General features: G+C 40.8%; 2 protein-coding genes and 1 pseudogene across 2 annotated transcripts; 2 read left to right on the forward strand and 1 right to left on the reverse strand.

Moving 5' to 3' along the window:
• Positions 1–26,326: 26,326 nt before the first annotated feature.
• On the reverse strand, positions 26,327–27,518 carry LOC123453740 (annotated as a pseudogene).
• A 10,169-nt stretch (positions 27,519–37,687) lies between these two features.
• Positions 37,688–69,887, forward strand: LOC123453665 (vomeronasal type-2 receptor 116-like). The gene is made up of 5 exons (XM_045131260.1): positions 37,688–38,482; positions 39,367–39,594; positions 40,356–40,479; positions 67,980–68,849; positions 69,304–69,887. The coding sequence occupies exons 1-5, from the start codon at positions 37,700–37,702 to the stop codon at positions 69,354–69,356; spliced, it is 2,058 nt and encodes a 685-aa protein (XP_044987195.1). The 5' UTR covers positions 37,688–37,699; the 3' UTR covers positions 69,357–69,887.
• A 62,576-nt stretch (positions 69,888–132,463) lies between these two features.
• Positions 132,464–138,664, forward strand: Chrnb3 (cholinergic receptor nicotinic beta 3 subunit). Its single transcript, XM_045131553.1, has 4 exons — positions 132,464–132,493; positions 134,197–134,303; positions 134,754–135,633; positions 138,530–138,664. The coding sequence occupies exons 1-4, from the start codon at positions 132,464–132,466 to the stop codon at positions 138,662–138,664; spliced, it is 1,152 nt and encodes a 383-aa protein (XP_044987488.1).
• Positions 138,665–144,179: the final 5,515 nt, after the last annotated feature.

Consider the following 144,179-nt stretch of genomic DNA (forward strand, 5'->3'; position numbering starts at 1 on the left):
AACAGACCCAGTTATTCCATTAGTGAGCATGCACCCTAAAAGCTTCACGCCTCAGTCCAGAGAGATTTGCTCACAGCTTATAGCTGCTCAATTCGTAATAGCTATGAGCTGGAATCAACCCAGATGCCTATCATTAGATGAACGGATAACTAAGATTTGGTATAGCTACATGATGGAATTCTACACAGCAGTAAGGAAAAATGACACAATAAAACTTGAAGAGAAATGGTCAAACATGGAACAGATCATTGTCAATAAACTCCCCCTATCACAGAAAGATAATTGCCACATAGCCAAACTCATCTACAGCACCTAAACTGAATATACCCAAGATGCCAACATACCTAGCAAGCATCTCAAGGACCAGACAATAGGGAGGGTGGGGAAGGAGAGGGTGGAGGACTCAAATGGCAATGGTAACATAAAACTCTACATCCTAAAAGACAGACCAAATGGTTGAACCTTTACCAGACCCTTAGAGAGAACACCTGATTCACAAGGGCTTGGAGAGGGTACAGTGAAAACTGACCTTTATCTCCTCCTGTTTCTCTCTCTCTCTCTCTCTCTCTCTCTCTCTCTCTCTCTCTCTCACTCTCTCTCTCCTTATTCTCTCTCATCTCTTTATCTCTTTTATATCACTTATCTTTTTCTTCTTTCTCTTCTTGGGTGCTGACCTGTAACTCTCATACCATGGATATCATCCATTCTGAGCTTTTGATCAGAGAGACCTACAAGGTTTCCAATTGTAAGACAGATTTGTGTCAGAGTGCTTGATGGCCCACCATAGGTTAGTGGTAAGACCCTACTGCTGAAGACACCACTGTTGGCATGTAACATGGAGTGGTATGGTTGGAAGCTAGAAGACAGTCAGTCTCCATACAGCACATCTAGTGCTGAAATGTGCTACATGAGTAACTGGGGGGAAATGACCAATATCTGTTCAAGCAATGCATGGTCTAACCTACTTAGCAGAAAACAACCTGACGTGATGCTCACACAAGTGTAATAGTGGTGCACAGCCATGATGGGAAACCAACTGCTCTCTATTTGACTAACTCATCTGCTCAGTGGGATGAAACCCATAGCTGGAGCTGGGAAACAAGTCAGAACCATATCCAAAAATGAGCCTGCTCTACATTATTAAGCTCCAACCTATCGTGAGCTACAAGAGGGCCTACACCTGTTAAACTCTCTCTAAGCAATAATGGTTATCACATTTATTTGGTGCTGTTTTTACTCTCTGCCAGAGAATCTGCTTCTTTTTCAGACAGACACAGATCCTAAGGAGAGAACCACCCCATCATTCCTCAAAAGGGCCCCTGATGTAACTAAGAATAATTGGGGAAACATGCAAGAATGCTGGTTTCCTGGAAAACCGGAAACTAGCACAATGGTGAAAGAGACAGACACAGAGAATAATCAACCCCTACCAAACCAGATATCCAAAGACACAGAGGCTCCCAAGATCTCAACACTGAAGCAGACCTAAAATGAACCCATCATGGGTCAGAGAAATTTGTCAAAGAAGGGGTGGAATGTCAGTGCCTCCTGCCCCAAACTGAAGGCTAGCCCCAAAATGCATGATCCATATACCCCAACAAGGAGGGTCCTCATGGAGGAGTAAGGACAGGGAGGAGGCTAACAGTGGTACCAACTTGACTGTATTCACTGAGTACAAAAGTAAAAGAAAAAAAAAAACTAAAGAAATACTAAGAGTTGTTAGATTTGTGTGCTTCCTTATACACAACCAAGTCCATAGCCAAAGAGTAATAAATCACCCACCATTTGTGACATTAGAATGAAAAACTTATTTTTTAAAAATAAAGTTTCATTTAAGATAAGGATATAAACAATCTAAACATCCACATGCCAATTGATTTTTATAGCCCTCAATGAAATGAATAGAAAGGAAACACTTCTGTGTGATTATCTTATGCTTTCATGAGATCTGCCTTAACTCAGCTGCTTTTCTTTATGGAGTCTCTTTCAGGTATCTGTTTATTTTACTCTCACTTTGATAGGAATAAGCATTTTGTTTGCCCTGTTACCTTCCTATATTATGTATGAGTGAAATATATTTAAAATGTTTACTTGTTTTATCTATAAAAAATGATTTCAAATTATGTCTATACAAACAGCTTGTGGACACAAGACAGAGAACAAAACTACATGAGCTCATCCCCGAGACATGTTTACCATAGACATGATGACATCATGGCCCTTGGGGCAGAAGATTATCCTCACAACATGTTTTCCAACAGGAGATTTCCACCCAGATGTGGACCTCAGTTGCACAGCCCCACGACAATATGATGCATATTCCTCTACAGGGGTTGGTACAAGCAAAACAGGTATGAATTAAGTTATATCAGTGGCTTCCTCAGTCAGCCACAGTAATAAAAAGAAATGTATAAAGGGAACAGAAATGAGGGGACAGGGGACTTAATTGGATGGTATTTTATATACATAAGTAAAAGAACAGATTAATGGGGGTAAAAAAGGCCTAAGTTCAGTCAGGGGAAGAGATCGAGTAAAAGAAAGGTACAGGGAGGGCTAATCAAAATCTAAGCGGATATAAATAAATCATATGGAAACCTACTTTTTTGGACAGTGGATCACACAGGAGCCATAGATTGTTATTAGAAAATTTTCAGTGCCAGGGATGGGATACCTTCCAGTGAGTTGTTGGTCAGGGAGGTCACTGATGCCCCTAAAACATTACAGGCCATTGCTGAGACCCTTGGTTTCCCACAGGAATAGATGGTAGGACTCTATTGCTGAAGACTCCACATACTTGGCCTGCAAGGTCACTGAGAAATCCTTCTGCAGCTGAGCTGAAATCCTCTTCCATGTAGACCAGCTGACAGAAAGCTGGAAAAAGCCACGCTGCATGCAGTTCAATGCAGGAGAGAGAAATCAACAGTGAAGATATTCAACAGTGAACACTGCAAGCCTTATATTTGGCCAGCCAGGCCAAATGAGCCAATGGGTGTAATAGTAGTACATCTGTTATGTGGGAAACCAACTGCCCTCTAATTTGACTGGAGACCTGCTCCAAGGGAGGAAACATATCCCTGTTACTGAAAACCTACAACAGGGGTGGTCATGAGCCCTTAGGCGTGTAGTCTGATGCTGTCTGGCTAAATGTATATACTATGCTCACCAAACTGCCCAGTCAGCCCTTATCTTAATGTTCATACACATATATAAATGTTACTCTTACTTTCAGTTATAGAAGCTTCTCTTTTCAGATAGCAGTAACCTTGGGATGAGTCAGAAGGCACCAAGGTGCTGAGAAGTGACAGAGGAGTTCTAAGCACTGCAATATCTCTATCACACCTTCCAAGGCTCAGGGTCCATTACAGAAGAGGTGATGGAAAGAATGTAAGAGCCAAACAATGGGTAGGACTCCTTACAACGTGCTCTTCCAGACACAAATGGTCTGGATATCCATGACCTCACAGTGCCTGACACTACCTACAAAAGACCATCATAATAGGAGTAAAAGATCACGACATCAAAATAAAAGAGAAACTGATTGAGACAGGGAGGAGATATGATGGAGAGTGGAGTTTCAAGGGGAAAGTGGGAGGATGGAGGGAGGGAATTACCATGGGATAATGTCTACAGTCATGGAAGTTGTCAATAAACAAAAAGGTGGAGCCTTAATGGAGGAAGTGAGTCACTGAGGCGGGCCATGAGGTTTTATATTCTGGACTCACTCACTGTTCATGCCCTACCTCCTGGGTTGAAGGTGACCAGCCAGCCTGCCCTGCCTTCCTCATCATGATGGATTGTAGCCCTGAAACTTTAAGTCAAAATTAATGTTTTTCTTCTTTAAAAAAATTTGTAAAGGTTATAGGGGAGGGAAGAGAGGGAAGACCTTAAGGGGATGTTACTGTATATATATAAGTAGAAGAACAGATAACAGGGAGGGGAACGGCCTTAGCAATGTCAGGGGGAGAGATTTTATAAAAGAAGGTTGGGGGAGAGGGCCAATCAAAATTCAAGATATTTTCAATAAGACATATGAAAATCTACTTTCTTGAATAATGGCACATCCACAAGCCATAAATTATTACTAGAAAATTTTCAGTGCCAGGGGTGGGATACCTTCCAGTGAGTTGTTGGCCAGGGAGGTTAGAGAAGCTTCTCTTTTCAGATGGCATTGACCACTGGGAAGGCCCAAAAGGCAACATAGTGCTGAGAAGAAGGGATAGAGGAGTGTCCAGAAAATAACAATACTGAAGGGGGTGCAACGGGCCCGCGGGACCCGAGCATCGGGACGACATGGCTGCGCCCAGCGGGCGCGGGCTTCTCTGCTGCCAGCTGCTCGGCTTCGTTGGGCGGCATCCGGCCAGGGCTCGGGGTGAGTACGGCTCCGGGGGGTCGGGACTGGCTCGGGTCTCCCTGGCTTCGCCGGGTGTCCGACACAGCTGCCCCAGCTGACGCCGGCTTGGGGCCCCGCCACACCCCCACGCAGGGCGTCCCGCGAGGACGACCTGCTGCCGCCTTACCCGCGCGCCTGGCCCGGGACCAAGAATTTATACATTTTAGTGACTTCCGGTCAAGATGGCGACCGCCTAGCTGCACTACAAACAACAAGGGGAAAAAAAGGTAAGTATTCAAGGGAAATTAGGAACTTTTTGAAGAGGGAGGGCACAGATCGGGGTAAAAGAGGGAAGCACACACCCCCGCAACCCACGCCCCGCCACCCCGCCCGCCACGAATCGCCGCATTGGGTGCGGCCCTGCGCCCCGTGCGCACCAAGCCCCACGCGGCCTGGCGACCCGCACGCGCCCCACACCCGCGCACCCCCGCCCCCCAAGCGCGCCCCTCCCCAGCAGCGCCCCACGCTCCCTATCCACACGCAGAGGCGCAGCCGGAGTGAACCTAAGCTTCCCACGCCCCGGGCGACCAGGCCTGCCCCGCGCCCCCACACCCCCCCAAGCTCCAGGCCCCCCCGCGCCCCACCCCCGCGCGCCTCGAGACACCCCCCGCCCCGCGCGCCCCAACCCCCGCGCGCCCCCCCCCCGCACGACCCACGCTCCCTATCCACAATCAGCAGGCGCGCCCCAAGCGCCCCATGCCCTGGGCGCCCAGGTGTGCCCCACACCCCTGTGCCCCGAGACCCCCGCGCCCCACCCCCGTGCTCCTCGAGCCCCCCGCCCCCCGTGCGCCCCACCCCCGCCACGCGTCCAGAGTGCCCCGTGGTGTCCTGCAGCGTCCCCCAGCATCCCACACTCCATCTTACCTCAGCGTGCTCCACACCCCCTGCAAGACCCTCGACCCCCTTGACCCCCTCCCCCGCAAGACCCGCCCCTCCCCCCCGAGTCCAGAGCACCCCGCCGCGTCAGCCCCCCCTCCTAGCCGTCCACCCTCCCCAAGCGCTCTGCACCACCACCCCCACGCGCCCCGGAGCATCCGCGCCCTGAGCCCAGTGCACCCTGAAGCGCTCCCTGCCCCCCCTGCGCCCCGCCCCGGCACCTCCCGCCCCCCACCCCGCAGGCCCCTCGTCCCCCCACCGCAGGTAGCCCGGGCGCCCCTGCATGCCCAGGCATGCCCCGTGCCCCCTGTGCCACACCCCCACGCGTCCTGCGCCCCAGAGTGCCTCTACGCCGCCCCCCCCTCCACGTCCCGTGCCCCACGCACGACCCCCTCAACCCCCCCGCAAGCCCCGCCCCCCCCCCCGCGCATCCAGAGCACCCTGCGGTGTCCCTTGGCAACCTACACCCCGGTGTGCCCCGCACCCCCACCCCCCACACGCACCCTGCGCACCCCCCATGTGCCCTGTGCCCCTAGCCCCCCACGCCTCCCGCAAGCTCCTCCGCACCCCCCTGCGCACCCCGTAACCGCCCGCGCGCCCCCCAGCTGCCCTGCACCCTGCTGCGCCCCGCACACCCCCCGTGCATGCGCACCCCCCCCGCACCAACAGCGCGCCCCTTCCCCCTAACTGATCAGAGCGCCCCACGCCCCCCGCCCCTCCAGGGCACCCCACCCCGCGCCCCCTGAGCCCTGCCACCTCCCGCACACCCCACCCTGATTGCCCGGTGCCCCGGTGCACCCCGACCCCCTCCCCGCCACGTGCCCTACTTGCTCCATACACACCATCGCACCCCGCACCCCCTTCTGCCCACCCGCCCACACACCCTCTGCACATCCCGCGTGGCTGTGCTCTGATCGGGCACCCACCAGTCACGCCTGCCAGCCTGCTGCACTGAAGCTGAGACCTCCTACCTCACCCTTGTTCTCTGATCCTGCGAGTAGACCAGCCACGTGGTGCTCGGTTCGCAGGCCTATGGGGGCCACCCCTGCCATGAATAGGTGGCTGCCAGATCCCCTGCTGCTGTGCTCACATCACTTGATGCCGGTCAGCTTCTGCTGTGTCCTGATTACGTACCCACATCATCTGCCTCTGCACTACAATTGCACGTGCAGCGGGCCCACCCCACAGCAAGAGCCATATAAGTCCACACTGAGTCACTAGCGCCAGCGCAGCTGCCATCCCCTACCTGTACAAGGTCACCCAGCCCCCACTCCCCTGAGGCGGAAGAGCACAGACTGTTTACAGACCCCAGTGTACCCAGCCAGAATCTAGGCACCTTCAGGGCTTGCTACCTCAGTCCCCTTTCAAGCTCAAAGGCAGGCAGCTTAGGTGCGTTACTGGGTGAGAATTCAGGCAACTTTGGTGCCCCTGCCAGGCTATAGGTAGGCGGCTTTAGCAAGACTGAGCAAAAACCCAGGCTGCTTACAACTGCCCCAGGCTGCCTTGGATTCGCATTAAGCTAGATCCCAGGCTGCTCCACCCACCTACCTGCCCATACACTGACATGGGTATACCACAGTGCAAAAGAAATAACACAAAAAATAAAATGGAAGAAAATCCAGACAGATCACCCAGTCCAACAAGGATCACAACTAACCAAAACATAGAAGAGTGTTTAGGATCAGAACATCAAGTGGAAGCAATGAACAATGCAACCCTGACCAAACTACTGCTAGAACTGACAGGAAAGCTACAAAGGATAGATAATCGTATGGATGCTACCATCACTAAGCTAGAGCAATATGATAAGACACTGGAAGGAATTCAAAGAGAGCTAAGAGAGTTGAGGGAGAGTGAAAAAAAAGGGGACCTTAAAAATCAGCTGGCCACACTAAATGAAAACATAAAGAAATGCAAGGATGATTTCCAAGAATCAGCAAGAAAATCAGAAAATGAGACAAAAAGGGAGCTGGACAAAGCGATGGAAGTGATACATAGGAAACTAGTAGAAAATGCAAACTTAATTGAACAAGTCCAAAACTCACTAGAGGCTCTCAAGAATAGAGTCAGCGAAGTGGAAGATAGAAATTCTGATCTGGAAGACAGGATGGAAGAAACAGTTCGAGAATCCAAAAATTTCAGTAAGTTCAAAAGTTCTTGTGAACAGAACATGAGAGAATTGTGGGATACACTTAAACGTCCTAATATCAGAATCATTGGAATACCAGAAGGAGAAGAATTTCAGACCAAAGGCATGGAGAACTTATTTAACACAATAATTGAAGAAAACTTCCCCTGTCTCTTAAAAGAAAGGCCCATCAAGATTCAAGAAGCAAACAGAACTCCTAACCAACTAGACCAAAGGAGAAACTCCCCATGGCATATTATCATTAAGACTCTAAACATTGACACCAAGGAAAAAATCCTAAAAGCAGCTAGGGAAAAACAGCACACCACTTTCAAAGGAAACCCCATCAGAATTACTTCAGACTTCTCAATGGAAACCCTGAAAGCTAGAAAGGCCTGGAATGATACTCTTCAAACGCTAAGAAACTATGGCTTTCAACCTAAACTACTCTACCCAGCAAAAGTCTCCCTTATAATAGATGGTGAAAGGAAAACTTTCCATGACAAAACTCAGCTTTACAATTATATGAACACAAAACCAAACCTACAGAAAGTACTCCAGGAAATTCTCCACAGAGAAGAAACAAATAACCAAACACAAATGCCTACAAGAAGAAGATCATAGCAACCAAACCCAGAGTAGATAGAAAAAAAAAAAAAATTAAATCCCATGAAAATGCCAACACACCTCTACCACCACAACATGACAGGGATCAAATCAAATCTCACAGTCATCACCCTAAACATTAATGGCCTTAATTCACCCATCAAGAGACACATGCTAACAGGGTGGATCAAAAAATTAGACCCCTCAATCTGCTGCCTTCAAGAAACCCACCTTACCACTAAAGACAGAAACCTCCTCAGGGTGAAAGGGTGGAAAACAATATTCCAAGCAAATGGGAATAAGAAACAAGCAGGTGTAGCTATATTAATATCAGATAAAGTTGACTTCAAACCAAAAAGAATCAAAAAAGACAAAGAAGGCTACTTCCTACTTGTAAAGGGAACAATCCATCAAGAGGATATTACAATCATAAATCTGTATGCACCAAACACAGGGGCACTGCAGTTCATAAAACAAAACCTACTTGACAATAAAACAGAAATAACCACCAACACCATCATAGCTGGGGACTTAAACACACCATTATCAGTAATAGACAGATCATCCAAACAGAAGCTCAACAGGGAAGTAAGAGAGCTCAACAAAACCATAGAGCACTTAGACCTAACAGACATCTACAGAACTTTCCACCCCAAATCCACAGACTACACATTCTTCTCAGCAGCCCATGGAACACTCTCTAAAATAGACCACATACTGAGTCACAAAGATAGCCTCCACATATTTAGGAAAATCGACATAATTCCCTGCATGATATCAGATCATAATGCTATAGTCCTAGAAATCAACAACAAAAAAACCAACAAGAGCCCCAACGGCAACTGGAAACTGAATAGCACACTCTTAAACAATAAATGGATAGTGGATGAAATAAAAAATGAAATTGCAAAATTCCTGGAATTGAATGACAATGAGAACACATCATACCAAAACTTGTGGGACACAATGAAGGCAGTCCTCAGGGGAAAAGTCATAGCACTCAATGCCTTCATAAAAAGGACAGAAAGATCCCAAATCAATAGCCTAACCATTCACCTAAAGGCATTGGAAAAACAAGAAAAATCCAACCCAAAGAGCTCCAGAAGGAAATTAATAATTAAAATCAGAAATTAAAAATTAATAATTAAAAGCAGAAATTAATGAATTGGAAACCAAGGAAACAATTAAGGCAATTGACAAAGAGCTTGTTCTTTGAAAAAATAAACAAGATTGACAAACCTCTGGCCAATTTGATTAACCAAAAAAAAGGAGAAACTCCAAATTAACAAAATTCAAAATGAAAAAGGAGAGATCACAACAGACATCAGTGAAATCGGCAGAATCATCAGGACTTATTTCAAAAACCTCTACTCCGCAAAACTGGAAAATGTGGAGGAGATGGATAAATTCCTGGATGCATATCATCTACCAAAGCTAAACTCAGAGCAGATCAACCACCTCAATGAACCCATCACGCTCATGGAGATTGAAAAAGTAATAAAAAACCTCCCAAAAAAGAAGAGTCCAGGACCAGATGGATTCCCAGCCGAATTTTATCAAACCTTCATGGAAGAACTCAAACCAATCTTCCTAAAACTGTGCCACACAATTGAAGAACAGGGAAAACTACCCAACTCCTTCTATGAAGCTAGTATCACCCTAATCCCAAAACCAGGCAGAGATGCCACAAGAAAAGAAAACTATCGGCCTATTTCCCTAATGAACATAGACGCAAAGATCCTCAACAAAATTCTCGCAAACCGAATCCAACAACACATCAAAAGCATTATCCACCTTGACCAAGTGGGATTTATCCCAGGAACACAAGGGTGGTTCAACATACGAAAATCTGTCAATGTAATACACCACATAAACAAGCTTAAACATAAAAATCACATGATCATTTCAATAGATGCAGAAAAGGCCTTTGACAAGATACAACATCACTTCATGATCAAAACATTGGAGAGAATCGGCATGGCCGGTTCACATCTTAATATAATAAAGGCAATATACAAAGCTCCAAAGGCCCAAATAATTCTTAATGGAGAGAGACTGGAGGAATTCCCATTGAGATCAGGAACAAGACAGGGATGTCCTCTCTCACCTCTGCTTTTCAATATAGTTCTGGAAGTCCTAGCCCAAGCAATAAGGCAGGAGAAGGAAATAAAAGGGATACAATTTGGAAAGAAAGAAGTTAAGTTAGCGCTATTCGCCGATGACATGATTGTATATGTAAGAGACCCGAGAGACTCCATCCCAAAATTCCTGAAGGTGATTAACTCCTATAGCAAAGTAGCAGGATACAAAATCAATGCACAAAAATCAGAAGCATTTCTGTATGCAAATGATAAAGACACAGAAAAAGAAATAAAGGACAAAGTCCCATTTTCAATAGCAACAAAAAAAATAAAATACCTTGGAATAACGTTAACCAAGGAAGTAAAAGATCTATACAAAGAAAATATAAAAACTCTCAAAAAAGAAATTGAGGAGGACTTGAAACGATGGAAAGACCTCCCATGCTCCTGGATAGGCAGAATTAACATTGTGAAGATGACAATCTTACCAAAGGCAATATATAGATTTAACACAATTCCAATTAAAATCCCTACAGTGTTCTTCACAGACATAGAAAAAATGATCTCAAATTTCATATGGAAATCAGATATATCCAAACATATCCTCAGCAAAAGAAATACCTCTGGTGGCATCACCATACCCGATATAAAGTTATACTACAAAGCCATAGTAATAAAAACAGCATGGTACTGGCATAAAAACAGGAGTATAGACCAATGGAATAGACTTGAGGACCCGGATTTTGGGCCAAGCAACTATAGCTACTTGATATTCGACAAAGGCCCAAACAATATAGACTGGAAAAAAGATAGCATCTTCAACAAATGGTGCTGGACAAACTGGATAACCACATGCAGGAAACTAAAACTTGATCCACACATTTCACTATGCACAACACTCAAATCCAAATGGATCAAAGACCTCAACATAAGACCAGAAACTCGAAAACTACTGGAAGAAAATTTAGTAAGTACCTTCCATGATATAGGAATGGAAAAAGACTTCCTGAATAAAACCCCAGTGGCTCAAGTTCTTAAACAGTCACTCAATCATTGGGATCATATGAAGCTGAAGAGTTTCTTTACAGACAAGCATATAATAAGCAAAGCCAATAGAATACCCACAGAATGGGAGAAAATATTTGTAGGTTATCCAACTGATAGAGGCCTTATCTCTAGAATTTACAAAGAACTCAAAAGTCTAAACAATAAGAAGACAAATACCCCACTCACAAAATGGGGCACAGAGTTAAACAGGCAATTCACAGAGGAAGAAATACAAATGGCAAACACACACCTAAGAAAATGTTCATCATCCCTAATCATCAGAGAAATGCAAATTAAAACAACGATGAGATTCCACCTTACCCCAATAAGGATGGCCAACATCAAAAGGTCAAATGAAAATAAATGCTGGCGAGGATGTGGAGAAGCAGGGACACTCATTCACTGTTGGTGGGAATGCAGGATGGTACAACCACTTTGGAAAGCAATATGGAGACTCCTGAAAAAGCTGACTATAGAAATACCAACAGACCCAGTTATACCATTACTGGGCATGTACCCTAAAACCTTCAAACCAAAAGCCAGAGAGATTTGCTCAACCATGTTTGTAGCAGCTCAATTCGTAATAGCTAAAAGCTGGAATCAACCCAGATGTTCATCATTAGAAGAATGGATAACAAAGATGTGGTATATCTACACAATGGAATTCTATACAGCAGTAAGAAAAAACGACATAAAGAAATTTGAGGAAAAATGGTTGAACCTGGAACAGATCATTCTCAGCGAACTTACCCAATCACAGAAAAAAAATCGACACATAGTCTCACTCATCTGCCACACCTAAACTGAATCTGCCCAAGATGCCTTACATACCCAGCAAGCACCTCATGGACTAGACAATAAGATGGACGGGTGGGCGGGGAGGGAATCAAAGAGTGGAAAACAGTAATCTGGACCCAAACGGCAATGGTACCATAAAATTCTACTTCCTAAAAGACAGACCAAATGGCTGAACCTTCACTAGACCCTTACAGGAAACACCTGAACCACAAGACACTGGAGAGGGTAGGATCAAGACTGACCTAAATCTCCTACATCTTCCCTCCCTCCCTCTCCCCCTCTCCCCTCTATCTCTCTCCTCTCTAACTCTTGTATATTAGTTATCTTTTTCCTCAATTTCTTAGTGGACACTGACCTGTAACCCCCACTTCCAGCTTGGGCCTACCATCCACAATGAGCTTTTGATCAGAGAAACCTACAAGGTTTCCCAAAACAATGACAGACTTCTGTCAGAGTACTTGATGACCCACCAAAGGCCAGTGATAAGACCCTATTGCTGAAGACTCCATACACAGCTGACGCGTAAAATGGAATGACATGGCTGGAAGCCAGAAGAGAGTCAGTCCCCAGACAGTCAGCGTGTCTAGTGCCAGAAGGCGCTACATAGGCACTGGGGGAAATGACCAAGATCTGTCCAAGCAACACATTGTTTAACCTAATTAGCAACAAATAACTGGATGTGATGCCCACACAAGTGCAATAGTGGTACACAGCCATGGTGAGGAATCAATTGCTCTTGATTTGGCTAACTGATCCACTCAGTGGTACTAGACCCTTAGCTGGAGCTGGGAAACAAGTCAGAACCATACCCAAACACAAGCCCACTCTACAATATCAAGCTACCATCAATCACGGGGTATAAGAAGGCCTACACCTATCAAACTGTCTATCAAAAAAGTAAGTGTTATCTCAATTTTCCGGGTGCTAGCTTACTCTCCGTTGGAGAATCTGCTTCTCTTTTCCAGATAGATGCAGATCCTAAGAAGAGAGCTGCCCCAACATACCTCAAAAGGGGCCCAACTGAAACTAAGGACAACTGGTGAAATAAGCAAGGGTGATGTTTTCCTGTGAACTGGATACCAGCACAAAGGGGAAGGAGATCAACGCAGAGAAAAATCAACTCCTACCAAATCAGAGAGCCAAAGCCTCAGAGGTCCCCAACACCTCAGCACTGAAGCAGACCAAAAATGAACCCAACATGGCTCAGGGAAATCTTGCGGAAGAGGGGGCGGAAAGAATGTCAGAGTTACATGTTGGGTCATGATTTGCAGAGACATTTATCATACTAATAACTGGGGGCTATCTCCACAATGCACGACCCATTTTCATTAACAAGGAGGGTCTAATGGGAGGGGGTAGATCACAGATGAGCCTAAATAATGGTACCAAACTGCCTGTATTCACTGAAATGAAAACTAATAAATTAAATTAAAAAAAAAGAATTTATACATTTTAACATCTGAGCATATTAGATGTGGGTTTTCTCATAAAAAGTAGGGTAGGGCTGGAGAGATGGCTTAGCAGTTAAGCGCTTGCCTGTGAAGCCTAAGGACCCCGGTTCGAGGCTCGGTTCCCCAGGTCCCACGTTAGCCAGATGCACAAGGGGGCGCACGCGTCTGGAGTTCGTTTGCAGAGGCTGGAAGCCCTGGCGTGCCCATTCTCTCTCTCTCTCCCTCTATCTGTCTTTCTCTTTCTGTGTCTGTCGCTCTCAAATAAATAAATAAATAAAATTTAAAAAAAAAGTAGGGTAATCACTGACAACAGTATGAAATGTGTGTCAATGATGATTGTGACAGAAGACATTAACATACCCACTTGTTTTCAATATTTATATTTAACATTGAGTCCCATGGATACTCAGTGGTGAACAGAGAGAACTTCTCTCTCTTTAAGTAGAAAAATATATGTATAAACATGATGTCTACCATGTATAAGATTTTTAAGTAATTCAAAACAAATTAAATGTATTCATGTCCTTAATTTCTTAAATATGCTCTGAATGTAATCATGGAGGTAAGTAGGGTTAATATTTATCTCACTCTCATGTCTGTTTTTGGATAGATTTGTTTGGGGCATTTTTCATAAGACACACTAATTTCAAAACCTAATGATAACATTATTTATTAAATTTTTATAGTAGTTGTTTTTCACAACTGTATCTTTGAAAGTGAGAGATTAATGAATTTGTGAGGCAGTCTTCTCTTCTCATTTTCTACCCTAGTGTGGCCATGCTTATTTATAAAATAATCTGTCCCTTTCAGATGAACCATCTTCTAAAGAATATGAAATTTGCCACCCTGGTTGCAGACCTAATGAATATGAATCAGAGAGGGAAATCAGACCCAGAGTATGACATTTTTAACTTATGGGATTTTCAAGAAAGCTTGCAGGTAAAGGTGAAAATAAGACAGCATTCCCCATATGTTCTGCAAGAACAACAACTACAATTATCAGAAGATGTGATAGAGTGGACCACGAGAAGTAGACGGGATAGTTATATTTACACATAGCATAAATAAACCAAACCTTATAATGTATTGTGTATAATTGCAGGAATTTTATAGGTACAACATAATATCGTATGTGGACTCACTTTACACTTTTTAGATTGTCTTTCTTATTTTTAAAAAGTATTTTATTTTTATGTGTATATTTAGTTGATAGAAAAAGAGGGAGAGGGAAGGAGGGAGAGAGAGAGAGGGAGAGAATGGGTGCACCAGAGCCTCCAGCTCCAGCAAAGAACACGTGTACCACCTTGTGCATCTGGCTAACATGGGTCCTAGGGAATTGAACCTGGGTCTTTTGGCTTTGCAGGGAAACTCCTTAAATGCTAAGCCATCCCTTCAGCCCTCTTTCTTGTTTTTCTATTAGAAGAGAAGCAGAAATATTTTTCAGTTTTTTCCTACATATTCATACATGTGATATGCATTATACAAATGGCATATGTCCATTCTATTCAATTGTAAGTATATGAAAAATAGATTTACTAATGGCTTAATATGCCAGAGCATGGCTGCTATGAAAGGAGTAGTTAAAACCTCTATGGATTACTGATCATTTGATTTTCCTCAGATTCTTCCCTCTGTGTGTAATGTAACTTGCACACCTCAGCTCAGGAAAGCCCATCAGGAGGGGAAAGCTCCCTGCTGTTTTAATTGCAATCCCTGCCCAGAGAATGAGATTTCCAATGACACAGGTACACATTAGGAGAAATTCTACAGACTGTGTATTTCCTCCCTAAAACTGACTCAGACCTTGGAAGGATCTGGAAAACACCCGAAGAGATTTTAAAAAGTCTTCATTTAGGGCTGGAGAGATGGCTTAGCGGTTAAGTGCTTGCCTGTGAAGCCTAAGGACCCCGGTTCAAGGCTCGGTTCCCCAGGTCCCACGTTAGCCAGATGCACAAGGGGGCGCACGCGTCTGGAGTTCGTTTGCAGAGGCTGGAAGCCCTGGTGCACCCATTCTCTCTCTGTCCCTCTATCTGTCTTTCTCTCTGTGTCTGTCGCTCGCAAATAAATAAATTTAAAAAATAAATAAATAAATAAAAAAGTCTTCATTTAATAATGACATTTACATCATCAAAAATATTGCAAATAGGGCTGGAGAGATGGCTTAGCGGTTAAACGCTTGCCTGTGAAGCCTAAGGACCCCGGTTCGAGGCTCAGTTCCCCAGGTCCCACGTTAACCAGATGCACAAGGGGGCACACGCGTCTGGAGTTCGTTTGCAGAGGCTGGAAGCCCTGGCGCGCCCATTCTCTCTCTCTCCCTCTATCTGTCCTTCTCTCTGTGTCTGTCACTCTCAAATAAATAAATAAAAATTTAAAAAAAAAAATATTGCAAATATAAATGACCCTTCTCCTAATACCATTATCAATAATACTTTTGCCATTAAACTCTTTTGAGTTCAAAATAGTAATAATAGAAGTTTTATCCCTGATACTGTATTTTGCATATGGGATTACCTGTATGTACATGTGATTACCACTGGACCCACATGTTTCCAATGAAAAACATGAATCTAGACTTCTGTGGTGGTTCAAGACTTTAATTGTGATTGAGGTAGGAGGATTTGTGAGTTCAAGGCCTAAGGCTGCAGAGTGTGTTCCAAGTCACACTAGGCTAGAATGAGACCATACTTTCAAAAGATTATGAAAAACAGAGCATGAATCTTCTAAAGCCATATCTTTCCAGTACCCAGCAAAGTTACTGACACAGATCAGATGCTCAGAAAATGCTTTTCTTCCTTACGAAATATATGATTAGAGCCAAGTGTGGTGGGTCACACTTTAATTTCCATACTCCCAAGGAGAAGATAGGAAAATCTCCATGAGTTTGAGGCCATTGGAACTACAGAGAGAATTCTAGGTCATCTTCATTATATTGAAACCCTCCCTCAAAAACCTGTTAAAAATAAATTTAAAAAAATTAAAAAATGGGCTGGAGAGATGGCTTAGCAGTTAAGCGCTTGCCTGTGAAGCCTAAGGACCCTGGTTCGAGGCTCGGTTCCCCAGGTCCCTCATTAGCCAGATGCACAAGGGGGCGCACGTGTCTGGAGTTCGTTTGCAGGCTGGAAGCCCTGGTGTGCCCATTCTCTGTCTCCCTCTATCTGTCTTTCTCTCTGTGTCTGTCGCTCTCAAATAAATAAATTTTTTAAAAAATTTTAAAAAGGAAGGAAGGAAGGATTGATTTAAAGAGTCAACATGCTGTGGTGAAACATGCACTACTTGTATGTATTGGATTTCATGTTGACCTGTAGTTGTCAAGTGAATAGAAAAATATCATTTTACCAATTCTGAGTATTTCTATAATTATGCATTAAATTACTCCCATATACCTATGAAATGATATGATATCTATGGATAAACAAATGAGATAATCTGAAGGTTACTTTGGAAAGTGAATTTTTAATAACTGAGGAATTTACTGCATGAACCTACTGCATATTAGCCATACTCCTATTGAGTTATCGCCTTAATGCTCTCTTTCCCCAGCTTTATTCCACTGAGGATCATCCACGTTGCAGCTATTGGTATCAATGTGGGGTGATGACTGTGCCAATCAGTCTGTGGTGGGCACAATGCGTAACCATATGCCTTTCCATCCTATGGCTTTAACTTCTTTTCAATCCCCTCTTTTGTAATGAGCCATGGTCCTAGAAATTATGTCATATCTCCTTTTCTGCTCAGCTCTCAGCAACCTCTGATATTTCCTTTGGCGAATGCTGAGTCTCCTCCACCATCTCTCTGGGGAGTCTCTTAGTCTAGCAGTAGGAGAAGCACTCATATTTAGTCCAAAGTGTCCTCTGTAATATTTCCTGGGCTCTGGGAGATGTGGTAGAGATGACTAGTCTCGTGCTAGTCAGTTGACTTTCTTGGCTTGTCATACTATTGGATTCTGAGTCTTGTAGGTATGTCACGCTATATTTTAAAAGCAGATTCTTTAACCAAAAGTGAGAGTGGCATGTATCAAACTGGATAAGGATAGACTTTTAGATGACTTATTGACAGGCATATCTTTATATAAAAAAACTATGAAAACTTCCCTCTAGGGTTTATGACTTTACAAAATATAGGCTTCCTATTTGGTACTAAGTACCAAGTATGAATTCCTCTTACCCCCCTCAAGCATACCTCATCTTCAATCAGAGAGAAATCCTCTGTGCCACTAATGTACCAGTGTGCACATCTTGCCTTGGAGGTTGATTTTGTATTTTGTAAGCCCCACTGCTATGTGTGTGTGTGTGTGTGTGTGTGTGTGTGTGTGTGTGTGTGTGTGTGCCGCTTCAATTTCCTATACACCTCACTTTTTAGTAAGAGTGTGTATTTTGCTGAGTTTTTTTGGTCTTTTTCTCCCCGAGGCTGCTTTGGCGTGGTACCTACGCCGCCATCTTAACCGGAAGTCCTCTTTCTCTTTTTTTAAATCACTCAAGCTAAGCCTTCAAGTAGTATGTTCAGTAGCAATTAGGAGAGTGGACATCCTTGTCTTGTTCCAGACCTTAGTGGGAATTCTTCAAGTTTTTCCTTATTTCTTTTTTTTTAAATATTTTTTGTTCATTTTTTATTTGTTTATTTGAGAGTGACAGACATAGAGAGAAAGATAGATAGAAGGAGAGAGAGAATGGGTGTGCCAGGGCTTCCAATCACTGCAAATGAACTCCAGACGCGTGTGACCCCTTGTGCATCTGGCTAATGTGGGACCTAGGGAACCCGAGCCTTGAACCGGGGTCCTTAGGCTTCACAGGCAAGTGCTTAACCACTAAGCCACCTCTCCAGCCCACGTTTTTCCTTATTTCATATGGGGTAGGATTCAGATCTCTTCTATGTAACCATTGTTACATTGAGACATAACTCCTCAATTCCCAATCTGTCCTGAAGGTGTAGTATTTTTTTTCACAACCTTTCTGCATCAATTGCAAAGATCATATGATTTCAGTCCTTAAGTGTAACATATTATGTTTATTACTATCTGTGTATTGAACCATCCCTACATCCCTGAGTTGAAACCTACTGTTCAGGATGGATGATAGCTTTTATATGTTTTTGGATTTGATTTGCAGAAATTGTATTGAGAAATTTGTTTCTATATTCATCAGGGATATTTGTCTATAATTTTCTTTTCCCTCTCTCTGTTAGTCTCTTTATTATTTTTATGCCATCATTTCCTCCTTTAGTGTTTTGTGAAGGTAGTACTAGGCACTGTGAGGGCATGGATATCAACGCCAGTTTCTGTCTGGGCAACTGCATTGTAAGCAGTCTTACCTTCCTTTGACTATTACATTATTTCAAATAGATTTAATATTATTTGAAATTGAAATGTTTAGGATTGTTTGAAGAATCATGATGTTTAAAATGGACAAAGAATCAATACATATTTTTTATGTTGTTCCTAGTTTAAAATAATAGAATGAAATAGCAAATATATTGTTGCACTAGAAAGTAATAATTTAATTGTGATTGTTTAGATGACATTTTCATATAACATACATAAACACATGCTGGATAATGAGCAAGGAATGAAATGGGGCCAGGAGTCCACCCTCGTCTTCAGCTGTCGGATTGTCCAGAACATTTCATAGCTCACAAAGACCCAGCTCCCTTCTTCCAGGGCCAGAAATTGAGGATGAAAATGCAGATTGACTACTGCTCCCTAAATTTCCCCCTGTATTCTCATCGATAAGCACAGAGGACTATGTCCGCCCCCCTCAGGTTCAGGAACTTTCCAGACTACCACTCACTCAGAGTCTATTTCCATTTTAATGTTTGCCTAACTATTTTGATTTACATTAGCTAACGACATCTTTTATTCTCAACTGATTCATTTTTAATTATTTATTTATTTGACAGAGAGAAAGAGGGAAAGGGAGAAGAGAGAGAGAGAAAATGAATGTGCCAGAGCCAAAGACTCTATTTTAACTACTTCTGTGAAAATAACCTAGGTTCCTAAATAGCACACCACAGAAACACTCACATTTCTTGAAATATTCAGAATATCCAAGTTATAGAATAAGTACTGGTGTCAATTATCAGATTAATTCTAATAAAAGTGTGAATAGTGCAACTTCATTCACCTTAAATTACAAAAAAGTTTAGCCATTCACAGAAAAGTGGGTAAAAGGAGAACATGATATTAGGTGAAACAACTGAGACTCAGAGAAACAAACATGTTTTCTTTCATATGAAAAACCTAGAATCCAGGTAAAATATCAATATTATATAAAGGGAAATGGAACAATTTTGTGGAAGATGTGATAGACGTGGAGAGAAACAAACACAAAAGTAAATTCAAATTGAACTGGTACCATAGAAGCCTTTTATCCTTGAAGATAAACTAAGTCATAACCCTCAACAGGGATAAGAGAGCAGATGTGAAAAGAAGTGCCCTAGAGAGGGTGTGATGAAGACAAAACCTATTTTATTTTATTTTATTTTATTTTATTTTATTTTGTATCTGGCCTGTAACTTCCAATACTAGAAATCCATTGGTATCCAAACGAGATGTGAGATGTGACCAGAGAGAACTTCAAGGTCCCCAAACAAGACAGGTTTCTGTCAAAGCACTTGATTACCCGCCTCAGGCAGAACTAAGACCCTGGTGCTGCAGGCACCAAATGCTGCTGACAGAGCATGGAGAGACCTGGCTGGGATCCAGAAGAGAGCCAGTCCCCAAGCAGGCCATGTAGTGCTGGAAAGCATTACATGAGCTTCTGGGCAAAAGCGGCCAAAAGGGTCTGAGCTACTTTGAGCAAAGACCCTGACAGGATATATACGCCAACGTAATAGTGGTACAAAGTCTTGGTGGGTAACGAGTAGTTTTCGGATTGACTAGGAGAACCACTCCATTTAATGGAAACATATCTGGAAGTGGCAATACGATCAGAATCTTATGGAGACAAAGATTATGTTCCCCCGTGTCAAGATCTCACTATTCTTCAGCTAAAAGATGGGCTACATACATACAATTCTCCTAAAACTAATAAGGTTTATATCCTTTACACTATGCTCACTTCACATTCTGTTGAGGAATCTGTTCTTCTTTTTCAGAAGGTAGGAAAACCGAGGAGATAAAGTACCCCTAGTGCTTCAGCCAAGCAACAGCTAAAACCATAGAGGAACTGGGGAGACAAGAGTGCTGATTTCAGGATGAACCCAACAATAAGTGGCAAGAAAATAACCTCAAGGATGGTCAACACTTACCAAAGCAGAGATCCAGAGGCTCCTAAGAGCTTATCACTGAAGCAGACTTAAAACTCACCCACTACAACTCAGGGAATTTTGCACAATGGGGAGCAGAAAGATTTTAAGAGCCACAGGTTGAGTCACTATGCCCAAAGGCATTCCACTCTCCCTCCCCCCAATAAATGACTGCTGCTCTCCCAATGCATATACCACAACCCCATGGGGAATACCTGCAACCCCACTGAGGAAGGTTCTCAGCAGAATGGGAGCAGGCATGAGGGAAAAATGGATACCAGCACATGATGTATCCATACAAAGTATGTTGTTAATCATAATAAAAAGGAAAAAAATCACATCATCAGCAAATAATTATAACTTGATCTCTTCCTTACCAATTTGTATCACTTTATGTGCATCTCTTGCTTTATTGCTATAGTTAAGATTTTCAGTACTATATTAAATAAAAGTGGGCACAATGGGAAAAAAGAAATGAAATCTCCATGGGCGCATGTGAGTAATGGGAAGGAAAAGAAATAAAACAAGTATTATATACACTTGATATATTACATACTATACACATAAAAGCTCTATGTCAACTAAAAAAGGAATAATAATAATAATAAGCCTATCACTAAGCTACATTCACAGCCTATATACTCTGTTTTCTTTAGTATTTGACGAGGGGGTTTCCTTGTGTTTCCATATCTAATTTCTTCATTATAGTAGGTATGTTTATTATTCTTGCCACCCTTCAAGAGAATTCAACATAGACTGAAACCTGCATGGATGTTAATTAAAGATTTTAATATGCTAACATAGATTTGTGATGATCAAAGATGCTTAAATCATCTCAAGTTCTATAATTTATCACTCTTCTCTACAAATGAATATAACTTACAGAGTTTTATTAGTAGCCCACAAGAATATGTTGAATATCAATATGTTGAATATCTACATACTACATACTACACTTACAGAAACTAATTGGAAATATGCATGCTAGCATGCAGCAAAAAGAATGTATTTTCTGAACATGCAATACCAATTTTACATGCAAAATAAAAACTGATTTTGAGCTACTATCCTTGAATTAGCAATAAAGAAAAACAATGCCATAGGTGAAAAAATGATTCATCACAATATACTGATCCTGGATTCTGAATAATAAGGAGGTAGATTAGAGTCTAGAAAAAATATGAGGATTTGTGTCTGCAGTGTTAATGAGTAACCACATGATATTGGATTTATCATAATTTTGGAGTATGATGATTTTAAATGATATCTTTTCCAGGTAATAGTAAACACATGAAGATTTGGGGGATTTTGCATGTGTGGCTAATATGGAGTACTGTTATAGAACATGATCTTTCCTAACTGCTAGTGACACTGCATTATGTCAGAAACCATGGGAACATACTGCACGTTTCTGCACCAGCTCAGAGTGGCATGGGCCCTCTATTTCCATTTCCCTTCACACCTCATTTTGGATCCTGTGCTGAAATCACCTTACATGATTTCAAACTATGTTCATGCAAACAGCTTGTTTATACATGATGGGGAACAAAACTACATGAGTTCATCCCTGAGACATGTTTACCACAGACATGATGACATCATGGCCCCTGGGAACATGATCCTCACAACATGTTTTTAGCTAGTGTTTTTCAGCTGGATGTGGACATCAGATGCAGCGCCCCAGGGCAATATGACGCATACAACTCTAGAGACGGTGGTACAAGCACAAGAGAAAATAATTGAGGGATATCAGAGGCTTCATCAGTCAACCACAGTAATAAAAAGAGACACATATGCACACAAGGACGTGTGATACATATTCATCTGCATGTCACTCTGTGTGTGTTCCACCTCTGTTCATGCTGATAGATTGGAAGGCATGGAAAAGATGCTGTCTTTGATTTTTGTCTTCTTGCTCCTGAAACTTCCTCTCATCTTGTGCAATTTAAAGGACTACAGCTGCCTGTGGAAAAGAAAACACCATAGAGTTCATGGTGAAGATACACAAACTGAATGTGTTTTCTTACTTTATGTGGAACCCTTGCAGAGAAAGAGTAGTCTCATCATTCCTGAGTCACAGTAAGTGCTTTCACATGTTGTTATTATTGCTTCGTGATTATCATGGATAAAGGCTAAGAAGCACTGCAGATTCTGATTCATGATATGACAATGATCACTTCCATCTACTTTACTGTCAGTGGCATCATCATTTCTTTCTGATGTTTGAACAAAAGTCGATTGTACATATACTCCACAGTTTCTTCTGCTAATCTTGTGGGGATGAACATCTGGTATGGTTCCATTCCATTTTATGACTTTCATGAATGTGATACTAGGGATGTAGGTTTTCAAGTTTCTCTGAGATAAGTTGGTATTGATTTTTTGGAAGTGGTAGTGCTGGATCATATGGTGGTCCTAATTTTAGGCTTAAAGGAACATCCTTCATCCTGACATCCAGAAAAGCTTATATCCCCACCAAATGTATAAATGTTCCAATTTCCCTGCAATCAACAGCATAGTGCATTGCTCATGACTGTGGACAAGATATTAATGTGGTTGCTTTTAAAATTTTCAGATTTCTGTGTATGTTTATGATTTATCATATGCTAATTGGTAATTTGTTCCTCTTTAAGAAGATTTCTTTCAGAATGCTTTCCTTTGTATTGACTGTATTATCTGATTTTAGTATTAAATTTTGCATTCTTTATGCCCTTGATACTAACCACAAGTCAGATTTATAGCTCCGATATATTGTCCTCTTATACAGGCTAAGTCTTTGATCTATTCCTTGTTACTTCTGCTATGCAGAAGCTTTGGATTTAGTGAATTCTCATTCATCACATCTTGCAATCATTTCCTGAACTATTGCTACTCTGTGCACAGACCCCTCAACAAGTGCATTCCCTTTGCTAACTTCCATTAACACAACTGGTAAGGTATCAGTTGAATAATGCTTTTCACAGTTGATTTCATAGAAGGTGAGAAATAACATTGTATACTTCACTATGTAAATATGCTGATTCCCAGCACAATCTGTGCAAGAAATTATCTCACATTCAATTCATGTTGTTGTCACATCTGTCAAGACAGGTTATGGAACAATGATGCCATTTAGAATTCTCCATTCAATCTCAATGATGAATTAATCTTGTGAGGTAATATTCACATTTTGTATGTATGGCTCTTTTGTGTTTACTTGGAATAATTTGTTGTGAAAACTCTACCCTAACATTGTCTGTTCAAGATACATTTTAAAATTAGCTGATTTTTTTCTTCTAATAGAAATATATAATTTTTCATATTTCTGTTAAGAAGGAAACGCCTTTTAGGTCCTTGATCAATTTTTTCTTCATCATTAAAGGTAGAGGTATAAATTTGTTCTTGTACATGTGGCCATTCAGAATTGTTAATGTAATTTGAAGATGGGCTGTATTCTCTACAGATTATATTTTTGTGGTCTAGGGAAAGTCAGGTACCTATAACTTTGTGGGTCTTCTATGCTACAGAGTTACTATTTCTGGTGCCATTGCCATTCTCTTTTTGGTACTGTTGTTTTGTAATGTTACATGAAATTACATTTTTGGATCTTTCCAAAATATTTCAGATTGATAGGATTATTTATTGCATTTGTTATTATTGCAGTGCTTAACTTTGTACACTATTTTTGTTTCTACTTTTGAATGATGGTTTTGGAATCTTGAGAAAGACCAAAGAATTAGAGGAAACTAGTAAAATATAGGAATAGGCAAGATCTTTCTAAGTAGGAAGAAAGTCACATAAGAAATGAGGCCAATTACTTACAAATGACCCTCAAGTAATTTAAGATTTTATGCAGCATTTCTCCTGTTACTATGCAAGACTTCTTTAGGAGGTGTCAGCCACATTGAGATCATGCATTCCATGAGCACTTTTGTCTGGAAGATTGTATTATAAAGCACACCCCCATTCCCAGTCTCTTACATTCTCACTGTCACCTCTTCTGCAATGGAGTCTGAACCTTGCAGGGTTTGGTAAAGATGTCTCCCTGAGTGCTGCACTGTAATTTCACTATGATACTTTAGTGAGTTGTGAGTCTTCTAAGTGGTCACCACCATCTTGCAACAGAAGTTTCTCTAAGAAAGAGTGAGAGCAGTATGAATATATTGGCATGAGCACAAGTGGTTAGAGGGCAGTTTAGTGAGCATCATATATTCACTTAGATAGTCAACAGAAGTAGTTCCCCACCCAAGGACTTGTGACCTCCCCTGGCAAATGCTTTTAACTAGGTTTTCATTTTTAGCCATTGGTTCCCTCCTATGGAGTGCTCCGCAAACCCAATCAAGAGTACCTGTTTTTACCAGAGCAAATATGTCACAGTTAAACTAGTTGGTATTTTAGCCTGGCTGTACAGTTGTAGGTATTGATATTTGCCAAGCAACAGGCTAGGTAATTATTTTCAGCATTCTGGCAGCTAGTTAACAGGAAGAAGACTTCTAGTTCAGCTCCAGCTTGATTTCTTAGGGACCTTCAGCCTAACTATCTACAGTAATAGGGTATTACCATCTCATCACAGTGATAAACCAAATGCCAGTCAATAGCCTGCAGTTTGTTAGGAACCAGAAGCCTCCCAGACCGAGCACTCACTTGCTCTAAAATTTTCTTATAGCAATACATGATTTTGGGCATAGTTTATCCACTGCCACAAGGAACTTCTGCCCAAATTCTCTACTTTTTACACATACAATACTTTACAAGCAAGAAGGAGGTAACCATATAGCTTACTCATAAAATCTTTGAATTGGGGCCAGAATGATAGCTTGCGTGGCCTGATAGCTAAGATTTGATTCATCATTACCCAAATGAAATCAGATATGCAAAGTGTTCTTGCATCTGGAGTTTGTTCGCGGTGGCAAGATGCTCTGGTGAGCCCATATTCTCCCCCCACCCGCTTTCTCTGTCTCTCAAATAAGCAAATAAACATTTTCAAACACTAAAATCTTTAAATTTTTTAACAGTCCTTCCTAGCCGTCTCTCATCCGTCCCCTTTCCTGAACTCAGTCATTTCAACTCACAATTATTTTGTGCCTTTTCTTACACATTTCCAATTTTTTGTACCCTTTCTTACATATTTCTAATATACTCCTCTTAAGTCTCCCCTTCTTCCTTGCTAGCTTCTTGGACTCTACTCACTTTTATTCTACCTCACATGTAAATGTGAAGAATTGAAGCTAGGATCCCCACGTGAGAGACACCATTCATCATTAAACTTTTTGAACCTGTGTTGCCTTATCTAGTATACTTCCAGATCTACCCATTTCAATGCAAATGTTATCATTTCAATTTTTCTTTACATTTGCATAAAACTACACTGTATAGATGTAAGCACTCTAATTTTTAATTTGTCAGTTCTAGGACATCTAGGCTGGTTCTATTTCTTAGCCATTGTGAATAGAACAGTAATAAACAGATGAACAAGAACCTAATATGTAGAGTCTGTAGGCTATATACCAAGGAAAGGCACAGCTGTACCATGTGGTAAATCTACTTTGGCTGTCTCAGGAACCTCCACACAAAGTTCCATGATGGCTGGATAAGCATATATTCCCATAAACAATGTATAAGTTTTCTTCATTACTCACAACCTCTCCAGCATTTATTGTCATTTGATTGCTTTTTTTCCCTACTGGAAAAACTTTTATTAAGACCCCACCATCTGGGGACTGTGCTGACATTAGGCACCCTCCTTCTTGGCAATCCAGTCTTTCTTGAGTGGTCCCATGAATGCTTTCTTCTCTTCCATGTTCTGGAAATGGCCATGGCCAAACTTAGAAGTGGTATCAATAAACGTCAAGTTGATCTCCAGAGCCCACCGTTTGGTCGGCACCAGCAAAGACTTGTGGTGGGTGAGCACCTGCTTCTTGGTTCCTATTACGCAACATTTCAGCATGACAAAGCCATTGGTCACTTCACCATAAGGGACAAAACCACCCAATGGGTTGATGCTCTTTTCACACAGGTCAAAGTCAGTGGAGGCATTGTTCTTGATCAGCTTGCCATCCTTGATAAGGTAACCCTGACCAATCTTGTAGATCTTCTTGTTAATCTCAGTGTGGTGATGGTAGCCCTTCTTGCCAGCTGGAGCCGCAGAGAAAGCCACACAGGCAGGATGCCAGGCTGCAATACATGCAACCTTGCAAAGACCTCAGTGGGTCTTGTGGGGTAGCTTCTTGGTGTGCCAGCGTCTGGTGACACTTTGTAGCCTTTGCCTTTGGTCACTCCAATGACATCAATCCCCTCGTCCTGGCCAAACACCGGTTCACGGGGATGTGCTGCTCCAGCCTGTCCCAGGCCCAGTCTAGCTTCTCAGCCACAGTGCCTGTGTTCATCAAGTGGGCCTTCTTCTGGCGAACAGGAAGCAGGCACATCTGGGTGTGGGCAATAATGTGGATGACCTGACAGTACTTCTTCATGCTGCTGAAGTCCTTGTCCAGCTGCTTCTTGCCCATGTCATCCTGCCAATTCTTGCAATATTTAGTGAAGGCCTTCTTCTTAGATTTCTGTCAATTCTTATAGAAGTGCCTTTTGCACTCATCACTGATGTGCTCAGCAAAAACTGTCTTGAAGGTACAGAGGCCTCAAGGGGTTTCCACATAGCCCATGATGCCTACAACCACCGTGGGCGGAGTCTCGATGGTGACAACCTCCACTACTTCCTTCTTATTCACCTTGGATCCTGGCCTATTGCCTTCTCAGACATTGTGGGTCATGCCTGTCTTGTAGCCCGAATAGGCCGTAAGGTGGACCGGCTTGGAAGGTTCATCCTTGGGGAAGCTCTTCACTTTGCTCCAATGTCTGCTGCTGTGCTTCTGAGGCAAGCAGCCCAAGGACCCATGTCTGGGAGCAGAAAATTTCCTGTGAGACATCTCGTCCTCAGACCCTGCCTGGAGAGCTGATTTCTCGATGACAGTTATTCTGACAGTAGTGAAATGGAATCTCAGAGTTGTATTCATTTGCATCTTTCTGATGGCTAAGCAGTCAAAACCATTTTTACATATTTATTTAACATTTAGAGTTCTTCTCTAGAGAAGTCTTAATCCAGTTCTATAGACAATTTAGATAGAGTTATTCATTTTTTATTATTGAGTTTTTCTGTAATTCTTACTATATCCTAGATATCTATTCTCTGACAGATGTACAGGTGGCAAAGATTTCCACCTAGTTGACAGGCTGCGTCTTTGTTCTATTCACTCTGTTCTTTGCTGTATTAGATTTTCAATTTCATGGGGTCCCAATGGTTGATTGGTGGTCATACTTCCTGAATGACTGCTGTTCATCTCAGAAAGTCCTGTCTTATGCATATATGTTTTCTGTAGAGACGTCGTATTGATCATGTGTTTCTGCTTTAATTATGGAACATTCTTTTTATACTTCAATTATAATAGATAGCCTTGGTAGATGTAATGCTCTGGGTCAGCAGTCGTCTTTCAGTGTATAGAACACATCATTCCCAGCTTTTCTAGATTATAAAGATCATATTGAGAAAGCTGCAGTTATTCCTATGGCCTGGCCTTTATAGGTGGCTAGGTGCTTCTTCCTGATTTGAATATATTATCTTTGGTCTGTGTGTTTAGTAGTCTAATTACAATTTGGTGAGGCGAGGCTATTTTCTAGTATTGTCTGTTTGGTATACTAAGTACATCCTATATCTGTACTGGCAACTCTTTCCCAGTTTGGGGAAACTGTCTTCTAAGGTTTTGGTGAAAATCCTTACTATGCACCTAGGTTGAAATTCTTCTTCTTTATGGTCTGAGTAATTAAATTTGAACTCCTTACAGAGTTCTAGTTATATTGAAATTCCCACTCATACATCTTATTCATTTGTCTGTCTTTTTGCTGAAATATTCTTGACGTGTCATCCTGTTTTCCAGCTCAGATATATTGTTTTATCCTGGATCCCTTCTATTGGTGGGACTTTATAATTTGTTGTTGTTGTTGTTGAACTTATGGTACTTTTCATTTCTGGTGTTTCACATTGTACTGACAAATACCTGGAGCCTGATCCTTGTTGATTGAATGAATGCTAGAAGGTCATAACTCCCTCTTCCTTCACGATGGTATCTCACCTGAGTTTATAATCATTGTTTACATGTCTTGAGAATGGCAGTTCTACCATGAGAAGATGACAAGATTCTTTTTGTCTTCTAAGGGCCTGTTTATTACTGCAAGGATGACATACAGTCTTTTCAGTAGATCACATATGGATTCTTTTTTTTTTTTTTAATTTAATTTATTAGTTTTCTTTTCAGTAAATACAGGCAGTTTGGTACCATTATTTAGGCTCATCTGTGATCTACCCCCTCCCATTAGACCCTCCTTATTATTGAAAATGGGTCGTGCATTGTGGAGTTAGCCCCCAGTTATTAGTATGATAAATGTCTCTGAAAATCATGACCCAACATGTAACTCTGACATTCTTTCCGCCCCCTCTTCCGCAAGATTTCCCTGAGCCATGTTGGGTTCATTTTTGGTCTGCTTCAGTGCTGAGGTGTTGGGGGCCTCTGAGGCTCTGGCTCTCTGATTTGGTAGGAGTTGATTTTTCTCTGCATTGATCTCCTTCCCCTTTGTGCTGGTATCCAGTTCACAGGAAAACATCACCCTTGCTTATTTCGCCAGTTGTCCTTAGTTTCAGTTGGGCCCCTTCTGAGGTATGTTGGGGCAGCTCTCTTCTTAGGATCTGCATCTATCTGGAAAAGAGAAGCAGATTCTCCAACGGTGAGTAAGTTAGCACCCAGAAAATTGAGATAACACTTACTTTTTTGATAGACAGTTTGATAGGTGTAGGCCCTCTTATACCCCGTGATTGATGGTAGCTTGATATTGTAGAGTGGGCTTGTGTTTGGGTATGGTTCTGACTTGTTTCCCAGCTCCAGCTAAGGGTCTAGTACCACTGAGTGGATCAGTTAGCCAAATCAAGAGCAATTGATTCCTCACCATGGCTGTGTACCACTATTGCACTTGTGTGGGCATCACATCCAGTTATTTGTTGCTAATTAGGTTAAACAATGTGTTGCTTGGACAGATCTTGGTCACTTCCCCCAGTCGCCTATGTAGCGCCTTCTGGCACTAGACACGCTGACTGTCTGGGGACTGACTCTCTCCTGGCTTCCAGCCATGTCATTCCATTTTACGTGTCAGCTGCGTATGGAGTCTTCAGCAATAGGGTCTTACCACTGGCCTTTGGTGGGTCATCAATTACTCTGACAGAAGTCTGTCACTGTTTTGGGAAACCTTGTAGGTTTCTCTGATCAAAAGCTCATTGTGGATTGTAGGCCCAAGCTGGAAGTGGGGGTTACAGGTCAGTGTCCACTAAGAAATTGAGGAAAAAGATAACTAATATACAGGAGTTTGAGAGGAGAGAGATAGAGGGGAGAGGGGGAGAGGGAGGGAAGGAAGATGTAGGAGATTTAGGTCAGTCTTGATCCTACCCTCTCCAGTGTCTTGTGGTTCAGGTGTTTCCTGTAAGGGACTAGTGAAGGTTCAGTCATTTGGTCTGTCTTTTAGGAAGTAGAATTTTATGGTACCATTGCCGTTTGGGTCCGGATTACTGTTTTCCACCCTTTGATTCCCTCCCCGCCCTCCCATCCATCTTATTGTCTAGTCCATGAGGTACTTGCTGGGTATGTAAGGCCTCTTGGGCAAATTCAGGTTAGGTGTTGCAGATGAGTGAGACTATGTGTCGATTTTTTTTCTGTGATTGGGTAAGTTCGCTGAGAATGATCTGTTCCAGGTTCAACCATTTTTCCTCAAATTTCTTTATGTCGTTTTTTCTTACTGCTGTATAGAATTCCATTGTGTAGATATACCACATCTTTGTTATCCATTCTTCTAATGATGGACATCTGGGTTGATTCCAGCTTTTAGCTATTACGAATTGAGCTGCTACAAACATGGTTGAGCAAATCTCTCTGGCTTTTGGTTTGAAGGTTTTAGGGTACATGCCCAGTAATGGTATAACTGGGTCTGTTGGTATTTCTATAGTCAGCTTTTTCAGGAGTCTCCATATTGCTTTCCAAAGTGGTTGTACCATCCTGCATTCCCACCAACAGTGAATGAGTGTCCCTGCTTCTCCACATCCTCGCCAGCATTTATTTTCATTTGACCTTTTGATGTTGGCCATCCTTATTGGGGTAAGGTGGAATCTCATAGTTGTTTTAATTTGCATTTCCCTGATGATTAGGGATGATGAACATTTTCTTAGGTGTGTGTTTGCCATTTGTATCTCTTCCTCTGTGAATTGCCTGTTTAATTCTGTGCCCCATTTTGTGAGTGGGGTATTTGTCTTCTTATTGTTTAGACTTTTGAGTTCTTTGTAAATTCTAGAGATAAGGCCTCTATCAGTTGGATAACCTGCAAATATTTTCTCCCATTCTGTGGGTATTCTATTGGCTTTGTTTATTATATGCTTATCTGTAAAGAAACTCTTCAGCTTCATATGATCCCAATGGTTGAGTGACTGTTTAAGAACTTGAGCCACTGGGGTTTTATTCAGGAAGTCTTTTTCCATTCCTATATCATGGAAAGTACTTCCTAAATTTTCTTCCAGTAGTTTTCGAGTTTCTGGTCTTATGTTGAGGTCTTTGATCCATTTGGATTTGAGTGTTGTGCATGGTGAAATGTGTGGATCAAGTTTTAGTTTCCTGCATGTGGTTATCCAGTTTGTCCAGCACCATTTGTTGAAGATGCTATCTTTTTTCCAGTCTATATTGTTTGGGCCTTTGTCGAATATCAAGTAGCTATAGTTGCTTGGCCCAAAATCCGGGTCCTCAAGTCTATTCCATTGGTCTATACTCCTGTTTTTATGCCAGTACCATGCTGTTTTTATTACTATGGCTTTGTAGTATAACTTTATATCGGGTATGGTGATGCCACCAGAGGTATTTCTTTTGCTGAGGATATGTTTGGATATGCGAGGCCTTCTGCCTTTCCATATGAAATTTGAGATCATTTTTTCTATGTCTGTGAAGAACATTGTAGGGATTTTAATTGGAATTGCGTTAAATCTATATATTGCCTTTGGTAGGATTGTCATCTTCACAATGTTAATTCTGCCTATCCAGGAGCATGGGAGGTCTTTCCATCGTTTCAAGTCCTCCTCAATTTCTTTTTTGAGAGTTTTTATATTTTCGTTGTATAGATCTTTTACTTCCTTGGTTAACGTTATTCCAAGGTATTTTATTTTATTTTTTGCTATTGAAAATGGAACTATGTCCTTTATTTCTTTTTCTGTGTCTTTGTCATTTGCATACAGAAATGCTTCCGATTTTTGTGCATTGATTTTGTATCCTGCTACTTTGCTATAGGAGTTAATCACCTTCAGGAGTTTTGGGATGGAGTCTCTCGGGTCTCTTACATATACAATCATGTCATCAGCGAATGGAGCTAACTTAACTTCTTCCTTTCCAAATTGTATCCCTTTTATTTCCTTCTCCTGCCTTATTGCTTGGGCTAGGACTTCCAGAACTATATTGAAAAGCAGAGGTGAGAGAGGACATCCCTGTCTTGTTCCTGATCTCAATGGGAATTCCTCCAGTCTCTCTCCATTAAGAATTATTTGGGCCTTTGGAGCTTTGTATATTGCCTTTATTATATTAAGATGTGAACCGGCCATGCCGATTCTCTCCAATGTTTTGATCATGAAGTGATGTTGTATCTTGTCAAAGGCCTTTTCTGCATCTATTGAAATGATCATGTGATTTTTATGTTTAAGCTTGTTTATGTGGTGTATTACATTGACAGATTTTCGTATGTTGAACCACCCTTGTGTTCCTGGGATAAATCCCACTTGGTCAAGGTGGATAATGCTTTTGATGTGTTGTTGGATTCGGTTTGCGAGAATTTTGTTGAGGATCTTTGCGTCTATGTTCATTAGGGAAATAGGCCGATAGTTTTCTTTTCTTGTGGCATCTCTGCCTGGTTTTGGGATTAGGGTGATACTAGCTTCATAGAAGGAGTTGGGTAGTTTTCCCTGTTCTTCAATTGTGTGGCACAGTTTTAGGAAGATTGGTTTGAGTTCTTCCATGAAGGTTTGATAAAATTCGGCTGGGAATCCATCTGGTCCTGGACTCTTCTTTTTTGGGAGGTTTTTTATTACTTTTTCAATCTCCATGAGCGTGATGGGTTCATTGAGGTGGTTGATCTGCTCTGAGTTTAGCTTTGGTAGATGATATGCATCCAGGAATTTATCCATCTCCTCCACATTTTCCAGTTTTGTGGAGTAGAGGTTTTTGAAATAAGTCCTGATGATTCTGCCGATTTCACTGATGTCTGTTGTAATCTCTCCTTTTTCATTTTGAATTTTGTTAATTTGGAGTCTCTCCTTTTTTTGCTTGATCAAATTGGCCAGAGGTTTGTCAATCTTGTTTATTTTTTCAAAGAACCAGCTCTTTGTTTTGTCAATTGCCTTAATTGTTTCCTTGGTTTCCAATTCATTAATTTCTGCTCTGATTTTAATTATTTCCTTCCTTCTGGAGCTCTTTGGGTTGGATTTTTCTTGTTTTTCCAATGCCTTTAGGTGGATGGTTAAGCTATTGATTTGGGATTTTTCTGTGTTTTTTATGAAGGCATTGAGTGCTATGAATTTTCCCCTGAGGACTGCCTTCATTGTGTCCCACAAGTTTTGGTATGATGTGTTCTCATTGTCATTCAATTCCAGGAATTTTGCAATTTCATTTTTTATTTCATCCACTATCCATTTATTGTTTAAGAGTGTGCTATTCAGTTTCCAGTTGCCGTTGGGGCTCTTGTTGGTTTTTTTGTTGTTGATTTCTAGGACTATAGCATTATGATCTGATATCATGCAGGGAATTATGTCGATTTTCCTAAATATGTGGAGGCTATCTTTGTGACCCAGCATATGGTCTATTTTAGAGAATGTTCCATGGGCTGCTGAGAAGAATGTGTAGTCTGTGGATTTGGGGTGGAAAGTTCTGTAGATGTCTGTTAGGTCTAAGTGTTCTATGGTTTTGTTGAGCTCTCTTACTTCCCTGTTGAGCTTCTGTTTGGATGATCTGTCTATTACTGATAATGGTGTGTTTAAGTCCCCAGCTATGATGGTGTTGGTGGTTATTTCTGTTTTATTGTCAAGTAGGTTTTGTTTTATGAACTGCAGTGCCCCTGTGTTTGGTGCATACAGATTTATGATTGTAATATCCTCTTGATGGATTGTTCCCTTTACAAGTAGGAAGTAGCCTTCTTTGTCTTTTTTGATTGTTTTTGGTTTGAAGTCAACTTTATCTGATATTAATATAGCTACACCTGCTTGTTTCTTATTCCCATTTGCTTGGAATATTGTTTTCCACCCTTTCACCCTGAGGAGGTTTCTGTCTTTAGTGGTAAGGTGGGTTTCTTGAAGGCAGCAGATTGAGGGGTCTAATTTTTTGATCCACCCTGTTAGCCTGTGTCTCTTGATGGGTGAATTAAGGCCATTAATGTTTAGGGTGATGACTGTGAGATTTGATTTGATCCCTGTCATTTTGTGGTGGTAGAGGTGTGTTGGCATTTCCATGGAATTTTTTTTTTTTTTTTTTGTATCTACTCTGGGTTTGATTGCTGTGATCTTCTTCTTGTAGGCATTTGTGTTTGGTTATTTGTTTCTTCTCTGTGGAGAATTTCCTGGAGTACTTTCTGTAGGTTTGGTTTTGTGTTCATATAATTGTAAAGCTGAGTTTTATCATGGAAAGTTTTCCTTTCACCATCTATTATAAGGGAGACTTTTGCTGGGTAGAGTAGTTTAGGTTGAAAGCCATAGTTTCTTAGCGTTTGAAGAGTATCATTCCAGGCCTTTCTAGCTTTCAGGGTTTCCATTGAGAAGTCTGAAGTAATTCTGATGGGGTTTCCTTTGAAAGTGGTGTGCTGTTTTTCCCTAGCTGCTTTTAGGATTTTTTCCTTGGTGACAATGTTTAGAGTCTTAATGATAATATGCCTTGGGGAGTTTCTCCTTTGGTCTAGTCGGTTAGGAGTTCTGTTTGCTTCTTGAATCTTGATGGGCCTTTCTTTTAAGAGACGGGGGAAGTTTTCTTCAATTATTGTGTTAAATAAGTTCTCCATGCCTTTGGTCTGAAATTCTTCTCCTTCTGGTATTCCAATGATTCTGATATTAGGACGTTTAAGTGTATCCCACAATTCTCTCATGTTCTGTTCACAGGAACTTTTGAACTTACTGAAATTTTTGGACTCTCGAACTGTTTCTTCCATCCTGTCTTCCAGATCAGAATTTCTATCTTCCACTTCGCTGACTCTATTCTTGAGAGCCTCTAGTGAGTTTTGGACTTGTTCAATTAAGTTTGCGTTTTCTACTAGTTTCCTATGTATCACTTCCATCGCTTTGTCCAGCTCCCTTTTTGTCTCATTTTCTGATTTCTTGATGATTCTTGGAAATCATCCTTGCATTTCTTTATGTTTTCATTTAGTGTGGCCAGCTGATTTTTAAGGTCCTCTTTTTTTTCATTCTCCCTCAACTCTCTTAGCTCTCTTTGAATTCCTTCCAGTGTCTTATCATATTGCTCTAGCTTAGTGATGGTAGCATCCATATGATTATCTATCCTTTGTAGCTTTCCTGTCAGATCTAGCAGTAGTTTGGTTAGGGTTGCATTGGTCATTGCTTCCACTTGATGTTCTGATCCTAAACACTCTTCTATGTTTTGGTTTGTTGTGATCCTTGTTGGACTGGGTGATCTGTCTGGATTTTCTTCCATTTTATTTTTCGTGTTATTTCTTTTGCGCTGTGGTCTACCCATGTCAGTGTATGGGCAGGTAGGTGGGTGGAGCAGCCTGGGATCTAGCTTAATGCAAATCCAAGGCAGCCTGGGGCAGTTGTAAGCAGCCTGGGTTTTTGCTCACTGTTGCCAAAGCCGCCTATCTATAGTCTGACAGGGGCACCAAAGTTGCCTGAATTCTCACCCAGTAATGCACCTAAGCTGCCTGCCTTTGAGCTTGAAAAGGGACTGAGGTAGCAAGCCCTGAAGGTGCCTAGATTCTGGCTGGGTACACTGGGGTCTGTAAACAGTCTGTGCTCTTCCGCCTCAGGGGAGTGGGGGATGGGTGCCGACGTACAGGTAGGGGATGCCACCTGCGCTGGCGCTAGTGACTCAGTGTGGACTTATGTGGCTCTTGCTGTGGGACTGGCCCCACTGCACGTGCAATTGTAGTGCAGAGGCAGATGATGTGGGTACAGAATCAGGACATAGCAGAAACTGACCGGTGGCAAGTGATGTGAGAACAACAGGGCGTGAGGGGAGGGGGGGCAGCTAGGAGCGTGGGGCACTGTGGGATACCGTGGGGTGCTCTGGACTCGCAGGGGGGGAGGGGGCGGATCGCGCGGGGGAGGGCGGTGAGGGGGTCCAGGGGGTCGCGGGTAGCGCAGGGGGCGTGGAGCACGCTGAGGTAAGATGGTGTGCTGGATGCTGTGGGACGCTGGGGGGCAGTCTGGATGTGCGGCGGGGTTGGGGTGCACGGGGGGGGGGGCTCGAGGAGCGTGGGGGTGGGGCGCGGGGAGTCTCGGGGCACGCGGGGGGATCGGGGCACACCTGGGCGCCCGGACACTGGACGCTGCGGGGCGCTTTGAGCGCCCCGTCGCGTGTGGGTAGGGAGCGTTGGGCGCGCTGGGGGGGGAGGCGGGGGCGGGGCGCGCGGTGGGGTTCGAGGCGCGTGGGGGTGGGGCGTGGGGGTCTCAGGGCGCACGGGGGCGCGGGGGTGCGGGGCACGCCTGGGCGCCCCGGGCGCGGGGCGCTTGGGGAGTGCCTGCTGTGTGTGGATAGAGAGCACGGAACGCGCGGGGGGGGTGGGGCGCGCGGGAGGGTGGGGCGGGCGTGGGGTGGTCTTGAGGCACGCGGGGGTGGGGCGCAGGGGTCTTGGGCGCCTGGGGGCGTGGGGCAGGCCTGGGTGCCCGGGGCGCGGGAAGCCTTGGTTCGCTTGGGCCGCGTCTGCCGTGTGTGGATAGGGAGCGTGGGGCGCGCTGGGGGGGAGGGGCCTGCTAGGGGGTGCGGGGGGTGCGGCAGGTGTGGGGCACGGGGGTTGTGGGGTGCACTGGGCCGCCGGGGCGCGTGGAGCTTGGTGTGCACGGGGCGCCGGGCCGCTGGGCGCGGGGCCGCGCCCGATGCAGTTATTCGCGGCGGGCGGGTGGCGGGGCGTGGGTCGCGGGGGTGTGTGCTTCCCTCTTTTACCCTGATCTGTGCCCTCCCTCTTCAGAAAGTTCCTAATTTCCCTTGAATACTTGCCTTTTTTTCCCTCATTGTTTGTAGTGCAGCTAGGCGGTCGCCATCTTGACCGGAACCACATATGGATTCTTAAGCTTTCAAAAGTCACAACAATAAAGAATTCACCTTCTTGAATTAAAAAAATATATGTTAGTACTCAGTAGCCTCATGATTATTCACTCCCAGTTCAGGGGGAAAGATTCAGCTCATGAATTTAGGGATCAGATGTAATTTTAGTAAAATGTGCCCTTTTTGGATTTGAAGAGAATAATGTGTAGATATTCATTGCTAATGATTACCACACTCTCTTTTCAGTATACCACCTGAAAGGTATGAATTTGCGTTGGCATTGGAGTATGCAATTGATGAGATCAACAAGAACCCCAGTCTTTTACCTAACATGTCTCTGAGATTTTACTTATTTAGAGAACTATGTGATATACAATATATTTATGATCCTCCATCTTCAGGCGTGGTAGAGTTCCAACTTTGGGGTCCTAACTATCGGTGTGACACATATTTATGTAATACAGCAATTTCAGGACAAAAATGGATAAAAGCTGCAAGGGGGGGAATGTCCATCCAATTTGATCAATTACCACAGGTGAGATTGTTCAGAAGGGGAGAGTGTGAGTGTTTTTTATGTTGGCTTTATCATGACCATGGGGAAAAAGAAAGGAGGGTTCTGGGTTTATATATGTGTTCATCTGGGTATCTAAAATCATTAATCAGAGATACTATGGGATCACTCAACATGATTCAGATGTTAAATTGTGTTTCATATCAGTCCTATCCTCATAATGCTTAATTTGTTTTGTCTCCTATAGCTTATCTATGGATCATTTGAACCTATGTTGAATGACCGTGACAGGTTTCAATATGTATATCAGATGGCCACCAAGGACACTTCCCTAACTCTTGCCATGGTCTCTTTGATGGTTCATTATACCTGGAACTGGGTGGGATTGGTCATCTCAGATGATGACCAAGGGATTCAATTTCTGTCAGACTTGAGAGAAAAGATGCAAAGAAATGGAATCTGCTCTGCTTTTGTGAATGTAGTCCCAGTAAACAACCAGTTTTACTTGAGAAGACATGGAATATATTATGAGCATATTATGACATCATCAGCAAATGTTATCATCATATATGGTGACACTAGCTCTACTCTCGATGAAACCATCAGAATGTGGCAATATGTAGGCACAGGAAAGATCTGGGTCACTACCACACAATGGTATGACATCTCAAGTAAGAAATACTTAAGCCTTGACCCATTTCATAGGACTTTCACTCTTTCTCAACACTGTGGTGATAATTATGGATTTAAGAAATTTATCCAAACACTGAAATCTTCCAAGTACTTAGAAGACATTTCTTTGGAAATGTTGGGGTGGATGTATTTTAATTGTTCTGTGTCAGAGTCTAAATGGAAAACCTTGTATAATTTTTCATCCAACACATCACTGGAATTGTTGACACAGCACACTTTCGATGTGGCCATGAGTGAGGAGAGTTACCATATATACAATGCTGCATATGTGGTGGCCTACTCCCTCCATGAGCTGCTGCTTCAACAAGTAGATATTGCAAATATGGATATTGACAACAGACCTCAGAGTGACTGTTGGAAGGTAAAATGTCCTTTATGATTGATATCTAGTTCCATCACTATTATTATATGTAGATTATCCCAGACCTGGTAAATCCAAATTGTCAGGAAACTTTTCTCCAAATATAAGGATTTCTACATTTAAAAAATTATATTTTTATTTATTTACTGGGAGAGACAGAGAGAGAGAGGGAGCACACCAGGGCTTCCTGCCAGTGCATACGAACTCCAGATGGATGTGCCACCCTGTGCAAATGGGTTATATGTGTACTGGGGAATCCAACCTGGGTCCTTTGGCTTTGCAGGCAAGTGCTTTAACCATTATGCCATCTCTCCAACATTGATTCACACATTTTTAAACCTTAGTATGTTAGATGTGTGTTTTCTCATAAAAAATAGTGTAATTAAAGATAAGCATATGAAATGTGCATCAGTGATGATTTGACAGAAGACATTAACAAGCCCATTGTTTTCAGTGTTTATAATGTTCCCCGTTCAGTCCCATGGACACTAAGTAGTGAATAGAGAAAGCCTTTCTTTCTTAAAGCAGAAAAATTTATGTATCAATAGGATGTGTTTTAAATTAATTCAGAACAAATTAAATATATCCATATCCTCAATTTCTTAATTATAGCCTTGTATGTAATCATATAATAAAACAGTGTTATAATTTATCTCAGTCTCATATATATTAATGGAAAGATTTGTTTGGGTCATTATTCATAAGACACACTGATTTTAAAACTTTATGATAACATTAAATAGTTAACAAATTTATAATAATAGCTATTTTACACAAATAACCCTTTGAGAGTGAGAGATTATAGAAATTGTGAGGAGGTCCTCACTTTTCATTTGCTGTCTTAGTGTGGCCATGTTTAATTATAAAACATACATCTCTTTCAGCTGAACTATTTACTAAAAGACATGCAATTTACCAACCCTGTTGGAGACCTAGTGGATATGAATCAGAAAAGGAAATTAGACCCAGACTTTGACATTTTCAATTCATGGGATTTTCAAGAAAGTTTGCAGGTAAAGGTGAAAACAGGACGGTTTTCCCCATATCTTCCACAAGAACAGCAACTGCAATTACTGGACGACATGGTAGAGTGGACCCCTGGAAGTGGACAGGTGAGATGAATCCAATAGTATATTTACATGGACATAAGTAAACCAAACTGAATAAAATATTATATATAACTGCACGAATTTTGCAGGTAGAAGATACTATCATTTTATCACTTTACATTTTTTTTATTTATTTATTTGACAGAGAGAGAAAGAAGGAGAGAGAGAGAATGGGTGTGCCAAGGTCTCCAGCCACTGAAAATGAATATTGGATATGTGTGCCACCTTGTACATTGAGCTAACATGGGTCCTAGGGAATTGAACCTGGGTCCTTTGGCTTTGCAGGCAAATGTCTTTACCACTAAGACATCACTCCAGCCTACTTTACAGTTTGGGGTTGTTTTTTTTGTTTGTTTGTTTTTGTTTGTTTGTTTTTCGATTTTTCGAGGTAGGCTCTCACTCTGGTCCAGGCTGACCTGGAATTAACTCTGTCATCTCAGGGTGGCCTTGAACTCATGGCAATCCTCCTACCTCTGCCTCCCGAGTGCTGGAATTAAAGGCATGCGCCACCGCGCCCGGCTCTACTTTACACTTTTTAACTTGTCATTTTTATATTTTATTAGAAGAGAAGCAGAAATATGTTTCACATTTTTCCCACATATTTATACATATGATATACAATATGCAAATGGTATGTGCCTATTCTACTCATTTGTAGGTAATTAGAAAATAGCTTCACTGATGGCATAATATGTTACAGCATTGTTGATATGAAAGAAGTAGTTAAAATCGATATATAATAATGATCATTTGATTTTCCTCAGATTCCTTCCTCTGTGTGTAGTGCAACTTGCACCCCTGGATTCAGGAAATCCCAACAGGAGGGGAAGGCTCCCTGCTGTTTTGATTGTATTCCCTGCCCAGAGAATGAGATTTCCAATGACACAAGTAAGTTTTACCTTAGGAAAAATTCTACAGAATGTTTATTTCCTCTCTCAAACTCACTAGGACATTGTTCAAATCTGGAAAACATTTGAAGAGATAAATATTTCTTCTTTTATTTAGTAATGACATTCATATGATCATAAATATTTCAAATATAAAATACACACCTTTTGGATAGCATTATATATAATACTTTCCCCATTAAAATCTTTTCAGGACACAATAGTAATTGTTGTGTTTCACATGTGGGATTACCTGTACATAGAGGTGATCTTAATGAACCAACATAGATTTCCAATGAAAGCCATAGATGTAGCCTGGCATGGTGATTCAAGACTTTAATCACAATACTCAGTAGAATGAAGTATGAAGATCTGTGAGTTCAAAGCCGCCTAAGGCTGCAGAGTGTGTTTCAAGTCAGACTAGGCTAGAGTGAGACCATACCTCCAAAAAACAGATATGAAAAGCAGAGCATGAATCTTTCAAAGCCTAATCTTTTCAGTACCCAACAAAGTCACTGACACAGATCAAATCGGTACAGAATGATTTTTTTCTTAATAAATGTATGATCAGAACTTAGATATGTTTAATTGCAATACTCCTGATAAGAAGGTAAAAAAATCTCCATGAGTTTGAGACCAGTGGAACTACAGAGAGAATTCTAGGTCATCATGCACTATATTGATACCCAGCCTCAAGAATAGCTTTAAAAAATAAATAAAATCAAAAGAAAGAACAAAAAAGAGGGAGAGAGAAAATAGAAAGAAGGAAAGAAGAAAGGAGGGAAGGAAGGAAGGAAGAGAGAAAGAAATAGATTAAAAAAAAGAGAGAGCAAGAGAAAAAGACATTATAAAAGACATTATTTATGGTGTCCAATATGCTATGGTATAATATACACTCATTGTATATGTTGGATTTTGTATTGTTCTGTATTTTATAAGTGAATAGAAAAATCCTATATAGACATGCCAATTCTGTATGTTTCTATAAGCATGCACTAAATGAATCCCATAGACCTATGAGATGATATGATACTGGTGGAATAACCTTTGAGATAATCTGAGGATTAATTTAGAGAGTGTTTTTTTCTTTAATAATTGAGGAATTTGTTGTATGACCATACTGCACATTGGTCACACTCCCTTTGGGTCATGCTTCTATTCTCCCTCTCCTCACCACCTCCTTCCCGAAGAGGTTCTTCCTCGTTGCAGGTACGGGTGTCAATGTGGGATGTTGAGTGCACCAGTCGGGGTCTGTGGGTGGGCACAATGCGTCATAGTGTACATTGTCATCCTGTGGATATAACTTCTTTCCATCCCCTCTTCTCTAATGAACCCTGGTCCTAGAGAGTATGTTATGTCTCCTCTGCTGTTCAGCTTTCAGCAGACAATGATATTTCCTTTGGCGAATGCTGAGTCTCTTCCACCATCTCCCTGGGAAGTCTCTTAGTCTAGCAGTGGGAGAAACACTCATATTTACTCCAAAGTTTCCCTGTAATTTTCCCGTGCCATGGCAGGTGTATTACAGATGACGTGTCTACTGCTAGTGAGCTGACTTTCTTTGCTTCTCATACTAATCAATTCTGGGACTTAGAGGTAGTTGCTGCTGTCTATAAAAAGAAGATTCTTTAGCCAATGAGAGTGGCATGTATAAAACTGGATAAGCATCAACATTTAGAATATTTCTGGGCAGGCTAATCTTTATAGCAAAAAACAAACAAAACAAAACAAAAAAACCTTGGAAACTTCCTTCTAGGGTCTATGAATTCCAGGTCATAGGCTTCCTATTTGGTACTAAGTACCAGGCAGAAATTCCTTGCATTGTCCTAAGTAGGCATAATATTAAATTAGAGAGATATTAATTCTGCTCATATCCTATGTCCCATTAATGTACCAGTGTGCACATCTTGTCTAGTAGGTTGATTTTGAAGTTTGTAGAATCCACTGCTTGTTCATAGTATTAGTGGTCATTATCCCCAAGCATCACCTCATATAGCAATTTTTAACATTATAAGATTATCCCAGCAGAAATATGGCTTCCCTTTCATTTCCAGCATGATATCTCCATGTCCTGTGACCAAAGCCTATAGAGTTATCAGGAGCTGGAGGTTGCAGTTTAGATCTGGTGGATACCCCAATATGTCGACCATGTGATGCATTGTTTGCAGGACTTTGGGAGCCTCCATGACTAGGGGGGGCACTCAATTCTGGCACTGGTATTTACCAGCAACAGCCCATTGTCTTAGGTTCAAACTTCTTCCACCCTTATAGGACACTGCTGCCCAAACAATTCCCCTCTCTCTTATGAAGACAGTTATATCATTTCATTGGTAAACAAAACAAGTTTCTATGCCACTGATACTTTTGCTATTTCCTTCCTCCCTTAACCCAGACTCCTGCCAACACTTCCACAGGTTTATTCTTTCCCTCCACTTGACTGGTGACTATCCCCTCCTCAAACCCATCCAAGCTACTCCTCTCTCCAAGCTTTCCTATAACACTACTGATGCTTACTGCAATTTATGAACAAATATAAATATTCTAAGTTTGGACCTCCATGGGAGATAACATGGGTTATTTTTCTGTCATAGCCCATGTAGTTCACTTAGTATGCTTTTTCTCCACATCCATCCATTTTACTGGAAATTTCATGATTTCTTTTCTCCTCACACCTGGGTAGAATTATATTGGTTATATGCAGCATCTTCATTATCCATTCATCGGATAATAGGCATTTAGCTTAATTTCATATCCTAGCTATTGTGAACAGAGCAGCAAAAACATGGCTGAGCAATATCTCTACTGTAAAGACTAGAGTCTTTCAAGCATAAGCCCACAAGTGGAATAGCTGTGTGAAATTGCAACTCTACTTTTAGCTGTATTTTCTTTCTATGAAGTTGGATCTCGCTCTACCCAAGCTAACCTAGAATTCACAATGTAAACTCAGGTTAAGTTCCAGCTTGCAGTGATCTTCCTACCTAACATTCTGAGTGCTAGTATTAAAGATGGTTTCCACTACCCAGAACAAAGAGAGAATAGAGTGAGAATGGGTACACCAGGGTCTGTAACCACTGCAAATGAACTCCAGATGCATACATCACTTTGTGCATCTGGTACTGGGGAATCAAACTCTGGTTGTTAGGTTTTACAGGCAAGCACATTAACTACTGAGTCATCTATTCAGTCTTCAAGTCTTTCTCTCTCTTTTTAATTAATTAATTAACTATTATCAACATATTTCATACGGATATATCTTGTGTTGGTACCCTCTTTACTATGTCCATGTTCACATTCCTATGGGGTCCCACTTCAGTGGGGTTGCAGGTATTCCCTACAGAGTTATGGTTTGTGCTTGTGGAAGCACCAGACAAGTATTTTTGGTGGGGAGGAAGGCCTCTGAGCATAATGTCCCAATCTGTGGCTCTTAAAATCTCTCTTACACCTCTTCTGCAAATTCTTTAAGCTGTGGTTGTTGAGTTTTAAGTCTATTTCAGTGATGAGCTCTTATGACCCTGTGGATCATTGCTTTTGTAGGTGTTGCGTATCCTCAGGGTCTGTCTCCTTCATGCCAGCCTTGATTCGATTGGTTTATGTTTCTGTTTTTATGCCAATACCATGCTGTTTTTGTTACTATGGCTTTGTAATGTAGGTTTACATAAGGCATGGTTATACCTCCAGAGGCATTTTTTTTTTTTTTGATTAGATGTTTGGATATCTAAATTGGATATCTAAATATATGTTTGTATCTAAATTGATCAGGGATGAAGGCATATAGTTTTATTTTCTTGTTGTATCCCTGTCTGGTTTTGGTATTAGGTAGTGTTAGCTTTATAAAAGGAGTTTGAGAGGATTCCCTGTTCTCCAATTATGTGAAATATTTGGAGACAAATTGGTTTCAGTTCTTCAATGAAGGTTTGATAGTATTTAGCTGAGAAGCTATCCAGTCCTCGATTTTTCTTCTTGGTGAGATTATTGATTACCTTTTCAGCCTCCATGGATATGATTTTTTGTTTTAGGAGATTAATATGCTCTGAGTTTAGTTTTGGTAGATGGTGTGTGGCTAGGAATTCATCCATTTCTTCTAGATTATCCAGTTTTGTGGAATAGAGGTTTGGGAAGTATGCCCCGATGATTCTTCTATTTTCATAGATACCTTTTGTAAACTGTCCTTCTTCATTTCTGATTTTGTTAATATGCAACTTGCCTTTTTATGGCTTGACCAAATTGTACAGGGGTTTATCAATCTTGTTTATTTTTTCAAATAACCAGCTCTTTGTTCCATCAATATTTTTAATTGTGTCCTTAGTTTCCAATTCATTAATTTATCCTCTGGTCTTCATTATTTCTTTCCATCGGGAGCTCTAGGATTGGATTCTTCTTGTTTTTCCAATACCTATAGGTGGACAGTTTATTAATTTGCAATCTCTCTGTCTTTGTTACAAAGGCATTTAGTGCTATGAATTTTCCCCTTAGGACTGCCTTCATTGTGCTCCATAAAAGTTTAGTAAGTTGTGTTTCCATTATCTTTCAATTCCAGGAAATTTACAGTTTCTTTTTTGATTTCTTCCACAACTCATTCATTATTTAAAAACATGTTGTTCAGTTCCCAGGAACTGGTGTAGTTCCTGATGTGTATCTTGTGGTTAATTTCTGGCTTTGAAGCATTGTCATCTGTTATGATGCAGGAACTTACGTCAATTTTCCTGAATTTATGGAGGCACCTTTTATGGCCTTACATATGGTCTAATTTTAAAAAAGGTCCACGGGTTGCTGAGAAGAATGTGTTTTCTATAGAGTTGGAGTCCTTTAGGTCTAGCTGATGTAAGGTGTTGCTGACCTCTATTTGGTTCCTACTGATTTTCTGCTCATATGGTTTGTCTATTGATGATAGAGGAGTAGTAAATTATCCAATTATGATGGTATTGGCATTTATTTCTGTTTTGTGGTCAAGTAGCTTTTGTTTTATAATGTGTGGTGCACCTGTGTTTGGCACATATAGTTTTATGATTGTGATGTTCTCATGTTGAATCATACCTTAATGAGCAAGAAGTAGCATTCTTTGTCCTTTTGAGTACATTTGATACATAGTTTATTTTATCACATATTAGTATAGTAACATCAGCTTGTTTCTTATTTCCATTTGCTTAGAATATCATTTCCCATCCTTTCCCTCTGAGCAGGTGTCTCTCTGTAGTGGTGAGGTGGGTTTCTTGAAGACAACAAATAGAAAGGTCCGTGTTTTGATCCACCTTGTTAAATTGTTTCTTTTGATGGCTGAGTTAAGACCAATAATACTTAAAGTTATAACTGTGAGGTTTGATTTAAGCCCTGCCATGATGGGATGCTTTATGGGTTTGCTGCTTTCTAGTGTTTTGTGCTTTTTTGAACCTGTTCCAGTTTTGGTGATTTTGATATTCTTCTTATAGGCTCTTGAGATTTGTTGTTTAACTATTTTGTGTGGAGTATTCCTTCCAGAATTCTCTGTAGGTTTGGCTTTGTGTTCATGTAACCATATAGTTGACTTTTTTCATGGAAGATTTTCTTTCACCAGCTATTATGAGGGAGACATTTGCTGTCTATAGTAGTTTGGCTTGGACATCCATATGTTCTAGACTTTGAAGTGTTCCATTCCAGGCCTTTCTGGCTTTCAGGGTTGTCATTGAGAAATCTGAGGCAATGCTGAAGGGATTGCCTTCATATGTAGTAAGCTGTTTCTATCTTGCTGCCTTTAGCACGCTCTGTTATTGTTGTTGACTTTTAACTATGGTGTGCCTTGCAGAGTTTCTTTTTCTTTGATCCTGTCTGTTTGGTATTCTTTGGGCTTCTTATATATGGATGGGCCTCTCATTTCAGAGATCAGGAAATTTTGCTTCAATAATTTTTTTGAGTATGTTCTCTATGACTCTGACCTGGATTTCTTCGCCTTCTGGTATGCTCATGATCTGGGTGTTTGGTCATTTTAGGGTACCCCACAGTTCCCTCATACTGTGAACATACAATTTTTTGAACATAGCAATGTTACTGGCCTCTTGATCAGTTTCTTCTGTTTTGTCATCTAAGTCAGAAGTTCTGTCTTCCACATGAGTAACTTCATTAGTGAGGAGTTCTAGAGAGGTTTTTATAAGATCTATTTTATTTTTGTTTCCTGTTGTGCTATTTTGCCTCATGTCCATCTCTTTTGTAGGATAGTATTTCCTTTGAGTTCTGCTTTTCCTGATGATCCTGGAATTCATTATTGCATTTGATCATCTTCATTAAGCTTAATCTATTGGTTATTAAGATCTTCCATTTGACGACTCACCTTCAATTCATTTGTATCTCTTTTGAGACTTCTAATGTTTTCTCCACTTAAGTGAAGCCTCATGTCAAAATCTGAGAGGTCCAAGAGGCAATTCTGCTCAATTTCTTTGAAGTAGTTATTGGTTTTTTGAAGGTTTGCTTCCAGTTTAGAAATTCTTTTGATCAGGGTAACATTAGTTGATGTGTTTTCTTTTTGTGATTGAGTTTATGTTGATTTCCCTATGATTTCACTGGAAGATTCCATTGTGGGCCTAGGCACTCTTGGGAAAGATCTCTCAGCTTTATTTTTTTCTTGTGCATCTGACTTTATTTGGGTACTAGGGAATCGAACCAAGGTCCTTAGGCTTTGTAGGCAAGCATGTTAATCACTAAGCCATCTCTCCAGCCCACCCCTTTTATTTTTGCTTTTTTATTATTAACAACTTCCATGATTATAAAAAAAAAATCACATGTTAATACCCTCCCTCTCCCCAGTTTTCCCTTTGAAACACCATTCTCCATCATATCCCTTCCCCCTCTCAATCAGTCTGTCTTTTATTTTGGTGTCATGATCTTCTGCTCCTATTATGATGGTCTTGTGTAGGTAGTGTCACGCACTGTGAGGTCATGGATATCCAGGCCAGTTTGTGTCTGGGGGAAGCATGTTGTCAGGGGTCCTACCCATCCATTGGCTCTTATATTCTTTCTGCCACCTCTTTTGCAATAGACCATGAGGCTTGGAAGGTGTGATAGAGATATTGCAGTGCTGAACACTCCTGTCACTTCTTTCCAGCACCATGATGCCTTCTGAGTCATCCCAAGGTCACTGCCGTCTGAAAAGAGAAGATTCTCTACCGAAAGTAAGAGTAGTGTTAATATATGGGTATGAACATTAAGGGAAGTTCTTACTGGGCTGTTTGATGAGCATAATATATACATTTAGCCAGACAGCAGCAGATGGTATACCCCGAGGGCTCATGACTACCCCTGTTTTAAGTTTTCAGTATCAGAGATGTATTCCCTCCCATTTTCGGGCCTCCAGTCCAATTAGAGGGCAGTTTATTTCCACCATGACAAGTGTGCCACTATTGTACTATTGTATTGTACAGCCAGGCCAAATATAAGGCTTGCAGTGTCCACTGTTGAGTATCTTCACTGGTGATTTCTCTTTCTCCCATTGAACTGCATGCAGAATGGTTTCTTCCAGCTTTCTGTCATCTGGTCTACATGGTGGAGGTTATCAGCTCAGTTCCAACATGATTTCTCGGTGGTCTTGCAGCCCAAGTATGTGGAGTCTTCAGCAATAGGGTCTTACCATATATTCCTGGTGGGGAACCAAGGGCTTTGGCAATGGCCTATAATGTTTTGGGGGCATCAGGGATGTCCCTGGCCAACAACCCACTGGAAGTTATCCCATCCCTGGCACTGAAAATTTTCTAACAACGATCTATGGCTCCTGAGTGTCCCATTGTCCAAAACCAGAAGACCCCATATGATTTACTTATATCATCTTAGATTTTGAGTAGCCTTCCATCCACATTGACTTTACTCAATCTCTTCACCTGACCTCACTTGGGCCTTTTCACCCCCATTAATCTATTCTTCTAACTACATATATACAATACTGTCCTATTTAGTACCCCCAACCCTTCCTTTCTCTTCACTTTATATCTCTTTTCTAGCTTACTGGCCTTTGCTACTGAGTTTTTTATTTGTTTTTTTTGAGGCAGGGTCTCGCTCTAGCTCAGGCTGACCTGGAATTCACTTGTAGTCTCAGGGTGGCCTTGAACTCACGGCAAACCTCCTACCTCTGCCTCCCAAGTGCTGGGATTAAAGGCGAGTGCCACACCATCCCCGACTCTTACTGAGTTTTCTTCCTACTCACAAAGAAGTCCAATCATCTGTAGCTAGGATCCACATATGAGAGAGAGCGTGAGACATTTGGCTTTCTGGGCCTGGGTTGGCTCACAGAGTATAATCCTTTCCAGATCCATCCATTTTCCTGCAAATTTCATATCTTCATTTTTCTTTACTGCTGAGTAGAACAATATTGCATAAACATGTCATATTTTCATTATCCACTCTTCAGTTGGGGAACATCTAGGCTGGTTCCATTTTCCACATATTGTGAATTGAGTGGCTATAAACATGGTTGAGCAAGTATCTCTAAGGTAATGAGATGAGTCCTTAGGATATATGCCTAAGAGTGCTATACATGGATCATGTGGTAGATCTATTTTTAGCTGTCTTCAAACCTCCACACTGATTTCCACAATGGCTGGACCAGATTGCATTCCCACCAACAGTGTAGAAGGGTTCCTCTTTTTCCACATTCTCACCAGCATGTATGGTCATTTGTTTTCATGATGGTAGCCAGTCTGACAGGAGTGAGATAGAATCTCAATGTAGTTTTAATCTGCATTTCCGTGATGAATAGGGATGTAGAACATTTTTTCAGATGCTTGTATGCTATCTGTATTTCTTCTTTTGGGAATTCTCTATTTAGCTCCATAGCCCATTTTTTAGTTGGCTTGTTTCATTTCTTATTATTTAAATTTTTGAGTTCTTTGTATGTCCTAGATATTAATCCTCTATCAGATGTATAGCTGGCAAAGATTTTTGCCCATTATGTATGTTGCCTCTTTGCTTTAGTCACAGTGTCCTTTGCTGTACAAAATCTGTAATTTCATAAGGTCCCAGCAGTTAATCTGTGGTTTTATTGCCTGACCAACTGGGGTTATATTCAGAAAGTCTTTGCCAAACCAGTATGTTGAAGGGCTTCCCCTATTTTTACCTCTAGCAGTTTCAGAGTTTCTGATCTGATGTTAAGGCCTTTTTTTTCTCAATTTTTTTAAACATTTTCCATGATTATAAGAAAATATCCCATGGTAATACCCTCCCTTCCCCCACTTTCCCTTTTGAAGTTCCATTCTCCATCATATCCCCCCCCCATCTCAATCAGTCTCTTTTATTTTGATGTCATGATCTTTTCCTCCTCTTATGATGGTCTTGTGTAGGTAGTGTCAGGCACTATGAGGGAGCACGTTGTAAGGAGTCCTACCCTTCCTTTGGCTCTTACATCCTTTCTGCCACCTCTTCCACATTAGACCCTGAGCGTTGGAAGGTATGATCGAGATGTTACTCAGTACTTCAGTCGCTTCTTTCCAGCACTATGATACCTTCTGAGTCGTCACAAGGTCACTGCCATCTGAAAAGAGAAGATTCTCTACCCAAAGTGAGAGTAGTGTTAATATATGGGTATGAAAATTAAGAGAAGTGCTTACTGGGCAGTTTGATAAGCATAGTATATACATTTAGCCAGACAGCAGCAGATGTTACACCCCTAGGAATCATGACTACCCTTGTTTTAACTTTTTAGTATCAGGGATGTATTCCCTCGCATGGAGCAGGCCTCCAGTCCAATTGGAGGGCAGTTGGTTTCCACCGTAATAGACGTGTCACTATTTCACCTGTTGGCTCATTTGGCCTGGCTGGCCAATTATAAGGCTTGCAGTGTCCACTGTTGAGTATCTTCACTGGTGATTTCTCTTTCTCCCATTCAACTACATGTAGAATGGGCTTCTTCCAGCTTTCCATCACCTGGTCTACATGGAGGAAGTTATCAGCTCAGTTCCAGCAGGATTTCTCAGTGGCCTTGCAGCCCAAGTATGTGGAGTCTTCAGCAATAAGGTCTTGCCATATCTGTTCTGGGTGGGAAACCAAGGGCCTCAGCAATGGCCTATAATGTTTTGGGGTCATCAGGGACCTCCCTGGCCAACAACTCACTGGAAATATCCCATCCCTGGCACTGAAAATTTTCTAACAACAATCTATGGCTCCTGAGTGTCCCATTGTCCAAAACCGGAGGATTCCATATGATTTATTTGTATCCTCTTAGATTTTGATTAGCCCTCCCTCCACTTTTCCTTTACTCAGTCTCTTCCCCCGACCTCATTTTGGGCCTTTTCACCCCCATTAATCTATTCTTCTACTTACATGTATACAATACCAACCTATTAAGTACCCTCCTCCCTTCCTTTCTCTTCCCTTTATAACTTCTTTTTAACTTACTGGCCTCTGCTACTGAGTTTTTCCTTCTCACACAGAAGCCCAATCATCTGTAGCTAGGATCTATATAGGAGAGAGAACATGTGGCACTTCACTTTCTGGGCCTGGGTTACCTCACTTAGTATAATCCTTTCCAGATCCATCCATTTTCCTGTAAATTTCATAACTTCATTTTTCCTTATAGCTAAGTAGAACTCCATTGTATAAATGTGTCATATCTTCATTATCCACTCATCAGTTGAGGGACATCTATGTTGGTTCCATTTCCCAGCTATTATGAATTGAGTGGCAATAAACATGGTTGAGCATGTATTTCTAAGGAAATGGGATGTGTCCTTAGGATATATGCCTCGGAGTGCTATAGCTGGGTCATATGGTAGATAAATTTTTAGCTGTCTTAGGAACCTCCACACTGTTTTCCACAATGGCTGGACCTGATAGCATTCCCACTGACAGTGTAGAAGGGTTCCTCTTTTTTCACATCCCCACCAGCATTTATGACCATTTGTTTTCATGATGGTAGCCAATCTAACAGGAGAGAGATGGAATCTCGATGTACTTTTAATCTGCATTGCCCTGATGACTAGGGATGTAGGACATATTTTTAGATGCTTATGTGCCATCCATATTTATTCTTTAGAGAACTCTCTATTTAGCTCCATAGACCATTTTTTAATTGGCTTATTTGACTTATTATTTAACTTTTTGAGTTCTTTGTATATCCTAGATATTAATCTTCTATGAGAATTTTGATGGGGATTGCTTTAAATGTGTAGTTTGCTTTTGGTATGACTGCCATTTTCACAATATTGATTCTTCCAATCCAGGAACAAGGGATTTTTTTTTCATTTTCTAGTGTCTTCTGCAAGTTCTTGCTTGAGTGGTTTATAGTTTTCATTGTAGAGATCATTTACTTCCTTGGTTAGGTTTATTGCAAGGTACTTTATTTTCTTTGATGCAATTGTGAATGGGAGTGATTCTCTGATTGCATCCTCTGTGTGTTTCTTGTTAGCATATAGGAATGCTACTGCTTTCAGTGTATTTATTTTGGATCCTGTTACATGGCTATAGGTGTTTATCAACTTTAACAGTTTGCTGATAGAGTCTTTAGGGTCCTTTATATATAGAATCATGTGTTGCAGTCCGGTTTGCATTGCTGGTAGAAATCACCCAACAAAGAGCAGCTTCTGGTAAAAAGAGATTTATTTTGGCTTACAGGCTCGAGGGGAAGCTCCACAATGGCAGGGGAAAACGATGGCATGAGCAGAGGGTGGACCTCACCCCCTGGCCAACAGAAGGTGGACCACAGCAACAGGAGGGTGTGCCAAACACTGGCATGGGGAAACTGGCTATAAAGTCCATAAGCCCGCCCCCAACAATACATTCCCTCCAGGAGGCATTAATTCCCAAATATCCATCAGCTGGGAACCTAGCATTCACAACACCTAAGTTTATGGGGGACACCTGAATCAAACCACCACATCATGTCATCTGCAAATAATGATAACTTGATTTCTTCCTTTGCAATTTGTATCCCCTTTATGTGTGTCTCTTGCCTTATTGCTATGGCTAAGATTTCCAGTACTATATTAAATAGAAATGGGGACAGTGGACACCCTTGTCTTGTTCCTGATTTTAGTGGAAAACCTTCCAGTTTTTCCCCATTTATTAATATGCTGATTGTAGGGTTGTCATAAATAGCCTTTATTATACTGAGATATGTTCCTTCTATTCCCAGTCTCTGTAGGACTTTTATCATGAAGGGATGTTGGATTTTGTCAAATGCTTTCTCTGCATCTAATGAGATGATCATGTGATTTTTGTCCTTGAACCCGTTTATGTAATGTAATTTATAGATTTGCATATGTTGAACCATCCCTGCATCTCTGGGATAAAGCCTACTTGGTCGGGGTGAATGATCTTTCTGATATATTCTTGTATTCTGTTTGCCAGTATTTTGTTGAGAATTTTGCATCTATGTTCATGAGGGAGATTGGTCTGTAATTTTTTTTTTTTTTTTTTGTTCTATGTTTGCCTGGTTTTGGTAGCAGGGTGATGCTGGCTTCATAGAAGGAGTTTGGTAGGATTCCTTCTTTTTCTATTTTATGGAAAAGCTTAAGAAGCAATGGTGTTAGTTCTTCCCTGAAGGTCTGGTAAAATTCAGCAGTGAATCCATCTGGGCCTGCACTTTTTTTACTTGGAGATATTTGATAACTGCTTGAATCTCCATACTTGCTATAGGTCTATTGAAGTGATTAATCTCATCTGGATTTAATTTAGGTAGGTCATATAAATCAAGGTAATCATCCATTTATTTCAAACTTTCATACTCAGTGTAATGTATGTTTTTATAGTATGTCCTTATGATTTTTTTGAATTTCTCTGGTATCTGTTGTGATGTTGCCTTTTTCACCTCTAATTTTATTAATTTGGGTTTCCTTTCACTTCCTCTTGGTCAGATTTACTGAGGGTTTATCAAGTTTGCTTTTCCTCTCAAAGAACCAACTCTTTGTTTCATTGATTCTTCTGATTTTTTTTGGGGGGGGGGATTCTATTTCATGAATTTCTGCCCTAATGTTTATTATTTCTTCCCATCTACTTATTTTTGGTTTGCCTTGTTCTTCTTTTTCCAAGGCTTTAAGGTGAAGCATTAGGTCATTTACTTGAGACCTTTCTAATTTCTTAATATAGACACTTGATGGTATAAATTTCCCTCTTAGGACTTCCTTCATTTTGTTGCAAAGGTTTAAGTATGTTGTTCTCTCATTATCATTTGACCCTACAATTTTTTTTTATTTCCTTCTTGATTTCATCATTGACCCATTCAATATTTAGTAGTAGTGTATTTTTTAGTTTCCATGATTTTTTGTATGCTCTATAGCTTTTCTTGCTATTGAATTGTAGTTTGATTCCATTGTGGTCAGATAGAATGCAAGGAACTATTTCAATTGTCCTGTATTTGTTAAAATTTGCTTTGTGTCCTAATATATGGTCTATTTTAGAGAATGTTCCATATGCTGCTTAAAAAGAATGTATATTCTCCAGCATTTGATGAAATGCCTTGTATCTATCTGTTAGGTCCCTTTTTCAATGACCTCATTCAATCCAGATGCCTCTCTGTTTATTTTTTGCCAGGATGACCTGTCAATTGATGAAAGTGGGGTGTTGAAGTCACCCACTACCACTATGTTTGGTGTTATCTGTGACTTTAGCTCTAATAGTGTTTGTTTGATGAAGTGGCATGTTAGGTGCATATTTGTTTAGGATTGTAATGTCCTCCTGTTGGAGGGTTCCTTTAATCAATATAAAGTGATCTTCCTTATCTTTCCTAACTAATGTTGGACTGAAGTCTACCTTGTCAGATATTAGTATAGCAATCCCTGCTTTTTTTCTAGGCCCATTTGCTTGATAAACCATTTTCCAACCTTTTACCCTAAGATAGTGTTCATACTTTGTAGAAAGGTGAATTTCTTGGAGGAAACAAATTGAAGGATCCTGCTTTTTAACCCAATCTGCAAACCCGTGTCTTTTGGTTGGGGCACTGAGGCTGTTGATATTAGGAGATATTATTGAAAGGTGTGTATTTATTTTTACCATTTTTTTTTTTTTAGTTCTTCTCATTTTACCTTTGCTTTCTTGTATTAACTAGTATTTGAGTATGGCTTGCTTTTTTCCAGGTTGCTTGTATGTGTGCTTTTCTTTCTCTTCAGCATGGAGGATTCTTTCAAGTATTTTCTGTAGAGCTGGTTTTGTCTTCAAATATTCCTTTAGCCTGCTTTTGTTGTGGAATGTCCTTATTTCTCTGTCTATTTAAATGGATAGCTTTACAGGATAAAGTAATCTTGGTTGACAGTTGTTATCTTTCAGAGCTTGAAATACATCACTACAAGCCCTTCTGGCTTTTAAAGTTTGTGTTGAGTAACCTGCTGTGATCCTGATGGGCTTGCCTTTGTAGGTAACTTTATTTTTCTCTCTAACTGCTTTCAATATTTTTTCTTTGGTTTGTATGTTTGGTAGTTTAATTAAAATATAGTGAAGAGAGGTTCTTTCCAGGTTTTGTCTGTTTGGTGTTCTAAAAGATTCCTGAATCTGCCTTGGCACCTCTATCCCAATTTGGGGAAAGTTTACTTCTGTGATTCTGTTGAAAATGCCTACTATACCTTTGGAGGGAAGTTCTTCTCCTTCTACTATACCCTGAATTCTTATGTTTGATTTTTTTCATAGTGTATCGACTATCTTGAAATTCCCATTCATACTTTCCTATTACTTTGTCTTTCTCTTTGTTGGATTGTATTAGATCTGCTACCTGGTCTTCTAGTTTCAATATTCTGTTCTCCCCTTCATCTATTCTACTGGTGAGATTTCCACAGAAATTTTTACTTCATTAACTGTGTTCTTCATTGCTAGTAATTTTGACTGGTTTTTCTTTATTATTTCTATTTCCTTATTTATGTCTAGTATTGACCCTTTATCTCATTAAATTGGTATCTTGTGTCTTCTTTGATTTCTTCTTTGACTTCTTTAAACATTTATAATCACTCTTTTGAAATCTTTCTCAGGCATTTCCACTAACTCGTTCTCACTAGAGGTCATTTCTGATGCATAAATACTTTTTGGTGGATTTATATTGTCTTGATTTTTGGTGTTTCTTGTGTTATAATGTATATATTTTTGCATTATTGATCATGTAATGATTGGATTTTCTAGTTAGTTGAGTATTATTAGATGTATCAATCAATCTGATGTTCTATATCTTTAGGGTAGGAGCTTAAAATGCTAGGTGTGGCTCTCAAAGATTCTCAAAGTATCTATAAAAGTGACCCTAGGTGTTGGGTTTGCCTGCTATGAGAGTATTCAAGTTGGCTGAGTAGAACAAAATACAGGCTGATTCTTAAACTTAACTAAACAATGTACACTTTCAGTGAAATACAGCACAGAGTATTTATACAAGAATAGATATTGTGACAACCAAATCCTCTAATAATATCACTGTCCCTTAGGGTGTCTGGTGCCACACACCCTTAATCCTGTCAACAAGGAGGTTAAGATTTCTGGTCTGCTCTAGGTTCCAAGTCAGCTTGTGACCAAGTGAGACCCTTACCTAATGTACAACAGAAGAGGAAGCAAAGTCACTATACATCAAGCAGCAACAAATAATAAGCCCAATATATAGTTTATTTAACAATGTCAAATCCAACCATCTATCGGATTTAACCTATTATTTATTCTGATATGGAAAGTGCAATTAACACTTCCAGTTCAGTCCTATACACCAGGCTTATTTGGTGGGCACTGATCTGGTGTAATCCCAGTTACCCTTTGGAATGATCTTGGTCTCAGACATGCTGCGTTCCTGCTTGGGTCCCTCTTTGGTGCATTGTGGGTTCAAGTAGGCTGACTGGGTCATTGGACTGCTGCTCTGGTTGCTAGTGCTGGGTGCTGTGAGCTCCCTTCCCCTAGTCTCCGGTGCTTGCTAGCTCTTGCCCTGGTGGTGGGGGAGAGAGGCTGTGGATGGTGGTTCTAGTTCTCCCACTGGTCTGAGTGATCCTCTACCTCGTGATCTGCTCCTCCATTGTTCGCTGCAGTTCTCCACATTTCTTGAGTTTGCAAAGAGCTTTGGCATGAGTGGAAAATCCCCTCAGCTGGCTTCTCCTGCAGGTCAAGCCAAGCTTTGTAGCTGTGGCCCCACAGTCCTGGTGTGGCCACTGCTGTCTGCCTGTGCAGGCTCTGGATGCTATGGATCTCTCCTACTTCTCTACTGCCATTGGTAATTTCTTATACACCTCACTTTTTAGTAGAAGAATGTATTTTGCTGGGGTTTTATTTGGCTTTTTCTCCCCTAGGCTGCTTTGGTGTGCTTCCTACACTGCCATCTTAACCGAAAGTCAGATGTCTCCGCTTTTTGACTTTCATTCTATTTATTTATTTATTTATTTATTTTGCATTGTGGTGTACCCATGGTAAGGAAAACATTTTATTCTATTGAGGGGGAATATTTGTCCTTGTAGTCTCCAGTGGGTGTTTTGCTTTAAATGTGTACCAAATAGGTATATGATCTGGTTATAACTATTACAACTGTAGATTGCAGGCACATCAAAGGCACCTGGGAGCTGGGAGGTGGGGAGCTGAGAACTCTGGCATACTCACTCCACTTGCACGAACTCTTCAGCACAGGGGGCTCAGGGGTTGATGAACTGAGAGCTGGGAAGCTGGAGAGACAGAGGCAAGAGTCTAGCTCCTACAGTGGCCATGCACCCTGTGACTCAGAGGATTAGGGATTATGGTATGGAGGGGCAGGTCAACCAGGAAACCAGAGCAAAAGGCCTGTTTCCACAGCCCACACTCAGGGACCAGGCCACCCTATGGCTGCAGCATGAATACGGGAGCCAGGGAACTGGTAGGTGGGAAACTGCTAGGTGGGAGCTCCGGCTTACTCACTCCACAAGTGCACCTTCTGGGGAAGGCTATCCAGAAGTTGGGGACTCAGGGGCCACTCAATCAGGAAGGTGGAGCAAGGAGCCTGCTTCCATAGCAAGTGCACAGGTTCCAGGAAGCAGCAGGGGAACCAACCAGCACCCACTAATCACTTTGGAGCTGGGTATCTGGGAACTGGGGACACAGAGCACTTCAATCAAGAAAGCAGAGCGAGGGGCCTGCTTTCACAGCACCTCACAGGGTCCAGGCAGCCCCAAGGCAGCCTCAGGGGAACCACTGGGCCCAGAAAACTGGGAGGAGGGATAAGGAGATCTGCCCTACTCACTCTGCACACGCCCTCCAGAGCCTATCTCCTGTTTTTAGATGGGAAACAAACTCACATTTAATTGTGATAGTTAATATTTTAAAATTGTACCCACTTCTGATTTCAGCCCTCCTATCTTTAATTTAGGCTTTTGAATATGATAGGCAAACATCACCTATCAGAGGTTAATGTACTTAATAAGTTTATCTCTGCAATTCCTATTTGCATCACTGAAAATTTCTTTGAGATGCCAATCAGCCATGGCAGTGGGCAACAGTAAATTTTCTTCTTGAATCATTGAAAAGTTCAGATTCTCATAACACTCTCTCTTCAGAATGGATATCTACCCTAGTGGGAAAAGTTTATATGTACCAGTTTAAAGACCTTTTTATGCTTCAATATGAGATATGAAATTATTCCTTAGAATCAAGAAAATTTGCCTGTGAAGGCTATACTAGACCATGTCTTCAGATCTTTTCTTTTTTTGGTGGGGAGGAAGTGGAGCAAGAGATTTCAAAACCTAGCCAGAATTACAAGAAATCACACAGTGATGGCTAGGCAGAGAGTGGGTAGGAAAAATTGAGAGAATTCCTCATCTGCCACATCCAATGTATGTGCTTCACAGAAAAACAGTCACTATAAATTCTCAAAATACAGCAGAAAAAATTACAAAAACCAATCACGTGAGGATTCTGGAAGGCAGGATGAAAAGGTAAGAGGGTAATGGCAAAGGAAGAATACCCAGTGTTCTGATCAGTCCCGGCATATGGCATGGCAAATGCTAGAAACAGTTGGAAAACCTGTGGTCTTTTCAGACTCGCAGTGGTGGTAATACTGTAGTGTGGGGAATATTCTGCCTTGTGTGTATTAGAGATAAACATCCCAAAGCCCCAAAGAGCAGGGGATGTGATTAGGGCCTTTGTAGTTCGTCCTGTATTCACTGGTATGGAGGAAAAAAGGAGAGCTGCAACAGCCTCCATCCAATCCCAAGCATCCCCCTTTTTCCATAGGGGACTCAGTTCCCCTGTAGCAACCTTTAGTTTGGCAGGGTTCATATGTGGTTAAGGGAACTTGTCTACAGAGTTTGAGCTGCACAGGGCTGAGTGCACATACACTGTCTTGTGGAATGATCTGTTGCACAAGAAGACCACCGAGGGGAAGAGGAACAACTGGAAAAGTCATCCTTTTCCAGGAGTCTTTGTTTCAATGATACATGAACTTGGATAGAGAAGAGGCAGTCACTGGTAATGTCGGAGGACTGCACTGCTGTGTAGTAAGCCAAGAGCAAGCCCAATCCAAGGCAGTTAGGTCATTGCCTTTCTGCATTTGACAGTCACTGGTACATTTCAATTCCTTTATTGAACCAATGATACTCAGAGAAGTACAGTGAGCAAAAAAGTGACATGTGCAGCAGACTAACCAGCTGACCACAGAAACAGATGAGCAAAAGACTCACAGTCATTTACCTGGCTAAGAAATAGAGCCTACAGGAAAAGGTTAAAGAACCTGTCAGCCATTATGTTGCTCAGCTAGGGAATGGATGAGACTTTCTCCTCCAAATGGCATTCAAACCTTTCTTATGAACAAACAGGGGAGCACACAAAGATCCCTGAAAATGGAATGAGGGAGACTTCCAGCCGCAACCAGAGATCTCCATGGAGTGATGTGTCACCAATGGTCCTGGCTGTTACTGACAGAAGCACAGGAATAAACAGTAAAATAAGAGGAAACTGAGTCAGAATATGGCACCATTCCAAGCACCACTTTAGAAAATTCGTCTCACATTGTGGGACTCACAATTCTGTTTTTTCTCTATGCTTGGGCTGCCCTCCTGCAGTGCTGATCTTCTCTGCTTTGCTGGATTCCAGGATCCAGCTGTGAGATGGTGCAACTGCCCAGATAGGGTCTTTGATTGCCCTGAAAAATACCAGAGAAAGATTTTGACACTGTCACCTGATTCTTCACTACCCAGACTATCAATTATGCACAGAGGGAAGTACTACAAAATTTCTTGTCATGAAAGGTCTTGGGTCACATGGAGAGCTGAAGGCAGCCATGCTACAGCTGAGGAAAGGTCTTTCTGTGCAGTGGCCTGACTCTGCTCCTTACACCCTTGTGTCAGAGGTCCTTCCCCACAGCCTTGCTAGGAATCCTGTGGACCCATTGCAGGCAAGCCTTCCACACATGCCTGGTTGGCAACCTACCCAGGTCTGGCTGCTGACTGGGTCTGCCCACTCACCTCTGTGCCAGCTGTCCTTCCTATCCAGTGGCTCCCAGGCCAGGGCTGCACCAGCACTGGGCATACCCTTGACTCAGGTAATGCTGGGAAGTGGAAGGGGCACCAACATGGGTGTCTAGCAGCAGCCCATTTCAACACTTCTATGAGGTTGTTGAACCATCTGGAGTTGATTTTCAAGGAGGGTGAAAGATGAGGTTTCAATAGCAATGAGCAGAGGGGACATCCAGGTCTTGTTCCAGACTTTAGTGGAAATTCTTTAAGGTTTTCCTTATGTAGTATGGTATAGGATTTAGATCTGTTCTACATAACCATTGTTATATTGAGGCATGACCCCCTCAATTCTTAATTTGTCCTGTGATTTAACCACGAAGGTGTATTGATTTTTTTCACAATCTTTTCTACATATACTGCAAAGATCATTTAATTTCAGTCCTTAAGTGTAACATATTATGTTTATCACTTTCTGTGTATTGAACCATATCTACATCCCTGAGCTGAATACTACTGTTCAAGATGGATGATAGCTTTTATATGTTGTAGTATTTGATTTGAGTGAACTTTATTGAGAATTTTTGTTTCTACATTCATCAGAGATATTTGTCTATAATTTTCATTTCTTGTGTCTCTCTCTTGTTTTGTTATTGGTGCCATGCTGATTTCATAATAGGAATAAATAAGTATTTCCACCTGTGTAATTTTATGAAACAACTAGTAACAGTGGTTTTCTTCTTCCATAAATGCTTTGTCATGTTTGGTAGTGAAAACATGTGAGCTTGGACTTTTTCTGGTTGAGAGGATTTTAATTAGTATTTCAATTTCATTACAAGTTATTGCTCCTTAGATAATTTATATCTCTTGGATTGAGAGGTCATATATGCCAAAAATTTTGTTTACTTCTTCCAGATATTCTAATGTTGTGTAATAGAACAATGAGAAATATGTCCTAATGATTCTACTAATTTCATAGTTACCTATTGGAAAATCTACATTATTTTATTCTTTATTTACTCATTTAAGAGACAGAGAGAGGGAGAGATAGAGAAAGAAAGAGGGAAAGACAGAGAGAGGGAGGGAGGGAGAGAGAGACAGAGAATGGGCATGCCAGGGCCTCCAGCCACTGCAAACGAACTGCAGACACATGTGCAACCTTGTGCATCTGGCTCACATGGGTCCTGAGGAATCAAACAGGGGTCCTTTGACTTTTCAGGCAAATGCCTTAACCACTAAGCTATCTCTCCAGCCCAGTAATCTACTTTTTAAATCTTAAATTTTTCTTTACATTCTTCTTTATTTTACTTTTCATCAGTTTAGCCAAGGGTTTATCAAGCTTCTTTACATGTTTTTTTTTTTTTTAAGAACCACATATTTTTTTTGTTTGTTTATTCTCCAGGTAGAGTTTCATTCTAGTCTGAGTTGACCTGGAATTCATTTCATAGTCAGGGTGGATTCGAACTCCTGGTGACCCTACCACCTCTGCCACCTGAGTGCTGGGATTAAAGGCGTGCGCCACCACACCCAACTAAGAACCACCTCTTTACTTCATTAGTTCATTAAATTGTTTTTTATATCAAATTTATTGATGTCTGACCTAGATTCTTTCTTTCAGTGTGGCATACTCACATGTGGGGTGTTCTTGTTTCCCCTGCCTTTATATGGATCACTTCTGTCTTTCTCTCTTTTTTCTTTCTTTCCTTCTTTCTTCTTTCTTTCTTTCTTTCTTTCTTTCTTTCTTTCTTTCTTTCTTTCTTTCTTTCTTTTTGAGATACCTCTCCTTTTGTAATGTAAAAGTCACTTAGAGATACAAACTTCTATCTTTGGACTTTTATCATTATGTCCCATAACATTGTTGTTTTATGTTTTCATTTTCATTCAGTTCTAGGATTTTTTTTCATTGTTTATTTGTCCACTGACTCATTAATCACTCAATACTGTGTTTTCCAGTCACCAAGAGTTCGCGGACTTTCTGTGCCTTCTGTTTTTACTGAATTTTTGCATCTTTGTATTGCGGTCAGATACAAGACAAAATGTTATGTCCAATCTACTGAGTTTGTGAAGACTTGCTACATGTTCTAATATATGACCTATTCTGAGAAGATTCCATGATTTGTTGAGAATATGCATTCTGTCAAGTTTGAATAAAATATGATGTGGACATATAGGTTAAGTCCTTTTAAATATGGTGTTGTTTAGCAACATGGTTTTGCAATTTTCTGTTTAGATGACTTAGAGTGGGTAATTTAAAGCTCCCACTATTATGGGGCTGGGGTTAATTTCGTATTTATTGTTTAATATATCCACAAATACATTCAAAAGTGCTTCAAAAATTTTGGTGTACCTCTGTTTGGTGAATCTTTGTTTATGAATGAAATATCCTCTTGTTGAATTGTTTCTTTGAGGAGTAAAAAGTGGCCTATTTATCTCTTTTGCTGAGCAGTCTACTCTGTGGGTGGACAATCTCCACAGGAGTGGAGCTGGGTGTCTTGTGTGACCACTGCATGGAGGGCCTTTTCTAGTCTTCCCTATGCATGCAGAACACTGGCAGGTGTGGACATCACCTAATGTGCATGATGCCCAGTAATTCCTAATCTGAGCATGTACAGGGTGGGGCTGTAATGGAGGCATGACTGAATGGGAAGAGAAGGCATATGGCCAACATGATTCTGGGAAGCCTCCTGAGTGCCTGCCAGTTTCCTGAGGGTCTGGTGTGGGTACTGTGACATACTTTAAGATCCCTCAGCTGTCATACCTGCACATGCCAAGGCATGATGTTAGTACCACATGGACCTGATGCTTAATCCGTAAGTACACAGGGCTTGATTTTATGCGCATAAATATGTTAGTGCTTGGTGATGATCTCTGGACTACAGACAGCCGTAAGAGTGCCATATAGTGCGCACCTGCATACAGGATGTCAAGTGTAAGGAACTCAGGTATCCCATTCGTGGTGGAACCAGTGGGCTGGACACAGGTGAACAAGTTCAGCTGCTTAGATAATTTCAAAGGTGACTTAATATTATTTGAAATTGAAATATTTGTGATTGGTTGAAGAACCATGGTGTCTAAAATGGGCAAAAAATTAATATTTAATTTTTTAATGTGGATCCTAGTGAAAAATGATAGAATAAAATAATAAATATATAGTTGCAGTGGAAAGTAAAAATTCAGTTTTGGTTGTTTAGATGACACGTTCGTACAAAATACAAATTAACATAATGGATTAGTGGTATGCATACATTAGTGGTTTGTGAGTTCCAGGTTACGACACAAATTATCCCCTTTATTAAATGATAGGAATGTTATATGTGAAGAATAATGTTTACAATACGGTGTTTATGGGCTTTAGAGATTGCTTAGTGGCTAAGGCCCTTGCCTGCAAATCAAGGACCCATGTTTGATTCTTCAGTACCCATAAAGCCAGATGTGCGAGGCAGCATATGCATCTATACATCATTTGCAGTGTCTAGTGGCTCTGGTGCACCCAGTATCTCTCTGTCTCTATCTGCTTATTTTGCTGTCTCTTTCAAATAAATAAATATAAATTTAAAAATTTGAAGATGTTTATCAAGTGAAATTAATGAAAGAATACAAAAAATTAGCAATATGTTTTATCTACACATAAATTTATATAGCAGAATTTAGAATATAATAAGAATAGATCTGTGAAAGCATTTCACAGCTGAATGATAGCTGAAGATATTTATGGATAGAAAGTCTCAATAATTGAAAATGTTGTTATTATAGAAATTAATGTACAATTCAACACCTATATTTTAATATAAGTAATAATGTCATGTGTGTGTACACAAACATGAAGTTGAAAAGGTATCTTGCTCAACATATATGTAAATGAACACAGACCTTTGAATTCTTTATCATGGACTTATGGAGGCAGTGTTGCAGTCAGGGTCACATTGTTGGCAGAAATCACCCAGCGAAGAATAGTTTTAGGGGGTAAAAGTGTCTATTTTGGCTTACAGATGCTATGGAAAGCCCCATCGTGGCAGGGGGAAATGATGGCATGAGCAGAGGGTGGACATCACTCCTGCACCCACACCCGGCCAACATAAGGAAGACAATAGCAACAGGAGAGTCTGCCAAACACTGGCAAGGGGAAACTTGCTATAATACCCACAAGCCTACCCCCAACATAGCAAAGAAACATTCAACCAATACAAGATGTAAAACAACCAGGGCAAACACAAAACTCTGTAGCTCCAAGTCCAACAACTCTAGTCAATGACAAGTCTCCAAGTCCAATAATTCTAATCAGCAACAAGTCTCTGGATTTCCAATTCCACCCCTCCAGCTAGGCTACTCACAGTCCTGGAAAACTTTATCAGGGTCCAGAAGCTTTCTTAACAGCCATCTTGTGGTCCCAAAATTTCCACTGGGTCTCCACTGCAATTCAAGGTTCATCCTCATGGCTCCCTTGGGTCTCCATGCAGGCATCCAGAAAATCTGTTTTACACTGCCCATGGCCATTTCCAAAACACAAGATGACATTGCAAATACAATGACCCTTTCTTTCCTGCATTTCTTATATTCCACAATACCAGATAGGATGCCAAAATGTTAATCCAGGAGGGAGTAAAGCAGACTTTGAAGAACAAGACATTCTTGAGCACTCAGGCCCTTTCAAAACAGTCTACATTCTTCCTGTTTCCCCAGTACAGGTCATCTGGCCCAGTCTCAAAAGTTATAATATCAAATAATTGCAGCTGAAAGGGCAGAAGTTTCAGCCGAAAGATTTCATGTCTGTGCTATATCTCCCTCCTCACACCAGTCCATTTCTACACAAAGAAATCCTGTACAAATTCTCAGGGCTTGGGCATAACAGCAAGCCTTTCACACAAAATGCTCCTAGGCCAGTCCTAGAAAGGTTCTGTCTCGCCCTCACAAGCCAAATCTCATAGTCCATAATTCTTACTACATTGTGTTCTTTCAGTTCTGACCAGAAAAGCCTATCAAGCTGGACTTACAGCATTGCAAGATGACTCTTAGGCCAAGGTTTCAAATCATTCCACATTCCTCTTGAAAATCAGCTCCAAAAGGCCAAAGCCATGTAGTGAGGTGTTTAGCAGTAAATGACACCACTCGTTGGTACCAATATTACTATTTCAATTAGGTTTGCATTACTGGCAGAAATCACCCAACCAAGAGTAGATTTTGAGGGAAAAATGGGGGTCTTCTTTTGTCTTACAGACTCAAGGGGAAGCTCCATGATGGCAGGGGAAAATGATGGCATGAGAGAGGGTGGCAGTCACCCCATGGACAGCATAAGGTAGACAAAAGCAACAGGAGAGTGTGCCAAACACTGGCAATGGAAACTGGCTATACCACCCATAAGCCCAACAATAAACCTCTCCAGGAGGCATTAATTCCCAAATCTCCATCAGCCTTGAACCCAGCATTTAGAACACCTAGGTTTATGGGGGGGCACGTGAATCAAACCACCACCAGTAGAACTTAGTAAAATTAATATCTTTCCAAAATTTTTTAAGTCTAAACCCTAAGGAGATGGCATTAATAGGTTGACATGAGCTGTGTAGTTGAGATTAGAATAATTTCCCACCTCATTTAAATTATAGAGGATTTGTACATATCTCCTGATTTCTTAGGACACAAACATAAGGGAAAATGTAAAGAGATAGTTGTCAACGTACATTCAGTTATCAGTGTAAACATGAACTCCCAGGCCACAGAACAGTTTGTAACTAATTTATGCTCATATAAATTATGCATTCTAAGAAATTTTTTGTTGTATACTGAATTTAACAAGAGATGAAATGTTTGCTTTCTTGTAATGCAATTTAAAATTATAAACAAGAGCTATAAATGAAAAATTCATATTTTATTATGCTCACCATAAAAAGAAAAGTGAATACAAACTAAGAATTATTCTAATATATTAATTGTTGGTGCTAGCTTCATGATGCTCACAGAAACACCCAACGAAGAGCAGCTCCTGGAAGGAAAAGGTTTAGTTTGGCTTACAGGCTCAAGGGGAAACTGCATGATGTTAGGGGGAAACAATGGCATAAGCATAGGGTGCACATCACATTCTGGCTAACATCATGTACAACAGCCACAGGAGAGTGTGCCATACCCTGGCAAGGGAACAATACCTTGCATCCAGAAGGCTCCAAGTCCCAACTACCACCAGGTGAGGATCTAATATTCAGAATACATAAGTTTATAGGGGACATCTGAATCAAACCACCACATTCTGCCCTAGCCCCCATAAACTGATAACCATCCATGAGATAAAATGCCATGCATTCAGTACAACTTTGAAGGTCCCCATAGTTTTTATCAGTTTGTGGTGGTTTGATTCAGGTGTCCCTCATATATTTAGGTATTCTGAATGTGAGGTCCTTAGCTGATGGCAATTTGGAAATTAAAGCCACCTGGAGACAGTGCATTGTTGGGGAGAGGCTTATGGATGTTATAGCCAGCTTCCTCTTGCCAGTGTTTGGCACATTCTCCTGTTGCTGTTTTCCATCTGATGTTGCCCAGGAGGTGATGTCCACCTTCTTCTCATCCCATAATTTTCCCTGCCATAATGGAGCTTCCCCTGAAGTCTGTAACCCAAATTAAACCACCTTTTCCTGCAAGCTGCTCTTGGTTGTATGTTTTCTTCCCATAGTGCAAACCTGACTGCAACGCACTCCCAATCATGCTCAAACATCACCATAGTCCAATGTGTATTAACTGAGCTGTAATAACAAAAACCAGTCATAATGGCACAGAATAAAAATTCACACTACAAAGATGGCATTGGGTATAGCAAAAAAATATTCAACAATACAATATTTAAAACAAACAGGACAAACATTAAGCTCTGTAGCTCCAACTGTGACAATTTTCATCAATGACAAGTTTTAAAGTCTGATCAATCTAACTGCTGATGAGTCTCTCAATTTCCAATTTTGCCCCTTCAGCTAGGCCACCGACAGTACCAGAAAACTTCATCCATTGCCAGCATTTCTCCTTGGTAGCCATCTCATAGTTCTGGTATCTCTATTGGATCTCCACTGCAATTTATGGGTTCATCCTCATGGTTCCACTGGGTCTACACTAAGGCAACCAAGTCTGTTTCATACTGCCCATGGTCATTTCAAAAAAAATCGCTACAAATTTAATGACTCTTTTCTGCTTTTATTTATTATGCTCCATACTACCAGGTGGGAAACCAACTTGTTAATGCAGGGGGAAATAAAGCAGACTTTTAAGAAAAGGACAAACCTTCAGCATTCAAACCACTTCCAAAGACTACATTTTTCTTGTTTTCCCAATTCAGGTCAGCTGGTCCTATCTCAATAGTTGTATTCTCTCAAACTGTTGCAGTGGAATGGGAAGTAGTGTTGACAGAAAGAATACATTTTTTTCTGTGCTATATTCCTCTGCTCACAGTAGTCCATTTATAAACAATACAATACTACACAACTTCCCAGGACAGGCAGATCATAAGCCTATCACATAAACTGTTTCTAGCTCACTCCAGGCAAAGCTCTTTCTCACCCTCATAAGCCAAACCTAATAGTTCATTGTTATTACTGCATTTAAGTGTTTCAACTGTGACCTTACTTACAGCACTGGATGGAAGGTTTTAGGTCAAAATTTCAAATTCTTCCACATTCTTCTCTCAGATAATTTCCAAATTGACAAATCCATACTGTCAGGTTCATAGCATCAAAGGTACCAATGCTACTGCTGCATCAGCTTCAGGTTTCTGACAGAAAACACCTAATTAAGATTGACTAATGGTAGGAAAGTGTTTATTTGGGGTTACAAACTAGAAGGGAAGCTCCATGATGGCAAGGGAAAAGAGTGGAATGAGCAGAGGGTAGACATCACCTCCTGGCCAACAGCAGGCTGGCAACAGCAGCAGGAGGGTGTGCCAAACACTGGCAAGGGAAAGCTGGCTAGAATACCCACAAGCCTACCGCCAACAACACCTTGCTCCCAGGAAGCTTCAGTTCCTAAATTGCTACCAGCTGAAGACTTAACATTCAGAACACATCAGTTTATGAGGGACACCTGAATCAACCACACTAATTAACTATCTATATAAAAAAGTTTACTATTATAAGCTTATTTCTGAAACTTGTTTGAAGTGGGCTATGTAGAGAAGAGAAATACTAAAACTGACTTGATGACACTTTGCCTCCTACAACAGATATGGAGCAGTGTTTGAAGTGTCCAGAAGATCAGTATGCCAACACAGAACAGACCCACTGTCTACAAAGAACTATAACATTTCTTGCATATGAAGAACCCCTGGGGATGGTTCTGGCCTGCTTGGCCCTGTGTTTCTGTGCACTGACCTCTCTAGTTTTGGGGGTATTTGTGAAGCACCATGACACTCCCATTGTGAGGGCCAACAACCGTGCTCTCAGCTACATCCTGCTCATCTCCCTGGACTTCTGTTTCCTCTGCTCCCTGCTCTTCCTGGGTCATCCAAACACAGCCACCTGCATCCTGCAGCAGACCACATTTGGAGTGGTTTTCTCTGTGGCTGTTTCAACCATCTTAGCTAAAACGATCACTGTGGTTCTGGCCTTCAAGCTCACAACTCCAACAAAAAGGATGAGGTGGTTGCTTGTATCAGGAGCACCGAACTTCATCATCCCCATCTGCATACTGATCCAACTCATCCTCTGTGGAGTCTGGCTGGGAACATCTCCTCCCTTTATTGAAGCAGATTCACATTCTGAACATGGGCACATCATCATTGTGTGCAACAAAGGCTCAGTATCTGCCTTCTACTGTGTCCTGGGATTCCTTGGCTCCCTCGCCCTGGGGAGCTTCACTATAGCTTTCTTTGCCAGAAAGCTGCCCGACAAGTACAATGAAGCGAAGTTTCTAACCTTCAGCATGCTCGTGTTTTGCAGTGTGTGGGTCACGTTCCTGCCAGTGTACCACAGCACAAAGGGGAAGGTCATGGTGGCTGTGGAGGTCTTCTCCATCCTGGCCTCCAGTGCAGGTCTGCTCGGGTGCATCTTTGTCCCTAAATGCTATATTATTTTCTTAAGGCCAGAGAGGAATTCTCTTCCAAACTTCAGAGATAGAACACTTGCTTGAACCTATAAATCTTCTAAAATACTTACTGATATATATGTATATACATATATATGAACAACTTTATAAGAATTGTGTTCATAACACACATATATTAACATGAATATATATGATAAAGTAGTTGAAAAATTTAACCATCAAATCAGAAAGTAATAGGTTACTATGAGACTTTTGTTTCACATATAAGTGACTTGAATATTTTCTTAAAAGATGACAGCATACCATTATTAATGCATTTAGGATAATTAATACTTTATATATTAATCTTCAATTTATCAGTTAGTTATGAGACAGTTTGTAGGTAATATCAGATAGGAGAAAGCTTTTCTTCCCTAAAATGCAAGAGTATCATAATAAATACTTAGTTTTTTTTCTGAAAAACGTTTGAAAATGTTATGAAATAGAGTTCACAAGTGAAGAAATATTCAGGATGCACTGTGAGAAGAGAAATCCTCTTCCTGTATCTTTTAAATGATTTTCTAGCTAACTGAAATTTCCTCTCCCCATGTACAAGGAATTACCCCAGAATCTTAATGGATTGATTGGATATAGTCACATATGTGGAACATGTGATCATATAAAGGGAGTGCTTATTAAGGTATTTGAAGTAATGTTACAGTTGTAGAATGACTTCTGAAAGGTCATGCAGTTGAAACTAGTATTTCATAGTTCACTGAGTATGTCATAGTTTCTGGAATCTACTGAGGAAATAAAGGGCATGAGATGAGATAAGTAGAAATGATTATAGCAGAAAATGATAAGACTATTGCAATTTATGTGAAAAAAAATCGACTGTTAAGAGAACACAGAGAGAATGGAGGTCCCAGAGCCTCTATCCACTGCAATCCAACTCCAGATGCATGGGCCACCTTGTGCATCTGGCTTTCCTGAAGAATTGAACCTGGGTACTTAGGCTTATAGCCAAGTGCCTTAACCGCTAAGCCATTACCCCAGCCCGGAACATTACTGAAAATTCATAACATGGCAGGGGTATTTGTTTCTAAAATAGGGTTATTTAACTCATTTATGATATAGTAGACTCTGATAATCAAACTTTTCAAGTTACTAACCACAATTGAATGACAGTAATGGCTCTTAGTAATCTTTATTAACTTTCTAATTTGTAAATACTATGTTATATATGGTCTTGTAAGTAGTGTGAATGATTCCAGGCATTAATTATTATTGGTTGATGTGATTGGTCATCTAAGCATCTATGTGCTGAAAATTTGCTCCTTATTGTGAGAGTGCTGAGCTGCTGTGTCCATTCACAGATACCCAGGTGGTGGTTTTCACTTTCCTCCATGTCCTCTGCATTCCTTCCATAATCTGTGGTCTGCAAATTTCATAGGCGTTCTCACAAGTGGAAGGATATTCATCTCAAGATGTATTATTTAGGAAACTTAGACAAATACTGTGAAAAATCTACTTTAGGGCATACAGACTGCTTATCTGTAAGTTTAAAAACCAAGATGAGGGCTGAAGAGATGGCTTAGTAGCTAAGGTGCTTGCTTGTAAAGCCAAAAGACCTTGGTCCAATCCCCCAGGAGCCACGCAAGCCAGATGCACAAAGTGACACATGCATCTGGATAAGCCAAGATGATATAAAGTATAAGGAAAATTTAATCATTCCAATAACCAAGGAGCTCAATGCCTGGAAGCTTGGAACAGGACATAATATTATTTTTTCTAGTTAGAAATTAGAAGTGAAGTGTTATGCTGATTTTCTAACTACAGGCACAAAGCACCCACCGAGCTAAAATCAGCTGATGTGAGCAAAGTGTTTATTATTGTGGTCTCGAAGTTCAAGGGACAGAGGAAGGTATTTGACAGCATGGCAAGCGATAGCATGAGCAGAGCCTGCACATCACGTCTTCCATAGCACTTGAAAAATGGCATCAAGAGAATTAACTGAACCCTGGCAATGTGGGTCTGGCTATAAAACCCTAAAGCTCACCCCAAATCCCCACAACATATCTCCTTCTTCAAGGCTCTACCTCCCAGATTGACACCAGGTTGATAGCAAGCATGCAAAGCACAGGAGTTAATGGTTGACACCTTCTGAAAATGAGCACATCAGGTTTCTCCATTTTGTCTTTCTAGGTCATGAAGGGGAGCTTTCCTGATCCTAGACCTAGGTTAATGTTATGAAGGCATAAAAATTTAATTTAAAAAATGCTTTAAAAAAGAGAAAATGATTGCATCAGGGCCTCTAGCCACCACACACGAACTCCAGATGCAAGCATGACCATGCTTCTGGCTTACATGGGTACTGGTGATTCAAACTGGGTCCTTAGGCTTCGCAAGCAAGTGCCTTAAGTGCTAAGCCCTCTCTCCAGCCCAATAAATTTAATTTTAATTAAATTTATATTTTTTATTTTCTATTGCAACTTTTGGAGTTTCCTAGGATATCTGTTTTCTTTTATACATTGAGAATGTATTTTTAAACTACCCTTAGCAATCTTTGCTTCCTAACACCCTCAATGTTAATTTTTTGTTTCTCAAAAAAGTAATAAATATGTAGACATTATAACTACAGTATATCTGCACTATTGTCCACACAATATTTCCTTGATTGTACAACAATTTTCAACTGTTTTTTTCTTGAGCTATAGTGAGGAAACAAATCCTGCTTATCTTATATACATACTTATGGGAGGTTTTCACTTTAGCATTGAGATCAGCACTCATATTTAATATTCCACATTCACTCTTAAGGTTATATAGGCCATGGCAGATGTGATGGTGATGACTAATTGAATGCTTCACAGTCAGGAGGGTTTTTTTTTTCTTGTTTTAGTGATGGGTCTTGTGAATCTTAAGTATGCATTGCTATCTGTAAAAACAATATTCTGTAACCAAAAGTGAGAGCACTATATATCAAAGGGGATAAATGGACACATAAACACTTTTTGAGTGGTAACACTTCTCAATATACCCAAAGAAGAGTGGAAACTTCCCTCTAGAAATATATGACCTTCTAAACCATAGGCTTCTGACTTGGGTTGTAGAACCAAGAATGAATTCCATCCCACTGAGCAGGCCTCATACACAATCAGAGAGCATTTGATAACCCACACAGCCCGTGTGCCACTATTACACCAGTGTGTCCTTCTTGCCTGGCTGGTTGATTTTGTAACTTTCAAATTTTACTGCTTGTTCACCCTGTTGGAAAACTTAATCCTCTAGCAGTTCACACAGCACTCTTGCCTACTTGAAGATGAAGCAGTCAGGAAACTGTCCTCCATTTTAATTCCACCATTTTCTCTCTATGTCCTGTGCCTACACCTGTACTGTCTATAGCAATGGGGCTTTACCATTTAGAAATGCTGGGTAATCAACTGCTTAGGCAATGGCCTCTTCTAGTTTGCAATCTCACCAACAATGAATACAAGTTCCTCTTTCCTTACATCTTCATCAACATTTGATGTTTGTTTTCTTGATGGGATAAGATGACTGGGGTACAATAGTATCTCAGAGTTGTTTCAACCTGCATTTCCCTAGTAAGTAGGAAGGGTGGACATTTTCATGAGTACTTGTTGGCCATTTGTGTTTCTTCCTTTGTGCCATATCTGTTCTGTCTATTTTCTGTTTTTGACATGAAGATCTTGCTTTTATATTTAGTGCTATGAATTTTCCCCTAAGGACTGACTTGACTGTGTCCCATAAGGTTTGGTTCTAAGCGTTCTCACTGTCACTCAATTCTGGGAATTTTGTAATTTCATTTTTTATTTCAGCCATTACACATTTATTGTTTTAAAATGTGCTGTTCAGTTACCAGGAGCTGGTGGGTTCCTGGCACATCTTTTGTTATTAATTTCTAGTGATACAGTATTGTGATCTGATATTATTCAGGGAATTATGTGGATCTTCCTATATATGTGGAGTAAGGCATTATGATCCAGTGTATGATCTATTTTAGAGAAGGTTCCATGGGCTTCTGAGAAGAATGTGTAATCTGTGGGTTTTGTGTAGTGTTCTGTAGATGTCTGTTAGGTCTAAATGTTCTATGGTATTGTTGAGCTCTGTTACTTCCCTGTTAAATTTCTATTTGGATGATCTATCAATTGCTGGTAGTGAAACCATTACAAGTCTCTGACTATGATGGTGTTGGTGGTGTTTAGGTTCTTAATGATAATAAGTCTTGGAGAATTTCTCCTTTGGTCAGTCTGTTTGGAGTTCCATTATCTTCTTGTAACTTGATGGAACTTTCTCTTGAGGGAGTGGGAAAGTTTTCTTCTATAATTTTGTTGAGTACATTCTCCATGCCTTTGGTCTAAATGTTTTCACCTTCTGGTATTCCCATGATCCAAATGTGGGCCATTTAAGGGTATCCCACAGTTCCCTCATGTTCTGTTCACAAACATTTTTGAATTTGCAGAAACTTTTGGACTCACAAACTATTTCTTCTGTTTTCTCTTCCTATTCTGAACTTCTATCTTCTACATGGCTGACTCTATTTTTGACAGCTTCTAGAGTTTTGGGCTTGTGTTTTCTACTGTCTGTTTATGTGTAGTTTCCATCCCTCAGTCGAGTTCCCTTTTCACATCATTTTTTGATTTTCTTAATACTTCTTTGAATTCATCCTTGCATTTATTATGTTTTCATTGAGCTTAACCAGCTGATTCTTGAGGTCCTCTTTTTTCTTCAGTCTCCTACAGATCATTGAACTGTCTTTGGAACCCTTCCTAGTTCTTTTAATTTAGGTCTAATCTAGAGAGGAAAGCATTCATACAATTATTGGACCTTTGTCAATTTCCTACAAGTTCTCCTATTTGCTTGGCCAGGGTAACATAGCTTGTATCTTCATTTTGGGATTCTGATCCTATTGTCTCTTCTAAGTTTTGATTAGAGATGTCTATTGTGGACTGGGAAATCTTGTAAGATTTACTTGAATTTGATTTTTCATGTTATTCCTTTTTTTCTGTGGTCTGCCCGTCACATTGTAGGAATCTTATTTATTACAGGAGAAATCTCCCAGTAATAGAGAAGCCTAGGACAGGGGAACACTAAGTGGTGGGTGGGATGGCAGTTGTTCTCTGGGTCCCTGGTGGTGGGAATACCTAGGACAGGAGAACTCTAGCCTGCTGGTCTGGATTCATGCACACAGGGGCAGTGAATCAGTGACCTGGTTGTGGGAAAGCCTAGGGGTGGGGAATGCCTGTCTGCTGGTCTGGGTCCTCTCATGGAGGGGTGGCCAGTGGGACGGGTCATGCATGATGTTCCTTTTCCTTTCCCATGAATTGAGGCATGGTTAGGCAGATGCCATCTTGACCAGAAGTCTAGGTGGGGAATTTCTTTTGTGTTCCTTTGTTATTTTGTGTGCTTTCTATACCAGGATGGGCCTATATTTTGTAAGATTGAGAAAATGTTCTCCTATAACTTTTTTGAAGTTATTTTCTGTTTTGACAGGAAGATCTCTCTTTTATATGTCCATGAACTGGATAATTTGTCTTTTTAAGGTATCTTAAATTTTCCAAATGTTCTGTCCATATATTTTTATATGTATTTTCTATGTCTTCTTTTCTGATCTGTTTTTCTAGCTTGTCCGCAAGCCTTGAAAGTCTGCCCTCTTCATTATTTATTCTGTTCATGGGGCTTTATTTAGAGACTTTGGATTTTGTTAATTCATTTCTTTATTCTTGTTCTTGTGTTCTTTGTTTTACATTGGGGTTCTTCCATCTTGAGAAATCCCTAGAGAGAATGCAGCAACACTGGCTTTATTTGGGTCTGTGTTAAGTGGCCTGGTAAGCCTTGATACTAGTGGGCCTGGACGTGTCTTTTATTTTCAGGTCTGAATTGGGAACACTGGAAGCTGAGCAGCCTACTCTGTGGGTGAACAATCTCCACAGGGGTGTGGCTGGGTGTCCTGTCCTGTATGATGAGTGCCTGAGAACCTTTTCTCATCTTCTCTATGTAGGGAGCACACTGGCAGGTGGCTTGAGTGTGTGGATATCACTTAATGTGTCTGATACCCAATAAAAACTCCTCATCTGGGCATGCACAGGTTGGGGCTGTGATGGTGGCATGACTGAATGGGCACAGAAGGTTCATAGTCACTACTATTCTGGGAAGCCTACTGAGTGTCTTCCAGTCTACATAAGGGACTAATGTGGGTAATGTGACCAGTTTTAAGTCCCTTATCAGTTTGACACTCATGGAAAGGCTGGGGAGTGAAGTCAGTGCTAAATAGATCTGATCTTCAATCCACAAGTTCTCAGGCCTGTATTTTAACCACATAACTGTTTGAGTGCTTGGGGATGGGTTTCTGCAATATAGCCAGCCTTTAGAGTGCTGGGTAGTGCTCATACACATATGATGGCATGGAAAAATGGTAGCATGAGCAGACAGTGTACATCACTCTTGGCAAACAAAAAGGTGGGCAATAGCAATAGGAGAATGTGCCATACACTGGCAAGGGGATACTGGCTATAATACCCATAAATTGGCCCCCAAAATACACCACCTCCAGGAGGTTTTAATTTCCTAATCTCCATCAGCTGGGAACCTAGCATTCAGAATAACTATGTGTAAGGAGAGCACCGGAAGCAAATCACCACATTCTGCCCCTGGCCCCATAAACCTATAACCACCCATGATGTAAAATGCAATACATTCAGTCCAATTTTAAAAGTCCCCATAGTTTTTGTAAATCCAAATGATGTTCCAACATCTCTGTAACCCATGGTCTTTTAACTGAGCCATAGTACCAAAAAATCACCCCCAAAACCCATAATGGCACAAAATAAACACACTGCAAAAGATGATATTGGGTATAGCAAAGAAAATTTCATCAGATACAAGATTTAAACAGCAAACATCAAACTATGTAGCTTCAAGTCCAACAACTCTTGTCAGTGACAAGTCTCCAAGTCTGATAATTGTAACCAGCAGCAAGTCTCTGGAATTCCAGTTTCACCCTTCCAACTAAGCTACTCACAGTCCTGGAAAATGTCACCTGAAGTTGGCAGCTTTCCTTAGCAGCCATCTCGTGGTCCCTGCTTCTCCACTGGGTCTCCACTGCAACCCACAGTCCATTCTCATGGCTCTATCAGGTCTCCATGCAGGCATCCAGAAAACCTGCTTCACTTCACAATGCCCACGTCTGTTTCCAAACCACAAGACCATGTTGCAAACTCAATGAACCTCTGTTTCCTACATTTCTTATACTCCATAATACCAGGTAGGGTTCCAATTTGTTAATCTGGGGGTGGGGGGGAATAAAGCATACTTTGAAGAACAAGACACTCCTTTAGCATTCAGGACCCTTCAAAAAAAACTTTACATGCTTTCTGTTGAACCATTACAGGTCAGCTGGCCCAATCTCAATGAACGTAATCTCTTATATAATTGCAGATGAAGGGGCAGAAGTTTCAGTCCAAAGATTTCATTTCTGTGCCACACCACTCTGCTCATAGCAGTCCATTTCTATACAAAACAACCTGCATAGATTCTCATGGCAAGGGCATAATGGCAAGGCTCTCACACAAGCTGCTTTTAGCCCAGTGCAAACAAAGCTCCTTTTCACCCTCATAAGCCAAACCTCACAGTCCATAGTTATTACTGCATTCAGGTCTTCCAACGCTGACCAGAATAATCCATCAAGCTGTCCTTAGAGCATTGCAAGGTGTCTCTTAGGCCAAAGTTTCAAATTCTTCCACATTCATCTTGAAAATCAACTCCAAAAGGTCAAAGCCACTCATTCAGGTGTCTAGCAGCAATCTCACTCCTTGGTACCAACATTACTGTTGCAGTCAGGTTCACATTGCTGGCAAAAATCACCTGATGAAGAGTAGGTTTTGGGGCAAAAGGGTCTTATTTTGGCTTAAAGACTCAAGGGGAAGCTCTATGATGGTATGAGCAGAGGGTGGATTACACCCACTGCCCAACGTAAGGTGAACAACAGCAACAGGAGAGTTTGTCAAACACCACAAAGAGAACAGTGGCTGTAATACCCATAAGCACACCCTCAACAATACACTGCCTCCAGGGGCATTAATTCCCAAATATCCATCAGCTGAGAACCTAGCATTCAGAACACCTAGGTTTATGGGGGATACCTGAATCAAACCACCATACAGCCTGTGCCTGCAAAGCCAAAATACCCAGGTTTAACTCTCCAGTACCCACATAAAGCCAGATATATAGTGGTATATGCACCTATAGTTCATTTGCTGTGGCTAGAGGCTCTGAATCACCATTCTCACTCTGTCTCTGTTTGTATTGCTGTCTCTCTCAGATAAATAACAAAAATAAAACATTTTTTAAAGATTGTGCTATCAAATAAAATTATTTATATAATTTGAAAATTTACCAATATGTTATATCTACTCATAAATTTATATAACACAATTTAGAAAATAATAAGAATAGATCTGTGTAAGTATATATTTATGGGTAGAAAGGCTCAATGATGAAATAAATGTTAATGTTATACCAATCAACTTATATACAATGCAACTCTGTTATTTTAATAAATATCATGATGTCATAGGTGTGTACTCAATATGAGGATGTTGAAAAGGGATCTTGCTTTACATATATGTAATGGAACATAGACCCTTGAATTCATTAACATGGATTCTAGCTTGTAGAACAAGAATTTAATGAAATATGAATGCTTCCAGAATTTCCCTTTTAAGACATAAACATTAAGGAGAAGCTGTTACAAGGTTGGGCTGAGCTGTGTACTTGAGAGTAAGACAATTTTTCATCTGATTTAAATTATGGAGTATTTGTAGGTGTCCTTGTTTTCTGAGTACAGTGATCTAAGGGAAAATATAAAGTAAAGACATAGATATAAAATAAAGACATTCATTTGTCATTGTAGACATGAACTCCAAGGCCACCAAACAGTGAGTAATAAATTGTACAGTCTAAAATATTTTATTGTAGTATGCTGATTTTAATAAGACATGAAATATTTTGCTCATTCTCAGCATAATTTAAAAATCATAAGTGATAATCATAAATGAAAAATATCTATTTAGTTATATTCACCATGAAGCGAAAAGTGAAAAAAGAATTAAGAATTGGTGCTATATTATAAATGGTTGGAGCTAGCTTTACATTGCTGGCAGAAAACACCCAACCAAGAATAGCTTATGGGAAGAAAGGGTTTATTTCAGCCTGCAGAAATGAGGGGAAGCTCCATGATGGCAGAGGGAAACAATGGCATGAGCAGAGGCTGGACGTCACTTCCTGACAAACATCAGGTGGACAACAGCAGCAGGAGGGTGTGCCAAGCACTGGGAAAGGAACAGTACACTGCCTCCAGCAGACGCCAATTCCTACGTTGCCACCACTGAGGATGTATCATGCAATACATTCAATCCATCATTAAAACTCCCCATAGTCTTTATTAATCCCAATGATATTCAAACAGCCCCATAGTCCACATCCTTTTAACTGAGCTAGTATAATAATAATAATAATAATAATAATAATAATAATAGCACAGATTAACATTCACACTTCAAAAGTTGGCATTGAGCGTAGCATATAAATACTCAACAATACATTATTAAAAACAAACAGGGCAACCATCAAATTCTATAGCTCCAAATGTGACAATTCTCATCAACAAGTCTTACGGTTCAATAAATCTAACTAGTGACAAGTCTCAGGAGTTCCAATTCTACCACTTAAACTAAGCTACTCACAGACCCCAAAACTTCATCTGGTGCCAGAAGTTCTCCTTGGCAGCCACCTCATTGGACTGACAACTCCATTGGGTCTTCGCTGCAATGAATGTTTTACCCTCATGGCTCCACTGGGCCTCAACCCATGTAAACCAACAAGCCTGCTTCAAACTGCCCATGGGTATCTCCCAAAAAAAAAATGTTATAAATTCTATGACTCTTTACTGCATTTGTTAAATTCTATACTACCGTGTGGGCTACCAACTTGTTAATCCAGGAATGAATAGAGCAGACTTTGTAGAACAGGACACTCCTTCAGCATTCAGACCCCTTCAAAGGATTCTGTGTTCTTTTTTCCGTCATTTTATTGACAGCCTCCATACTTACAGAAAATAAACTGATAATTCCCTCCCCTCCTCACTTTCCCCTTCACAGTTCTACACTCCATAATATCCCCCATCTCTCTTTTATTTTGATGACATCATCTTTTCCTCCTATTGTGAAGGACTTGTGAAGATACTGCTAGGCATTGTGAGGTCATGGATATTAAGGCCCCCACCAATGCTATCTTATGTGAGGGAGGTTTTATTTACTTATTTATTTTTTGGATTAAAGACGAGGGGAAGATTCATGATGGCAGAGGAAACCAATGGTATGAGCAAAAGGTTGACATCAACTCCTGACCAACATCAGGTGGACAACAGGAGCAGGGGACTATGCCAAATACTGCAAAGGGAAGGTGGCTATAATACCCATAAGCCCACCCCACTGCTTCCAGGAGGCTTCAATTCAGAATTTTCTACCTGCTAAGGGCATAGCATTCGGAACACATAAGCTTATGGGGGAAACATGAGGCAATCCACCACATTAATCAACGTTCTAGATAAAAGGAAAGCACATTTTGTAAGTTTCTCAAGGAAATCTGTTTAAGATGACCTGTGTATAGAAGAAAGCTGACTTGATGATATTTACCTTTGTTGCAGTCCAGTTCGCATTGCTGGTAGAAATCACCCAACCAAGAGAAGTTTCTGGGGAAAAGAGGTTTATTTTGGCTTACAGATTTGAGGGGAAGCTCCATGATGGCAGGGGAAAACTATGGCATGAGCAGAGAGTGGATGCCATCCCCTTGCCAACATAAGATGAACAACAGCAACAGGAAAGTGTGCCAAACACTGGCATGGGGAATCTGGCTATAATACCCATAAGCCCAGGTCCAACAATACACTGCCTCCAGAAGCATTAATTACCAAATCTCCATCAGCTGGGAACCTAACATTCAGAATACCTAAGTTTATGGGGGACACCTGAATCAAACCACCACATTCTGCTCCTGGCTCCCATAAACTGATATCCATACATGATGTAAAATACATTGCATTCAGTCCAACTTTAAAAATCCCCATAATTTTTATCAATCCCAATGATGTTCAAACATCTCCATAGTCCAAGATCTTTTAACTCAGCCATAATAACACCGCCCCCCGCAAGAAAAAAAACCATAATGGCACAGAATAAACATTCATATTGCAAAAGATGACACTGGGCATAGCAAAGAAGTATTCAACCAATACAAGATTTGAAACAACCAGGGAAAACATCAAACTCTGTAGCTTGAAGTCCAACAACTCTAGCCAGTGACAAATCTCCAAGTCCAATAATTCTAACCAGCAACAAGTCTCTGAAGCCCCAATTCCACCCCTGCAGCTAGGCTACTCACAGTCCTGGAAAACTTCATCAAGGCCCGCAGCTCTCCCTAGCAACTATCTCATGGTCCCGGCATCTCCACTGGGTCTCCACTGCAATCCATGGCTCAGCTTCATGGCCCCATGGGGTCTCCATGCAGGTGCCCAGCAAACCTGCTTCACACTGCCCATAGCCATTTCCAAAACACAAGATCATGTTGCAACTCAATGACCCTCTCTTTTCTGCGTTTCTTATACTCCATAATACCAGGTAGAGTGCCAATTTGTTAATCCAGAGGGGAATAAAGCAGACTTTGAAAAGGACACTCCTTGAGCACTCAGGCTCCTTCAAAAGAGTCTTACTGTTGCCCCAGTGCAGGTCAGATGACCCAATCTCAAAGTTTGTAATCTCTCAAACAATTTGCAGGTGAACGGGCAGAAATTTAGGTCCAAAGATTTCATTTTTTCTGTGCCATCTCCCTCTGCTCACACCAGTTCATTTCTGTGCAAAGCAACCCTACACAGCTTCTCAGGACATGGGCATAACAGCATGTTTCTCACACAAGCTGCTAGCCCAGTCCAGGCAAAGCTCTCTCTCACTCTCATAAGCCAAACCTCACAGTCCATAGTTCTTACTGCGTTCAGGTCTTTCAACTCTGACCAGAATAGTCCACCAAGCTGTACTTACAGCACTGCAAGGTGTTTCTTAGGCCAAGGTTTCAAATCCTCTCACATTCCTCTTGAAAATAAGCTCCAAAAGGCCAAAGCCACACAGCCAGATGTCTAGCAGCAATTGGCACCACTCCTTGGTACCACTTTGCTGTTGCACTCTAGTTTGCATTGCTGGTACAAATCAGCCAAGAGCAGCTTCTGGATAAAAGAGGTTTATTTTGGCTTACAGGCTTAAGGGGAAGCTCCATGATGGCAGCAGAAAATGACGGCACGAGCAGAGGGTGGAGGTCACTCCCTGGCCAACATAAGGTGGACTATAGTGTGCCAAACACTGGCAAGGGGAAACTGGCTATAACACCCATCAGCCCGCCCCCAACAATACACTGCCTCTAAGAAGCATTAATTCCCAAATCGCTATCAGCTTGGATCCTAACATTCAGAACACCTACATTTATGGGGAACACCTGAATCAAACCACCACATCCTTGCACTTCAGCAAAGCCATAGCTGAAACCACAGAGGTAATGGGGAGACAAGTAAGAATGCTGTTTCCATGATAAATCTAACAATAAGCAGTAGGGAGAAAGACCCTGAGGGTAGTCAACACTTATCAAAGCAGAGATCCAGAGGTGCCTAAGAGCTCATCAGTGAAGCAGACATAAAACTCACTCACCACAGCTCAAGGAATTTTGTGAAAGGGGGAGCAGGAAGATTTTAAGAGCCACAGATTGAGTCCTCATGCCCAGAGGCATTCCTCCCCTACCCCCCCCAAAAAAAAAACTGACTGCTACTCTCACAATGCATACCCCACAACCCCATGGGGAATACCTGTGACCCTACTGAGGAGGATCCCCAGCAGAATGGGGGCAGGGATGAGGGAAAAGAGGGTACCAATTCATGAACTACCCATGAAAAATATGTTGTTAATCATAATACAAAGAAAAAACCATACAATCTGGTATAAATAATGATAATTTGATCTCTTCCTTTCCAATTTGTATCTCCCCACTTCCAGGCTGACCTGGAATTTACTATATAATCTCAGGGTTGCCTCAAAATCAAGGTGATCCTCCGACCTCTGACTCCCAAGTGCTGGGATTAAAGGCATGGGCCATCACACCTGGCTTCAATTTGTATCCCTTTTATGTGTGTCTCTTGCCTTATTGCTATCGCTAAGATTTCCAGTACTATATTAAATAATAGTGGGGACAGTGGGAAAAAAAGGAAATGAAATATCTGTGGGAGCATGTAATGGGAAGGAAATGAAATAAAACAAATATTACATATACTTAATATATTTCATATTATACACATACAAGCTCTTTGTCAACTAAAAAAGGAGTAATCTTATTATTAATAACAAATCTACCACTAAGCTACATGCTCAGCCTGTATACTGTTTTCTTTAATATTTGAAAGAGGGGCTTTCCTCATGTTTCCATATCTAATTTCTTCATTATAGTATGTCTGTTTATTATTCTTGCCACCCTACAAGAGAATTCAACATAGACTGGAACTTTCATGGATGTCACCTAAAGATTTCAATATGCTAACATATATTTGTAATGATCAAATACACTTAAATCATCTCAAGATCTATAATTCATCACTCTTCTCTACAAATGAAAACCCTAACTTACAGTTTTATCTGTAGCCTACAACAATATGTTGAATATCTTCATACTACATGCACTTATAGAAGCTAATTGGCAACATGCATGTTAGCATGCAGAAAAAAGGATGTCTTTTCTGAACATGCAATAAAAATTTCACATGCAAAATGTAGAAGTGATTTTGAACTACTATCCTTTAATTAGCAATAATGAAAATCAATGTCATAGATGAAAAATGATTCATCACAAGATACTGATCCTGGATACTGAATAATAAGGAAGTAGATTATATTCTAGAAAAAACATATGAGGATTATTTTCTTCAGTGTCATTGAGTAACTGACCAGATGATATTAGATTCATCATAATTTTGGAGTATAAGGATTTTGAATGATTGTTTCTTCAGGTAATAGTAAACACATGAAGAGCTATGGGATTTTTGCATGCGTGACTAGTATGGAGCTCTGGATGAATGTCATAGACCATGATCTTTTCTGACTGCAAGTGACACTGCTTTATGTCAGAAACCATGGGAACATAATATCCCAGCATTCCATGTTTCTATATAAGCTCAGGGTGGCATGGACCCCCTATTTCCAATTACCTTCACATATTACTCTGCATTCTGTGCTGAAATCACCTTACATGATTTCAAATTATGTTCATGCAAACAGCTGGTTTATACATGATGGGTAACAAAACTATACAAGCAAATCCCTAAGTCATGTTTCCCATATACATGATGACATCATGGCCCCTGGGGCAGAAAATGATCTTCACAGCATATTTTTAGCTAACGGGATGTGGACCTCAGATGCAGAGCCCCAGGGCAGTATGACGCATATTCCTCTAGAGACGATGATGCAAGCACAACAGCACTTGAGGGAGATCAATGGATTCTTCAGTCAACCACAGTAATAAAAACAGACACATATGCACACAAGGACGTGTGATACATATTCATCTGCATGTCGCTCTGTGTTCCACCTCTGTACATGTTGTTAGCTTGGAAAATATTGAAAAGATGCTCACTTTGATTTTTGTCTTCTTGCTCCTGAAACTTCCTGTCATCTTGTGAAATTTAAAGGACAACAGCTGCCTGTGGGAAAGAAAACACCATAGAGTTTATGGTGAAGATACACAAACTGAATGTGTTTTCTTACTTTATGTGAAACCCTTGCAGGGAGATTACTAGCTCTACATTCCTGAGACACAGTAAGTGCTTTTCCATGTTGTTATTATTGCTTCATTATTATCATGGATAAAGCCTGAGAGGCTGTGGGTGGTTGACAAACATGCTGCAGGTTCTGGTTCATGATATGACAATGATCACTTCATCTACTTTACCATCAGTGGTATAATCATTTCTTTCTGATGCTTGAACAAAAGTTGGTTGCACACATATTCCACAGTTTCTTCAGCTAATCTTGTGGGGATGAACATCTAGTAAGGTTCCATTTTATGACTTTTGTGAATGTGATACTAGGTATATAGTTGCTCAAGCTTTTCTGAAATAAGTTGGCATCGATTTTTTGGAAGTGATATTGCTGGGTCATATAATGGCCCTAATTTTAGACTTAGAAGATCATTCTCCATTCTGATGCCCAGAAAAGCTTATATCCCCACCAAAAAGTGTAAGTATTCCAATTTCCCTGCAATCAGAACAGCATAGTTGTCCGGTTAAGATGGCGGTGTAGGTACCACACCAAAGCAACCGGGGAGGGAGGGGAGACCAAAAAAACTCAGCAAAATACACACTTTTACTAAAAAGTGAGGTGTATAGGAAATTGAAGCAGCAGCAGAGAAGTAGGAGAGATCCAGAGCATCCAGAGCCCGCGCGCAGGCAGGCAAAAGCGGCTCCGGCAGCTCCGCCATGGCAGCGGCGGCACACTAGAAAGCCGCCAAGCTCGGCTCCAGCCGCAAGAAAATCCAGGTGCGGGAGCTTCCCCTCACACCGCACTCTCCGCAACTCGGGAAACGTGAGGGGAGAGCGGCAGTGAGCAATGGAGGAGCAGACTGCAAGGTTGAAGAACACATGGAGCAGCGAGAAAACCGGAGAAGCTGCGGCTCCCTCCCCTCCCCCTCCACCTGAGCCCAGCTCCGGCAAACAGAGCAGCGGTCCCGTACCCAACCACGCCAACCTAAGCTGACAGCAGGACCCAAGCAGGAGCAGAGTTCGGCAGCAACATCAGCGGCTCCGGCACCGGTAACAGTGGCCCCAACAGTAGCAGACGGGGGGGGGGGGCCAACAACAGCCGACCCAGCAGCAGAAGCTTCAGCTGCTGACAGACCCAGTGGGGGAGCTGATCTGCAGGGCCACAGTTGCCAGGCTTGGCTTGCCCTGTAGGAACAGCCAGTGCCCGGCTCCAGAAATCACAACAGCAGCCCGACGACCCAGGCAGCAACTTGACTGAGACCAAACTCATCCAAGGTAACTGGGTTTGCACCAGGGAAGGGTCTCATTTGCTCACAAGCTGACTTGGATCCCTCAACAGACCAGAAATCTTAACCTCTATGTTGATAGAGGATCTGGTTGTTATAATAACTACTCTGGCATACATACTTGGGGCTGTTTTTGACTGAATGGGTACAGTGTTTAGTTAACTTTTAGAATCTACCTGTATTTTATTCCGCTCAGCCTACTTGAATACCCCCATAGCAGGGAAACTCAACCCCTAGGAACACCTTTGTAGAACAGCATAGTGCATTACTCATGACTGTGGACAAGATATCAATGTAGTTTCTTCTAAAATTTCCTGATTTCTATGTATTTTTTTGATTTATCATATGCTAATTGGTCATTTGTTCCTCTTTAGGTAAATCTCTTTTAGCATGTTTTCCTATATATTGATTGGGTTCTGTGATTTTAGTATTCAATTTTGCATTCTTTATGTCCTTGATACTAATTAGCAGTCAGATTTATAGCTCCAATATGTTCTTGCATTATGCAGGCTAAGTGTTTGATCTATTCATTGTTCCTTCTGCTATGCAGAAGCTTGTAGGCTTAATGAATTCTCATTAATCACATCATGCAATCATTTCCTGAGCTATTGAAACCTGTACACAGAGCTCTCGGCAACTGCATTCCCTTTGCTACCTTCTATTAACACAATTGGTAATACATCAGGTGCATAATGCTTTTCATACTTGATTTCATAGAAGGGGAGAAATAGTGATAATGATGTATTCTTCAATATATAAATTTATAAAGTCCCAAGTACAATTTGTGTAAGAAATTATCTTGCATTCAATACATGGTTTTGTCACCTCTGTCAAAACTGGTTATGGTCGAGCTGGAGAGATGGCTTAGCAGTTAAGCACTTGCCTGTGAAGCCTAAGGACCCCGGTTCGAGGCTCGATTCCCCAGGTCCCACGTTAGCCAGATGCACAAGGGGGCGCACGCATCTGGAGTTCGTTTGCAGAGGCTGGAAGCCCTGGCGCGCCCATTCTCTCTCTCTCCCTCTATCTGTCTTTCTCTCTATGTCTGTCGTTCTCAAATAAATAAATAAATAATTTAAAAAAAAAACTGGTTATGGTACCATGATGTCATTTATAATTCTCCATTCAATCTCAATGATGAATTAATCTTGGGAAGTACCATTCACATTTTTTATGTATGGCTTTTTGTGTACTTGGAATAATTTGTTGTGAAAACACTAATATTGTGTTCCTTACAAAATCTACTATAAAATTAATTAATTTCTTTGCTTATAAAAGATACAATTTTTCATATCTATTTCTGTTGAAAATGAAATGCCTTTAAGGTTTTGATTAATTTTTTTTCTTCATCAAGAAAGGTAGGGATCTAAATTTGTTCTTCCACATGTGGCCATCCAGAATTGTCAACAGAACTTGGTGAGGGGCTATGTTTAATACAGAATATGTTTAGGAGTCTTGGTAAAGTCAGGTACCTGTAACTGTGTGGGTCTTCTACACAGAGTTACTATTTCTCGTGCCATTGCCATTCTCTTTTTGGTACTATTGTTCTGTAGTGTTACATGAAATCACATTTTTGGATCTTTCCAAAATGTTTCAGATTGATAGAATTATTTACTTATTTGTGATTTTTTTTTTGCAGTGTCTAAGACTACATTGTTTTTGTGAATGATAGTGTTGAAATTTTGAGAAAGACCAAATAATTAGAGAAAACCACTAAAATATAGGAATGGGTAAGATCTTTCTAAATAGGATGATAGCCACATAGGAAATAAGGCCAGTTACTTACAAATGGACCTCATGAAACCCAAGATTTTATACAGCATTTCCCTTGTTACTATGCAAGACTTGTGTAGGAAGTATCAGCCACTTTGAGATCATGAATACCATGGGCACTTTTTGTCTGGAAGATTGTATTACACAGCACACTCCCGTTCCTGGGCTGTTACATTCTTACTGCCACCTCTTCTGCAGTGCTCCCTGAACCTTGCAGGGCATAGTCAAGATGACTCCCTTAGTGCTGCACTGTAATTCCATTATGATACTTTAGTGAGTTGTAAGTCCTCTAAGTGGTCACCACCATCTTACAACAGAAGTTTCTCTAACAAAACGTGAGGGCAGTATTAATACATTGACATGAGTACAAGTGCTTAGAGGGCAGTTTAGTGAGCATCATATATCCACGAAGATTGTCAACAGGAGTAGCTGCCCCCTGCCCCAAGGCCTTGTGACCTCCCCTAGCCAAATGCTTTTGAATAGGTTTCCAGCTTCAGCCATTAATTCCCTCCTATGGAGTGGTCCTCAAGTCCAATCAAAGAGCCTTGTTTTTCCCATAGCAAGCATGTCACAAATAAATCAGTTGGTATTTTAGCCTGGTTGTACAGTTGTAGAGATGACAGGATCCACTGTTGATATTTGTCATCCAACAGGCTGGATAATTCTTTTCAGCATTCTGGCAGCTAGTTAACAGAAGAAGACTTCTAGTTCAGCTCCAGCTTGCTTTCTCAGGAACCTTCAGATTAAACATCTACAACAATAGGGTATTATCATCTAGTCACAGTGATCAAGCAACTGCTTAGTCAATAGCCTGCATTGTTTGGGGGGTACCAGGAGCTCCCAGACCAAGAATGTTCTTGCTCTAAAATGTTCTTGTAACCATACATGACTTTTGGGCATGGTTTTCCATTGCCACTAGGTAATTCTGCCCAAATTCTGTACTTTTTACACATATAAGACTTTGCATTCAAAGAAGAGTTATCCATATTGCTTAGTCAAAAACATCTATGATTTGGGGCCAGAATGATAGCTTGCAATGCCTGATGGCCAAGATTTGATTCATCAGTACTCAAATAAAATCAGATATACAAAGTTTTCTTGCATCTGAAGTTTGTTTGCCATTGAAAATTGCTCTGGTGAGCCTATTCTCTCTCTCTCTCTCTCTCTCTCTCTCTCTCTCTCTCTCTCTCTCTCTCTCTCTCTCTATTTCTCTCTCAAATAAGTAAAAAATTTTTTTCAAAAGATAAAATCTTAAATTTTTTTAACAAACCTTCGCTCATCCATCCCCTTTCCTGAACTCACTTAGTCCTTTCTGCTCACATTTTTTTTTTGTACCCTTTCTTAAATATTTACAAAATCCTTTCCTTAAGTCTTCCCTTCTTGTTCCTTGCTATCTTCTTGGACTCTACTGACTTTTATTCTAACTCATATGCAAATGTGAAGAATTGAAGCTAGTACAGATGACTGGGCGTCTGCGTGAGAATGAAAATACTTAGTAGCAGAGGCCAGTAAGTTGAAAAGGAGACATAAAGGGTGGAGAAAGGAAGGGAGGAGGATACTTAATAGGTTGATATTGTATATATGTAAATACAATGATTGTAATGGGGAGGTAATATGATGGAGAATGGAATTTCAAACGGGAAAGTGTGGGGGTGGGGAGGGAGGGAATTACCATGGGATATATTTTATAATCATGGAAAATGTTAATAAAAATTAAAAAATAAAATAAAATAAAATACGTAAAAAAAAAAAAGAATTGAAGCTAGGATCCCCACATGAGAGAGAAAATTCATCGTTAAACTCTTTAATCTGGGTTGCCTCACCTAGTATATTTCCTACATCTAGCCATTTCAATGCTACTGTTATAATTTCAATTTTCATTGCATTTCAATAAATCTACACTATATAAAGGTAAGTGCTCTAATTTTTAATTTGTCAGATCTAGGACATCTAGGTGGGTTCTACTTCCTATCCATTGTGAATAGAGCAGTCACAAACAGGTGAACAATGATCTTTACAGTAATTTATAGAGCTTTTAGGCTATTTTCCATGTATAGCTGTATAGATGTATAGCTGCCCTGTATGATAACTTCCACACTGATTTCCATGATGGCTGTACCAGTATACATTCCTACAAACAATGTATACATGTTCCTCATTACTCACAACCTTTTCAGCATTTCTTATCATTTGATTTCTCCATGGTAACTATTCTGACAGCAGTGAAATGGAATATCAGAGTTGTATTAATTTGCATCTTTCTGAGGGCTAAGCATGAAAAACCTTTTTTTCATATTTATTGAACATTTGTAGTTCTTTTCTAGAGAACTCTTTATCTAATTCTATAGCCATTTTTTAATGTTTATTTCTGATTTTTAAAATTTATTTATTAGAAACAGAGAGAAGGAGAAAGAGAGAGAGAGGCAGAGAGAGAGAATGGGCATGGCAGGCATCTAGCCAGTGCAAACAAACTCCAGATGCATGCACCACCATGTGCATCTGGTTTACATGGGACCTGGAGAATTGAACCTTAGTCCTTAGGCTTAACAGGCAAGAATCTTAACCACTAAGCCATCTCCCCTGCCCTATAGCCAATATTTGACAGAGTTGTTTAATTTTTTATTAATTAGCTTTTTCTGTAATTCTTAGTATATCCTAGATACATATTCTCTGTCAGATTTATAGCAGGTGAATAATTTTTCCTAGTTTATAGGATGTGTCTTTGCTCACTTCATTGTATTCTTTGCTGTACTAAACATTATCAAATTCATGAGGTCCCAATGGTTGATTAGTGGTCTTACTTCCTGAATGACTGGTGTGTTCCACTCACAAAGTTCTACCTTATGCATACATCTTTTCTGGAGAGCTGCCTTAATAATCATGTGTTTCTGCTTTTTTCATGGAATGTTCTTATTCTCCTTCAGTTATAATAGATAGCTTTGTTATATATATATATATATATATATATTGCTTTGTTATAGTATATATATATATATACTGTCTCAGCAGTTGTCTTTCAGAACATAGCATACATCATTCCCAACCTTTCTATATTTTAAAGATCATATTGAAAAATCTGCAGTTATCCCTATAACCTGGCCTTTATACTGACTAGGTGTTTCTTACTGCTTTAAATACATTGTCTTTGGTCTGTGTGTTTAGTATTCTAATTACAATATCTTTAGGAGAGATTCTTTTCTAGTATTTCCTGTTTGGTGTACATCCTATATCTGTATTGGCAACACTTTACTAATTTTTGGGAAATTGTCTTCTATGATTTGTTTGAAAATGCTTACTATGTATCTAGGTTGAAATTGTTGTTCTTCTTTTACGCTCTGAGTTCTTAATTATGATCTCTTTATGGGGTTCCAGATATAGTGCAATCCCCACTTGTACATCTTATTAGTTTGTCATTCTTTTTTGCTAAAATATCTAGATGTGTCATCCTGTTTTCCAGTCACATGTTCTGTTTTATTCTGGATCCATTATATTGGTGAGACTTTCTAAATGCTGTGGTTGTTCTTGTTTAACTTGCTGTACTTTTCATTTCTAGTTTTTCACATTCCACTGAAAAATAGCTGAAGTCTGATCTTTGTTGACTGTGTGAGTGCTTAAAGATCATAACTCCTTCTTCCTTTCTATGTTGTATCACTTGAGTTAATAGTTATTGTTTACATGTCTTGAGAATGAAAGTTCCACCATGAGAAGATGGCAAGATCATTTTGGCTTCTAAGGGCCTGCTTATTACTGTAGGGATGACATACATCCACTTCAATAAATCACATATGGATTCTTATACTTTCAAAAATCACAACAATAAAGAATTCACCTCCTTGAATTATAAAAAGTTTCATTAGTACTCAATTACCTCATGATTTCTCACTCCCAATTCAGGGGAATAGATTCAGCATATGAACTTAGGGATCAAATGTAATTTTAGTAAAATGCGTCCCTTTTGGATTTGAAGAAAATCATGTTTAGGGATTCATTGCTAATGATTACCGTACTCTGTTGGAAGTTTGCCACCTGAAAAATATGAACTTGGATTGGCATTGGAGTATGCAATTGATGAAATCAACAAGAACCCCAGTCTTTTACCTAACATGTCTCTAGGATTTTACTTATTTAGAGAACTATGTAATTTAAAAACTCTTCATGATCATCTACTAACAGCCGCAATAATCAAATACCTTTGGTTTCCTAACTATAGATATGGCATGTCTTTATGTCATGCAGCAATTTCAGGACAAAAATGGGCAACATCTGCAAGAGGGGTCCGTTAATCCAAACTGAACATGGTACACAGGTGAGATTATTCAGAAGGGCAGTGTGGGAACATTTTTTTATGCTGGCCTTCTCAAGAACATAGGAAAAAAAGAAAGGAGAACAGTGAGTTTATGTATGTGTTCATCTGTGTACCTCAAAGCATTAATCAGAAATACTATGGCATCTCTCAACATGGTTCAGATGTTAAATTGTGTCTCATATCAGTCCTGTTCTCATAATTCTTCATTTGTTTTGTCTCCTCTAGCTTATCTATGGACCATTTGAACCTATGTTGAGTGATCATGACAAGTTTCCTTATATATATCAGATGGCCACCAAGGATACTTCCCTAACCCTTGCCATGGTCTCTTTGATGGTTCATTATACACACCTAGGGCTCATGACTACCCCTGTTTTAAGTTTTCAGTATCAGAGATGTATTCCCTCCCATTTTCGGGCCTCCAGTCCAATTAGAGGGCAGTTTATTTCCACCATGACAAGTGTGCCACTATTGTACTATTGTATTGTACAGCCAGGCCAAATATAAGGCTTGCAGTGTCCACTGTTGAGTATCTTCACTGGTGATTTCTCTTTCTCCCATTGAACTGCATGCAGAATGGCTTCTTCCAGCTTTCTGTCAGCTGGTCTCCATGTAGGAGGTTATCAGCTCAGATACAGCAGGATTTCTCAGTGCTGGGATAGTGGACTGATGATATTTGGGACCTTCAACTACAGCTCTTGTATCAGCCAGCAGCCCAGAGTCACTGACTCACTTGCAACCACCACAACCTGTGCATCGGTGGATAAAACACCATCCCACTCCAAGCAGGTTCAAACCCCAAGCAAAAAACTCACTATCACCCTACAAGGGCAAATATTTGCTTCCTCCTTGAAAGTAAATAAAATAAAATTTCTACCCAAGAGGTAGATAGACCACAATGCCAACAGAGAGAGAGAGAGAGAGAGAGAGATCTCCACCAAGATTACCTAGTCCTCCTAATGAAAACATAGAGGAGACAATGGAAATAGAACCCCAAAATAAAAACACAATAAGCTATGTGAACATGACCAAGCAGATTGATGAATTGGAAGCAAGTCAGCAATCACATAAAAGAAATACACACAGCTTTTGTCATTAGGGTTAACTCAATGAAGGAAATCCATTTGAGAGACCACAAAAGAGAGATAAATGAAATGAAAGTGAGGCATCAAATAGAGGATCTCAACAACCAGCTGATTAAGCTTAATGAAGACAAATGCAAGAATGAATTCCAAGAAGCATCAAGAAAATCAAACCTCAACCTGAAATTGGACCTCAACAAAGACATGGACATGATGCAAAAAAATAAATAAATAAACTGAAAAATAAAATCCAAGTCTCTCTAGAAGTCCTCAATCACAGAGTCAATCATGTGTAGGATATAACCTCTGAGCTGGAAGACAAGACACATAACCAGAGAACAGAGAATGCTTCCCAAATTTCTATGAATCTAGCATCATACCAATATCAAAACCAAATAGATATACAACAAGAAAACTATTGACTTATATTCCTGATGAACTTAGATGCAAAGATCCTGAACAAAATCCTCACAAACTGATTCAACAACACATCAAAAGCATTATCCACCATGATCAAGCAGGGATGATTCTACATAAGAAAATCAATTAACATAATACACCACATAAATAACTTAAACAACCACATAATCAAGAAAAACAATGAGGAGGCCATGAGAAGACAGAAAGACTTCCCATGCTCCTAGACAGGTAGAATTAATATTGTGAGAATGTCAATTCTCACCACAGGTATCTATCCTATCCCTCTCTGTGCCCTGCCCAAATAAATAAATAAAAGTTTTTAAAAAGTGAGTCTATGCTGAACAACTTTGTTGGATATCCTATCTGTTCCACTCTTCACTGCAGAGATATTTGCTCAACCATGTTTATAGCCATTCAATTCACAATATCAAAGAATTGGAATCAACCCAGATGTCCATTGTTTGATGAATGGATAATGAAGATGTGGTACACATACACAGTGGAATTATACTCAGCAATAAGGAAAAATGACATAATGAAACTTTTAGGAAAATGGACTGGCTTGGAACATATCATAGTAAGTGAACTCATACATGCACAGAAAGACAAAAAGCACATGTTCTCTCTTATCTCTGCTTCCTAAACTAGAACAGTTTGAGTTGCAGGCATACCTGGCAGATGACTCAAGGGACAGATATGAGGGATAGAAAGATTTTGTGGGGGAGAACTGAAGGGGGAGAGGTGACACACAAATCCAAACTGAATTGGTACCATAGAAACCTTCCTCCTGGATAGCAGACAAAAAGATATAACCCTCAATAGAAGCATGGAGTGATTGGTAAAAAGGGCTCTGGAGAGGATGGTATCAAGTCTTAGCCTAAAACATTTGGCTCCGGCTTGTAACTCTAAATACCAGAAATTGGTTACAATCCATATTGAGCTGTTGATCAGGGAGACATTCAAGGTCCCCAAAACTAGGAAGTCTGCTGTCAATGCACTTGATTACACAGCTGAAGTGAAAGGTAAGACCCTATTGCTGAAGAAATGCTGCCAATGCAGAACATCAGCAGATCTGGCTGAATCTGGAAGGAACCAGTTCCCAGATGGTTAGTCCATATTGTGCTGGAAAGTGCTACATGAGCTTCTGGGGGAAAGTGGCCAACAATGTTGTGAGCAAGCAGGGGACACTACTATATGCAAGCAACCTGTCTGACAAGATGTGCACACCTGTGCAATAGTGGCACTCAGCCTAGGTGGGTAACCAACGGCTCTCTCTGATTGGCTGTGAAATCTGCTCAGTGGAAAGCAACCCATAAATGGAACTGGAAACCAAGTCAGAATCCTTTGGAGACCAAGATTATGGACTCCAATGAGAAGCTCCCACTAGTCTTTCTCCAAAAGTGAATCTAGGGCTGAAGAGATCACTTAGTGGTTAAGGCATTTGCCTGAAAAGTCAAAGGATCCCAGTTTGACTCTCCAGGACCCACATAAGCCAGATGCACAAGGGGTGCATGCATCCAGAGTTCGTTTGCAGTGGCTAGAGACCCTGGCATGTCCATTCTCCCTCTCTCCCTCTCTGTGCCTCTTTCTCTTTCTCTCTCTCTCTCAAATAAATAAATAAAAATGAAGTTTTAAAAAATGAGTCTAGGGCTGGAGAAATGGCTTAGCGGTTAAGCGCTTGCCTGTGAAGCCTAAGGACCCCGGTTCGAGGCTCGGTTCCCCAGGTCCCACGTTAGCCAGATGCACAAGGGGGCGCACGTGTCTGGAGTTCATTTGCAGAGGCTGGAAGCCCTGGCGCGCCCATTCTCTCTCTCTCTCCCTCTATCTGTCGTTCTCTCTGTGTCTGTTGCTCTCAAATAAATAAATAAATAAATAAAATTTAAAAAAAAAAATGAGTCTACACCCAACAAAATCTGTCTGAATTAACAATACTTAGCCTTGTTATAGTGTTCTGATCTCACTCTCCATTGGAGAATATGCTTGTCTTTTCCAGAAAGCAGCAAAAACCAAGCACAACCAAAATCAACCAATAAGACAAGAATAGCTGACTCCCTGGCAAGAGATGAACCAGCCCTGGCACAGCAGCAAGGGCCCAAGTGAAACCACAGAGGATCTGGCAAGATGAGCAAGAGTGCCGCTTCCAGAGCGAGCCTGACAGCCAGGGGCCGGGGTGATGGAGACAGACTCTGAGGATACTCAAAATGCATCAAAGCAGAAATCCAGAAGCTGCTGAGAGCTCAACACTAACATAGACTTAAACACACTCACCAAGACTCAAGGGAATTTTGCGGAAGAGGGAGAGGAAAGAACAGAAGAGCCACAGGGTGTGGGGGAATATCCAGAGACATTACCCTCCCCCCACAGTGACTGACTGCCGCTCTCACAACTCATAACCCACAACTCCATGTGAATACCAGTAATTCCACTAAATAGGGCCCTCAGTGGAGTTGGGGAAGGGAGGAGGGAAATGATGGTAAGTTTCTACTTAATAAAAGGAGAAAAATAAAGTGTTGGAAAGTTAAAAAAAAAAATGGAGACAGGGAATCCCTGGAGCTCACTAAGTAGTGAACCTGAATCAACAACCTCTATGTTCAGTGGGAGACTCTGTCTCAAGGAATGAGGTAAAGAACACTGGCGGAAGACACATGACTTCAACCTCTGGCCTGCATACACATGTGCATGCACCCTCAAATGAATGTTTCACATACATACAAGCATACATAGACACAAAAATTACAAATTTTTGATGAATTCGCTGGCCCTTGGGGAGAAGAATTCCAAAATCAGAAGGTTAAAATATAATTTCATTAATGAATCTATCGGCTTACTTCCACATCTTGGCTTCTTTGAGCAGCAATGATGTCCAGCCAGAGTCCTCTATTGCTCTGATGGCCTAAGGTGTCAGAGTACATGTTCTTAGAAAACTCTTTTTTTTCCTCCAATATAGAGCTCAGAAATGACACACACACACACACACAAAAAAAAAAAATGTCCACAAAGAATAAATACAAGTACCTGTGACAGTGGGAAATTTTTCCAGCATAAATTTGAGCATGATTATGTCCAGTCCTTACTACTATCTTTACCTGTGCTCAGGCCTTATTTTATTTATTACATTTTTAATGTGGGGGGATATGCGCATATGTGCAAGCATGTCCAATAGAGGCCAGAGAAGAATTTCAGTGTCCTCCTCTATCACTCTTCTGCTTTATTTCCCTAAGGCAGCTTCTTTGAACCTGGGACTTGCCATTTTGGTTAGATTGAATATACCTTCGTATGCCAGAAATCCTCCTGTCTCTGCCCCCTTTAGCTCTGGGGTTGTAGGCACATGTGACTACTTCAAGCTTTTTACATGGACGCTGGGGATCAAATTTAGGCCTTCATGCTTGTGCAGCAAGTGGTCTTATCCACTGAGTAAGCCCCCAGACCCTCCTCCTCCTCCTCCTCCTCCTCCTCCTCCTTCTTCTTTTGGTTTTTCAAGGTGGGATCTTGCTGCTCTAGCCCATGATGACCTGGAATTCACTATGTAGTCTCAGTCTAGCCTCTAGTTCACAGCAATCTTTCTACCTCTACCTCCCAATTGCTGGGATTAAAGGTGTGTACCATCACACCCAGCTCTCATCCTTCTCTTTTATTTTATTGGTATTGAGAATATTTGATGTCACTTTGTAGGTGTGCCAGAATGGCTGATAAAATACCAAATTTTGGGCTGGAGAGATGGCTTAGCGGTTAAGCACTTGCCTGTGAAGCCTAAGGACCCCGATTCGAGGCTCGGTTCCCCAGGTCCCACGTTAGCCAGATGCACAAGGGGGTGCACGCGTCTGGAGTTCGTTTGCAGAAGCTGGAAGCCCTGGCGCGCCCATTCTCTCTCTCTCTCTCTATCTGTCTTTCTCTCTGTGTCTGTCACTCTCAAATAAATAAATAAATAATTTTTAAAAAACTTTAAAAAAAATACCAAATTTTACAAGTAATTGCAGAGATTTAGCTACCTGGTGAGTTGGAGCAGACTCGGGATTATCTGAACAGAATAAGTATTATTTTCACTCTTTTGAACATTTGATAAGATTCCTTGAAGAAGACAGGAAAATTTAATTATTTCTATATGTTTGGAAATAATGTGTGAAACATGTGTTAACATACAGCCCCACCAGGTATATCAGGAAACTAAGAACCTCAGTGCATCAAGTAGGAGATATGTACATAGGTGTATATATAACAGTCCTACAGGGTACACGATGTGATACAATGAAAACTCATGATCCCCATTAAACAATTAATCCAAGCATAAGGGGCATGTGCCTTATACGCAAGAAAAACAAGTTATGATTTAATTGTAGAGTGGGTTGAATAACTTAATGCAGGGTACATTTCCATCTGATATTTGGTGAGTGCTTTTAATGTGCATTGTACATGTACACATTTATTAATTAGAAAGTTGTATGAGGGCCGAGCAAGGCACTGTGGTAGAAATCACAGAAGTGAAATTAACAAGAAAAATTTTATGTAGGAGGCAGATCCTGAGCTGTGTTCAAAAAATTAGTAGAAATTGAAGCAAGCAAGATTGAAATGAATTACAGATTTGTTTTCCCTCAGATACAAGTTACCCAACAATTAGTAAGTGATCAAGACACTGCTCATAACTCTTGCAGACTTTCTGGAAGGTTCACCTGAAAAGGACACTGTAGAGATCGACTTATGGCTTGGATATTGGCTGCATCTTAATAACGCTTGGAAACTTAGATGGGGCCACCAATCAAGTACCTGCGTAAAAGCAAGACCGACATATGAATGCACACTAAGAGCTCCGGTGCTCTTTCAGTGTGGCAGGCTTGTGAGTGTGTGACAGAAGCCTGGGGAAGGTCACCGGTATCTTTGGAGCATTAAATTCGGAAATTTGCATTTTGACTATGTAACACAAGGACCAGATTGGAGGGAAAGAATACTTTAAAATAATATTTCTCCACTGACATGTTTTTATTATCTTCCTTTAAAGATGTTACATTATTGCTAATATAATTTTAATTACTCAGACTGGTAGCTTGATAAATCTATTTGCAATGATTTGGATTGCTCTGGACATTAATTTAATTAAGTCTTGTCACAAGAAAATATCTGAGAGATGACTTACTGTAAAGATTGCAGCGTGAAATAACTTTTCCCGTGGTTCTTGTTACTATTTATGACCTCTCGGTGCAGAGTCAATTCTTTCTTCTGTTGCACTATTTTTAAAGTTTTTATAGCTTTACATTATATATTTCTGTCAAAAATAAATAGATGGGGTGTCAAGCATGAGCTTTATGAGTAATTCCCACCCTCCAGTTATTGGTATGAAGGACAAGTGCCAGGCTGGGTATTTTTGAACAAAAGGGAGATGGAAGGGGGTGGGAGGCTGCTGTTGAGGAACAGGGATTCATTTTTCCTGGTTGTTCAGGCCAATTTCACTGACTGGTTGTAATTCCTGATTTGTGGTCACCCTAAGTTTGAACAAGAAACTGGTGACTATATTTGGTGCCATTGATCCAACAAATGCAGCTTTTGATTTTTGAATACCTATTGCTTCCTCCATATTTGGAGGAAAATGTGTCCTATTACTTCCTCTCCAGAAAGCTAAGAAATTTAAGAGTTAAATAAGAACAAGAAGAAAGACACAGAAAAGACTTGGTACTTTTTGAATGAGTGACAAGTCTGCAGCCATCCTGTGGAGTGGGGCACAAAGGGTTGTTCACAATAGGAATTGTTTCTCAGGGCTCTGACCATCAATATAAAAAAAAAAGACAGAGAAGGGGCTGGAGAGATGGCTTAGCCATTAAGCACTTGCCTGTGAAGCCTAACGACCCTGGTTCAAGGCTTGATTCCCCGGGACCCACATACGTCAGATGTATAAGGTAGCGCATGCAGCTGGAGTTTGTTTGCAGTGGCTGGAGGCCCTGGCATGCCCATTCTCTCTCTCTCTGCCCCTCTCAAATAAATGAATAAAAACAAACAAAAAATATTAAAATAAAGGAAGAGAAGCCTATGAAAGTTGTGGGTATTTGGCCCCATATACAGTAAGAAGCAACCAGTAAGTGATTACAGCAAGGTTCCAGATTATAAGATTAGCATACAGATATTAATTACTCTCCTATATAGCAGCCATAATTATCTGAAATTTGAAAATACTACTAGCATTTTGAAAATACCAGTAGCAACCAGTGATGCTGTGATAACCTCTGACCCAGCTCCTAATCAGCCACTGGATCACAGGGTTAGTAACAACTGATATTTAACCATGTACTGTGTTACCAAGCTGTGTATTCACTAGATAGCTTATTTAATGCATTCCAACTTAATGCCATTTTCATTTTATGATGAGTTCATCAGGTTATAATCCCATTAAAAGTCAAGAAGCATATGCATTCAAAGTAATGACAAAACATTTTCAGCCTTGGTGAGTCAGAATTCCGGGAATGAATTGTTTTGAGGAGTTTTTCCTGGAACCTATATATATTTTTTTTTCATAAACTTAGATGTAAAAACTGCTAAAATGAATATTTGAGTTTATGATTTTGTATAGGCATGCGTTTTCAGTTCCCCTGTGTATTAACTAAAGGAAGGAGCTGACTTGCTTCTAAAAAATGTTCAAAACTTTTACCGGAGAACTGAAAGTTATTGGTAGTGGTTTTCTGTTGGGCTATTTCAAAGAACTTAGCTTACTGTGACTTATAAAATCTCAAAGCTATTTTCATTAATACAAGGAGTTAATTCAAGGTCAGGTTTGGATGGTGACAGGCAATGTCTTTAGCAATCTTCTTGGGCTTCCCAGGACAAATCCAATATGACAAGACCACCACTCATTATTCCCAATGTCTACTTAACAGCAATGAAGAAAGTTTGTAAGTTGAGTGACAAGTCCCCATGAGTTTAAAATGAAAAGACTAAACTAAAGGGACCGCACAACTGGCTCCTGACCTCAGCCTCCTTACCCCCCCCCAACTTCTCTTTAGATAGGAAAGGCAAAAAACTATAGGGCAAACTGATGTTTCTCTACTATTATAGAAGCCAAATGATGGGGAAAGTCCAGAATTATCTTTTGCTTTAAACCTATCAAACCATAAATTTGGGTACAAGTTACTGTTGCCTTGGGATGGACTCAGAACACAATAGCTGTATGACCCCAGCACTGGATCTTTTTTTTTATGTTTTTTTTTAATTTTTATTAGCATTTTCCATGATTATAAAATATATCCCATGGTAATTCCCTCCCTTCCCACCCCCACACTTTCCCATTTGAAATTCCATTCTCCGTCATATTACCTCCCCATTACAATCATTGTAATTACATGTATACAATACCAACCTATTAAGTATCCTCCTCCCTTCCTTTCTCTACCCTTTATGTCTCCTTTTTAACTTACTGGCCTCTGCTACTAAGTATTTTCATTCTCATGCAGAAGCCCAGTCATCTGTAGCTAGGATCCACATATGAGAGAGAACATGTGGCGCTTGGCTTTCTGGGCCTGGGTTACCTCACTTAGTATAATACTTTCCAGATCCATCCATTTTTCTGCAAATTTCATAACTTCATTTTTCTTTACCGCTGAGTAGAACTCCATTGTATAAATGTGCCACATCTTCATTATCCACTCATCTGTTGAGGGACATCTAGGCTGGTTCCATTTCCCAGCTATTATAAATTGAGCAGCAATAAACATGGTTGAGCACGTACTTCTAAGGAAATGAGATGAGTCCTTTGGATATATGCCTAGGAGTGCTATAGCTGGGTCATATGGTAGATCAATCATTAGCTGTTTTAGGAACCTCCACACTGTTTTCCACAATGGCTGGACCAGATTGCATTCCCACCAGCAGTGTAGAAGGGTTCCTTGTTTTCCACATCCCTGCCAACATTTATGATCATTTGTTTTCATGATGGTGGCCAATCTGACAGGAGTGAGATGGAATCTCAATGTAGTTTTAATCTGCATTTCCCTGATGACTAGGGACGTAGAACATTTTTTTAGATGCTTATATGCCATTCATATTTCTTCCTTTGAGAACTCTATTTAGCTCCATAGCCCATTTTTTGATTGGCTTGTTTGATTCCTTATTATTTAACTTTTTGAGTTCTTTGTATATCCTAGATATTAATCCTCTATCAGATATATAGCTGGCAAAGATTTTTTTTCCCATTCTGTAGGTTGCCTCTTTGCTTTTTTCACTGTGTCCTTTGCAGCAGCACTGGATCTTAGTAGAAAACCACTGAATTGGCTAAATTTGCTTTTTAAAATTTTTTGTTTACTTTTATTTATTTATTTGATAGCGACAGACAGAGAAATAGACAGATAGAGAAAGAATGGGTGCGCCAGGGCCTCCAGCTACTGTAAACGAACTCCAGACGCGTGTGCCCCCTTGTGCATCTGGCTAACGTGGGTCCTGGGGAATTGAGCCTCAAACCGTGGTCCTTAGGCTTCACAGGCAAGGGCTTAACCGCTAAGCCATCTCTCCAGCCCCTAAATTTGCTTTTATTTCCTTCCCTTCCCTCCTCTCCTCTCTCCCTCATTTCCTTTACACTTCCCTTCTTTTGTTTGCTTTCTCTTAGACAGGTTCCTCCTACATGGCCCAAGCAGGCCCAGAACTTGTAATTCCTTACTTCTGTCTCCCAAGTGCTAGGATTACAGATATCTATGACCGTGTCTTAATTCAGTTCATGTTTTGGTAACCCTTAAATTTAAAAACATAAGCAAGGTGGGCATGACAGACCATATACCTAAAAAAAATAGAGATGTATACATCCTTGGGTACTTACAAAGGTGACTAAACTGGTAAATAGATAAGTGGTGGCTGAGCTTTGTCTATGCCTCCTTCAGCTTGGACTCTTATCTACGGGCCAGAGAACCTTCACCTAAGAGGAGTCTGTCAGCTCTTCAGGGACGTGCTAGCGCACCAGGAACCAGAAGTCAACTGGAAGTCAATGAGTCAGAACAATGGGAACTACAGCAGAGTGTCACAGCCCCTGACGGGAAAGGAGCTAGTGGGCGACCATGAGCATCCGTCAGAATGGGCTTGGAGTGCTGGGCTGGTGCAGTGACAGGTCTCAATGCTGCATTGTTCATAGGACAAAGGGCGTGCCAGGCTCTGAATCAACTCAGGATTAATGTGTGCTGCTCATAGGTCTCTGCCCATTTAAGGAACTAGTGACCAAAGAGAAGTATTAGAGATTTCTGATAGTGGCAAACAAACAAAAGAAAAAAGAAAAATATTTTCTGTCAGAACTTTATCAACCAAGGACTGTTTAGAGAAGACAAAGTTTTCAGAGAGTTCTCAGCAAGTGCAAAGAAAAAAGAAACACTTTTTTCTTAAAACAAAGTGTATTTTCTCTGGAATTCTGCAAAAAAAAAAAAAAAAAAAAAAAAAACAGTTACAAGGCATTGTAGCTTACACCTACAGTCCCAGCACTTGGAAGACTGAAGTAGGTTTGCCAGCAAGTTCAAGGCAAGCCCAGGTTACATGTGGAGCAAGTTTCAGGTCAGATTGGGCTAGAATGAGGCGTTGCTTCAACAAACAAATAAGATGGCCATGATTTAAAAAGCATCTAGAATCCTAGCTAAAGTTCCAACAATTCAGGATCTGATGATAAATTTTGTTCATCCTGGTTCTTAGCTCAAGAAACATCTCAGTTTTTGAAAGAAATGACTTTCCAGGTAGGTGAGGTGAGGGTTCTCCTAGATAGATAGTGACTATGAGCAAATGAAGATTACATGGAGTCAGCAGATGGATAACAGCAGAGACAAAAGAAGGAGAATGTGCAGTGATGAAAGAAATCCTCAAAGCCTCGGTGAGAGGATTTCTCTTTTCAATATCCCCTGTCCTCCACTAAATTCCCACTATGGGCTTTAAATCTGAAATTGCACAGATTGCTTTCATCATCAAACTTGGTGACACTCAGATCAAACTAGACACACATTAGGTGTTTTGTTACAGTTGCAGGAAGCTGACTGGCACACAGTCCATCAGGCAATCCTGACGTCTAGGGGATGGGACGGACAGTTAGCAGCAATGTTTAGGATATGCACTAAAGACAAAAGAAAATGATTTGATGCCAAATAAGTTATGGTAGAGCAGTCAATAGGAGGAATATAGGAACTGGTAGGTGGAGGTTGAGTGAACCTGCACTGCATCTTATAACTCTTGAGTAGGAAAGAAAGGATACCTCCTCAGGACATCAGGCTGGTGAACAGGAACAGGCTAGGATATTGCCAGACAACCTTTGGGACTCCAGTGTGAGACAGGCATTACATGTGTTCTTAAAGGCAAGTGTGCAGCAGGTCAGCGGCAGAATCATGAGCTGACATACTAACCGGGCTGGTAAAAGCCACACCCTAGAGAATCTGAGCACATCCTTTTTGTATGCTAATGGCAGTGGGGAAATGATGTCCTCTGTGGTCAAGACTAAGGAGTTTTCAGAGACAGAGAATTTCCTGTTTCAAACCTGGGACTCTCCTAGGCACACCAAGATAGAGTCACCATGTTGTCAAGAAGCGTCATAGAATCCCCACAACCAGGGGAGCTTAGAGCTTTTCTGTATGATGACCCACTCTTCTGCTACAGATTAGAATGACCAGGAGCATCTTAGACATCCAATTCCTGAGCCTCACACTAAACCATTTAAGTCAAAATGTCTCAGTTCAAGACATTGACATTCAGGTGTCAGTTTGCTTTATTTGAGAATAGTAGCTGCCTTATATTGGACAACTAGACAAATTCAAATACTGATATAAACAAATCTTCTGAATTTCTTAATCGAAATGTCAAACAACATAAAGTATTTAGAAACACTACATGTCAACAACATGCTACAGTTTGACCAAACCAGATACATGACATCAACCATGTCAAGTTAATACTTAGGGGAACAACACACATATCTTCCATAACCTGGACAGTTTTAGAGCACTCCAGAATTGGCCATCTCAAAAAGGCAAAACCAAGTTCATGGTGCTATCACTGTGGCTCAATCCTCTGATTAGGTTAAACAGGAGACACTGAGTACTTAAGTCAGGCATTCACTAGATAATGTTGGTTTCTAGAAGCCAAATTCAACTCTCTCAAACCAAAAGGTGAACTATGATAGTCTTTCTAAGATCACTATTAGGAATTTGAAGCATTTTCAATTAAAGCCTTCATGTTTTTCCCTGTGGACCAGGCAGCTCTGTCTCTGAGGGGATGTTGCACTTACTTTCTTCATCTGATAGGAGGAAAGTGCTTACTTAGGCTTATAGTCTTAAGAGGACAATCCATGATGGCAGGGGAAAGCATGACATGAGCAGATGCTGGACATCGCCTCTGTCGTAGCAGGGGAGAAACAGCAGCAGGACAGCGAGCTGAACTCTGGCAAGGGCTCATGGCCTATAACCTCCCAAGCCTGCTCCTCCTGGCAGCACACCCAGCAAGGCTCCGCCTCCCGAATTACCATCAGCTGGGGACCAAGCATTCAAAACACACGAGTTTATGGGGGACAGTCCTTTTATAGGTAATTATGGCTCCATACTCAGCAACTACCTCTGCCATCCTACCGATCAGGGCAACATGCCAGGTACCTCCAGTCTAGGTCCCAGTTAAGTGACTTTTGAGCTTCCAGTGGGTATGCAGGGTTAAAGTACAGGGGTTTTATCTTGTTTGCTCTTGACTTTCCTGCTCATCCCCAATTCCAAGCTTCCCTGTTTCCTGAGCGGATCATTCCCAGCTGGCCCTTACTCCTTGCCTGGGGTTGGAAACCCTTTGCTCCTGTGTCCACGAATGGCCTCAAAGTTTGATCCCCAGAACTCCCACCAGTACCTGGTGGTGTACCTGTTTGGACACCTGAGAGTTCACCTGGCCAGGGGCTGCCTTAGCAGCATGGGGCAGCATCAAGAGGGGCTTAGACAAGGCTTCTTTAACCCCCTGGCTTATTTGGTGGAAAACCCAAACCTCTATCCTGGCAAAGCTGATCAGCAATGGCTGGACTGTCACCTTTACTAAGAAGTGCAAATGATGGTGACAGTAGTGGAGGAAGCCAGCGCCTTCAGATAGGAGGAATAAAGCTCAGAAAAGAAACGTGGAAATAGCAGGTAAGGAATGGAGGGAAAGCAAGGTGAACCTCGTCCTGCAGGACTACCACATGGGCTCCCCTGCCCCTCTCAGAGTCACAAATGTCTTTCATGGAATGACACTGGCTGCAGGGCTAGGGTTAGAGCAGTCCTCACTGCCACCACGCTCACATGGCCCCTCTGTCTTTGCATTCAAAGCAGCAAGTGGTCCATGCACATCACATGGTCCGTGGTCTGTCTTTGGGGACGTTTAGTGTAGCTCAGCTTCACTATCATCAACTGGTTGCACTTGACGTTTGTGGTCGTTGAACACAGGTGTCAGTCAGTGGCCACTGGCTTGTAACCTTGGCTTCTCTTCAGAACCATGATGCCGCGGACTGACTCTCGGGGAGATCAGGACCGAGGGAGAACAAGGGCGAAGGCTCAAGGAGAACTCGGGATTCGGCGAGGAAATGACAGACAGACACACTCAAGGTAGAATATGCTGCTGCAATTTACTGAAGGTTTCATGAAGATTTTATACAGATTGAACAGGGAAACTTAGCAAACCAACAAGTGATCTCAGAAATCATTAATCTAAACAATCTTGAGTATTGTTCTATTGTAAGCATACATGTAATGTTGATCAGGCAGGAACTGTACCCATTTTCTGAGAAGCATGTCTCGCATCATTGACCACAACATTACATGAATAGAAGCTTGGGGTAAGGGGTGTAAGATGAACAATAGGTTATTTATTTTTTATAAACCGAGCAAAGAGCCATCTCTTTTCATTTATTAGATTATTTATATAATTCTCATATTTATTATAAAAGTGTTTCTATTTAAAAGACCACCAATATTTTAAGGCTGGTTTAATGTTTTTTAGGAATTCTTTTCTTACTTGTCTAGAGTATAAGCACCAAGGCTTATGTGTCTTTGTTAAACATTTCATAAATGGAAGAGAATGCCATAGCCTCCTTTTTCCTTTATAATTCATCCATCTATTACCGAATTTATCATATCTTCCCTCATAGGGGAGTGGAACTAAGTAGATTCCAGCTCTAGGAGTCCACCATCTGTCCTTGATCAAGTACTGAACATATCCCCCAGGAAGTTTCCTAGTGGGAATGCCTAAGTTTTGTAACTCCTTATCTGTAGAACTGTCATGCTTCTAATGAACATTACCGATTAACATTTCTACTTTCATATTCTCAGGATCAGTATTGTTCTAAAACATCATAAGCTGTTTCTACTCTACACCATCTAAAAACTGTTTTAGAGTTAATTTTTTATTCCTAGTAGAGTTATACATTTCCTCTATTGCCCTAATCATAGGAGGGGCACATTCAATGCTTAGATTGTTTCTTGTACTCTGATTGCGTGCATGATTACTAATAAGTGTTGAATTAGCTGTTCTTAGACAAACAGCTAGAAGAAAGCAGGAAAGAAACAGAGCGCAGCATTGGCACCGGCAATTAGGTCGTCGTGACTTCATGGGCAGCAGGAACCTTTACAGTAACTGACTGCCAAGGGGTCACCGGGGGCATCCCTCCGAGGAGTGCTGGCCCTCTGTCCTCAGCTCTCTTCCAGTGCAGAAGCATTTCTGCTTGCTACACAGGCGAGGTCGCCGTGGACGTAGCACCATGATATCTATCATGCTCCTGGTCTGCTGGCTCAGCGTGTCGGCTCCACGCCTGCCTTGTCTGCACAGTCACGCTGTTGCAGCAGTAGCATAGTCACAGGCCTGTGGGCTGAAGCTGATCGAGGGCTTCCTTTTCAAGTACTGTGTGCAGAAGGACGGATCGGTCAGATGATAGCCATTTCCTGCTGGTTCATAGTTTTAGATATAGATAGGCTATTATTTCTTAATTTGAAATTTACAGAAAAGCAATGATGTTTAAACCTGCCACTGCATAGGGTTAAGGATAGGTATGAATGCAACTGAACAAAACCTTGTGAATTTACTTAAAACATGAGCCTTTTGGCGATTGCTTTGTAAGTTGACTGCAATTTTCCAGCATAAATTTTTGTAAATGACTACAGTGTATTGTAATGTAAAAGATGATTGAAAGCATGTTGGGTCCATTAGCATTCTGTCATGTATGCGAGAGAGCAAAAAAATAGAAAGAAAAAGACACCAAACTATTAGAAGGTCTAGTTGAAAAGAAGGAAGGAGGGCTGGGAAAATGGCTCAGTAGTTCAGGACACTTGCTTTCAGGGCCTGTAGGCCTGGCGTTCAGTTCCCAACACTCATGTAAAGCCACAGGCACATAGTGGCCCATGTGTCTGGAGCTCTTTTGCAGTGACAAGAGGCCCTGGCACGCCCATTCTGTCTTTCTCTTTCCCTCTCTCTCGCTCCCTCCCTTTCTCCCTCTCTGCTTGCAAATAAATAAATATTTAAAAAAAAAAAAAAGAAAGAAGAGACTACAGAGAAAGCAACACTAGATCAGATCCCTATCTTGCCAGTCAAGACTCAGAGAACATTGCCAAAGAGGGGATGGAAAGATTGTAAGAGCCTCAGGATGGGTGGGAATAGCCTGAGGCCCTGCACCCCACCCCAGACTGACTGCCTTCTCTTGATTCTCACAGTGAATACCAATAACCCCACTAAAGCCAAGACCTTCAGCAGGACCGGATGGGTCTAAGCGTACAAGCTTTTTATACAAAAATCAACTTAGATCAAAGAAAGAAGGCTCGGCAGAAGAATCAGCAACTAAATGTGTCTGTTTGCAAAGCCTGATGGCCTGGATTCGATTCCCCAGCACTCATATAAAGCAAGATGCACAAAGTAGCAGGTGTGTCTGGTGCTTGGTGTCTGGATTTTTTTGCAGCCACAGAAGGTCCTGGCCATGCCTATTCTCATTCATTCTTTCAATATCTCTCTCCCTCTCTCCACCCCACCCCCTCTTTTATAAATAAATAAATATGTGAAGACAAAGAAGGAAAGAAAAGGGGATTAAATGTCAGGGGGAACTTAAGAAGGTGTCACAGGAGAAAGTAAGGAGAGGGGATTATGATCAAAATATATTATTCAAATGTATGAATATCTTCAATTTTAAAAAGTGTGTGCGTGCGTGCGTGCGTGCGTGTGTGTATGTGTGTGTAAAAGAAGCGTGAACCTGCAGTGTGATCTAGAATCCACCAGGGGGCGCCAAAGTCCCATACCTTATTTTCAGTGTCCCGCCCTCCTTAGCTTTCATAGTTTGACCTTGGGAATCTGTTTATTGACAGGATGCCATATGCGTGGATGAATGGTTCTGGAGACGAAAAAGTGTTACAACTTCATCATTTTAAAGTGGCGCTCCTCCCATGCCCTTCCCAGAGTCTTTGGATTTACTATAACAAAAGTTAGAGGAGATCTTAGACATCAAAGAACAAGGAGTCATTTTGGAGGCAGAGAGAATTTAAGATTTAGACGTTATGAACTTGCAGATCTGACTCTTGTGAGCATTAACCTCCTATTAATTACCAAAAGATCAGAATGTTTGAAATTCTAGTTTTAAGAGCCAGCCAACTAGGGGGAAATGGCTGAAGTAAGACATCAGGAAGAAGAGCATATGCAAGTCCTCAATGAAAGCTAAATAGTGTGGAGTTCATGAACCTTCCAAGGTAGGATGTGTGTTTGCTAGTGTTACTCAATCATTTGATACACTCTGGTTCCTAGGATAACTCTAGATGGCTCTAGGTGGGTCATTGAAGGTGTGGTTTTAAATTGTCCTTATCAGCCCTAGCTGCCTACAAGAAATACACTGGGAAGGAAAACAGCCCACTTCCCAGCTACATTCTCCCCCAAGTCCTGGCACTGGCCACAAGAAAGGTTTATTATCTTCCAGCTCCAAGACTGGTCAATAGCTACGTCTCCATCTGCACATTTTCTAGAGATTTTTCTCTTTCTCATTGGAAGTTGTAACACTGCAATGGGGACACAGAGACAGGCTGAGAATGGCTTTCTCACCCTTTTTGGCCAAAGCTGTAACTAAATTCACTTTTCACCCTTTGTATGTTGTATGCCATTTTCTCTTAATGCTAGCAGGCATTAGGACCCAGGGATGGTCCTTCTGTCCATGGCCTTCAGCACTGACTTTGCAGCCCTCTAGGACAACTACTGCCCTGGGCTTTGCCTTTGTTGCTTGAAGCCTGGTGGTGGTGAGGGCCTTAACAACCACACATAGACTCTATCAGCAAAGAGTTTCTTAAGACTACCATTTCCTAGTCTCAGCCCCGTGTTCTTGATCATTTCTCGTAGAACTTTCTTTCTAGACCCTAGGACTCTTGACCTTCCTGGGCAAATATATTTAATTTTTCTTAGGCCATGTTCCTCTTAACAAAAGCCATGCAATGTGCCAGATGGTTCTGTTCAGGCCCAACTACTAAACACCATTCTTAGGGTGACTTTGCTGTTCTCAGGATTGTATAATTATGTCCTCTGTAATCAAGGACTTCCATTAAATTGGTAAAGTGACATAGTTTTTCTAACTTCATAAAAGATTGTTGAAAGAAAAAAATCATACATGAAAAAGACATATTGTGTCTTCTTATAGTCACCAAAATATCCTGACTGGTTATCATGGGCCTATCATCCCAGCCTTTTGAGGTTTGTCTATATTTTGATTCTGTCATCCAGTGGATGATAAACTTTGCTGAATCAAGCTGGTTCTTGATGGTTCTTCACAAGTCTGAGAAGTGTGTTTCTATGCCTTTACTATTGCCCCGACCAGCGGGACCTAGTTATTCGTGAGGGCACCAGGAGGACCTTAGCCTGCAAAGAAAATGGGCGAGAGAGGGGAATGGACTCAGGCAAACCAATGCTTGTCGAGAGTCGTTTATTCAGCCAGAAGGCTCATCTTTTAAAGTCAGTTTTTTGGTAGGGGAGGGGTAAGGGGAGTAGAGGGTGAGACAGTACAGAATCTTCTTGCACAAGGCATGGATCATATGGGAGGGGGTCAGGGCGACCTAGGTGGTGGAAGGTTACAAACTCTTCTTGGCCTCAGGCCAGAGACATTGTGGTTGTTCTGAGAAGTCAAAACTCAGGGGCCTTGATACTGCAGGCGCAGAGCAGAATGTTTATTCTTTAGCCAGAATGCAGCAGGGGTGGAGGAGGGGGTAAGGGAAAGATGAAGGATTTCTTTAAGGGTGGTCCCCAACATACTATGACAACTGTGATAGAACCATGCAGCCCACCACCGGGGACCCAGCTGACATGCACGTGCTCATCCGTGCGCTTGCTCATGCTCGCTCAACTGTGCTGAGCAACCAGCCACAGTTCTCCCTGTTCCCCCGCCCTGAAGTTTCTCCTTTTCACAGTGTTGACACCAAGATGTTCCCCTTTTTAATCTTATCAAGTTTTTGATTTTGATTTTTTTTTTTCCAGGTAGGGTCTCAATCTAGCTCAGGCTGACCTGGAATTCACCCTGTCATCTCATCTCAGGGCAGCCTCAAACTCATGGTGACCCCCCTACCTCTGCCTCCTGAGTGCTGAGAATGAAGGTGTGCACCACCACCCAGCTCAGGTTGTTTTTTTTTTTTCATTTATATATAAGAAAGAGAGAGAGAAAATGGGTGCACCAGGGCCACCACCCACTGCAAACGAGCTCCAGACACATGCACCATTTTGTACATCTGGCTTACCTGGGTCCTTTGGCTTTGCAGGCAAACGCCTTAACTGCTCAGCAATATCTCCAGCTCTGCTATCAAGTTTTGTGTTAGAAATAGCAGATTCATTGAAGGATATAAACTACATAATAATGATTGGTCTGTGTGTGTGAAGGTATACGAGCAGCTTCATGTGCTCTAGAAGGAAGCAAATAAAAATCTTGGTGGTAGTTGGATTAGGAAGGTGAACTGCACTCTTACTAGTGTAAGACAGTTTAACACCTACTCACTTTTACCTTCCTCCCCAATTGAAACTGCACCTTTTTTCTTTTCTCACCTCACACTGGCTGTGAGTGTTGCGGGTGCCTTCTCTAGACCTGTCCAGGGAGGGATCAGAGCCAGAAGAAAGCCTCTTCTACCAGCAGACAGCACCAGGGCAGTAGCGGACCGCAGCTAACCCTTATCTGCTTTAATGGACACACAAACCACCTGCCAGCCTGCTTGATGCATGTTACTGATGCAGGACAAGTGACAATACAGCATACCTGGCTCAGAACAGACAAATTTCTTTTTGGTTTTTTTTTTTTTTAATTTTTATTTATTTATTTGAGAGCAACAGACACAGAGAGAAAGACAGATAGAGGGAGAGAGAGAGAATGGGCGCGCCAGAGCTTCCAGCCTCTGCAAACGAACTCCAGACGCGTGCGCCCCCTTGTGCATCTGGCTAACGTGGGACCTGGGGAACCGAGCCTCGAACCGGAGTCCTTAGGCTTCACAGGCAAGCACTTAACTGCTAAGCCATCTCTCCAGCCCCAGACAAATTTCTGAGAGAAATTTTTATTTTGTTCTTTTTTGTTTGTTTTGTTTTGTTTTGTTTTCCGAGGTAGGGTCTCACTGTATCCCAGGCTGACCTGGAATTCACTCTGTAGTCTCAGGGTGGCCTCGAACTCACAGCAATCCTCCTACCTCTGCCTCCCAAGTGCTGGGATTAAAGGCGTGCACCACCACACCCTGTTTTATTTTGTTCTTTATCTGGTTTTCCCTCCAATCTCTAGTAAGGGAGCCAGGCCTTTTGTGTTTCTAGGCTTCAAAGCAGATGCTGCATAAAGACAACTTTTCTTTCTGTGTTTAATGTCTGCTTCTCTCAAAAGACTGAGCTCTATGTAAAGATTTCTTGAGGCTGCTCCAGTGGAGGGAAAAGAGGCATCTTTGTGGAGAGGAGGTAGCTATAATGCAGAGTTTCTAAGACCTAAAAAGAGCAGAGGCCAGCTGGTCCTTCCTTCAGGCATAACTGACCCCACGTATGCCTGGGGAGATGCAGGCACCAAGGATGTAGAGGTCTGTTCCTGAACCTTCTGGCTTGGCAGAGTCCTGGAAATCACGCCAAGCAAAGGGGAGCTGCTGCTGCTGCTGCCACTGTGGCTTCCAGGGGACTGTGTTGCTGGCTATTGACCAATCTGCTAAGATAAAGACAGACTAGAAGCCACAGGGGCATGGACACCTTCCAGATTATTTTACTATCCTGTGAACAAAGACAGGGGTCTTTTGGTACCTAAAGGCAAATTACCTGTTCCCTCATTGAAATGGCAAATACCTCACTGGATGAGCGATGGCCAATTTATTCCTGAGGTAGTTATAAAATCACAGCAGTTCAGATGGACAGGAAATCAATGTAAATTTTTTTCCTTCCTCTCTTCCTTAAAGTAGTAGTCTTAAGCATTAGTGGGTAAAAGGTTCTGACGACATTAAGAGGAAAGAGTTCAGGCCACCCTTGGGAGCTCACAGGTGGCACTAGAGACAGATCAGGGTGGAAAAGGATGACATGAGACAAGAGAACCAAGAGGGGTCTGAGAAGCAATGGGAAACTCCATAGTCGAATTTCCTGGCTCCTATCATCATGAGACAGTTCTATCTGGAGCACCACCTGGACATGTGACAACTGATAATGTTGACATGTCCCACTCCACACCCTACCTGTGTGCTGCCTGGACACAGCCCAAAGCCACAGGGCCAGCCAGTCACGCACTGGACCTCCTTTGTTGGTTAGCTGGTGAACTCAGATATTTGTCATAATGATAGAAAGCTGATAACATAAATTCAGTGGATGATTAATGAAATATCATTTAAAAATATTAAAATCACACATTTGAATGTCTAAAGTCAAATTTATGGCCTGACATTGCCTATAGTCCATCCATTTGGGTAATTCTTTTCTCTCCCTGGCCACCACATCATTGTGGCCCCAGTTTTACACTTGTCCAACCATTAAGTTTGTGCCCTGTCATTGTAGACTGAGGAAAAGGATGCAATTCCATCAATTGGAACAGGAAGGACAGTGTAGTCATCTCATGATTTGAAATAGTGTGAGAAGACTCCCACCTGCCGCAGTGATGAAGAGGGGCAACTGGGCTCAAGGGAACACAGAGACGCTCCAATGTTAGGATGTATGAGACACATCAGACATGGGGAGGTGACTGGACTTGGCATTTTCCAGCTCCAGTCCAAATTGAAAAGCTACTAAAGTTTAAATGTTTCACTCTGCAAGAGATTATAAGTGCTATTTTTCTCCTTCACACAGATGTCCAACCACAAAAAACAACACCAGAGTAATATTTGGAAGTTCGCTAGCTTTGCTCTCTGTAATCCCACATCTCTCCATAAGAGTGCATTAATAAGTCAGGAGTTAGGACCCAGAAACGCTTTAGACTCACAGAACCTGACAGCTCACTGTGCATTGAAGAGGTGCACTTTAAGAAACTCACACTAAAAGGAAGTCGAGGGTGACTATTTTAATCACAAACAACAGCTGGTCATGATACTCTTGGATTCCATCTGGACCTGAACCACTGTATTTGATTTGCAAAACCCACTTGGCTAGTGGAAATACTTTGGGACTAAAAAGGAAGAAATCACTTTCCTAAAGCAGACATCATGCTGCAGAAAGACTTCCTGCTGATACTTTTGGTCCTTGGCACCACTCTCTCAGGTAAGATCTCATTAAACTAAGTTTAAAAGGCAGGTGGGTCATGTTATATCTGCAAAAGATCTGGCATGCATACCTTTAGGATCACCCTTAAATTGTGGCACAAATGAGTAATTATGTGGAATCTGTTTTATTGCTAAAGAAATCAGATCTGTAAATCCTGTAAAGTTCATGGCTTGCCCATTTATTACGTGTTAATCCTTTTAAATCACTATGAACTTGATAGACTTAAAGGCAAAGAAAATGTTATTGAGTGCACCAAATATGACTCAAAGGATTGTTAAAATTCTTGCCATAAAAAATCATTACCTATGTTTTATATCATATCATCCTATAATTACTGTATCTATGTAGATATTTAATATTGTGAATATATCCCTGTCAACCTATAATGCTTTAACAAATGTGTAAATAGGAAAGTTTAGTATATTTGGATATTATGATTAGGCAAAACTATAAATGTCTGTGAATATGTTTTTTTGTTATATGACTGTTATCCAACTGGTAATATTGATAATCAAAAAGAAATGGATAAGAGACAGGAGGGAATGGCAGAAAAACAGAAGGAAGAAGGAATGAATGCAAAGATGAAGGAAATCCCAAAAGGTTTAGGATGCAGTTGTCATTTGCATCTGATAGGTTTCTGGGATTTGGAATCCTCTCATTTCTATGCAGCTTACAAACAGAAACATTGCCTCTTTGACAATGAGCCAGGAACCATGTAAAGCCAAGAGTCAGATGTTGAGAAGTATTGTTCCATATATTCTCAGTAGTAGTTTTGTTACAGTGGATTGTTATAATTTAAGAATGTGAACTGAACATTGATAACTAAAGCCTAGACTTAAAAGTCTTGAGCCATAAGGCATGACTAACATGATCACAACTTAAGAAGTAGCCTTTCATCATGCCAGGACTCAAAGCAAACCCAGCACCTAGTGCAGAGAACATCAAGCCAAATATCAATTTCCAAATATCACAAGCTCTGTTCTCTGGAAAGTCTTAAGAGAGGTCTTCCAGTCATAAAAACGGCATGTTCAACTTTTGGGTCCCTCACCATGCAACTAATGTTCATATATCTGTTGTTTTTTTTCTGTCCTAATTTATTAAGATATTCTTTTTACTATAAACAATTATAACCTGGCAACTGTGTACCAGTCCCGGTGCTGGACGCTATGGATGCAGTATGCCAGAGACAAAGTCCCATGTTCTAGAGCTGTGATATTTAGCAGGTCAGCCAGGAAATTACATGAATCAGGATTAGGTGCCTGTGGAGGATAAATTGCTGTCCAGGACAGGGAGGAGGAGTGTTCTTGGATACTGTCAGCTGGAGTGGCCTCTCTAAATAGATGACATCTGAGCAAAGACAGGGGAAAGATGGGTTTTGAGGCTATCTAGGGGATGTCCCAGAGTTACCATGTCCTAGCACGTCCTAGAAAGAGCAGATTGACCCAGGGGATGTAGTGAGGCAGGGACAAGGTCGGAGTTAAGGGAGTGTGGTGTTTGGTGTTTGGGAGGGCAGCAGAAAGCAGGGACACCATGATAAGGACATCGAGTATTTTCTCCTGCATTTGATTGGGAAACATTTGGAAGGTTTAGCAGTCAAAGACACAACTCTCATTTGTTTGTAAAAGCTCAATCCAGCTACTATGAAAAATACACTGCAGAAAACAGCTTGAGAATTCAGAGAGACCATGGCATGGTGATTAAGAGGGCCCCATGGAGCCACAGGGAAACCATTGGGGTGGGATCTGTTTTGAAGGACATAAGACCAAATAGAAGGTGATATGGGGATGCCTAGTGAACACCTCTTCCTTCAAGAGGCTTCAGGGAACCTCCATCCTCCTTTCTCTGATAGTTCCAAGAAGGTTTTAGGGCCTGCTTCTTACCAATACCTGACTTGCTGACCTGATCCTGGAGGCAACTTTGATCATGAGTAACAGTTGAAGCACTAAAGATTAAAAAGGATTAATGTTTATAAATAAATAATCACAAATGTAAGGCTGAACCTCTCCCTGTCACCCCTATGAACTCATTTTCACTCACTTGAAAGCTTTTTCATTTTAATATGTGTGCTTTCTTGAGTGGAGAAGAAAGGATAAAGAACAGTCTGAGCTGTAGCCCATCCCCAGAACACTCTAGAAACAGTTACATTACAAATGGACCTTGATTTTCATCCCTCTTAGTGAAGTGTCTGTGAATACTTTAGGCACCCAAGAGAATACTGGCTTTTTGCTTTTCAGCCAACTGACAATCTGGATTTTGTTTGGATAAATTTCTGGTGAAGGTGTTTTGTATGTGATCATTGTTCAACATGAGCAGCTTAGTGGAATAAAGGGTTTTCTTGGGTCAAGTATATGAAACAGAATTGGATACGCTAGGCTATTAACAGGACGTTGAACACAAAGAGAGGCTGTGTTGTAAGTTTACTAGCGCAACTCGGAAAAGAAACAAAACTCATTAGACTGCATACCTGAGCCATGTTCCCAACTCGAGAGCTAAAACTTCAAGTCAAGATTATTTTAAGGGCTCTCATAGAGACAGAGGATGAACCCTTCCTGAATGTTGATCAGAAGACATCACCAGGAAGAGAAAATAGGAGACTACTCAGTAAAAATGTGCAAGTGCATGGCAAGAGGACCTGGGGGATTCCTTCACTAATTCACTCATTCCATATATATGAAATGAGGACCTGTTGGGAACCAGGCACTGTTATGAATGCTGGGTAAACTGAATCGCATGTAATAGACACTGTGCTTGTCAACACAGAGTTCAAGAGGAAACCATGAGAATATGTAAATATGCACAGAACACCTACACATTAAGAACATGCATAGGCAGCACACAGAGAAAACATACACATATGTTTATGTATACTAGAGTTACACATATAAGTATATATACATATTGAAACATAAGCACATATAACATATATACAATAGCATATAGATATGCATGAAATAATGGCATATATGTAAAACTTACATACACTAATAGCATACATATACAACGTATACAATGAAAACATACATGCCCAACAAAGTGTTACAAAGTGCATGAAGAAAATCAAGGTGCCATATGGGAGACCAGCATGTGGTCACTGCCCGTTTCTATAAGGATATGGTATTTCTCATGAGTCCTAAGGTAGAGGGTAAGGTGAATGGCTCTGTGGTCCTTCAGGGACCAAGGTGTATACTCTGTGATGGGAAAATCCTCTGGAAAAGTGTAGGTTCTGGTCTATCCAGTGCATTTGCAGGAAAGTGAAGTACATGTGAAGAATGGGGCTCAGAACACCATTGCCAACTCAGAGCCTGCCTCTGCTTTTATGTGTTTTTTTTTTTTTTTCTTTTTTTGAGGTAGGGTCTCACTGTAGCCCAGCCTGACCTGGAACTAACTCTGTAGTCCCAGGCTAGCCTTGAACTCACAGCAATCCTCTGACCTCTTCCTCCCAAGTGCTGGGATTAAAGGTGTGCACCCACACCCAGCTTGCCTGTGTTTTGAGATCAGCCTCATGGCAAGGTTTTGCTGTCTTGCCACTCCCATTAATTCAGGTTCCCTCATGACTCTTACAGCTACTGCAGGATTCATCTCACTAGCCGAGCATGAAGATGCCCTCCTCAAACATTTGTTCCAAGATTATCAGAGATGGGTTCGCCCTGTACTAAATTCCAATGACACCATAAAAGTGTATTTCGGCTTGAAAATATCTCAGCTTGTAGATGTGGTGAGTAATCCTTGGCCTTGAGTTAAAAACAGCATACATTCCATAGTCTCTTTTGATTCTAAGACTTTTTATCTTTACCTGCTTCTGACATTTTTATTTTAAAAATAACAGTGTGAGAAAATCTGCCCTAAGGAGCAGGGGAAACAGCCTGAAAAGGAGTGCTAAGACTGCTCCACACCATCTCTATGGGGTTTCTGAGCAGAAGGTGGATAAGGGTGCCAGAGTAGGCCTGTTCCCCGGTGGGTAGAACGTGAGAGAGAAGGGAGGAGCCAGGCCTGTGTGGTAGGTGATGCTGTGGCTCTTCCCTGGCTGTGTCCTCCCTGGTAGGTTCACCTGCAACTGTGGGAGGCATGGCAGTGATAGGCGCTGGCCCCAGGAATTCCCTACTCTCCTGAGGCAACCCCTCATCCTGAGCTCAGCCCTACCCTAGCATTCTCTGCTCACTTTCCTCCTAGGCTTGCACTTCCACCACGTTTATGTTCTTGGTTAAGCTAGTGAACTAGTAACCCTGCTGTGTGATTGTCCTGCTGTGATCCCTAAAGCCTTGGAATAACTCTCCCATATGGCCAAGTCTCATGCCCTGCACACCTACACACACACACACACACACACACACACACACACACACACACTGCCTTACAGGGTGGTTCAGTTCCACAGGATTACTAATCACTATGTATATGATTATAAAATCATAGACATTCACTTTACTATGTCAAAATGACCTTTGGCTTGCTCAATGTTATTTAAAAAATAATTCACCACAAGCCTGGCATGGTAGTGCATATCTTTAATCCTAGCACTTGGGACATAGAGGTAGGAGAATTGTTATGAGTTTGAGACCAGCCTGAGACTAAGTTCTAAGTCAGCCTGGTCTACAGTAAGACCCTACCTCAAAAACAAACAAACAAAAAAAAAAATGGCCAGGCATGGTGGCACATGCCTTTAATCCCAGCACTCTGGAGGCAGAGGTAGGAGGATCACCATGAGTTCAAGGCCACCCCAAGAATACATAGTGAATTCCAGGTCAGCCTGAGCTAGAGTGAGACCCTACCCTCAAAAACAAAAAATACCCAAATAAAAAAAAAAAAAGATGTTTACCACAATGAACTGCTACTTTTTAAGAAATTATTGTCATTTTAAGCAAAATATGCACAATTCCTTTAGATCACTTGCTATTTAGCTGTTCTTTATTTATTCATATGTATATATCTATACTTCTCTGTCTATATTGTTTTTAAGAATATTAGAAGCCATATGTTCATCTAGATAGCTCCAATACCAATAAAATATATCCATTCTAGGCTTATCTTTCCTTTTTATCTATTATTAACTTCCTCCTTTTCTATGCTTATGAATTTTTTAATATTTTATTGAGAATTTTAATACATGAACATACTGTAATCTGGTTATATTTATCTCCTATTAGCCTCTTTGGTCTTCCCAGCCCCGACTCTATTCCACTGAGCACTCTCCTCTTTCTAAATAGTCCATTGGGGCTGAGAAGATGGCTCAGTGGTTGTAAACACTAGCTTCCAAGTAGTCCTTCTGTTTTGATGTCTCATTCTTTTGTTTTGTTTTGTTTTTCCAGGTAGGGTCTCACTCTAGCTCAAGCTGACCTGGAATTCACTATGTAGTCTCAGGGTGGCCTCCAACTCATGGCGATCCTCCTACCTCTGCCTCCTGAGTGCTGGGAGTAAAAGCATGTGCCACCACGCCCAACTTGATGTCTCATTCCTTTTTCCTCTTCTGTCCTCTATGTCAAAATGTTGCTGGGCTCGATTTTGTGCAGGTCCTGTGGGAGTCATGAGAGCCACTGTGAGGTTATGTATACACCAGTCAGTTCATGTCCACATGATGGTAACCAACCCTTAGTATTCCTTCTCATCCTGTAGCTTTTACATTCTTTCTACCCTATCTTCCAAAGTATTCCCTGAGTCTTGGACAGCATGATAGAGATGGCTTGTTTAATGTTGGGCTCTCAACAGCCTTTTGTTTTCACCTTTGCTGAGTTTTGAGTCTCCTCAGAGACTACTGACACCTGCATAGAGAAGCTTCTCTGGCTAACAGTGAGAGTAACACTAGTGTTCTCTCTGCCACCTCCTTTTCAGGGTTCCCTGAGGCCTGCTGGTTATGGTAGAAATGGCTTATCTAGTTCTAAGCAGTAGCCTTTCTCCTCTTGCCACCTTGATGAGCCTTAGGGCTTCTCAGCATTCATCATCAGCTACGAAAAAGAAGCTTCTCTAACCAAGTGATAATAGTATTAATCACTGGGCATAACACATGCATTTAGAAAGCAATTTGATGGGACCAGCATAACCATTTAGACCACAAGCAGTGATAGCTTCCTTCTGGTGCCTATGTCCTTCCTGGCCATGGTTTTCTTCATTTTTTTACTCAGTTTTCAGTATCAGACATGCTTTCCCTCCCACTGAGTGTACCTCAAATCCAATTGGAAAGCAGTTGGTGACACCCATAACATATGTGTCACTATTGCCTCTGTAGGCACATCTTGCCCGCCTGGCTGATTATTGTGTAGCTGCAGGATTCACTGCTTGTTAAGACTGTTGATGAATTTCCTCCCCCAGCAGCCTACATAATACTTTACAGCACAGTGCCAGCTAGCCAGCAAAAAGGAAGCCTCTAAGCTCTCCTTAAGTTTAAACTCATTTCAGCTTTCGAATACCTCCAAGGTAATACTCAGAGAATTCCTCCTAACAAAACACACACAAAAATAAAAACTTACAACTTTCAGCAATTTAATTTACAGTATGTCTGAATTGTCATTTTTTTAGGATGAAAAGAATCAACTGATGACAACAAATGTGTGGCTCAAACAGGTAAATTTCAATCCCGAGACTGCCTGCCACTGAAAACACTGCATCTGTTTTCTGTTTAGACACGCCTCCTGTTTTAGAAGACAAGCTAGGTTCCTGAAGAAAAGATTTAGGGATGGCTGGGAAAGGTCTGTGAGCACTGCAGAGCAGCTCTGCCAGCATGCCAGGGTGCATCCCCCTCCTGTGGTGCTGCTCCTCGGGGACCCACTGGTCAGGTGGGAGGGTGACTGACTGAGGCTGGATGTTGGTCCCTCACCTACTTGCAAGAAAAGAAAGACTCCAAGATGCATCTTTCTTCCAACTAGGGCATAGCAACTGGATAAGAAAGGCGTTAACCTGACTTCACCCAGTCTCCTTTGGGCCTCCATGGGAAGAATCTGCTATTGCACCTTAGAAAAAACCAGCCCCAAACAAGAGACAACAGGCTGGCTAAGCAACAACAAAATAAAGAACATTTTCCTCCAGAACTAAACACTCACGTGCAGTGGTATACCATTTTCTCCCTAGATCACGGTTTAGCTAACACCTGTTTCCAGAGCACCTGGGAGCTCTCTTCAGAGCACTGTGTTCTACAATCAGCAAATAAGACCTTTCACAACTTCACATATGCTCTGTGACAGGAGAAAATACTGACACTTACTTGATAGCAGATGAAATGTTTGTTTAATTGATCAATTTCTGCTTTGTTTTGTTTGCAATTACTTCTTGTAAATAAAATCTTTATTTATTTATTTGAGAGAGAGAGAGAGAGAGAGAAAGAGGTACCTAGAGAGAAAGACAGAATGGGCACTCCAGGGCCTCCAGCTACTGCAAATGAATTCCAGATGCAAGTTCCCCTTTGTGCATCTGGCTTACCTGGGTCCTGGGGAATTGAACAGGGGTCCTTGGGCTTCGCAGGCAAATGCCTTAACCACTAAGCCATTTCCCCAGCCCTACAACTATTTTTAATGAATGTTAGATATTACCTAATGTAAAATAGTTTCAAGGTGGAAATCTTAGGAATTTCTCTCAGTAGTAGTATACATGCATGCTTTTCAGTTGCTTATATTGAAATAAATTAATCATCTATCCAGGTTCATAGACACCGTTCGATGCTTTCAGCTAATGGTTTATGGGGAACAATGGATAATGAACCAGAGAAGATTCTCTTAGTTTCATTTACTGATGGCAGCTTCTCCCCCTCAAAAAGTTTGATCAGGTCAGGGTTAGAAAAGTATAACATTTTTTGCTCTTCCTCTGATTCTTTAATTGGTAGGTGTTTTAGCCAGCTGTGAAATAGACCTGAAAATTATTTTGTGTGCAAATAACATCCAGGAGAAAATACTGAGTTCATAATGAATGTATATAAATGCACCTTAACTAACCATGTCATGCTGTATCCTTGTCTTATCCCACAGTGGCTCATCCCACTTTTAAAAAGTTAAAGGCTACAGAACTGAGAAATGTTGTGAGTTGGTAAAGGCAAATGGGCAGCCCCATACTGGAACTTACAGGAGAGAAAACATTTTATCTTAAAGTATAAACCCGGCTTAGAAAGTTAATAAAACTAGAGCTGGAGAGATGGCTTAGCAGTTAAGACACTTGCCTACAAAGCAAAAGGACCCACACTTGATTCTTCAGGTCCCACATAAGCCAGATGCACATGGTGAAGCATGTGTCTGGAGTTTGTTTGCAGTGGCTAGAGCCCCTAGCAGCCCATTTTCCCTCTCTCTCTTTCTCCCTCTCTCTCTCTCTCTCTCTCTCTCTCTCTCTCTCTCTCTCTCTCTCTCTCTCTCTCTCTCTCTCTCACACACACACACACACACACACACACACACACACACATACACACACACATCAATAACTAAATAAATAAAATAAATCTTTTCTTATAAAGTTAATAAAACCAAACACTAAGACCCTTCTTCTGACGGACCTCCTTCCTCAACTGCTCTTGACACTAAGCTCTTAAACTCTCATGAAACAATAATACAGAAACCCTGGGCCTCAACATGGAGATGGTGAGTGCTTTTCACTCTTGCAGCTTTGAAAATAAAGAGACATTTCAGTCAGAGGGCAGAGTTAGACATGGAGTAGAAGCCATAGCTCCTTGGGAATGACATCTAACAAAGTAAAGCTTACAGAGTCATAGTAGCCTACTGACTACCATCAGATCAATAGTGAGTTAACTCCTAAAATCCCCAATACCAGAAGAGATAGAGAAACACATAGGGCTGGAACAAGGTGACATGCGGAGAAGCTGGGCAGCTGCCATAAATACCCCCAATAAAGGGTGGGAACAATCAGTTTTAACTGCATTTAATCTCTAAAGGGTCATTCTGTCTCTTCTCCCATGTAAAACTTCAGCCACTTGAGAGGAGACACCATCACCTCTGTTTACAGAAAAAGAAGGTTCTAGAACCCATCTTGCTAGTGTCTGGGCCTCCTATCCCTTTCAGCCACATCCAGTTTCCTCACTAACACCAACAGCTGTGCTTAAATCTTACAGGAGCCATAGACACAGAAACAAAGCCACACGTTCCACAGAACTACAGAAAATGTGGTCCAAGTAATGTCACTTAGGCAAGTTGGGTGTGAAGTAATCAATGTCACAAGAGATGTTAATCAGTATATGCTGTGTTATGGCCCAAAAGCAAAGGGCAAAAGAGAAAGGTGAGTTCTGTAGTGTTGGTCCAAGCACAGAAGGCTGAATTCAGCAGGAAGCATGGGTGCTTTGCCTTGATAGTACTTTATACTTTATCAGGAAACACTTTCAAAGCTAAAATAATGAAGAAAGAACAAAAGAAAAGGAAATGGAGGATTGGGATGTACATCAGAGGTAGACAGCTTTTCTGATCTTTGAAAGTCCCTGAGTTCCCCTACACCATTGCAAAGAGGGTGTAAGGATGGAGGGGGGGAAAAAGATAAAACTTATAGAAAAGATTTATTTTATTTTATTTATTTGAGAGAGAAAGAGAGATGGGATGGAGGGAGAATGGGCATGCCAGGGCCTCCATCTATTGCAAATGAACTCCAGATACATGTGTCACCTTGTGCATCTGGCTTACATGGGCACTGGGGAATGGAATCTGGATCCTTAGGCTTCACAGGCAATGTGTAACCACTAAGCCATCTCTCCAGCCCATAACAAAATTATTTTTAAAAAAAAACTTCTGGTTAAAAGCTTAGGTTAAATAGGGCTGGAGAGATGGCTTAGCGGTTAAGTGCTTGCCTGTGAAGCCTAAGGACCCCGGATCGAGGCTCGATTCCCCAGGACCCACGTTAGCCAGATGCACCAGGGGGCGCATGCGTCTGGAGTTCGTTTGCAGTGGTTGGAAGCCCTGGCGCACCCATTCTCTCTCTATCTGTCTCTCTCTCCCTCTCTCTCTGTCACTCTCAAATAAGTAAATAAAAAAAATAAAAATAAAAGCTTAGGTTAAATAAATAAAGCTACTCCTGGTGTTGGTGTTTTCATAGATTTCAATTCCAGAGCAGCCAGGCTTTACTAAGCACTTACTAAGTTTCCCAAGCACTGTACTGCATGTCACAGAATGGTCTCATTTAGTGCTCAAAGCTACTCTGTAATATGTAATATAATGTTATATAACAATATGTTCTACATTATATAGTATAATAATATATAATAATGTTATATAATATTATTCACACTTGCATTGTTTACTCCAGTAAGAACTGGAGTCTCCAGTGAGTGTCCCAGGCTACTCACTTTTGAATGAAGTGTGAAAGGAAACCATTCCCTTGCCTTGGTCTGAAGGTTGCTAACAGGTGTCCTCTTCAGTATGGCTCCTGAGCAATCTATTTCCTAACTCAGGTCTTTATTCTTTGGTCCTTTAAGTCCTTGGATATGTCATAGAGCAGGCATAGGAGAGGGTCCTTCCAGGGAGAATGGAGTTAGACGTACCAACCTCTGCCAGTCATTCAACACTAATTTTTGAGAGCCTGCTAAATATCAGGCATTTTCTAGATCCTGAAAGAATAAAGGAGAGAAAGACACAGCCTTACCTTCAAAAGGTTTACATAGTGTCTGTTGTATAAAGAATAAACTGTAAGATGGTGACCACTGTAAAGAAAGTTTGTATCAGGGCCTGTGCTGACACAGAAACGCCAGTGAGAGAGGGGGAAAAGTCAGAGGAAACTCCCAAGAAGAGTTTAACTTGCCTGGCAAGGTAAAAGAGCAGGTCTATAAACCAGGTATACTAGGGGAATGTGACTCATGTGAACAATCTTCCCAGTAATCCCCATGATTTTCCATAGCTCTCATACCTGAATAAACCTCTGGAAACTTCCCAGTCATCCCAGTGTGCCTTAGTAAAACTGGAAACAAGACTCAAGTCCTCTTCCCTCCTCATTCCCTGTCCACATTGACCAATGCTAATTCTTATCCCTTTCAAAAAGAAAAGTCCAAGCCAGGCGTGGTGGCGCACGCCTTTAATCCCAGCACTCGAGCGGCAGAGGTAGGAGGATCGCCGTGAGTTCGAGGCTACCCTGAGACTCCATAATGAATTCCAGGTCAGCCTGGACTAGAGTGAGACCCTACCTCGAAAAAACAAACAAACAAAAAAAAAGTCCGCATACTTGTTAAAAGAAAATAAAGCGAAAAGCATGTTCTATAGTAGTGTGCATGAATGATATGCTTGGGGATTGTATTTGTTTGTTTGCCCGTTTGTCTTGCCTAGTTCTCTCCTATTCCCATAGTTCTCCTCTTGTGCTATCCTTTCAATTCTCTACCTGGGTCTATTTTTATGTTATTGATTTTATTTTGCAAACTCCATTTGTCTTTGTACTTCCAGAGAGTAACCAAACCCCTGTGAAGAATGAATGTATTGTCAACTTTGATTTGCTGAAACCACATGCCATGCACCCTCAGATCAACATCCCCATGTTCGGGGTTAGGAAAGCACATGGCAAGCACCTTGAAAGAAATATAAGATGAAGGCAGCCCCTCCCATGCTCATGCACACTCCTTTTCCTTTAGCGACACAAAGGCGGGACCCTTGCCTGGCTATCATGTGAGTGATCATTGGGACAATGAACACTTGATTTACTCAACAAGCTTTCATCAAGAGCTTCCTACATGCTCTGTACTGTACCAGACACCAGGACGTACTGAGTGTAGCGTGGGAAACATTACAAGAGATACTAACCAGTAAATGCTGTCTTGTGGTACAAATAATGAAGCGCAGCATGTAAAGTCTAGTTCTGTGTTGTTGGCACTCTAAAGTAATGGTAAAATGCAGAGTATAGCTATGTACATGACCCATTTCCCATCACCGTGAAATACGTCACACTGGCATCACCATGTACTATGCTGTCATGCAACTGACCACAGCATAGTAGGTTTGTTACATGAGCCTTCACCATGAGCATGTGTCACACGTTACCACGGCTACACAGCCTCTAGAAAATACATACCTTTCAGCTTCACTGGGACCATGGAACCCCTGTCATATATATGGTCTGCCACTGACCAGAAAGTCATGTGGCCCATGACTCTATTTGCTTCTTATTTATCTTTTGGTCTTTGTTTTAATGAAAGAATAATGTGAGGGATTTATATATAGCAACAAAAAGTCTCAGGCTGGGAATACAGTTTAGTGATGGAGCGCTTTCCCAACATGCATGAAGCCCTTGGTTCAGTCACCAGCACAAAAAAAAAGTCTCATTTTCCCCATTTAAGTGAATGAATAGACAGTTTTGAGTAATAATTCAGGTAATATATGTAAGAAAGGAGTATAGAAAGGGGATATATGTGATCATTTTGATATGGATTTGAAGTTTCACTTTTTAAAATGAAGAATCTTGAACTTGGAAATTTTCTCACTTTTCCTAGACATAGATTAGCTTTGAAATTTAGCCCCGACATATCCTAATTCTCTTTCTTCCTGCAAAAGCAAAGATATTGTGCTGAGGAGAGCTATGCTGCAGAGATGGTATTTGCAAAGGGTTTTGAGTCTTGGCTAGAACATTATACACAGACATTATTCACAGACATGTGCTATTCCTTCTAATCTCTCTCTAGGAAAGGAGAGGCAGGCTGAAGCTCATCTCCAGGTACAACAGAGGTTTTAGCCCATGTAAGTGTCAGGTAGACATAGTGGGTCTCCTGCAACCCCAGTGCTAGGGAGATGGAGGGAGGAGCAAGGGGGTCAGTTAGACTAGTTGGATCAGTGAGCTCTAGGCTCACATGAGAGGCTCGCTTCAGGAAATAAAACAGAGAGTGGCCAAGGAAGACACCCAAGGCAACCTCTGGTCTCCACATGCATATGTGCACACACGTAAACGTGTATACACACAAACATGCACACCATATACATATATATAAATTTCAAAACTACATGCATAAACACTGAACTCAGGCTTGAGTCACTCAAACATTAAAAGTATTAAGCATACCTAACTAGCATAGGCTATTTTGTTAGGAGTTGTAACAGTTACATTTTATAAATTATAAATATATAAAAGACAACTAGCAAAATATCTTGGTTTGAAAAATAAATACTTATTAGACACATTTTCCATGAGTTTGTTTTTAAATTCTTTAGAAAAAGAGCAACACTGAGACACCAGACTTAAAACAATCATTTAAGAATTTTGTAGAAAGTTGTTTAGCAATTTAAAAGGGTCTAGCCAGGCATGGTGGCGCATACTTTTAATCCCAGCACTGGGGAGGCAGAGGATTGCCATGAGTTCGAGGCCACCCTGAGACTACATAGTTAATTTCAGATCAGCCTAGACCAGAGTGAGACCCTACCTCGAAAAGCAAAAAAAAAAAAAAAAAAAAAAAAAGGTCTAGTTATTTCCATTTTAGGATATGATTGGCAGCATTATTTTTTTGTTTACTTATTTATGTTTTAAAAATTTATATGACAGAGAGAGGCAGAGAGAGACAATGTGCACACCAGGGCCTTTAGCTGCTGCAAACAAACTCCAGATGTGTGTGCCCTTGTGCGCATGTGCGACATTGTGCACTTGTGTCACTGTGCGTCTAAATTAGAGTGGGGTTCTTAGGATACATGCACAGGGATGGTGTAGGCAGGTCATGTTTTTAGGCTTTTGGGAAACCCTCATGCTGATTTCCATAGAGGCTGTACACGTTTACGCTCCCACCAATAGTGCATAAGCGTTCCTCTTCCCCACAGCCTCACCTACATGTGTTGTCTGTGATATTCTGGTGATAGCCATTCTGACAGGAGTGACATGGAATCTAGTTTTAATTTGCATTTGGCTGATGACTAAAGATGCTGAACATTTTTTAAATGCTTTGGGAGCCCTTCAAAATTCTTTTTTGGAGAACTCCCTATTTAGTTCTGTAGCCCATTTTTTTATTGAATTGCTTGATATTTTATTGTGAATTCTAGATATTAATCCTTTGTCAGATGGATAGCTGGGGAAGATTTCCTCCCATCCTACAGATTGTCTCTTGACCCATTTGAAAGTTGCCTTAGCTGTAAAATAGTTTTTTAGCTTGAAGAGATCCCATTTGTTGATTGTCTTATTCCCTGGAGTGCTAGAGCCCTATTCAGAAAGTTCTTCCTTACACCTATATGTTGAAGTGTTCTCCCCATTTTTTCCTGTAACCATTTCATAGTTGAAGATCTCATATTGAGGCTTTTAATCTGTCTGGAGCTGATTTGTGTGCATGATGAGACAAGAGTCCACATTTACTCCTCTACATGTAGGCAGATAACCAGTTTTTCCGGACCCATCTGTTGACAATGATGGGGCTTTTATCCAATATATGCCTCTGGTATATCTGTTAAAAATCAGGTGGCTGAGCTGGACATGGTGGTGCATGCCTTTAATCCTAGCACTTGGGAAGCAGAGATAAGAGGATCTCTGTGTGTTGGAGGCCAGCCTGGGACTATGAAGTGAGTTCCAGGTCAGCCAGGGCTACAGTGAGACCCTACATTGAAACACACACACACATAAATCAGGTGACTGTAGTTGTATGAACTTATGCCTAGATCTTTTATTATATTCCACTGGTGCATGTGTCTAATCCTGTGCTAGTAGCATGCTAATTTTATTACTGTGGCTCTATAGTGTATCTCCAATCTTCCTTATGCTAAGGACCTTTTTTTTTGCTATCCGAGACCTTTTATCATTCTATATGAATTATGAAACTATTTTTCTATTTCTTCACAGAATATGATTGAGATTATGTTGAATCTTTATATTGCTTTTAGTAGGATGGCCTTTTTTGTGATGTTATTTTTTTCAGTCCCTGAACGTAGAACATGTTTCGAACTTCTGGTATCTTCTTCAGCTTCTTTCTTTAGCGTTATAAAATCATCATTGTAGAGACCTTTCACTTCTTTGGTTGGGGGTGTTCTGAGATGTTTAAAATTGTGTTGCTACTGTGAATGGAACTGTTTCCCAGATTTCTTTCTTAGTAGGTTTTTTAGGTGCATAAGAAAGCTACTGGTCTTACATGTTAATGTTATATCCTGCCATGTAGCTGAAAGAGTTTGTCAGCTCTAGGATTATTCTGGTGGAGTTTTTAGGCTCTCTTATGTATACAATCATGTCATCTGCAAATAAGGCTAGTTTGACTGCTTCCTTTCCAACTTGTATGCCTTTTATAACTTTCTCTTTTCTTTTTGTTCTAGCTAAGACATCAAAGACTATTTTAAATAGCAGTCGGGAGAGTGGACGCCCTTGTCTTTTTCCAGGTCTTAGTGGAAATACTCTAAGTTTTTCTCCATTTAGGATGATGTTGGCTGTAGTTCTGAAATATATAAACTTTATCATGTTAAAATCTGATCCCTATATCTCTTGTCTCTCCAGGTTTTATCATGAATGGATGTCATATTGAATATGCCTTTATGGTTTGCTCAAGACTATGTAAAAAATATCTTAGAAAACTAAGAAGAGAAAGAACATTCCTAGCCTACTAAAGGATATTGATAAAATACTGACATCTAATATAATAATTTACTGGAAAAATATTTTCTCACAGTCAACAGGGTAACAAGAAAAGTATATCTCTCCTCCTCACTATTCCTATAAAGAGCATACTGAAGATTTTAGCTAGTAGAATTACAGCAAGGGAAAACAACAGAAGTCATTCATGTTGGAAAGGTAGAAATAAAACTATCTACCTGCAAATGACATAATTGTCCATGTATAAAACTTGCAAAATCTAAAAAGCAAAGCTAAACAGGGTCACAAGATATAAGGTCACTATACAAAAGTTGGTTGTATACTTGCATACTTGTAATAAAAATTAGATTTTAAGTCTCAGCACCATTAACAAAAACACCACCCCCCAAACCCATGCACTACATAGGTATAAATCTAGCTAAACATGTACAGCATCTACACTAAAAACTACATTCATTGACCAAAAAAGCAAAGAAAGCCTAAATCAGTGGAAAGAAAATGATATCCCTGAGTTGGTAGAATCAATATTTTGATGTTATATTTCTAAAACTAACCTCTATATTGAAATGAAATACTATACTATATCAGCAGCACATTTTTATCTGGAGCAACAATCTGCTTGAAAATATATGTGGAGAGGCTAGAGATAATGCCTTAGCAATTAAGGTGTTTGCCTGCAAAGCCTAATGACCAGGGTTCAATTCCACAATACCCACATAAACCCAGGTGCACAAGTGATGCATCTGCCTTTATATGGGCACACCAGGGCCTCCAGCCGCTGCAAACAAACTCCAGATGCATGTGCTACTTTGTGCATCTGGCTTTATGTGGTTCTAGAGAGTCAAACCTGGCTCATTCGTCCTTGCATTCAAGTGCCTTAATCGCTGAGCCATCTCTCCAGTCCACTGGAGTTAACTGCTTTTTGACAAGTGCACAAAAGTAATTCATTGGAGAGATTTTTCTTTTATGAAAAGGGCTGGAATAACTGGGCACTCCCTATATGTAAAGGGAAATGAAACTCAACATATGCTTGCACCTTAACAACAACAACAAGAAAAACTAACTGGAAGTAGATCTTAGACCTAAATGTAAAGCTTTAAAAATTCCAAAATTTCCAAAAAGAAGGATGAAAAATCTTTGTGAAGTTGGGTTAGGTAAAGCTTTCTTATATGTGACAGAATTCATAAAACTTTTGAATTCATAGAACTTTTGAATTATAAAAGACACAGAAGAATAAAAAAGACATGTTGTGAAAAAATATTTGCAAACAAAATATTTGACAAATAGCTTTCATACAGAGTCCATAAAGGAATATAAATCCAGTAACAAGAAAACAAATAACACAGTCAAAAAAGTGCACATGGAGAGATGCATAAGTAGTTATTTGGAATATTCATATTACAAATTAAAGTAAAAACAACTGTAGTAAGATACCACCTAACACCTAGCCTACTATGGTTACTATTTTGAATGACTATGTCAAGGGCTGGAAAGATGTAAGTAACTGGAACTGTCATATACTTCTCATAGAACTGAAAGATGAACCCACCATTCTGCAAAACTGGTAGTTTTGTGGAAAGTTGAATATATAATTATTCTATGACTCAGCCATCTCACTGCTATGTACCCAAGAGAAATAAGAATGCATTTACTGGGGGCTGGAGAGATGTATTAGCAGTTAACCACCTGCCTGTGAAGCCTAAGGACTTCGCTTCAAGGCTCGAATCCCCAGGACCCATGTAAGCCAGATGCACAAGGTGGCACATGCATCTGGAGTTCGTTTGCAGTGGCTGGTGGCCCTGGTGTGCCCATTCTCTCCCCCACCCTGCCTCTTTCTCTCTCTGTTACTCTCAAATAAATAAATAAAAATAATTATTTTTAAAGAATACATTTATTTCACCAAAAATTGTACAAAATATTCCCAATAGTCTTATTTATCATCATCAAAATCTTAAAAGAATCCACCTATCCTGACTGGCAAGCATGGGGTACATCCATACAATGGAATGGAATACTGCCAACTTGAGAAAATGCACTAAAGACATGATAACATAGAACCCAAGGACACCACTAAGCAGAAGTCAGGAACAACAGACTTCTTGCTCATGATTATTTCATTTGCAGGATGCCCTGGAAAAGCCAATTAGTGATTGCCAAGACCTGGTGAGATGTGGAACAGGTTAATTATCAAAGAGCACCATTAGAGAAAATTTAGAGGCAAAAAAAAAAATCTGTCTTAACATTTTAATGGTGGCCCTAATTATATACCTGGCTATATACAGAACTGTGTACAAAACAGTGGGATTTACTGTAAATAAATTTCGAGAGTGCAAATAAAGTGGAAGTAAACAAACAAAAGATACTCAAGAGTTCGAGATTTCTGAGTCCTACTGAGGATAGCAAGAGTCTCTTTGGCAGAAGACACATTATTCATAGAAAGGACACTAAGTTTGGTCTTCCAAATGGAATAAGGAAATACAGAGAAACCTGTGAGTGCCAAGTCAATGTTAAAAATGCTTCAATTAATGTGGTTCTTAAGTTTTTAGTCTGCGTATGCATGATTTTCCATAAACAGGAGCACATTGTTTAAATATCTTAGATTCTGGTTCTTTAAAGACCCATAATTTTTAACACTTGTTTTCCATTGGTCAGTCTTACAAATATTGTCTAAGGTAAATGAACAATGTTCCATTTGGGGTCTACAATTCCATTTTTCAAACATCATATACAGTCCATTATTTTATCATCTAAAGAAGTTACCTGGATCAGTTGCCTTCTCATTTCTGAGACAAAAAAAAATCAGTTTGGAAACTGGAAAGATGGCTTATTGATTAAGGTGCTTGCCTATGAAGCCTAAGGATCCAGGTTCAATTCCCCAGTACCCACGTAAGCCAGATGCACAAGGTGGCACTTGTGTCTGGAGTTTGTTTGTACTGGATATAAGCCCTGGTACACCCATATTCTCTATCTTCCTCCTTCCCTTCCTCCCTCCCTCTTGCTCTCAAATAAAAATAAATAAAATATTTTTAAAAATCAGTTTTATGCAGAGATCCAAAAGCTACAGAGAACTGAACTCAACACCAACTTAAATCCCTAACTTGCCTGCCAAGGCTCAGGGAACACTTCAGGAGGGGAAAGGAAGATTGTAAGAGTCTCAAGGTGGATAGGAATAGCCTGAGGCACCTTGTTCCCCCCTCCCTTTAAGAGACCAAAGCTTCTTGGTCCCCACAATGAATACTAATAACTCCACCAAAGAAGACCATCAGAAGAATTGGAGCAGGTGTTAGAGGACCTAAGAGAACAACCTTTTTATAAAAATATCAATAAATAGGGGCTGGACTGATGGTTCAGAGGGTAAGGAACTTGCCTGCAAAGCCAAACAATCCAGGTTTGATTCCTCAGTACCCATGTAAAACCAGATGCACAAAGTAGTGCATGCATCTGGAGCTCATTTGCAGTGGCTGGATCCCGGGCATTCCCATTCTCCACTCTCTATCTTTCTCTGTCTCTGTCTCTTTCTCTATCTCTCTCTCTCTCTCTCTCTCTCTCTCTCTCTCCTCTCTCTTCACTCTCCTTATAAATAAATAAAATATTTTAAATAAATTGATAATAATAATAATGTTTGGGGAAAACCACTTTTATAGGGCTGGAGAGACTGCTCAGTGGTTAAAGGTGCTTGCTTGTAAAGCCTGACAGCCAGGGTTCAATTCCCCAGTACCCTTGTAAAGCCAGACACACAAAGTGGTACATGTGCCTGGAGTTCATTTACACTAGCAGGAAGCCCTGTGGCACCCATACTTTCTCTCTAAAATAATTAAACAAGAATTTTAAGAAGTAAGTTTAATAGAGGTAGGATTTACCTCAGCTTATGGCTCCAGGTTACAACCCATTATGACAAGAAATGTGTGGTGGCAGAAGCTGGTCATATTTAGCCCAAAGGAAACAGAGCAGGGCAACTAATGCTGCTGATCAGCTGGCTCTCTGCTTTTTATATAGCTCAGAATTTCAGCCCATGGAATCGTGCCACCCACAGTTATTACAGGTCTTTCTACCTTCATGAACCTGATCAGGACATCCCTCCAGACATGCACTAACCTAATCTAGTAACCCTTAGGACTTGGCAAGTTGATCAATATAAACCACCTCTGATTCTTTATATTTATGGTGTCAAAGTTGGCATCATGGGAGTCCAGCAAGGTTCACACTGGAAATGCCCTTCTAATGCTTGAGGCAGAATGCATGCATATGGAGACCAAGAGTGTTAGGGGTATAAATTAAAGCTGTAATAAGGAACTTAAAAAATAAGTTTAGACACAAATAGAAAAAGAAAATCTTTTATCTATTTTCATTGTATAAAAGTTATACTGTCACCATGAAGAGTTAGACACTGGATTTTTCATATTAACATACTGGATGTTTGTGAAAGACTCTTGACTGACATTCAACATAATATTTATCATCAAGAGATTAAAATATCACTGGGCAAACTCTCCTAGACTTAACTGAATTAGACATACCATTTTTGAGACAGAATTTAACTGCATAAATCAAGTTGGCTTTGAACCCAAAATCCCGCCTCAGCCACACAAGTGCTAGATTTACAGACATTCACCTCCACACTCAACTGTAACTTTTCCTTTGTTTATAACTTAAGAGAAAATAGAGAGAAAACATAGATGATGGATCAGTGACCTTTGTTGACAAGCCTCTTTACTGTGTGGTACATGTGTCGCTTGAGGATACCCAACAGGCCAGATATATGGGTGCACAAGGTAAGAGGCCAGGCTCCCTCAATTTGTATACTGACGGCTACAGTGAATATCACATAGGATGCCAAGGTGTAACCTAAGAAAATTTCTGTTTTTTAATTCTGTGTGTGTGTGTGTGTGTGTGTGTAAGAGACAGAGAGGGTGTGGTATGGCATCTGGTTGTGATGTGTAATACACGCAATATGGACATATGTGCAGATGTACAGATGTGTGTGCCCCGTGTGTGTGGGTGGAGATACCAGAGGACAATTTTCAGTGCCCTTCTCTATTCTCATCCCAAACTTTTGTGAGATGGAGTAGAGACAGGAGATGGGAGATGCCCTCAACCTGGAGCTGCCTACTGTCAGCAGGCCCCAAAGAATCTCTGCCTCCCTACTCAACACCAAACACTGGGCATAGAGCTGTGCATGGCCATGCCAGCTTTTTTTAATTATTATTTGACAGAGAAATAGGGGGGGAGAGAGAGAGAGAGAGAGAGAGAGAGAGAGAGAGAGAGAGAGAGAGAGAGAGAGGGAGAGAATGAGCAAGCCAGGGCCTCTAGCCCCTACAAACGAAATCCAGACACATGCACCCTGTTGTGGTCCTGGGAAATTGAACCATGGTCCTTTGGCTTTGCAGGCAAATGCCTTAACCACTAAGCCATCCCTCCAGCCCCATGACAGCTTTGTATGTGGGGTCTAAGGAGTCAAGTTAGGTGGACTCTGGCCCTGAGAATGTATAAGCAGCAATCTTAACCATTAGCCAATTTCCCCTTTTGTAATGAAATGGTGGTCTGGTAAATTGCGTCTTTTTGAAGATTCAAAGATCTAAAACATTGAATTTTCAGAATTAAAGCATTCTCATTTTGTGCAGGAGTGGACAGACCAAAAATTACGCTGGAATCCTAATGAATATGGTGGAATTCGCTCAATTAAAGTTCCATCGGAATCTCTCTGGCTGCCTGACATAGTTCTCTTTGAAAAGTAAGTAACAGGGCTGGAGACATAGCTTAGTGGTCAAAGTACTTGCCTGCAAAGCCAAAGGACCCAGGTTCAATTCCCCAGGACCCATGTAAAGCAGATGCACAAAGTGGCGCATGCCTCTAGAGTTCATCTGTAGTAACTGGATGTTCTGTTGTGACCATTCTCTCTTTATCTACCTCTCTCTCTCTCTCTCTCTCTCTCATAAATAAATAAATTTTTAAACAGAAAATAAGTAACAGAGAAGAGAATTATATTGAAAATTATGACAGTGAATAAAGAAAATTCTGGTTTGAGAGAAGTAACAACTTTAAGTAGCAAAATGTTTCTTCCTAAACCACTCTTTACCATAGTAGCAGGGAAGTAATGAAATACAGAGAGTACAGTGGTGGGGAAACCCTCAAACTATTAAGTGTTCACTTAGCTACTAAAGTAAAACCACTTTCATGACAGTGCCGATGGGCAGTTTGAAGGTTCCTTCATGACCAAGGCCATCGTGAAATCCAGCGGAACTGTCATCTGGGCTCCTCCTGCCCGCTACAAAAGTTCCTGCACTATGGATGTCACATTTTTCCCATTTGACCGGCAAAACTGCTCAATGAAGTTTGGATCCTGGACTCATGATGGTACCATGGTGGACCTCGTGTTGATAAATGAAAACGTGGACAGAAAAGACTTCTTTGATAATGGAGAGTGGGAAATCCTAAATGCACAAGGGATGAAGGGCAACAGAAGAGAAGGGTTATATTCCTATCCATGTATCACCTACTCATTTGTCCTGCGACGCCTGCCACTATTTTATACCCTCTTTCTGATAATCCCCTGCCTGGGGCTGTCTTTCCTCACCATTCTTGTATTCTATTTACCTTCTGATGAAGGAGAAAAACTTTCATTATCAACATCAGTCTTGGTTTCTCTGACAGTGTTTCTTTTGGTAATTGAAGAAATCATCCCATCTTCTTCAAAGGCCATCCCTCTCATTGGAGAATACCTGCTGTTCATTATGATTTTTGTTACCCTTTCAATTATTGTCACTGTTTTTGTAATTAATGTTCACCATAGATCTTCTTCAACGTACCATCCCATGGCCCCCTGGGTGAAGACACTGTTTCTGCAAAAACTCCCTAAACTGCTTTGCATGAAGGGCCCCTTGGACTCCTGCTCTACCCCAGATGAAAAGAATAACACAGTAGTGAGGGGGAAAGTCGCAGAGAAAACTAAGCGGACTCCAGCAAATGACGGCGAAAGGGTGCTGGTCACCTTCCTGGAACAGGCTGCCGAGTCCATCAGGTACATTTCGAGGCACGTGAAGAAGGAACACTTCATCAGCCAGGTAAGTAAGCCCATGACAAGAGTGCACCTGCACTGAGGTGTGCACCAGAATGCCACCGGGGCATCTGTTGACAACAAAGTGTGGTCCTTGTTCAAAATGACGTGATTAGTGAGCCTGCTTACAAACAAAAATTTTCAAATGCTCCACAACATGCAATAGGAGTTTTAGTAAAAATGTTTATGAAAGAGTTCAAATGAGCATAAAGACTGACTTGAAGCACCTTTAGACACAGCACTGTTCAAAACTCCTCAATCGCATCTTCCATGACTCAATTACACTTTTAAATTGATCTTTTCATCATGCCATGATAGATGTTTGATGCACAATTTTTAAAAATAAAGGACTAGGGGGCTGGAGATATGGCTTAGTGGTTAAGATATTTGCTTGCAAAGCCAAAGGACCACAGATCAATTCGCCAGGACCCACGTAAGCCAGGTGCACAAGGGGGTGCACACATCTGGAGTTCATTTGCAGTAGCTGGAGGCCCTAGTGTGCCCACTCTCTCTCCCTCTCTCTGCCTCTTTATCTCTCAAAAAAATAAAGATAAAGTTAAAAAATAAATAAAGGACTAGAAAAACAAAAGGAATTAAAAATCAAAACAGAGGAAGGACTACTTGGAAACAGAAGGGTCCTCAGTGCAGTGGGGTTGGGGGAGTGAGACAAAAGAGGGTAATGGGGCAAGAATACTATTTAAATTACAGTATGTTTATGTATTAAATATCTCAATAAAATATTTAAAATAAAATAAACTAATAAATAAAAGTAATATAAGAATTTTGCAATCTCTTTTTGCAAGAAGAGGATCTAGTTATTTAGCTCACGGATTAAAGAAAAAGAAATGTGAAGATACAAGATGCAAGCCAGGAATGACAGATACTCAGGAAGCTGAGGCAGGAAGACCACAAGAGCCTAGGAGTTTAAGCTCATCATGGGCCACATAGCGAAACACTGTCTTAAAAAAAAAAGTATGGTGCTCAGAGTGAAAGCAAACCTGGGCAAAGACCTACATGCATTGTGTGATGTGATATATTACTTAACTTGAGCTTTCTTTTTATGGAACCTACCTTGAAAAACATGGCAAAGATTAAATGACAAATCATGAACAGAATACATACTGAAAACAAGCTATATAGGTCTTTATACCAGTTGCAAAGTTCAATTATTTCACAATAATAATGGTGCCAAGAGCTCGTAAGCAGACTTAGAAATCATTTTTGGAAATATCATTTATATTTTAATCTTACCCACAGAGACCCAGACTAATATATCCTTTCTCTTAGCCACTTACCATTTTGTCATCCACTTTAAGGTTTTGACTTAAAAAAAAAAAAAAAAAAAAACCTAGAAAAATACCTGCTATTATACAACATGCTTTTCAACTCTTTTTTTTTTTTTGGGGGGGGGGGGGGGGTTTTGAGGTAGGGTCTCACTCTGGTCCAGGCTGACCTGGAATTAACTCTGTCATCTCAGGGTGGCCTTGAACTCACGGCAATCCTCCTACCTCTGCCTCCCAAGTGCTGGGATTAAAGGCGTGCGCCACCACGCCCGGCTTTTTCAACTCTTAAGTAGGGAGGTTTGGCTTATTTCCTTACATTTTTTGAAAATACTAATGCAAAGACTTAAGTTGATTTTATAGGTATAAAATTAACAGATGATCAGCATAGTTTGGAAAATTCAGAAAAACGTAAGCAAGAAGATTGAAATCACCAATAATCCCACCACTTAAGGGTAATGTCTCAACCTTTTAGTTTAGCATCTTTGTGCCACCCATCACCCAACCCGCCACACACATGCAGTTTTATTTCTATGCTCCATAAGCTTACATCAGGAGCTGCCTGCGGTAACAGCCTTCTGACCTGGATCATTCTGGGAGAGTGGGCCCTGGCTGTATGGCACTTTTACCAAACCCCATATACAGGTGCTCTGCAATTAATATGAGGTTGTGTCTCAATAAACCCGTTGCAGATTGAAACTATCTGAGGTCAAAATATATTGACACAGCTACCCCAGTGAGCACCAGGGCCAGCACCACAGCATCCTGTACAGGGCACTTACCCTTGGTGATCAATTGAATGCAAGGTCCAAAGGGACAGTAACCCACTGCTGTGACCAAGTCATGGGGCAGTGCCACTGTATGCGCTTAGCCTGCAGAAGATCCCCTTTCCCTCCCTCCCTTCCCCTCCCACCTACCTTTCAAAGTGTGAAGTAATTTCTACTGAGCAGGTTTCACTTTCTTACCATCATAAGTTGAAAATTTACTGTGAAGACTATCTGTAGGGGGGAAAAAAGAGAAATATGAGTCTCCATGCTTCCTTTGCAAACTTCCCTAACGCCATGATTTGTTCCTGCTTTAATATGCTCCTACAGGCCTGGTGCCCATTCTCCCCACTCCAACCTTCCAGTATAACCGAAGATGCCGCAACCTCTCTGCCTCAGAATATCTGTCCCTCCTGTCATTTCTCCTCTGTGGTGCCTGTCTCAAAACCTGTAAGGGACCAGAAACACTTGTGAAGTCGAGAAAAGTCCTGTAACACTTGGTCACAAATGCTCTTAAGTTACCAATGTGGAACTGACTTCACATGTGTATCAGGAAACATTATGTAAAAATCATGTTTTTCTCATTTTGATTAGCAATATTTCCAAAAAATGATAGAGAATTCTCATTTCTGTTTTACTTCTTTGGTGTTGATAAGAGTGTCCCTAAATGCTCAATTTACAACCTATGTATTTTGTTCTTGGGATACAATGAATGATGCCACCATAACTCCACGTCCTCTGATGTGAAGGTACATTTTGAAAATTTTAAAGTGCTGTCAACTCAAATAGTGTTAATTATAAAGTTCAGAACAGCTGCTGAACATCATGAATGAAAATCACCTTTTTCTCTCTTTTGCAGGTGGTACAAGACTGGAAATTTGTGGCTCAAGTTCTTGAGCGCATCTTTCTTTGGCTTTTTCTAATAGTGTCAGTTACAGGCTCCATTCTAATTTTCATCCCTGCCTTGAAGATGTGGCTATATGGTGCCTATTAGTAGCACATCCCCAGAGCCATTTGAAGATATGCCATGCAGACAAGACACCCCTGAGAACTGACAGCCGCTTGCATGCTTACAGAGTGCAGATGCATGCACTTGTTCCAGAGCCCCAGTCCCCTGAGCCCAGTGCCTGCTCTGCTTTCTCCTGTCATGATGACCCTATTAGTAAGAGAGTTGAACCTGCAGAGGATTCAGGAGTGCTGTAGCCAACCTTCAGCGTCCACTGGGTCACACATCAAATTCCAGCATGTCCTCTTCATTCAGGATTACTCCCAGGCTTTGCTTAAGAACATCATTTCTTTGCTTTATCTGAACACAAATCCTACAAATTCCCTACCAATCTGGTCTATGAAGGTAGCTAAGCTTACTCTCCATTATTGTTTTAGATTTATAAGAGCATTCATTGTAATTTTACATTTATTTAGGTTTATTAATAAGATTTGAAGGACAGAAAAGGAAATATCTCATCAACCAGACATCTTGCACTAGAAAGCTTTTCTAAATCCTCATTCCTATAGACTTACCCAACTGTACATATCAAGTGAACACTGAAAAACATCAGTGCCAGTCTGTTTTGTGAGGAAAAGCTGAGTGCTTTAAGGACTGCTTTCACAGGCTGGTGGATGCCAAACACAGACGGAGACTGAAATGATGACTTCTGTCGGGGATGCTCTTTTACTGGCCAAAAAGAGTAAGGTGTGGCTTAAATGCTGTCAGATACAGCTGGATTTATCTACATTTTTGGAGTTCTCCATGTCTGGCTGTTTATAGCCCTAGACATTTCCCAAATCCTTCTAGATGTCTTTGCTGCTAGTCAGTTCTCTGTGTGACTAGATATCCATCCTGCTTATGCTAACCTCTTTTCAAATTAAATCTTTCTCCCCCTTGTGCCCTTGATCCCTGTTGCCAAAAACAATTCCTGTAATTATACTCCCTATCTTCAGTGGCTGCCTCTCCTAAGCTCCTAGGCCTACAAGGTCCCCATAGGCATTACATTCTTAAGACAACCATAGTGTAGTAAAGAGAAAGTTTTCAAATACCATGGACTGTTTATCTAGAGAGATTCATACCATTCAAATAATCCTCAAAGGCAACTCGCAGTTGCAAAAGGGAAAGCATGTGTATATATTTCATAATATATAGCAAGATCAGTGTATTTGTGTTCAATTGACAGGAAATTTTATGCTATAGAGCTGCATTTCTTTGCACTACATGCATATATTATACAACACTGGGGCTCTGTGTGATCCACATGTCCATTACTCTTCTGAATATTTCGCTGAGTTTAAAAAATTATTGGTGTATATTTATTGTACATGCTACTGGGTTTCATACAGACATTATCATGTAAGCATGTCATGTGCTTAGGTAGTACCTCATGCTCTTTACCCTCCCTTTTCTCAGCTCTCCTCCTCCCTTGCTCCTTTAAATTCCAAGGAAGAGTTTTCTCTAACTTTTATATCATGCACACACACATGATTTTGTGCATCTTTGTAAAATCTAGGATCCACACATGTAATATTTGTCTTTTGAGACTGACTTCATTCAATTAATGTGATAATCTCATGTCACATCCATTTTCCTGTCAGTGACAAAATATCACTCTTTATGGTTGAATAAAATCTCCTTATGTTATAAACCACATTTTCTTCTTTTTTTATTGACAACCACTCTACATACAGACAAAATACTGTGATCATAATCCCCTCCCACCATCCTACCTTATCCCCCTGCAAATACCCTCTACACTGAATCCCTTCTTCTGTCCAAATAGCTTCTCTTTTATTTTGATGCTATCATTGTTTTAATTCCTATGTTGCATGTCATGTGCAAGGTAGCATCAACCACTATGAGACATGAATGCCATGAACACTTTGTGTCTAGAAGACAGTATTGCAAAGCACTTGTGGTGGCTTGATTCAGGTGTCCCCCATAAACTTAGGTGTTCTGAATGCTAGGTTCCCAGTTGATAGAGACTTGGGAATTAATGCCTCCTGGAGGGGTTGTATTGTTGGGAGTAGACTTACGGGTATTATAACCAGTTTCCGCATGCCAGTGTTTGGCACACTCTCCTGTTGCTCTTGTCTACCTTATGTTGGCCAGGGGGAGATGTCCACCCTCTGCTCATGCCATCATTTTTCCTGATATCATGGAGTTTCCCCCTCAAGCCTATAAGCCAAAATAAACCTCTTTTTCCCACAAGCTGCTCTTGGATGGGTGATTTCTACCAGCAATGCGAAGCGAACCTGACTGTAACAGCACTTGTCCCCTTCCTTTGTTTCTGACATTCTTTCTACTACTTCTTATGAAATGGACTTTGAGCCTTAGAAGGTGTGATAGAGGTGTCTTCCTTATTGCTGAACACAATCTTTCACTTCTTCTCAGCACTTTTGGTTAAGTTTTGAGCTACTTTTCTTGAGAAGCTTCTCTCAACAAAAGTGGGAGTGAAATTAATATATGGGCATAAACATAAGTATTAGAGAGAAGTTTGGTGACATAATGTACACATTCAGCCAGACAACACTAGTTGTTCCCCCCCCACACACACACACACACTAGAAATTATGACCCTCCAGCCATAGCTTTTGACTAACTTTTCAGCACTAGGCAGGAATTCCCTCCCTCCCATGAAGCAGCCTTAAATCCAGAGAGGGCAGCTCGTTTCCCTTATAACAGACATGTCACCATTACACCAGTTGATATATTTGGCCTCTCTGACCAGCTGTAGAACTTGCAGGCTCCACTCCTGGTTAAGACTGTTGATGACTTTTCTCCTCCAACAGGCTGCATAGGTCTTTCCAACATGCTGACAGCTTGTCAACAGGGAGGAGGCTTCTAGCTCAGCTCCAGCTTGACTTCTCATTGTAAACAACATTTTCTTTACCCATTCCTTAATTAACAGACTTCTAGGCTATTTCCATAACTTAGTGATTGGGAATCATGCAACAATAAACACCAATGTGCAAATATCCCTGTAATATGCAGACTTGGAGTTTGGAGGTAAATACCCAGGAGTGGTATAGCTGGGGCATATGGTAGATCTATTTTTAGGTATTTTTGTTTTGTTTGGTTTGGGTTTCGGTTTTTTGGTTTTTCAAGGTAAGGGCTCACACACAAGGCGGAGCCTGCTCATCTTTTAGTGTGCTCAACCCAAACCTCCATCCCACCCTCACTTGACTAGGCCACTCAACAAGGCTCCACAAGAGTTGCTATTGCTGCATTCTGAGAAATACAGAGGGCTATCACCAGAAGAGCAAACCCCAATGCAAAACAATTAACACACACACATACACACACACACACACACACACACAAAGGCAAGATATCCCCAGCAAGAATGCCTAGTCCTATAATGGAAGCCACCAATGAAAGTACTGATAGAAAACTCAAGATACAGAATGAGAAATGCAATTATAATCATCATATTAAATAAACTTAATGAGGCCAAAAACAAACAGCTGAATGAAACTGAAGAAAAACAACAAAAAGACAGAACTCCATCGATGCATGGATAAAATGGAAGTAAATCAAAAAGAACTCAGTGGATGGCTGAATGAAGTGGAGGAAAATCAAACCAAAAAGAACTCAATGGACAGTATAACTCAATGATAATATAATAAAATGCAGGAATGAATTCCAAGAAACACTAAGAAAGAATGTCAAATCAAGAAATAAAAATGGAATTCAAGGAGATGGAAATGATGAAGAAAAACCCAATGGAAAACAGCAACAAAAAAAGAAATAGCACATTTAAAAGGATCCCAAGAAAGCCTCACCAACAAAATAGATCGTGTGGAGAACAGACTACCAGGGCTCAAGAACAAGACAGAGAAAATAGATTGGGAGCCAAAATCAATGACAAGTTCAAGAAAACACATTAACAGAACAAGAAGGAAATATGGGACACCTTTAAAAGTCCAACATTTGAATCATGGCCATAAAAGAAGTGGAAGGAATACGGTGGGGGGAGGCATAGAGAATATCTTCAGTAAAATTTCAGAAGAAAATTTTCTGAATCATAAGAGAGAGACCTATTCCAAGTATAGGAAGCACATGGAACATCGAATAGACAGGACCAGAGATGAAATTCTCCACATCACTTTATAGTTAAACAGTAAACACAAAGAGTGATCTGAGCTAACAGTGGCAAGTAGATGAGGCTAAGCAATCTCAAAATCTACTCCCAATGACACACCTCCTCCCACATGGCATTACACCCTAAATTGCCACTAGTTCAGAATGGAGCATTTAAAACATGTGGGTCAGGCTGGAGAAATGGCTCAGAGAGTGGTCAAGATCATGAATTGTGGCCGGCACTCTGAGAGTACCTTATACTTCATTGGCAAAGAGGCAAAGAAAAATTCACAATGTAGCAATGAATCATAATTATCAACCCCATGGAACCTATGTTGTCATAAAACATAGAAAGTGTGCTATCATAGAAAAATGTTGTGGACACTTACTTGAGAAAACAGCATTACAATGTGAAATTTAAATATAAAATCATCTTTGTACATGAACAAGGACTAGAAGAGAAAAAGCAAAATGAAAATTTGTTCTTTTGAGTTCATTTATTACTTTCTGCTTTAAAACACATCTTTTAAGTTATCATAATAATAGTAAACTAACCAGAACAGAATAAAACAGAATTACCAATGTTCTGCCTCTCAGAAAATAAGCAACTCCAAACAGAGCAAGATTTTTACTTCTACTAGTATAAAGTACCTTAATATTTTTATGATTTTGCAATTTTTATGAGAGAGAGCAAGGCGAAGGAGAGAGACAGAGAGAAAGAACTAGTGTGTTAGGACCTCCAGGCACTGCGATTAAACTCCAGGTGCATCCACCACCTTGTTCACAAGTGCCACCTTGCATGTTTGCGTCACCTTGTGCCTCTGGCTTATGTGGGACATGGGGCCACTCAAATCCCTGGAAAACAAGCACAAGCATGGACATCCAGAGGACGTTTATGCAACACCTTTAGACTGGGTGCTGTCTGCTCTGGAATCCAATGTTACAAAACAGCCTACTGTCCTCCCTGGCACAACAAAGAAGCATATTCAGGCTACTAAGTTTACAACACTCTGTTCTTGCCTTATTTTCCAGGAGATGGGGACTTGGCGTTTTCTTGTGGTAAAGAGTATAGAACAAAAACAATAAGTTTCTGAAGGTAAAGAGAAAATACAAATTAATATATTTTTCTCTGTTCCCACATAGTAGCAATAGAAATAGCCCTGCTGCCCTGAACACACAACTATAAGTAGCCAAAGAAATGACCATTTGTTTCTAGTCATCATCTATCTGAAATGCAAACAGTTTAAGCTACTTTTTAAAAAAAAAAACATTTTATTTTTATTTATTTATTTGAAAGAGATAGAGAATGGGCATACCAGGGCCTCCAACTACTGCAAACAAACTCCAATCACATGAACCCCCTTGTGCATCTGGCTTATGTAAGCCCTGGGGAATAAAACCTGGGTCCACTGGCTTTGCAAGCAAGCACCTTAACTGA

This window comes from Jaculus jaculus, chromosome 12 (genome assembly GCF_020740685.1).
Source record: "Jaculus jaculus isolate mJacJac1 chromosome 12, mJacJac1.mat.Y.cur, whole genome shotgun sequence".
Taxonomy (NCBI): domain Eukaryota; kingdom Metazoa; phylum Chordata; class Mammalia; order Rodentia; family Dipodidae; genus Jaculus; species Jaculus jaculus.

Coding starts and splice junctions, on each gene's coding strand:
- LOC123453665 (XM_045131260.1), top strand. CDS start 37,700: ATGTTGAATGACCGTGACAGGTTTCAATATGTATATCAGATGGCCACC. Junction 38,483..39,366: donor CTCAGAGTGACTGTTGGAAG/GTAAAATGTCCT, acceptor CATCTCTTTCAG/CTGAACTATTTACTAAAAGA. Junction 39,595..40,355: donor GGACCCCTGGAAGTGGACAG/GTGAGATGAATC, acceptor GATTTTCCTCAG/ATTCCTTCCTCTGTGTGTAG.
- Chrnb3 (XM_045131553.1), top strand. CDS start 132,464: ATGACAAGAAATGTGTGGTGGCAGAAGCTG. Junction 132,494..134,196: donor ATGTGTGGTGGCAGAAGCTG/GTCATATTTAGC, acceptor TTTGTGCAGGAG/TGGACAGACCAAAAATTACG. Junction 135,634..138,529: donor AGGAACACTTCATCAGCCAG/GTAAGTAAGCCC, acceptor TCTCTTTTGCAG/GTGGTACAAGACTGGAAATT.